At 37.9% G+C, this 121896-nt stretch overlaps 2 protein-coding genes across 9 annotated transcripts in view; one reads left to right on the forward strand and one right to left on the reverse strand.

The window, feature by feature from the left end:
* TMEM156 (transmembrane protein 156) overlaps positions 1–10835 on the reverse strand; it is a 48706-nt gene extending 37871 nt beyond the window's left edge. For 2 of the 5 annotated variants that reach the window (XR_013446315.1, XM_036112359.2), the window contains exon 1: positions 10426–10835. Coding sequence is in view for 4 of the 5 variants with exons in the window: in XM_036112359.2 (XP_035968252.2) it covers positions 10426–10513 (88 nt within the window). In the remaining variant the exon portion in view is untranslated. The remainder of the gene's footprint in view (positions 1–10425) is intronic. The other 3 variants (XM_036112351.2, XM_078068516.1, XM_036112342.2) reach the window with 3 other exon arrangements.
* A 13752-nt stretch (positions 10836–24587) lies between these two features.
* Positions 24588–109988, forward strand: KLHL5 (kelch like family member 5). 4 transcript variants are annotated; one of them, XM_036112298.2, is made up of 12 exons: positions 43570–44208; positions 45312–45407; positions 57607–57789; positions 60390–60526; positions 61067–61263; positions 66649–66861; positions 77367–77553; positions 91018–91242; positions 96443–96605; positions 100452–100664; positions 104312–104483; positions 108603–109988. In XM_036112298.2, exons 1-12 carry the CDS (start codon positions 43829–43831, stop codon positions 108657–108659), a joined length of 2223 nt encoding a protein of 740 aa, XP_035968191.1. In that variant the 5' UTR covers positions 43570–43828; the 3' UTR covers positions 108660–109988. The 4 variants fall into 4 exon arrangements, with proteins under 4 accessions (XP_035968217.1, XP_035968210.1, XP_035968191.1 ...); XM_036112324.2 differs by lacking the exons at positions 43570–44208; positions 45312–45407 and adding an exon at positions 24588–24698; XM_036112317.2 differs by lacking the exons at positions 43570–44208; positions 45312–45407 and adding an exon at positions 29653–29755.
* Positions 109989–121896: the final 11908 nt, after the last annotated feature.

Consider the following 121896-nt stretch of genomic DNA (forward strand, 5'->3'; position numbering starts at 1 on the left):
TGATGAGCACCGGGTGTTGTATGTAAGCGATGAATCATTGAATTCTACTCCAGAAACTAATATTGCACTGCATGTTAATTAAGCAAAATTTAAATTAAAAAAAGAAGAAATTTTAAAAATACATGAAAACAAATAAAAATGAAAATACAATGGTCCAAAACCTTTGAGATGCAGCACAAGCAGTCCTAAGAGGTAAGTATATAGCAATACAGGTCTACTTTAGGAAACAAGACAAAATCTCAAATAAACAACTTAACCTTAGACCTAAAGGAGCTAGAAAAAGAACAACAAACAAAGCCTAAAACCAGAAGGAGGGAAATACTAAAGATTAGGGCAGAGATAAATGATATAGCAACTAAAAAAACAATAGAACAGATTGTTGTTCTGTTCTTATCAAAGCCAGACTTGTCAAAAAGAAAGACTTATCAAAAAGAAAAGAGAAAGGACCCAAATAAAAAAATCACAAATGAGAGAGGAGAAATTACAACACCACAGAAGTACAATTATAAGAAAATATTATGAGAAACAATATGCCAACAAATGGGACAACCTGGAAGAAATTGATAAATTCCCAGAAACATATAAATTACCAAAACTGAAACAGGAAGAAATAGAAAACTTGAACAGATTGATAACCAGCAAAGAAGTTGAATCAGTAATCAAAAAACTCCCAATGAACAAAAGTCCAGGGCCAGATGGCTTCACAGGTGAATTCTACCAAGCATTTTAAGAAGAGTTAATACCCTTTCTTCTCAAACTATTCCAAAAAATAGAAAAGGAAGGAAAACATTTAGATTCATTCTATGAGGCCAGCATTACCCTGATACCAAAACCAAATTAAGACTCCTCTAAAAAAAAGAACTACAAGCCAATATCCCTGATGAATGTAGATGCAAAAATTCTCAATAAAAAACTAGCAAATCAAATCCAACAGTACATTTTAAAAAATCACCATGATCAAGTGGGATTGTTCCTGGGTTGCAAGGGTGGTTCAATGTTCTCAAATCAATCAATGTGATACATCACATCGATAAGAGAAAGGATAAGAACCATATGATCATTTCAAGAGATGCAGAAAAAGCATCTGACAAAGTACAATATCCATTCATGAAAAAAATCCTCAACAAAGTAGGTTTAGAGTGAACATACCTCAACATAATAAAGGCATATAAAAAAGAACCCACAGCTAACATCATCCTTTATGGAGAAAAACCGAGAGGCTTTCCCCTAAGTTCAGGAACAAGAGAAGGATGTCCACTCTCACCACTTTTATTTAACATAGTACTGAAAGTCCTAGCCACAGCAATCAGACAAGAAAAAGAAATGAAATGCACCCAAATCAGTAAAGAAGAAATAAAAGTTCCACTATTTGCAGATGACACAATACTATATATAAAATCCTGAAAGACTCCAAAAAACTGCTAGAACAGATAAACAAATTCAGTAAAGTCACAGGATATAAAATCAACATACAGAAATCTATTGATTTCGATACACCAATAATGAAGCAGCAGAAAGAGAAATTAAGGAATCAATTCCACTTACTATTGCACCAAAACCAGTAAGATACCTAGGAATAAACCTATCCCAAGAGGTGAAAGACCTGTACTCTGAAAACTATCAAACACTGATGAAAGAAATTGAAGATGACACAAAGAAATGACGCACAAGACATTTCATACTTACGGATTAGAAGAACAAATATTGTTAAAATGTCTATACTACCCAAAGTAATCTACACATATAATGCAATGCCTATCTAAGTACCAACAGCATTTTTCACAGAACTAGAACAAACAATCCTAAAATTTGTATGGAACCACAAAAGACCCCAAATAGCCAAAGCAACCTTGAAAAAGAAAAATAGAGTGGGAGGCATCACAATTCCGGACTTCAAGGTATATTACAAAGCCGTAGTGATCAAGACGGTATGGTACTGGCACAAAAATAGACACATAGATCAGTAGAACAGAATAGAAAACCCAGAAATGAACCCACACCTATATGGTCAATTTCTCTTTGACAAAGCAGGCTAGAATATCCAATGGGAAAAAGACAGGCTGTTCAACAAATTGTGTTGGGAAAACTGGACAGCAACATGCAAAAGAATGAAACTGGACCACTTTCTTATACCATACACAAAATGGATTAAAGACCTAAATGTGAGACATGAGACCATAAAAGTCCTAGAGGCAGTAACCTCTTTGACATCAGCTATAGCAATTTCTTTCTAGATATGTCTCCTGAGGCAAGGGAAACAAAAAGCAAAAAAAAAAAAAAAAAAAAATTATTGGGACTTCATCAAAATAAAAAGCTTCTGCAGAGTAAAGGAAACATTTAACAAAATTGAAACTCAACACCCAAAAAATGAATAATCCAATTAAAAAGTGGGCAGAAGACAGGAATAGACATTTTTCCAAAAAAGACATACAGAGGGCCAACAGACACACGAAAAGATGTTCGATATCACAGATCATCAGGGAAATGCAAATCAAAACTACAATGAGATATTATCTCACACCTGTCAGAACGACTAAAATCAACACAAGAAACAACAGGTGTTGGCAAGGATGTGGAGAAAGGGGAACACTCTTATACTGTTGGTGGGAATGCAAACTGGTATAGCCACTCTGGAAAACAGTATGGAGTTTCCTCAAAAAGTTAATAATAGAACTACCCTATGATCCAGCAATTGCACCACTGGGTATTACCCCAAATAATACAAAAGCACCAATTCAAAGGGATACATGCATTCTGATGTTTATAGCAGCATTATCTACAATAGCCAAATTATGGAAACAGCCCAGGTGTCCATCAATGAATGAATGGATAAAGAAGAGGTGGGATATATACATAATGGACTATTACTCAGCCATAAAAAAGAATGAAATCTTGCCGTTTGCAACGATATGGATGGAGCTATAGAATATTATGCTAAGTGAATTAAGTCAGTTAGAGAAAGACAAATACCATATGATTTCACTCATATGTGGAATTTAAGAAAGAAAACAAATGGGGGCGCTTGGGTGGCTCAGTCAGTGAAGGGCCCAAATCTTGATTTCGGCTCAGGTCAGGATTTCAGAGTCCTGAGATGGAGCCTGGCATGGGGCTCCGAGCTCTGCAGGGAGGCTCCTTGAGATTATCTCTTTCCCTCTGCCCCTCTCCACCAAGCATGCTCTCCTCTCTCTCTCAAATAAATAAATAAATACATCTTAAAAAAAAAAAAAAAAGAACAAATGAACATAATGGGGAAAAAGGAGAGAAAGAGGCAAACCAAGAAACAGACTCTTAACTATGGAGAACAAACTGATGGTTACTGGAGGGGAGGTGGTGGGGGAGTGTATTAAATAGGTGATGGGGTTGAAAGAGGGCACTTGTGATGAGCACAGGTGTTGTATGGAAGTGCTGAATCACTATATTGTACAACTGAAACTAATATTACACTGTATGTTAACTGGAATTTAAATAAAAACTTAAAAATTAAAAAAATTAAAAATCAAATGCATAAATAAAGAGTAAAACAGTTGTTATCAGGGGATGAGGATGGGGGGACAAGATTGATGGTGTTTAAAGGTACAAATTTGTAATTAATTAAGTACTAAACAAGCCATGCGGAGAAAGGGGAACCCTCCTACACTGTTGGTGGGAATGCAAGCTGGTGCAGCCACTCTGGAAAACAGTATGGAGGGTCCTCAAAAAGTTGAAAATATAGCTACCCTATGACCCAGCAATTGAACTACTGGGTATTTACCCCAAAGATACAAATGTAGTGATCCAAAGGGGCACATGCACCCTGATGTTTATAGCAGCAATGTCCACAATAGCCAAACTGTGGAAAGAGCCAAGATGTCCATCAACAGATGAATGGATAAAAAAGATGTGGTATATATACACAATGGAATATTATGCAGCCATCAAAAAAAAATGAAATCTTGTCATTTGCAATGACGTGGATGAAACTAGAGGGTATGATGCTAAGTGAAATAAGTCAATCAGAGAAAGACAATTATCATATGACCTCACTGATATGAGGAATTTGAGAAACAAGACAGAGGATCATAGGGGAAGGGAGGGAAAAATGAAACAAGATGAAACCAGAGAAGGAGACAAACCATAAGAGACTCTTAATCTCAGGAAACAAACTGAGGGTTGCTGGAGTGGAGGGGGGTGGGAGGGATGGGGTGGCTGGGTGATGGACATTGGGGAGGATATGTACTATGGTGAGCGCTGTGAATTGTGTAAGACTGATGAATCACAGACCTGTACCCCTGAAACAAATAATACCTTATATGTTAATAAAAAAATAAACATACGGTTAGATCTTTAAGAAAATATATATTAGCTACCAGGAGAGAAAAAAGCTTATGGCTTGGCTACCTAATTTATAGAGATATTCGTTAACTTACATTGTTTTCCTTTGGTCACAGGTCTGCCTCTTTAACAACTGGCATAGATTCACAGAGCATCAATTTCAATAGCAAAAATTCAAATAATTTTATTTATATTTTGGGTTCAATAATTGAAGCTTCTCTAGTAATATTGAGTGGGAAAGGGTAAAAATATGTCATGTTGCAAATGAATGATATATTCATGGTGTTAACCAGATAAGGAACAGGGGAGTCTGGACAGGATATGGATTTATTCATAGTACATTTGGGAAAGACAACTTTGTTTGTTTTTTTTTTTAAGATTTTATTTATTTATTTGATGGGGGAGAGAGAGAGAGCAAGAGAAAGAGCACGAGCGGGGGAGGGGCAGAGAGATAAGCAGACGCCCCCACTGAGCAAGGAGCTAGAGGAAGGGCTCAATCCCACAACCCTAAAAATTCTAGGTGTGCAGTAAAATTTTGTTTCAAAAATGTAAGATGCCTGGTCAGTCTAAATCAGAAGGTGGTTGTGAAGATCAGCTGAGAAGTGCTTCCTTTAAGAATGTTTCCCTTTTATTTCTTTACAATATGACTCAGAAAATTCACTCAGTCAACAAATACTCAGTGAGTGCCTCCTAATGTGACAAGTTCTGTCCTAAGTGCTTAAAATATGACCAAAATAAACAAGAACCTCCTTTTCATTGAGCTTATATTCTATTTGGAGAAATCAGATAACAAAAAGTATACACAATAAATAAGTTATATAGGGTATAAGTGCTATGGAGAAAAGAAACAGAGCAGTATAGGGGTAATATATATTACCACCTTACTGTTTTAAAGAAAGCTGTTTTTTCTATAAAAACAAAAAAGATATACAGAGAGAGCATTTATCTACCAATGGAATGAGACAAGCTGATAGAAAGCATCCCAAGCAAGGGTTGGTGGTATCGAACCTAATAGAGGAGAGAATAAAACCAGTTCTGCCAAAGTAGTGGAAAACATTATAGCCAGCCGTATCTTTTTTTTTTGCCAACACCTAGTATATGAAATATACATGTAAACATATTGTGTAGATAAGTAGTCATTCTCATCTACAAAGATTCAGAAAATTCCATAAGAAATAAAATGTTACAACAAAGTAAATGTATCCATCTAGTTTTATTCCTTCTCTCTGAATATTTTTGGAAAAGTCTCTCTTGAGAATGATGTTTCACCATGAAGGAGTTGAAATATTGAATGCATCAAAATGAGTTATATGTAAAAGTACTTGGTATAGTACCTGGTACATGTGTAAGTATTTATTACGTATTAAAGAAATTTTAGGGGCACCTGGGTGGCTCCCAACTCTTGATTTTGGCTCAGGTCATGATCTCAGGGTCATGAAATCGAGCCCCATGGCGGGCTCCACACTAGGCAGGGAGTCTGCTTAAAATTCTCTCTCTCTGTTCCTCCCTCCACTCGTGCTTGCTCTCTCGCCTCTCTCAAATAAATAAATAAATAAATCTTTTAAAAAAACTTTAATACCCATTAGTCTCTTTCCCAGACCTTATTGGGGATTACTGATCAACTTTTTTTTTTTTCTTTTTTCCATTGGAATTGTTTTTAATATTTAAATACAAAAAAGTGAGCGCTTACTTTTTTCCTTTTTTAGACAGACACACAGGTCTCTCATAGCCAAAAATGCACAGAGGAAATGAGCTCCTGCTCTGTCCTTCGCAGTCCCCATCCTATGGATGAAACTGCTGCCCAGCCCTCCCTCCTTTCCAACATAGCAATTCACAGCGTCTGCTTAACACTACGGCTGTAATGCAATACGGATTTCATATTGTGTGCAACATCTCCATGCTTAAAAACAAAAATGGTCAGTGGTGCATCCTTCCCAGGGGCATCAGTTCCTGTGCCACAATGGGATTGTGAGATCTGCTGGTCATGAGCGATTTAGGGAAAGGTTGTGAGATCTGCTGGTCATGAGCGATTTAGGGAAAGGGGTGGGATGGCCAGGGCTGGCCTAACCGTCCGCATTGCGGCACTCTGGTATCAGAGCGAGGACAGAAGAAATGGGACAGCGCGGAGGGCACAGTTGCAAGTTGGGAGTCTCTGTGAGACATTGGGGAGAATTCTCTGCCAAAATTAAAAAAAAAAAAAGAATCCCAATAATCAGCAGTTCAAACACTATTGAATTTTCAAACTTGTCCCACCAAGACCAGTCATAGAGCAGTGGCGATCTAGATCTTTCCAGGAAGCGAAGGTAGCGCGCTTCCTGAGCATTCCTCCCGAGCGCCTTGGGTTAGGCCCTAGAAGCTTCTGCCGCTGCGGCTCCAGGGGCAGCTTCTCAGTCTCGAAGAGAACAGGAAGAACCAGGGTCATGAAGGAAGTGGTCCCAGTCCGTACAAGGCTGCCCTGGAAAACCTGTACATTTTTGGAGCCACAAAGAGGGAGGGATCAAAAGTGGCTCCAGCCGCGGACCGGACCCTCTGTGGGAACATCTCTGGCAGCGCCCACCGTCTCTCCGGCAGGGTCTCCTCTAGCTCCTCGTCTCCTCTTCCTCCTCCAGCTCCTCCGAATCGCTTTTCAGAAGCAATTGGTCCAGGGACAGGGGCGTCCCAGGGCCGCCCCAGAGGAGGTAGACATCGCTGATTAACTTTCTATCAACGAGCCAGTCAATAAGAGGGAAATAAAGTGCCCATTTTTAAGAACAAAGATAACACTCTCAGGCAAATCAGTTGCAGTGACCCTTGCTAACGCCGTTCTTTATCACACAGACAGAAGTAAGGTGTACATAGGCCCATACACTTCAGGGTTTATCCTCTAGTTCATAAGTCAAGTTGCTTTATCCATTGTTTTCTTAAAGTTCACTGCCCGTTATACTACCATTTCCAACAGAAAGTGTGAAATGCAAGGGGGAAATGAAAGCTGGTAAACACGGTTTATGTCAGGTTGGTTCTTAAATGTAAGTGAGGAAGTGGAACAGCTAGATAAAATTAGGTTTCAGGTGTTTTCACGTCTGCTATTCCTGTCTCGCATTACCACGAATGATCAGTAAGACACTTGTATAACTCAGTACGGTTTCTGGTTTCAAGAATTTCTGAGATATTTAGGTGAGTACATTTTATCTGAAAATCAATAATAATTGCTTCTCTTAGAAAGTGCTTCTGCAGGTAGGTAAGGAGAAATACTAGCTGATCATTAGAACTCTGACAGACAGCGATTTCTCTTCGCAACAAAAATGGAAGGAACATCCTCCCCAGACAGGCCTGGAAGCAACTTTTAGGTTCCGTCACACCTTTTTACATTGCTATTTTAGTAATTACAGTACTATCTTTAATTATTTGCCAGTCAGGCATCCCCCTGACTGAAGACTCCTTGAAGGAAGAATTGCCTTTAGTTTTTGTAGCCCCAGGTTCCTGGTCCAGGTAGGTCCTATTCATTCCAATTTCAGTACACGTGCCAAAGTGAGAACAGGGAGGCGTTATTCATAAGTATAAATAAGTAAATAAAAGATCACTGAGATTTATTTGAGTTAACCAGCTCTCTCTTAAACACTGCCAAGTCCAAGAAAAGGTTGGTGAAGTCTCTTGTTTGGGGGCAACCCAGGCTCCCTTAATTGCAAGCAGCTCTGAATCAAAATATATCCGTTCCCTTTCCTATCTCCATTATCTATGTGCAACAGAAGTCTATCACATCATTATATTAACTATTGGATCTCAGGATAAGCTGCCTTTCAAATAAACTGGAAGTATTGAAATAGTTGCTCTTGCCAGTGCATATGCTCTGGGCAAACTCCTTAAAAGTCCAAAACACCATTGAAGAAGTTCCTCTTCTTCAGTGAAGTTAGACTAGATAGCTTATACTGTGTAATTATGATAATTGAATATTCTGAGTAATGATTATTCAGAGACTCAGATACATTCTTGATGAAAAAGGATCAAACACAGTTCTCTATTTTTAACTTAGGCCTTCAGAGGGTTTATTATTTTGAAATCAAATCTATTAAACTTCGTGAATACATTATTCCTCATTAAGATTCCTTCTGAATTAATGTGATGTCTTAACGACATGGTATCAGTGAGTAATTTATAAGTAAAAATCATTTTATAATATTTATCTTAGAAATAAAAGAGAATAGAATATAAGAAAAAATGAAAAACCACGAGTAACTGATAAGGAGAGTAAGATATACAGGAAAGTCTCAAGGTTAATTTTAGCACTTCTTGAACACTCTTAGCTCATCATCTAAATAATTTACCAGGTATTTTATTTTATGAAATACTCTAGTTGACAAGTCAACACATTTCATGAGGCAACTATTATTGCAATTTAAAAAATTACTGAAAAAAGTGAAACAATTATGTGCCCTTAGTTGAATCTATATTAGACTATATAAAGTGAGGCTATATGAACTTGTTCCTGGTGATCCATAAGCCATTATAAAATATAAAGTATTATTATTGCACTATTGCATGTGTAAAATATTTTGCCCAATAATCAACCTTTCATTAATGGTGGCTCTGTGCAAAATTCCTTCTACCGCAAAATGACATCAGGATTAAGATGATGGTTTTCAAACATCTTTGTTTGTTGGCCCCAAGGAGGGTTTCTTTGAAACAAAATTCCCAAATAAATCCATCCCCCCCCAAAGAGTCCAAGGAAATATCTATGCTGTTCTTGGACCAGGAAAAGACAAATGGCTATTTTCAGTTTGGGGAGGCAATATAGGGAGTATTGAGGGCTGATGTAATCAGTTATGAAAGTAAGAAAATGGAAATCATTGATGGTTGATTACTGTCAAGGCATCTGCTCAAAAAAGAAAAACTTTTAACAGCTCTGGCAATTACTAGTTCTCATAAAACACTAACCAATAGTTAGCAAACAGTTTATGAAATCTTTTTTAGGCTGATTACCTGGTTTTCATTAGACGAACCTAATTTTTTGGAGGTGCAAGGTCCATCGTTATGGCCTACCTTAGATAACTATTAAATGAGCTTACTCTCCACCACAAAAAGCTTAAAAATCGAAATATGTTATCTCCATTTCAATTCTTACTATTCTCTTTATATTTTTCACTATGTGGAATCAAGAATTAAAAAATATATGTTATGGTTTTTAACCTAAGCAACATAATGCTAGAAAACCAAGAAAAATTTGAAAAATTCAGTCATTCACAAAATTGCACATAGTGTTTATTTAGCAAAATATTTTTATCTGGCCACTTAGCGTCATGTATATGCAACACTAATCATTGCAGCAAGTCATCAAATATAAGCTTTTTGCTGATTTTAAGCAAATTCATATAACTTTAATGATAGAATACAGCATTTTCTTTTTACCCTTTCTTCTTATTAAATGCCGGGGAGCACATTTATCATCTGAACAGTCACATTAATATATTTTCAAATCTTTTACTGACATGTAAAAACAGTTTAAATTTACATTTATTTATTTTCTTATCCTAGGTTTCAACAATCATATCACAAGTCCCTGAATTATCCACAGAGTTCATTTTGTTCCATTTTACTCTAGTTACAAATCTACATACACACACACACACACACACCTGCTGGAATTTGCACCCATCTTATTTTAATTATATTTTGAATACTCTTATTTTTCAAAAGGCAACAGTGAGTTATCTGTGTGAAATGGCTAGGATGGAGGGAAATCAAGCATTTTTAACATAATAAATATTACTTGCTTTATAAAATGCTTCCAGAATCTAAAAGCATACTTAAAACTGTTTTTGAAGGAAACTACTTCAGAGAGCAAAATCATGTGATAAGATTAATGCAAACTTCGATGTTTAAAATCTACACTACAGATTTTAAATATGTCTCTTCATTTTTCATCTCACGATTGTGTGCCACAATAATGAAGTACTGGGAATAAGGTTACTGTGCTCTGTAAAAGTCAATTAAAATTACAATCTCATTTTCTTAACTTTTTAGACACAGACCTTTCAGCCCATGCAGCGTGTATCCAAAAAGACCTTTCCTGTAACCATTAGCTATCATGATTTTTAAAAATTAGAAAAAAGAAAAGATAAATGATAATGATATACTCACCTTTTGGTGTCTTAAAATATTCAGGCAAAAGTAAAATGAATGTGATCAGTATTGCCAAAAGTAATTTAAAGAGGGCTGTTTTTGTCATGTCTCTTCACATGACACAGTATGTTCCCGACCAGGACATCGGTGGCATGTTTCTTCCTGCTTCGGTCTTCATCTCTGCAGTACTTTAAGTTTATGCAATTTACTTTGTACTCACTTCCTTTTGGGTAAGACTTAAAAAAAAAAAAAAAAAAGGCCTTGAACAGAGACGTCTTCATTTTGAGTCACTTTACATTATGAAAACTACCGTCTAAGAAGTAAGACACTTCCAAACTATCTTCTAAACAAGAAAGTTTAAAAAAAAAAAATGATCTCAAGAAGCAAAGGGGTCTTGTCCTCATCTCAGTTTGAAGCTATTTTCCCACGTTTCCAATCTGTAGGAGTAAATATAAACCCACAGTATATACACCAAAAACAACAAGATGAAGGTCAGTGGTGTCCAGTTACTCATTTACTTGTTAAATGATTGTTGGCCCCTTTTAAATGCCATGCTGAACTGGATTCTGGTGTTCAGAAAAGAGTGTGTCTATAAGACAGTAAACAGTACAAATGTAAGGATAAACCAAAATTTCAATTCTACTTTACTACCTTGTATAAAGCAATGGAATGGGACTCATTATCCTTATGCCTATAAACAGTGTGATAATTGTTACCGAATCCACACTGTCCATTCCCATTTCAAAAAAAAAGATCTTTCATTATGATAATTCCAGTGAAGTAAAAGACTTTGTCTTAGAATATAAATGAAGAGTAGGGGAAGTTCATGGTGAAGAAAGAATATGTACAAACAAATACTTTTATTCCATTGTTCTTGTTTTCTGGTTTAAAAAAAAAAAATGGTAGGGAATGTCTCCAGTCATTTTCTGCCTGCTCATTCCCTATGGTACCTCCATCACCGCATCTGTTTCCATTCATCCCACCCAACCCTGGGCTGTAGGGAACAAGGGGTGAGTGGGGAGTAGGAGGCAGGGAACAGAGGTCGTGCTGTGAATATGTTGTGAGTACATATTAACTGTCTCGTCTTCTGATTAGGTGTGGGGATTTGATGGACCGATGGGAATCGTGGGTTAAGAGACCTTAGAAACTGAATCTGAGAAGAGTCATAATGGGACTAGAACTTCGAACATTAGACTTATTTTATGAACAGCATCAAGGATCATTCTAAGGAAGAGAGGGATTGATGAGAGTCATTGCCTGCACGGCGTATTTGACTGAGACGTGTTAGGTTATATGTCCAGCAGCGTCTTCAGTAAAGATTCTGGTGGAAAGGGGTAAGAGACCCTGTCCTTTAATTCCTTCCCATCTTACAGGTGTCACTAAGTGACAGTGGACTTTCTACTCCCCGTGTGACCCTGTTTTGACTCCCTAATTTTTATTTATGAATACAAATATTCCAACCATAATTTTACTAATGGGGAATAAATTGATCAAGAAAATATTAACTTGATGTTACACCATTCAGGTAGTTTAATTCCTTGATCAATTTTCTTTAAAAGGGCAGCTAAACCACTTCTTTATTTTTCCATTTTAATTTGATTTTACTGAAATTAGTTTTGTTAGTATCTATGCTTTTTTTTTTTTTAACAATTCTTTGGTTGATGGATTAACTCTCTCATCCATATCAAATTTTATTGATTTGTGAGTATTCTTTGTGGTAGTATTCTTGGAGATCTCCTTCTTCCTTCCCCATCCCTCTCCCTAATATGGCCTCAGACTGGTTGTTTTATTCTTGAGCACCTGGAAGACCAACTTCCCTAGTAAACTCTATGGGCTGTTTGTCCATAATGTGCTGACCCATGTTCTCTGGAGCTGTACAAATGGTGGATGTCAAGAGACCAACCAGGGTTCTTAAATCCCAGGCCACTGCCTCACTGCTCTGAGGATACGGGGGAGTCGGTATCTCACACCTGGTCTATAATCCACTTGCTGGACACCAGTGTGTCATCTCTGATTTAGCAAATTATGAGAAATATTACATGCCCTGAGATATTTCAGGAATATCCCCCCCTTACATCAGTGTTCTCCTTCCTTTCATTCTTCTTTTAATTGTACCATCACCTTTCAATCAACCAAACATGAAAACTCTGCAGAATAACTTATTTCTAAAGACTTCATTAGATTTTTAATGGTCCTTAGGTAATTCATTTAATGGTACTCCAATTACGTCATTTAAAAATATTTGTTTATGTAGCACTACAATGTGAATATTCATATATATAAATCTTTGTGTGAGTCTGATTATTGAGTGGAATTACTAAGACAAACAGTGTAAAGATTTTTGAAGTTCTTCATTCATATAGACAACTATCTCCCAAGAAAGTGAGTCAATATATACTCAACCAAGAGTGTATTCTCGAGAGTGCTCATGTCACCAAACTTTAACATTGGCCATTTTATTCTCTTAACTTTTGTCAATTTGAAAAGGAAGGAAAAACACTTGTTTTAATATTCATTTCTTTGATTGCTAGTAAGTCTAAGCATTTTACATATTTGCTGGCAATTTGAATTTCTTATGAATTGCCTGTTCATGTCTCTTACTGGAGCATTTGTATCCTTGTTGTTGCTTTATAGGCCTTTTTCTCTACTGGGAATATGTATCCCTTGCCATATATGTTGCAAACATTTTCCTCAAGTTGTCATGTTCCATTTCTTTTTGTATAGGGTGGGTTTTTTCTCCCCTCTTTGAGGTAGAATATAAAATATGGTAGATTATGGACTTAAAAGTTTTATGCTAAGAAACACAATTCTTCCTCATTGTATTTATAATATTAAACCTAATAATTTATAGCTTATCAAGTAGTTTACTCTTAAATACAAAATTTACTTGCAGCCTGATTTTGGCTTCCTGGAATGCATAATAACAAACTAAGAAGCCTGGTCATTTTTTTTTAACAATGGAAACATCCGACCCTCTTAATAATAATGGTAATGGACCACAGTTCCGTAGTTTCATTTTATAATTTCCAAAGCACCTTCACAGATATTAAGGGGAGAATCTAAGAACATGAGTACAAATCTGCTATTATCCATCCGTTGTGGGCTTCTCTCTCCTACCTCAATGAAGGAGGAAGAAATTAATACATCTAAAACACAAGAGAGTGCTGCTACATTAGTGTTTAACTTCCTAAGTCTTATACTTCATATCATAGACTCTGGTTCTTCAACTACTCTAAAGTATTCACGCTTCTAATCAAGACTAAAGCCCTAATTAATAATTGTTCATTGTGTGCTAGATACAATTTTTTAAAGATTTATTTATTTGAGAGAGAGAGAGAGAGGGCGCCTGTGTGGCTCAGTCGTTAAGCGTCTGCCTTCGGCTCAGGTCATGATCCCAGGGTCCTGGGATCAAGCCCCACGTCGTCGGGCTCCCTGCTCGGTGGGAGCCTGCTTCTCCCTCTCCCACTCCCCCTGCTTGTGTTCCCTCTCTCGCTGTGTCTCTCTCTGTCAAATAAATAAAATCTAAAAAAAAAAGGGGAGAGAGAGAGAGAGCAGGGGAGGGAGGAACTCAATCTCACGATCCTGAGATCACAACCTGAGCTGAAACCAAGACTCAGACACTTAACCAACTGCGCCACCAGGACGCCCCTAGACACAAATTTTTAAAATGACAGAATTCTTTATTTCCAGGAGCTGCTCTACCCAAGGAAGCAAGAGCAACATACTTTTAAACAATAATAAATAACAGCCTTAAAAAGGATGGTTTGGATTAAGTTCTATGTAGTCATCTATTATTATGTGAAATATACACTTGTATATACTTTATGTGAGCAATACATTCTCTATTTCTTTTCTCATTGAAACTATCCTTAATCCCTTCACTATATTGTATAGAGAGATCTTTTGGGGTCAACAAAAACAATAGCAATGATCAATGGTGTTTATTGGACATTTATCGTGGGCTCATGCACAGTATTGAATGTTTTATATGGATTCTTTTATTCAATCCCCCAGCAAATCTCCGAGGGAGTTACCACTATGTTATTCTGATTTTACAAGCAAAGGCTATTAGGTATTGAAAAGTCAGGAAAGTGCTCAAAATCACATTGTTAACACAAAGTAAAAGTTCTGGCTTCAAACCCAGAGAGTCTCACTGCAGACTTAATGCCTTCAACCACTGTGCTATCCCCCTACCCTCAGACTGTGTGAGAACATTTGTCAAGAAGGGGCACTTATAAAACAATAAGGATAATAACAAACACAAATATAGCCCCTACTCTGTCAGACACGGCTCTAACCCAGGATTTCTCACGGGGAGCACTACTGACATTTGGGGCTGGATAATTCTGTTTGTAGGGGGCTGTCCTGTTCTTTGTAGGATGTTTCGCAGCAATTGCCAGTAGAGACTCCCTAGCCCAGTTTTGACAACAACAAAGTATCTCCAGACATTACCAGCTGTTTCTGCAGGGGGCGAAATAGCTTCCACTTGAGAACCATCGCGCCTCACACTTCACTTACATGAAGTCATTTCATCCTCCTGACCACCCTGTGAAATCGTTACTGTCATGATTTCCATTGTACTCACTTCAGACGAGTTGTATTCCAGGTAATCTAATCATCCAGAAAGTGAATTTAAAAGACAATTCATAATCTGGGTCAGCCAAATGACTTCTAATTGTGTTGCTTGCAGACAAACTACTTTGGCAACACAGCAATGCCTGGATTAACACATTTTGTGGGAGGAGATAATCTTTTATTAAGGAAGTTGGCCTGAGTCTGGAGAGGGATTTGGGAAGTTCCAACGTCCTCATTCATTTTGCGGTTCATTCTACAAATATTCACTGAACGCCTACACAACGTCAGGCAGCCTTCCGAGCCCTGGAGATGAAGTAGCAAATGAAGCAAAGTCTTCACACCCACATTCCAGTGAAAGACAATAATCAAATAATGACAACAGTTTATCTTCAGATAATGTTAACTGTTCTGAAAAAAAAAAAAGGCAAAATATGATATGCGAACAGAGAGTTGGGCAGGACACATGATGCTCTCAATAAGAATGTTAAAGAAGGTCTTGTACGATCCATTTATATGACACTAGGGAAAAGGCGAAACTACAGGGACAGAAAATACATCAGTGGTTGCCACAAGAGGCTGGAGGTAGAGGGAGGGTTGACTACAAAGGTGCCTGAGGGAATTTTTAGGGTGATGGAAATGTTCTATATATGGATTATATCTCGATGATGTGGTGGTTTACAACTGTTTGCATTAGTCAAAACTCTAGAACTGTACGTTCACAGGGGTGGATTTTACTATATGTAAATTATAACCCAATACATATTTTCTCTCTCTTTCTCTCCTGATGGGGGTCAAGGCGGGCCACCCCAAAATATGCCACTTTGGCATATTAATTATTTTCAGTTAAAATTACTTAAGAGGGGCGCCTGGGTAGCTCAGTCGGTTAGGCGTCTGCCTTCGGCTCAGGTCATGATCCTAGGGTCCTGGGATCAAGCCCCACGTCTTTGGGCTCCCTGCTCGGCGGAAGCCTGCTTCTCGCTCTCCTCCTGGCTTGTGCTCTCTCTCGCTAGCTCTGATCTGTCTCTCTCAAATAAATAAATAAAATCTTTAAAAAAATAAAATAAAATAACTTAAGAAACCGTCACTGCAAGAAGGACACTCGGACCCTCCTTTGCCCTGCTGAAAACACGAAATAAATTCCCCATGTGAAAAGTAGGTTCTTTGCACCTAAAGGGGTAGAAGGCATCCTTATTGCCAGAGATGGGGAATGCAGGGCCAAGAAGGCTATATTAACAAACCTTGTTATTTATTAATTTGCTACCCCAAACCCAAACCCCTTGTCCAGTCTTCACAAATAGTTGTTTTTTTGTCTAAAAGATACAAAAGCTACCGGCTCTGGTTCCTTCATTGAGCCTCATATTTCTATGAGCTCTGGTATGTATGAAACTCAATTTGTTTGTCTCCTGTTAATCTGTCTTATGTCAATTTAATTATTAGGCCAGCCAAAGCATCCAAAAGGGAAGAAAGGTGACGTTTTCCTCCCCTCCACTCCACACGGTCTTTTTGCTGTTTTAGAAACGAAGATTACTGAGGAAGGGGCTGGGAGCCAGGGCCAGAGCTGGAAATTCGCACAGAGCCTCAGAAGAGACCCCAGTCCCGTCCCTGCTTGCTTTCGGTGGCTGTGGTGGGGCTGTTGTTGCAAAGAACCCTAGGGCATGAGGGCACGCAGGAGGTCACCCCTTCAGTGGCCAAGGCGGCCAGGCCCCCCCTGGGAAGTAGGGCCTGCCCCTCAGAGAGGCGGAGAAGGTGCTCAGCGTTGCTCAGACTACAGACTGCAGATCACTGCGCTGCCTTCTCCTTGTTCCCCTCCCCTCTGGGGAGTATCTGGTTTGATCTGCCACCGCTGTGTTTAGAACTCTGGAGATAGGGCCGAGTTTACCTGGGGCCTCCACACGCAGGCCTCCTCAGAGGCGTCTGGCCTTCTCGCGCCCGGCCCATACATAGCTGCTTTGCCTACACGGTCCCCGCTGCCAATCACCTGTGGCAGGGAAAACAGAGTCTGTTCACTAACAAAACCCACTGCACCGAGATATCAGCCTATGCAGGACAGAACCTGGTGGGGCCACTCTCCTTAAAAGGAATATGAGGCAGGCTTGTCTGCCCAGCCAGTACACTCAGAGAGGGGAAGGAAGCAGGAAGGGAAAACCAGGGGCACCTGGGTGGCTCAGTTTGACATTGAAATGCACTCTCTTGTTAATTACATGTATAAAGGGACAGAAAAGCAGAAATCAAAACATTCTTCATGATGCTAGAATATAACAATCTGATTCTCCAGGAAATAGAGTAAAATCAATTGTTCAGAGTCTGAAAGTATCAGGTCCAATAGGTCCAGTCGGAGGGAAAAAGAACTGACTGTAACAAGAGGGCATTTCAATGTCAAATTATGAATGCATGTCATTCTCTTCCCCTCCAACCACCAAGAAAATCAAGAAATAGTATTACTTAGATTCAGAAGAGCCCTCTTGTTGCAGCCAGTTCTTTTTATCTCAGGCTGCACTGATGAGACCTAATACTAATAGAGCAATTACTATGACTCTATTTTGTAAAGAGTCAAGGTTGTTTTATTCTAACATCATGAAGAACATTTCAATTGTGCTCTTCTGTCTCTTTTTTTATGGGGACTCTTCATGTAATACTATTTCTTGATTTTCTTAGGAGAGGAAAATGAAATGCTTATTTTCTCCCGTCTTTGTATTGCTTAGACCATTGACTCCTAGTGTCTTCGAATGTGTATAGTGAGTGCCACCTTCTTTTCACCCACTATTTTCCGGTCTCAGGTCCGCTGCTTGTTACTCAGCCAGAATCTTTCCCCAAGAATTCTGTGCTAAGTATAGTCACTGAATATAGAATATAAGTGTGAACACAGAGGCATGTGTGCTTTTAAAAAGATGAACAAAATGGAGGAGGAAGGGGGAGCATAATGATTGATAAGGGCTTTTCAGTTTACTTATCTGTCTGATTCATCTTGGTTTGTTCTCTCCCCCGTAACAAGCAACACAGCATCTCCTACACTGTGGGCCTCTTCATCACAGCTGGTGAGTGTTGCTGAATAAATGTTCCATAAGTAAGCCCTCAGCACAGTGACAAACCTTGTCTAGTGGTTATGAACTTGTGCTCTGAGAACATTACAATGGAAGCCAGATTGAGTGCTTCCTGTCTGTTGGTGAATCAGGAAGTCATATATCAAATATGAAGATACACCCTGGAACATTTTTTTTTAACTCTTAAGAAAGCGACATCAATTTGTAGCCTTGCAAGTGTTATTTTTGAAAAGTAAAAGCAGTAAAACTGTTATTTTCTAAAAGTAAAGTATATTGAAATGCTGAAAGAATTTTTTAATGTATAAAAATAAATATAAGTACTTTGTGTTCATTCCCTTGCCTTTGAAGTTTATGGAATCCTAAATTAAGGACCTTCTAAAGTTTCATGAAACTGTCTAATGCAATAAATTAGAGGAAAGGTCCTGCTTGTACATGTTATAGTGCTCAGAGGAAAAAATGGCCATCTCTAAGAAATTGTTATTTTTCAAGCCTTCATAGGCAAGGGACGTTTTTCTCTTTCTTTCTTTCTTTTTCTTTCTTTCTTTCTGTCTGTCTTTCTGTCTTTCATTCATTCATTCATTCATTCATTCAACAAATATTTATGAGTACCTGCAGTCATAGACCATTCACTAGTCAGGGAGACAAACAAGTGAGCCAGTATTCACAGCCCATCAGGTAACTGCTACAGTAGAGGGGTACACAGGGTTTTGAAGAAGAGCAAAATATATCACCCAAAAATATGCCCCTTTGACATAAGGATTAATTTAGGCTGATTATTTTTTTAAGATTTTTATTTATTATTTGAAGAGAGACAGAGATAGCGAGAGAGGGGAGGAGAGGGAGAAGCAGGCTCCCCGAGGAGCAGGGAACCTGATGACAAGGGGCTCAATCGCAGGACCCTGGGATCGTGACCTGAGCCGAAGGCAGACACTTAACCGACTGAGCCACCCAGGCACCCCTAGGCTGATTATTTTTAAGAAACAACAGACACACTGAAAACCAAGTAGAAGATACCATTTTGTAAGAGGCGTTTACATACTATTTTTTAAAAATATTTTTCTTTCTTTCTTTCTTTCTTTCTTTCTTTCTTTCTTTCTTTCTTCCTTCTTTCTTCCTTATTTTAAAGAGAGAGAGAGAGAGCACAGAGGGGAGAACAGAGAAGGAGGGAGAAAGTCTTAAGCAGACTCTGTGCTCAGTGGTGGAGCCCGATACAGGGCTCCATCTCAGGAGCCTGAGATCAGGGCCCTGAGATTAGGACCTGAGCCAAAACCAAGAGTGGGATACTTAATCTCCATTTTTGAGGGTGTTTCCTCTGTACCTGGAAGAGGAGGATGGCCAAATCTGTAGAGACCCTTATATCTGGATAAGTCAACGGACTTAGACCTGCAAAACAACCATACCTTTGTTGACTGTGCTTTGCCTGGTAATCTCCCATAACTGCCTCCCCCCGCCCATGCGGCCCTAACATCTCTTGTCTTCAGCTGGAGATGGTATTTAAGGTAGTGGCTTGGGCTATGTGGGGGAGTTACTCAGTTTTCCTGGGTATTTCCCATGTATACAGGAGGTATACATATTATTAATCTTTTATTACAGGGAGTGTCTCAGCCAAGAACCTTAGGAGGGTAGAGGGAAAATTATTTTTCCTCCCCTGCAGTCTTATGTGAATGCAGAGGAGGAACACACTCAGCCTGGAGAGATCAGGATAAAGACTGCCAGAGGAGGTGATCCTTAAGTTGAGTCTTGAAGGACCTAAACAAGCAGGGATTGGAAAGGCAGGGCAGTCCAGATGGAGGAAACATATTTAAAGATATAATTGTGGGAGAAATAACACACACTGGACACTGCAATGGGCACAGGCCTGAGGAGATAGAGAAGAGTTAGATTCTGAAGGATCTTATAACCATGCTAAGATGTTTGACTTTTACCTTGAAGACGATGAAGAGTCACTGAAGTGTGTTAAGCGGGGTCCTGGCAAATGAACAGAATCGGGTTTGTGATTTGTACAAAGGTTGAGGGGACTGACGGGAAGTGTTTAAAGTTGTTTTACAAAAACTTTTTTTTTCCGTCGGACAATGTGGCCTGATTGATTGTAGGAGGGCTATTTATGTATGGGTGGATGGAAAGGTGCATGAGAGAATGCACATTCCTTCCCCTTGTCCCCGGCACCAGGGCTGTTCCGGGGAATGATGGGCGTGGCCTGACAGTGGGCTGGCAGGACCCTTCCCACCTGAGGAAGGAGCTCATATACAGTGGCAGCCCCCAAGTCTTGTGATTGGACCGGGACCATGCTGTATCCCTGTGAACCACAGGTAGGACTTGAACAGTACAAGTGAGGCTTTTAGCCTTGGCTGTGATTGGGACAGGCTTGATGGCTCCCACGGGAAAGACAGAAAAGGGACCTAACATGTGGAGAAAGAAAGGGAGCCAAGATGGGAGGAAACTAGGGAGAATGCCTGCAAATTTATACCTGCCCTTTGAGGACAGATATTTGTTCCTAGAAGAATGGAAACTGCAAAAGAGCCACTTAACAAATGAATGGAATTATGTATGTTGCTTACATTTTCCATAACAATTTCATTTTCCTTCTCCTTTAGATTCTAGTAAAGCTCATGGTGAAAATTCTAGACTGGCTTGGCTCCGGTAAAGGAAGTCCAGGAAGCTTTTTTTTTTTTCCCCTTTTTCTGTCTTTCTCTCCCCACCCCTCACTTTTTTGTATAATCTATGTTAAAAGGGGAATGAATTACCCTGGGGAACCAAGAGAAACCAGAGTGAAAATCTGAGGTGACCTTCAAGGGGACAAAGTTTGAGTTGGGTTTACTTGGCCACCTGCCTCTGTCAACATGGAAGTTCTTCTTCCAGAGGTATGATCTGCTCCTGACTATTAAAGCTCCATATTTTAATAGGAGGCAGTTTCATGCCAAAACATGGACAGCAGCAGTAGTTTTAAAAGAAATCCTAAATCCTCTAAAAGATATCCCATCCCTGGGATCCAGATTTTGAACATAGACCCTGTATTTAATGATATTTAAGCCTCTAATCCCCCTTCCACACTCGCACAAACTGGTAATCAGGGCAGAAGTCACACTATTTCTTTGTTAAAGGTGTCTACACAATACGATTAAGTTCTGTTTGCTATCTTTCAGAACCGCACTTTAACCAGATTAAAACATTGTTAACTTCACCAACATGATTGTCAATTAAAATTATTAGAGTACTGACAAAGGAGCATTAATACCATCTATCAAATTATCAGTAATCAAATTTAGGTTCAATTATTCCACTTCTGATCACTGCTATATTGTTTCATCTCAGGGAAACATATTAAGCCTTTGACAGGTTTTACTGATCCATCATTACCCTCTGATTCCATGGATCCATTTATGGGCCAACTTGTAAAATCTCAACATGAATTCTTAGCTGTGAATGCTTTTTCAAATTCTGTTCCTTGGTATATTGCCAGAATAGGAGATTAAAAAACAGCTATTTCAAATACTAATTTTAAGTAGGGTGAAATGGCTTTATTTTCGACCTTATTAATACATCTAAGTCCTATGACTCAGTTATAAGGTGAATTTCATGAAAACCCTTTGGCCATTACAAAAAGGAATGCACACTATCTTTCCTATGTGAAGCCATTCATTCATTCATAAATATTTGTTGAGTATCTACTATGTGACAGACTTGATAAGTAATAGACACTAGAGATGTACCATTCAACCAAACAGACAAGATTCTGTTCTTTTTTCCTTTTTTTTTTCTTTTTAAAGATTTTACTTATTTATTTGACAGAGAGAGAGAGGGAACCCCAGCAGGGGGAGTGGGAGAGGGAGAAGCAGGCTTCCCGCTGAGCAGGGAGCCCAATGTGGGGCTCCATCCCAGGACCCCCGGATCATGACCCGAGCCGAAGGCAGACCCCCAGCGACTGAGCCACCCAGGCACCCCAAGATTCTGTTCTTATGGAGTTCACATTCTAGTGGGAATAGAGACAGATATATATGTCAGGTGGTGCTATGTGCTGAGAAATGAGTAGCTAGAGAGTGGGGGGGAGGCACGGTTTGCAGGTTGACATAGGATAGTCAGGAAAGGTGACATGAAGGAAAAGGGAGGCAGCATGTGGTTAGCTGAAAGCCTTCCAGACAGAGGGACAAGCAAAGGCTTCACTGGTAAGTGCTTGGTATGTTGGCAGGAGTCCAGTGTGGGGAACAGCCTGAGAAGAAGCAAGGTGGGTGCTGAGGCCAGCAGCAGGGTGCCAGATCATGAGGAATGTTTTCTTTAATTTGTGTTTATCGGGGTGGTAGAGCAAATAAGCTGAAAATACAGATGAGTAAATCAAAGAGAACAGATTTTGAGACAAACAAACAATATATTTCACATGAAAAAAAAAGGAAAGGGTTTATAGGAATTCCTGTCTTAAATTAGGATTCATTTTTTTACTGCAACTGTAATCTGATTTGATTGCAATGTTTTTCTAATCTTTCTCACCATAAACCCAAAAGAGAAAGGCTGAATTAAAATTCCAAAACAACAAATGAGAGGGGGGACAAAATAACTATGAGAAGAATGTCATTTGCTGGTACTGTGCACAAATGTTAACACTGAAAAAAATCAAGTAAGGGCTGAAAAATAGTACCAAATCCCAAAAATTCAGGCCAAGGGTTTACACAACTGTCTTCTGTACTTAAAAACAATGCCACTGAAGTAATTTTTGTTTGTGCGTGTAGGTGTGGTTGCAAAGGGGATGGGGTTGGGTGGGGTGGAAGTCACAACCACATGGCTCTGATAAAAAAAATATATCCTGTGCTTTGTGATTGGTAGATTCTATGATGTGTCTTTCCTGATTTTAATAGTTCTAAGTAGGCCCATCCGCTTCCCTTTGAGCTAGCAGTCCATGTCAATGCTTCATTGTTGTATATTATGTTGCTTTTTCTTAACCACTTCCTCAAGCGGGAGGGTACAAAATAGATCCCTAAAGAGATCTCCCAGCCATTGCAGGCAGCTACGGTAATTGGCCTAAGTTGTTCTGTTAATGATTTGATCCATCAGTTTTCTGGACCACTTGCTAGCACTGGATTTTTATTGTGGAGACATACTGAAGATCTCCTAAGCAAATGTCATTTTTTTTTTTTTTAAAGATTTTATTTATTTATTTGACATAGAGAGAGATAGCAAGAGAGGGAACACAAGCAGGGGGAGTGGGAGAGGGAGAAGCAGGCTCCTGGCCGAGCAGGGAGCCCGATGCGGGGCTCGATCCCAGGACCCCGGGATCATGACCTGAGCCGAAGGCAGACGCTTAACGACTGAGCCACCCAGGCGCCCCAGCAAATGTCATTTTGTGGGGGAGAATGACCACATTTCATCCTCAAGGACATCACACGGCTAGCTCAAAGTAGCAAACACGGAATCTGCAAATAATGAACATATGAGTTACTTTGAGAACCAAAAGCAGGTGAACATTTTTTTTACGTATCACTGAGACAAACTAAGGAAACTCCTTCCCTCCTTTTTCCACCATGAGCTCCATGGGGGGAAGGGGGGCAGAGACCTTAGCTGTTTCGCCCAAGACTGATTATGAGCTAACATATGTAAAGCCCTTAAAATTTGTGTTTGGCATATAGGCTCTGAATAAATTAGTTCTCGTTATTCTCAGCACCTAGCATACAGTTGTTGCTTAATGTACGTTGGCTATAGGAATGAATAAAGAACCTACTTCTGTTACGTTCCTATTACCCCGCCATTGGAAAACAAGGATTATGGTCACAGAGCTGAGGATCACAATTTCTGTGGCACAAACCCACTACCTGGTACACAATAATTATCAGACTGTTGAAGGGGAAGGGTTGTAGGGGATGGAGAAGAGAGGCAACTCTTGCTGAGTTCCCTCAAAGCCCTAGGACACTACAGTCCAGTTCTCTAAGGAATCAAATCCACAGGCCCGCTCTCTTCCTGCCCTGAAGAGGGGCCTCTTCCTAAACTTCCAGCCCCAGGAATTCCCCTCATCCCAGCTTCAGGGGGCGGGAACAACCGGAATTTTTGTCAGGTCCGCCGCGCCCCGCCCCTGCTCCACAGCCCCGCCCAGGCTGGCGTCCACCACCCCCTCTCCCAAGGAGCTCCCCTCCCCCAGGAGCTCCCCCAGCTGCAGCCCGCGCCTCGCCGTTCCCTCCCCTCCCCTCCCTTCCCCTCCCCTCCCCTCCCTCTTCTTCCATCTCCCCCGACCTACTCCCTCCCGGGCCCAGGCCGTCCGCGTGCGCCGCGCTGTGGGGGGGGAGAGAAAGCGCCAACCCGGCGGCTGCTGCCGCGGTGGCGGCGGTCTCCCGGGGCACGAGGCCCCGCGCGGAGGGGGCGGGGCCTGGCGGGAGGGGGCGGGGCGGGCAGCCGCTCGGGCCGCACTGGGACTGACGGGCAAGCCGGCCCGACCCCCGCCAGCTCGCCCGCCCCCTCCAGGGCTGCCCGACGAGTTCGTACCGCCTCGGCCTGGTGCAGCCTGACGGAGGGGGAGTGGCCGGCTCCCAGCCGGCCGGCGTCCGGGGTGAGGCTGCCGGGGAGGGGTTGGGGGCGCCCGTGGGGCCGAGCATCCCTACCCCCGGCCCGCTGGCCCCCGCCCCCCGCCTGCCCCCCGCCTCACGCCTGGCCGCCCCGCCCCGCCTTGACCCCCGGCGGCCTCCGGAGCCCGACGCGGTAAGTGTACCTTCCTGCTCGGCGTCGGGGAGGGGGCCGCGGCGGGCCGGCCGCGCGACGAGGCCCGCTCCCCGCCCCCACGCGACCCTCCCGCGGGGCCTCGGCGGCCGGGGTCCCGCGGGGCCCTCCGGGGCACCTCCGAGCCGAGGGGTGGGTCGGGCGGGGACCTGCCCCAGCCGCGGCCGGGGCTCGAACCCCGGTCCGGCCTCCCGGCCGCGCACCGGGGGCCCGGAGCGGCGTGTGGGCCGCGCTCCGACTTGGGCAAAGTTGTGCACGCGGTGTGCGGCCGGCCGGCTGAGGCGTGGACTGCGTTGCTTCCTCCCCGCACTCTTTCACTAATAAAACCAACTGGAAACTATTTCGGATTTTTTTTTTTTCATTGTTGTCCTCAGGCTATCACAATCTCAGTTTTTAGGTTAAGTAATTGCCTCATCCCGAAGAGTGGAGAATCAGAAAGGGACTTTATATCACTAAAAACTGGCGTGCCTGCTTGAAACTCCTGTGGGCATTTCAGTGCATACTCAGGGATCCAAAGCTGATGAAAAAAGTTTGTGATAGCAGAGTAAAGCATTACTGCCATCTTTACTATCCCGTTTGATTTTTACAAATATTTTGGAATAGTTGATACATTCACAAAATTCATAAAGGTACAAAAGGGATATACAAAGTTTCTCCCCGCCCAGCCGACCAATATTACCAGTTTCTTTTTTTTTTCAATATTACCAGTTTCTAATTGATCCTTTCAGAGATAGTGCATATGCAAATGCCCTCGCTTCATTCTTTAAAAAGTGAAACTGGTGTATATTAAGTGCCTGGCAGTTACTGGTACCCAATAAATGGTAATTCTTCCATTGAGAACACAGTTTAATAAGTCGTTTTGGTTATCAGACCGCTAAAAGAACAATAATGACTTTTTTTCTGGTTTTAAGCATTTGCGGATTTGACTGTATTGTGAATGTGTATGTTCTCTTGGTGTCATAACTGAATACTTTTACACTAAGGTGAATACAGTGATATTTTTGGGTAATGGGGCAGGTAGGGAAAAATCAATATGAAACTAGTAAGAAGATGGGACTTAATGTATATAACATAGAGTTCGAAAAATGATTTGAAGCCAGTTTGTGTCCATATAGTACAAAGGATAAAACAAAACTAAATGAGAAAATTGAGGCAGAGCAGGAAAAAAGGAAACAAAGTCAAGGGAAAAGATAACAACAAGTGCATACATAGTATAAGATCCTGTACTAAAAGTGAGTCACAGTTTTGGCTCTGGGCTTCACAGCAGCCAGAAAAAAAAGGGGGGGGGGGGTGATAAAGTAAGTTTCAGTGTGTTTCTACTTATAAGATAAAAACCAGTTCTGCCTAAGGAGGGCATTTTCTGGTGATGAGGCCTGAGAAGAGCATTCTCTCATGGGCACTAATAAAAGGGGAGATTAGATTGTATGATGAAGTTGGCAACATCTTTAAAAAAATCCCTAAGGGGCGCCTGGATGGCTCAGTCAGTTAAGCGTCTGCCTTCACCTCAGGTCATGATCCCAGGGTCCCTGCTCAGCGGGAAGCCTGCTTCTCTCTCTCCTACTCCCCCTGCTTGTGCTGCCTCTCTTGAGCTCTCTCTGTATCAAATAAATAAATAAAATCTTTTAAAAAAATCCCTACAGAAAATAATGACTTTTAGACAGTGTTCTTCAATGTAGGGCAGTAATAGAACTCTAAAGATAAGTTTTCTGAAGGCTTAACTTGATCTATTCATAACATTTAGAATTACCTAGAAGAGTATTTCCCAAATTGTGTTCTAAGAAATGAGTAATCAGTAGTTTATTTCTTGAAATAAGAATCTGAACTCATATAACTTTGAAATAGCTGGGTTAGACAAATTTCAATAGTTTTTTACTCAATTTCTTGGCTGATGTGAAAGATGACTCTTTTAAAGGAGGTTATTTGGTGACCTTTTACAAATTTATTTGACCATTGAGAACCACTGAACCTATAGAAATGGATGGACAGGCAGTCCTTCACGAGGTTTGATAAAAAATTGGGAGAGCAAAGAGTTTGAGGTTAGCCAATTTGGTAAGAACCAAAGTGAAGAGAATCTAAAAGTCAGAATTTTAAATAGACTGTATGTCAAAGGAAAAGGCTACCTTTCCCCTAAATTCTTAATTCCTCATTGTTCTGCAAGTTGCCTGTTTGACCAAGTGATCTCTAGGATTTCTTCCTGTTCTGTGCTTCAGGGCACTCAGGGTCCTGAATTAGACTACGTTCAGGCAAGTAGAATTGCTTCAATAATGACTTTAATTATTCTTGAATGTAAATATGTGATTAACATAGGTTTTTTTTAATCACAACATTATCGATACTATTAATTTAGTATCAAATCCTGGAATTCTGTAGCTGTAAGAGACCTTAGAAAGCATGGTACATCTGGGATTGTGCTACTAACATGTAAGGTTGTTCCCAGCAAATTTATGAACCTCCCTGAATCTTTTTCCTTGTTTGTAAAATTAGAATGATAACAGCACACAGTTCATTCAATGGATGTTGAGGGGCTAAGAGGTGTAGTAGCAAAACAGCTTTATGGGAACAAATAAAATAATGGATCAAGAATCTTTTACTGTCTAAATTTTTTTTCACTCCTGAGTTCAGATGGCAAGAGTTTGAAAGGCAAGGAATAGCACCTCATCCAAATGTATTTGGTCCCTGAGTTTCAGATAGCAGGTAGTGGGGAGTTGAGAGAATGAGGGATTGGTCCAAAAATGGATCTGACTCCATTTAGTTCCTGTGTTTGGATTTTGAGAGTCTGGATAATGAGGTACACTTCTATAAGAAAGTATTCTTATATAAATAATGCAGTGCTATACAAAATGTTACTATTCTGAAGACAACTTGAAGGCCAGAGCTGTTCGTTGTTTTTACTCCATATATGAGAGAAGTGCTGTTGAATATGTCAGGTAGGGTAAATTATGCTGTTGTAACAAAAGACCCTCACATCTCAGTGGTTTAGGAAAAGGGTTGTATCTTAGTCACAGGACATGTCCAAGTAGGGTCAACAGGAGAATTCTGTTCCAGGTAGTCGTTTGGAGCACCAGTTTATCGGAGGCTCCATCTCAACACATGCTTCCACAATTGTTAGGGTGGGGGGGGGGGAGGAGGTGATGAATTGCACCTTGGCTCTTAAAGGCTTCTACTTGGAAGTGACACGTGTAACTTCCGCTAACATTTTAATGGCCAAAGAAATCATATGGCTACACCCAACTTCAAGGAAGTTGAGAGATGCAATTCTGTCATGTGCCCAAAAGGAGAAAAACTGGAATAGTCTGCACTAAGCAGGCTTTATAGTCTCATGAATTAACAAAATATCTGAATAAATGAAATCCAAATTATGCTTTTAGTATTTAGAGCACAGAATGCAGCATTTTTTGGTGTATGTATGTCTGTTCAATCATAGAATTATGCTAATGAGAATTGCAAAGAGTATTTTTTATTAATTGGAAATGAAATGCTTTTGAAGACTCCATAATTAGACATACTATTTTGACCAAGTGGATTTCATTCTTTTCTAATTATATGTTCATTCAATAAACATTTATTTTTTTCATTCTATAAACATTTAAATGTGTTAAATGTGGTGTGTATAAGGCACTATGTTAGATCCTGTGAGAATAAAAAGATGAATGGGAAGTTTACAATCCCAAATAAAATAGCTATAATTGAGTTCTCTTTAAAACAACATTAACAGAATCTTTCACTATGATAGAACCTGATCGTGTATACACTTTGCTCCAACCACTGTTTTTGGGTTAGGGATTTTTTTGGTGACAAATTAAACTAGCTTAAGCAAAAAGAGTGTGTTGTTAGAAGAAGGATATAGCTTTATGTCACAGAGTCCAAGAGCAGGGAATACAGCTCAGTTTCAGAGGCAACTGACATCAATAACAGAAAATTAGGAGCCAGAGAGGTACCTGGGTGGCTCAGTCGGTTAAGCGTCTGCCTTCAGCTCAGGTCATGATCCCAGGGTCCTGGGTCTCCCCTTCCCCTCTGCCTCCCCCTGTGCTGTCTCTCACTTTTTCTCTCTCTCAAATAAATAAATAAAATCTTTAAAAAAAAAAAAGGAGCTGGAACTGCTTTCCTTCACATCTCTATGATATCTTGCTAGTGTCTCTCTGGGAGACACTTCATTCCTCTTTTTCTCTGTTGACTGATTCTCTATATTTTGCTTTTAAATGGGTGTTTTAACCTAAGAATTCACACACTTAAGGGAATCCTACTAGAGCCTTTAGCAAGTCCAGTGCCACGTCTTGGTTAGTTCTTCAGTTAACCACAATCAGAGTTTGGAAATAATGGAATTGCCCCTAAAGTATAACAAGGTAGGGTATTCGGCAACTTTGTAATAGAGAAGGAGGCAGTTCTAATAGTTTGGGATTAAAAAAAGCTGTGATGCCATTGAAAGTTCTACGACACAGTTAACATCAGCTTGCACATTCTATTGGGGCACGCTGGTTAGGGTAATGGGGTAAGAAGGTAGAGTTGGAGCACTTGTAGCAACACTGTCCCTTACCTGAACCACTGGTAAATGCCATCCCCTTTGTAATCCTTTCCTCCATCCCTCCTCCCTCCCCCAAGGTGCAGATTACTGAATTGTCTAACTCTTATAAGTCACCTGCTTTTGATGCTCATGTGCAGGGCTCCCTGGCTTCTCCCCACGGCTGATGCGGAAAAAGGGGAGCATTCGATATACTGCCTTGCTCTGCTCTTTTCTACAATTGGTCTAGACAGTCTGTCTAAACATTTTACACTTTAACATGCTATTGCCACATCTCTCCTCCAACTTCAACCTATTTTTTTATTCTCAGTAAATTTCCATTCTTTTTCTGCAAGTGTGTACACTTAGGTTCTCTTAGGAAATTTCCTTGCATCCTTTACCTAGCCAATATCTCCTTTCTCTCTGGTTGCAAATACCCATAGCTTCATCTCAGCAGATAGCTGAAGGAATGGACTAAAGGGAGGTAGTATATGTTACCTGGAAGACGGGCTCCCCAGAAAAGGAATAACAACAGAGAGAGGTGAGTAAAAGCTGTGTATTTGATTTGTCAAGGATATATATTAATCTAAAAGAGCAGACAGGGAGGAGTTTGGGTACAAATTGTAGAACACCTGGAACGTCATTCTAAGGCGTTCTTTTACTCTTCTTGCTATGCAAATGGACGGGTCTTTCTAGGTTCAACTAAACAGAAAACTACGATAGGCTTGTTTACTTAGAAGGCTATCAGGCAGGAACCACAGCTTGCCAGCAAGGCAGCATCAGATGTTCCTCATCAGTGGTTGTGATCCTCACAGCAGTCCATGTAAGCAGTTCCTGTAGCCATCTGGGAGTCCTTGCTCCAAGTGAAAGCTCAGCTGAAGGAGAGAAAGCTCACACAAGGTGGATGCAGGAGCTGTCTTGGTTTAAAAAATCTCATGTCTCACAAGAGACAATATGCCATACAACTCCATAGACTTAGCTTCCAGGGACCCCATAAGGGATAGGACAATTACGAGAGCCATCACACTCAGGGAAGTCAAAGCTATGGCTTCCTATGAGATATTTAGAGTTTATTTATAGTTCCTCTGAGTCCAGATGCCAATTTACTAATCATTTTCACTATAAGCAATGTTGCCTAGTAACACAGTTGGCATACCTACTTTTATCAGATCGCCAGGGAACAGGGCTAAGAGAGTTAACTGAAGGTTAAATGCAGAAGGGAAAGAGATTTAACTCCACTCACACTTGTATTATCTGTAGTGTCTTCCATAGCCCTTTTCATTTGGGAAGTATTCAATAATATTCATTTTGCTTCCTTTGATGTAGTGTGTTTTAACTCTTTATGAGAGGAAAGTGTGACATAGGAAGAGAGGTTGAGAGCAAAGTAAGGCTGGAAAGATAGCAAGAACTCCTAGATTATTAGAAACACTGGTTTCCATACTAAAGATCTTGGCTTTTATTGAGCTTGTAGGTGATTGAAAACAAAAGTTTTAAGTAAAAGTAATATGGTCATGAATTGGACTTTGGGAGGTTACTTTGTCTATAATGTGGAGAGTGGATGAGAGGAGATTTAGACTGAGGCTGGTTGGTTCACTTTTACTTAATATTTGCCTCTGTTTGGGGAGATATTTCTCTGATAAGCTGAAAGAAGGAATACCCAATTCTCCTGCTCCACAGGAGTTTAGAATTGCTGGACAGATTTGGCATGGTGCTTTGGAGGGGCCTGACCAATTTGTCCTAAATTTGTCACGTTCCCCCTTCCACCCTGGGGATGGGGCGTTGGGGAGGACTTCTCTGACCTGCCTCCTAACAACATTTAATTAACACTAAGAAATAATTCTAGCCTCCACTGGTCTCCACTGATTGCCATTTGACTCACTGACATAACTCATTTTACTTTTTGCTGGAGTCGAATTATAGGATGAATTGGTGGCTTTTTTTTTTTTTTTTAAGGTCTAGGTAGGGAATTTCTTTATAATGGTTAACTTGTATTGATTAACTGTTTCTAATTACAAGCAGCTGAGAAACAGTGGTTCACATTTTTCTGTTGCTTACATTGCCCTTTACTACCCTTAACTTACCCCGCTTTCGCTGTTCCAGCTAATACACAATTTATACAATCTGATTGGTTCTGCAGCAGAATCAACTTGATCTGTGATTGGCTGATTATGTGTATCGAGAACCCAGCTAATTTTGCTTGATTATATTTGTATTCAGAGAGTACTGACTGATTCCTTTATTCCCCTCCATCACCATAGAAGATAGAAACACTGGATTTGGTTCAGGTCAGTAAAAGACAAACTGATGGTTATCCAGATTATTACTTTTTATGGCACATAAGACAGTTGGGTGTCACAGCACATGCCAACCATAAAGGATCAAGCAGGACTTTGTGGTTTGCCATTATCTTTATGGTATTAACAGTCTTGATCCTTGCGCCACAGCAAATACATACCAAAATTCACAAAATCTAAGAGTGGGTGGCAAGGAAATCTATCTATCTTTCTTTCTTTCTTTCTTCCTTCCTTTCTTTTTTTTTTACTTGTCATCAAGTTAAAGGGCTTTTTTAAAAAAATGTTTTATTTATGTATTTGAGAGAGAGAGGTAGCAAGAGAAAGCACAAGCAGGGAGGAGAGGGAGAAGCAGGCTCCCTGTGACCAGGGAGCCCAATGCGGGGCTCAATCCCAGACCCTGGGATCATGACCTGAGCCAAAGGCAGACGCTTCATAGACTGAGCCACACAGGCACCCCAAGTTAAAGGGCTTTTTTAGAAAGTAAATCTTTTGTTATAATTATGCTGTGGTCTTCATAGTATCAACTGTGATAACTTTTATAGATGAGTTCAGGGATAAAAAGTCCATGTATTAATTTAACTGATTTTTTAAATGTTGCTTGCTTTACTTCCAGATATTAGTACCACTAAGCAGTTGAGGGATGAAAACGTACTTTTGATATATATTAATTTGGCTCAGCACTTTGCCCTATAAGAATTAGTGACAGAAATTGGGAAGGAGTCAAGTGGGGAGAAATCTGGGAGGCTCTTGTACTTCAGGAATAAAGGCCATTTTGGCATTTAATTGCAATTATGATGAACTTAGTATTTTGTTATATTAGGAGTGATGTATTCTTTAAGGACTGTCTTTTGTTTTTTGTTTTTCTCTTTTAGTGCCTTATTTGCTTTTATTTTGGTCAGATCTTATTGGTAAAGAATTTAAGTCTGCTTTACTACTCCTTGATATCTAACCTTGTACAAATCAACTGTACTCTGAATCTGCTTCCCAATTCGGACAATGGAGGTAAATGCATACTCTACCTTCTCCCAAGGTAGTTACGAGTTCCAAATGAGAATATTTTACAAGCAAGAAGCGATGTGTTACACTTGAACGTATATGGTCTTTAGAGTCAGTCCTGGCTTCACATTGAACCCTGCTACTCAGCAGGTACCTGTAACCTCACTTGACTTCAGTGTCCTCATATGTAAGGGGAGAGAGGAATGACCCCTGTTTGCCAGAGTGTGTGAGACAACTAAAGACCCATTCAATGTAGAGACTTCATGTATTATCATGCACATTTATGCACTTAGGAAATAGTAGCTGCTATTAGTATTCAAATCCTTATAATTTGCAGGTGCTATTTACTTAATCCCATTTAACTGAAAAGAAAACTGAAGACCTAAGAGGTGATTTGCCCAAATCATACAGCTAGCTGGTGAGTGGCTTAGTTACTGACTCAAGCCTTCTGCTATATCACTTAGGCTACCACTGATAAGTAATAATGTGGGAAAATAACAGCAGAAGCACCCTCAACTGGCTTCCTCTAAATTGATTCACAGTTTTAACCTAATGCACTCTCTTCTCTCTGTAAATTGTACTTACTGATCCCCAGGGCCAACTAAATACTCATGGCTAAATAGGATGCCCTATGGTGGGGCACAACTCTGTGCTTACCTAATGAGCTGGGTACTCACCAAAAGTTGTTTGTGTTTATTTACAAACCCGTTTTTAACAGGTATGCTTCTTCTAATAATTATGAAACATTTTAGGCATGTTAATTAATGAGTATAAAGAAAAGAAAGTCATTCTTTGAAAATTAAGTTGATTGCTCTGGGACATCTCAATATAGAAGAGTTCTTAACAAATTTGCTCTCAAATTTGATGAAGGCTGGATAACTGTAAAAGACTGGGTGGGGGTGGGTTTAGGGGTGTGTGTGTGTGTGTGTGTGTGTTGGAGATCATCAAAGTCTAAAGCAGTGCCTGTTCATGGGCCAGCTAACTGGTTTTAGACTATTAGTAGTTCTCAAGGAAGTGAGCTCACACTGAAATGTAAATTAGCCACATCACTAAGCACACTGTTTAGTTCAGCTGACTTTTTTTTCATGCTAACACTTTCTCCTTGAAAGAAGTGCATTAATTTACATTCTGGCACAAGCTTTTTATCTCATGGTGGACAGACCAGTGATCTAATTGCTCCCATATTCATATTATTTTTGAAGTCCTTTTAAGTTCTCTCTCCGTTAATAGAAACCATAAATGGAAGTCATGGATGTTGGGTCATTGTGGGCCTGCCTTCTACAAGAAAGAGGACCCCAACTCACTGGGGGGGCCCCCATCAAATGTATGGCATTAATCCAATATGAAAAGATTTGTGAATGAATGTATATGTATGTGTTTCAGTTAAAATCTTTTAAGGTTATGTGAATATAATTTTTACAATTACTGGCTTTTCCATTTAATGGACCAACTAGGTTTCATCTGATAAGGGACTTTTATAGAGGTCCAGCTAGACTGAAACAGGTATGCGTTGATCTTCCATCCTCTGCATGCCTCTGTATATCTTTACCATGCTATATTGCAATTTTTAAACTGAGTGTCAGTTCCTCTAAGTGTCTCAAAAGCCATAGTTCACCTTCATGGAGTTTCCAGTCTAGGGAAGAAGGCAGACATTTAAATAAATAATTTCAATGAGATTATTGAGTAAATCTGAGAGAGTAGTTTGGGATGCTGTCTGATTATGTGGCAAGGAGACATGATTGAGTTTAAAGGTTAAAATTTACCTCACTCATTTTTTTCACCTTGATCTTATGTCACAGGGCTTTTAGGGTACACAAAGAAATAAAATTCCTATATTAGATAGCTTTTACCATGAAACAACTTCAATTTTCAGTGTATATCAGAGTTCTCAACTGCTGAGCTTTTGATCTACCGTGTAGTTTACAAAGCTAGATCTCTTAGTATGTTACAACTGAATTTAAATTCAGTATTTATTTTAAATGTTAATTTATGGATTAAATCAGAAATATTTCCTGATTATTTTTAACAAAGTGAAAGATTTAACATTGTGCTAGAATCCTTATTTTGTATTTCAGATTGTATTCTCAGGGTTTTTTTTTTATTACAAAAGAAATTTTAATGCCTTGTGTTGTGGAAAGAATGGAAAGATAACCATAGTTAACAGCCCAGAGTCCATCTAAATTTCTGATTTCTTAAATGGATTGATATTTAACTATAAGGTAGGTAAGACACCAGACTCCTATTCCTCTATTTGGTTGTCAGATACTTAATTAAAACCAAATTTATTTAAAGCTACACTCGGGGCGCCTGGGTGGCTCAGTTGGTTAAGCGACTGCCTTCGGCTCAGGTCATGATCCTGGAGTCCCGGGATCGAGTCCCACATCAGGCTCCCTGCTCAGCAGGGAGTCTGCTTCTCCCTCCGACCCTCCTCCCTCTCATGCTCTCTGTCTCTCATTAAAAAAAAAAAAAAAAAAAAAAAAAAAATCACAAAAAAAAAAAAAAATAAAATAAAGCTACACTCAACCCTCCTGAAACTGTAGGTTTCTTACTTCCTTCTTTATGTTGATGTTACCATTCTTCCAATCACCCAGGTTTGAAAATGCTGTCATTTTTGCTTCCTGTCCATTTGCCACAGACATTCTATAAGTTCTGTCTCTATAATATCTTTAATGCCCATCTCCCTTTCAGATCTTGTTGCCTCTAGCTAAGGTTAAACTATATCTCTTATCTTGAAGATTTTTTTTTAAGATTTTATTTATTTATCTGACAGCACAAGCGTGCGTAGGGAGAGGCAGAGGGAGAGGGAGAAGCAGACTGAGCAGGGAGCCCAACGTGGGGCTGGATCCAGGACCCCGGGATCATGACCTGAGCCGAAGGCAGATGCTTAACCAACTGAGCCACGCAGGCACCCACCTTGAAGAGTTTTCTAACTGGCTTCCCTACTGATGGTCTCTTCCCTCACAAATCTATTACTCACTGTTGCCAATTTTTTAAAATATGTAGGTATATATTTTATTTGTCAAGAGTAAATGCCAAATTTTTTTGAAGCATACCTCTAAATTGACTCAAGAACCTCATCCTCTCCCAGATAAAGGACACACTTCCTCCTTGATAATTCAGTAGTAATTTCATTCAAAACCTCTTCTGTTAGATTTTAAGATCTTTCAAATCAAGGTCTGTGTCGTTCATTTATTCTTTGATTTAAATGTAATAAATATTTGAATGCCATGCACTATATGAGTTGTTAGGGATATAATGGTCCCTGCCCTGATCGATTTTATTGTCTGTTTTCTCACCTTTAAGTTCTTTTTGCATACAGCACAACAATGTGTTGAATTTACATAAACAGGATTTTTCTTCACATTTATAACATTTGCTTTTTATGGAGTTGGAGAGAGGTACAGAATATCTGATGTATTCCTGAAATTAAAGTTTAATTTTCACATCTTTTCTGACCTGTGTAAATAATTAACTGTTTTCTGCCATCATTTTTAAATGTTAGTGGAATTTAAGTGTTAGTGGAATTATATTAGTTTTCTAATGTTTAAGCCAAATTCTGATAAAAGACCCATTTTTACTAAGTTTTAAAAGTACCCCAGAACATCAAACTTTAAAGGATTCTTTGAAATCACGTGTTGTAACTCCTTCTCATAGTTGAAGGAAAACTTAATTCCTGAAGTGTTTTATGCGATCTATAGTACACATTTAAAACTACAAGAGTAGATTCATTATAATTGATTACTCCATAAAACAAATAATGTTGTCTTAAAAATGCTATGTGAAGAGAGGTTTGTAAAATAATGATTACCCATATAACCCGGTTCCTCAGTAGCCTTGATTTTTATTGTTGAGTGAAGCTGTGCTTTTAAAAGTCGCACTTTATTTAAAGTTGAAGTGAGCTTGTCTGCAGTCTGTCTTCATAACATTTCACTGTTGCTGTTACAGTACTGAACAGAGTCATCTTATAAATTTACAAACTAACATTTGAGCAGATTTGCAGCAGAAATTGCATGTGGACTCCTTAATTACATTTTGAAAAATGTATTCAGAATTGGAATTTTCCTATTTTAAATAGTTTGAGCTGTATCTCAAGTTTAAGTAAAGCCAACTTATTACAATAAAAGAGAGGTACAGAATATAATTTCATAATAGGTTTGAAGAAAATGTTGGTCAGTCTGAAAAGACATCTGCTATTTAGCCATTAGATTTCAAAGTGACAAAAATTTTATGCCTAAAGAATGAAATAGAAAAAGGAAATTCGTAGAGTAACATACTGTGATTGTCCTCTTAAGTTGAAAAAATACTGAAAATGGCTTGTCATCAGAAGTAAATGTTTTCTAATATTTTTTAAAGTAGAATATTTATTTTACAATTTCAAAAATGTCTGTTTTTTATTATTGCTCTTATAATTGGTAGATATATTCATTCATTAGAGAAATATTTATTGAGCACCTACTGTCTGCCAGGTACCATGCTAAGTACTAAGGTTACAGTGATTAACGAAAGTCTACTGTACTAAGGATAAAGACAATAAATAAGGGAATAAACATCTAGTATGCCAGGCAATGATAAGTGCTATGAAAAGAACTTAAAGAGTTGGGGGATAGAGAACAGGGGGGATCTAATTTATATGGAGTAGTCCATGCAGACCTTTTTAATAATTTAACAATATAATGACTTTTAATATATATATTGATCTTGTAAAAATAATTACCGTAAGGAGTACTTCTCATCAGAGCTGGATAAATTTTTGAGCAAAACAATTTTATATTGTTTGGCAAAAGTTGATGAGACAGAAGAAAAACTGTTATTTAAATATATGCTGAGGGGCGCCTGAGTAGCTCAGTCAGTTAAGCAACCGACTCTTGATTTCTGCTCAGGTCATGATCTCAGGGTCCTGGGATCCGCGATGGGCTCTGTGCTCAGTGTGGGTCTGCTTGTCCCTCTCCCTCTGCTCCTCCCCATGCTCGCTCTCTCATAAATAAAATCTTTTAAAAAAATAAATGCTGAATTCCATGCCATGAAAGTATTAATTCTTAAGCCTACTACATATTTTTCATAAAGTATGGCCCAAGAATTGAGTTAAAGCTGGGGAATAATTTCTGTAAAGCTCTTTCTAACATGGGGTCTATAACAAGCTGCTGTATCAATAGATAATTTTTGAACTTTTCTTGTCAGAATGAAGATTTTTCTTCATTTTCAAAGTACCCATGCTTAGACAAGCTTAACCTTAGGCAAAACTATTAAATAGAGATCTAGCTGTAAGTGATTTTGAGAAAATTCTATCTTTGAAGACTATTTTCTAACTTCACTTGCCTAAATTCTCTCCATTTGTCAGCACTTCCCTTATTCAATTTGACATTTAAAATCTTTGTAGCCATATTAGTCTTTTATTTTTTAACTCTTTTATTTAAATATTCTATTTTATTATAACTTATTTTATCCTCTAAGTTCTAATTTGTTTTTTCTTTGATTATATTTGCTAGAAGATAAGAGAATACACTGGCAAATTTTCTAAGAGCTGGATCTTTATTAATTCTGTCATTTTATTTCTTAATTCTTTAGTTTCTCCTCTGATCTTTATTATTTCATGACTCTTTTTAGAGGGCTGATTTGATTTTCATCTTGAGTAGACTGCTTAATATATGCCTTTCCTTTTAAAAAATCAATGCAGTTAGAAAGTTATAAATCTTACAACAGAAGCAGCCTCCCTCCTCCTATGACTATCTGAGCCATCCATGGCACTCAGGTGCCATTCCTTCCCTTTTATCAAAGTCTTCACTGTTTTTTGCTTTAGTGCTTCTCCCTATAGTCATCAATCTCCTCTTCTGCAGGATCGTTCTCATCATTCTAATATGTTCCATGTTTTAAAAAATCAACAGGGGCGCCTGGGTGGCTCAGTCGTTAAGCGTCTGCCTTCGGCTCAGGTCATGATCTCAGGGTCCTGGGATCGAGCCCCGCATCGGGCTCCCTGCTCAGCGGGAGGCCTGCTTCTCCCTCTCCTACTCCCCCTGCTTGTGTTCCCTCTCTCGCTGTGTCTCTCTCTGTCAAATAAATAAATAAAATTAAAAAAAAAAATCAACAAATAAGCAAGTAAGCAAATCTATTGCCTTGATCCCTCACCTCTTCCAGCTATAATCCCATTCTGCAGCCTCACTGTTCAGATTTCCTGAACAAGTTGTCTATACATGTCCTCTCCTATTCCTCTCATACTCCATTAACTCTTAAACCCACCACAGTCTGGCTTGGTCACCTTCCCTTTACTGAAACAGCTCCTATCTGATTTGGCAGAATCTTTTTGTTGACAATTCCAGGGGACATTTTTCTTTGCATGGGGTACCCAACCTCCTATTTGACGTTGTGGCCATGACTTTGGCCATGAAACACCTTTATCCTCTGACTTGCCTGACACCAGACCCTGAGGATTTTCCTCTACTTCATTGGTTATTCCTTACCAGTCTCCTTTGGTGGCTTTTCCACCATTAGACTTCTTTTAGAGTTTTTTGGAGCTTGGATCTGAGTTCCAGGAACATTTATCCAACTATCTGACACCTCCACTTAGATGTCTCAAAGGTACCTGTAACTTAACATAATGAGAAATGAACACTAATTCAAAAAAATATAACTAATGAGGAAGTGTGATAAAATGACTGGGTACAAGATAAATGTATTCAATACTGTCATTATAATAGAAATAACCATGTGAGGGGCACCTGGGTGGCTCACTCGTTAAGTGTCTGCCTTCGGCTCAGGTCATGATCCCAGGGCCCTGGGGTGGAGCCCCGCATCGGGCTCCCTGCTCAGTGGGAAGCCTGCTTCTCCCTCTCCCACTCCCCCTGCTTGTGTTCCCTCTCTCGCTGTGTCTCTCTCTGTCAAATAAATAAAATCTTAAAAAAAAAAAAAAAAAAAGAACCATGTGGAAATGAAACTAGAGAAGAATTACTGCATTTACTACAGTGACAAAAAAAGAAAGTAAAAGAACATGATAAAAAAAATTTAGTAAGAAAAGCATAGAACCTATAGTCAAAAGATTTTAAAATCTTATTCCTGAGCATGAGATCTGAACAAACTAAATAACATATATGCTTAGATGTGAAGCCTTAATATCATAAAATGCCAATCATCTCAATTAATATGCAGATTTCATGCAATTCCAATTAGAATCTCAGTGGGGTCAGGGCTTTTTGTTGAGAGGATTGGGTAATATTACTTTAAAGTATATACAAGGGTAAATATCTAAAATTAGCTTTAAAAATGATTTTATTTTATTTTTTTAAGGTTTATTTATTTATTTTAGGTGGGGAGGGGCAGAGCGAGAGAAAGAATTCCCAAGCTGACTCCCTGCTGAGCGCAGAGCAGACTCAGGACTCATCAATCCCACGACCCTGAGATCATGACCTGAGCCAAAATCAAGAATCAGATGCTTAACTGACTGAGTCACCCAGGCTCCCTAGCTTTAAAAATTATTTTAAAAGGATATATATGGAGGGATGCCTGGGTGGCTCAGTTGGTTTAGCATCTGCTTTCAGCTCAGGTCATGATCCCAAGGTCCTGGGATTGAGTCCCTCATTGAGCTCCTTGCTCAGCAGGGAGCCTGCTTCTCCCTCTGCCCCTCCCCCCTGCTTGTTTTCTCTCTCTCTCTCACACAAATAAAATCTTTTTTAAAAAAAGGGTATATGTGGAAGTAGGAACTTTAACAAACATTAAACTTTATCTAATAGACTAAATAAAACACTGTACTATTGGCATAAAAATAGACAAATAGTAGAACAGAAGTAGCACCCCGAAATTTCTCTCTCTATATATGAGATGCTAATTAATACCAAAAGTAATACCTCAATTCAGTGGAAAAAGGGTGGTTTACATTAAAACTATATTGATACGGGCGCCTGGGTGGCTCAGTTGGTTAAGCGACTGCCTTCAGCTCAGGTCATGATCCTGGAGTCCCTGGATCGAGTCCCGCATCGGGCTCCCTGCTCGGCAGGGAGTCTGCTTCTCCCTCTGACCCTCCCCCCTCTCATGTGCTCTCTCATTCTCTCTGTCAAATAAATAAATAAAATCTTTAAAAAAAAAAAAAAAAAAAAAAACTATATTGATAATAGAGGGCTCATATTAGAAATAAAAAGGGCTCCAACAAATCAAAAAGATAGAGATAATAGGAAAAAAAAAATGAGAACTAAGCAAAGACCCTTTCACAAAGAGGATATCCAAATGCCCAGTAAACATGAAAAGTTACCCAACGACATTAATAACCAGAGAAATGTAAAGTAAAATCAAACGGGATTCCACTCTGCATCTATCAGCATGACTAAAATGAAAGACTGACAATACCAGTGTTGGCTGCGTGTGGAGTAACTGGAGTTCTCATATGGTTGTAGGAGTATAAATCAGTAATAACAGTCAAAATTGAACATATGCATACCTTATAATCTAGCAGTTTTGCTTCTGTATATATATATATATACGCAATAGGAATGCGTATACATGTGCATCCTATAACACAGACAGGAATGTTCATAGCAAGGCGCCTGGGTGGCTCAGTTGGTTAAGCGACTGCCTTCGGCTCAGGTCATGATCCTGGAGTCCCTGGATCGAGTCCCGCATCAGGCTCCCTGCTCAGCAGGGAGTCTGCTTCTCCCTCTGACCCTCCCCCCTCTCATGTGCTCTCTCTCTCTCATTCTCTCTCTCTCAAATAAATAAATAAAATCTTTAAAAAAAAAAAAAAGAATGTTCATAGCAGCATTACTTGGCAAAAGTCTAAAACTAGAAACAACTAAAATGTCTGAGCAATAGAATGTATTTTGATGGTTGTATATTTATACAGTGGAATACTATATAGCCATAAAAACCAGCTATCAGCTGCTACAGACAACAACACAGATGAATTTCAAAACACTGGTGAGATAAGAATCCTTTATGTCAAATTGAATGAAGACGATGACAAGATCCTTATGAGTTACCACAGGGGCATCTCTCCATGGCATGGGTCTGTACCATGCACTGCAAGATGTTTGTCATTTCTGGCCTCTGTCCACTCAATGCCTGTGGCACTCTCTAGTCATCCAACAACTACAAATTCACCCCCCACCCCCCGTGACTTCCAGAAGCCTTTTTGGGGTGCAGGAGTGGAGGCTCTACCCATGTTGAGAATCACAAGGCTAGAGGAATTGGAGGAGCCTCTCTCTGGGCAGTAATGCCTATGCTAACCTCGAAGGATGAGTAAGATCTTAAAACCAGAGACTTTGGGACACAAGCGGCATATAAAAGAGGGAGCAACATAATGTAGACTCTATCTCACCTGATGAAGCAGTGTGTCCTTGTTGAATAATAGAAATAAAGTTGGATAGATAGAGCGGAGTTAGAATTGTTGATATGAAGGAGTGTGACAGAGGTGAGCAGACAGGGAAAGTGTCATTTTACTCTTGAATGCATCCTGCATACTACTGCCAAATTAATTTTCTAAAACATTGCCCTGTTCAACGGTCCACTTAATATTGCCTGTGAGTCTTGACACCTTTGCTTTATGCTTAAGGCATTTTATCTCATCATATTCATTCCGGTTTATGTCTTATTACTCCTTAAAATTAATTAGGTATGTCTGGCTGGCTGATCAAACTGCTATTTTTACCCCCTCTTTCTTTGTCAATATGCTCACTTCATGCTTTTATTAATATCTTTCTTCCTTTATAAAATATCCTCACTCTTTCTATACAACTTACTATTCCCAGAGACCTTCTCCCTAATGAAACTGGCACATACCACTCCACACCGTCCCGATATCTATTTCCTCTTTCTTAGAGTATTTATGGTTTGTTCTGCCATATTGACCACAACATTGTAGATGGCTTTTCATGCCTCTCGTTCTTATTTCTCTGAATAATTTTTATTCTTCTGAAGAGCTGTGTAAGGTTAAGATCTATGCCTCCCAATATTTTTATAAGCCTCCAATGGAGCCTTGTTTTGGCCAGTTGATAATAGGCATTGTCTTTCAAGTGAAATAGCATTAGATATTGAGCACCCTGAAAACTTAAATTCTGTATGTGTAGGTCACAGTATATTAATATTGCAGCATTATATTGTGTCTTACATTTAAATTGCCAAGTACTTTTTGTTTCAGTAACTCGATTTAATTCTTTTTGAAGGTAGGAACCAAGATGTTATGTAACTGTGTCCCCCACAATGCCTAGCAGGGTGTCTTGCTTACAGTAACTACTCAGTATTTTAAATTTTGATTGATTTTTTTAATTTGCTTTATCAATTTGCCTTAACTGTAACCATGCTCAGACCATTGTTTTGTTTTGCTAACAACAGAGGGCACCATTAGGATACTTGTACACCCAAGAAATAATCCTGTCCCACTCCTTGGTAGCTTTCTTGAGCCACACTTTCCTCCTTCTAAATGATGTCATACAAATTCGGAAATTATACTAAATCAAAGCAGCCCAATCCTAACTATAGAGCAATATTGGCTTCCAGTTATTTCTTTGAAAAAAGAGTAAGTACTGTCATATTTTGATCCTTTGTAGTTTTCAGACTTTTTCTTTCTCCCTCTTCCTAATCTTTGCCCAAATGAAATCTTACCCCAGATCTTACTGTATTAATTAAATACATTCCTTTCCCGAAGGAAGAAGATAGACATGGAAAGCAACAAACTGGAGCCCCACCTTTGTCTCCCTTCCCCTCCTCCTGCCCTCTAAAGAGCACAGCTTGAAAGTCACTGTAACTCATCTAATTAAAACACACTTTTTAAAAAACAATTATTTTGTGATATCTCATTTGGGAATTTAGTATAAAACTAGAAACATTTTCGTTTTACAGTGATTTTTATGTACAAAGGAAAATGTTCTGGAATAAATTCCTTGTTTCAGCAATGAAAGAGTTAATACACTAAGCAGCAGAGACTGAGATATTGCAAGGGATAGTGCTTTCTGTTTCTGTCATTTGTGGTTTAAGAAAAGAGGGTGGTGTTCTGCATTTGAAAGGACTTTAATGAATGCTGTCAGTGTTTGTGAGAGCTAATGGTCAGTATGGGAAAAGAGAGGGGGGAAGTGGTCTAGCTGCTTCAGGATAGGTGGATGAGAGTTTGCTCTGATTGAACGGAATGTTCCACCGTGTTTCATCGCTATTCATTCTCCTTTGTTCTTTATAATCTGCTATATTGGTATAAAAGTTAATGTAGATATATATGTGAACGTGATTTATTTCCTTTCAATCTGTTTATTGTGTACAGCAGGGCATAGACTTCTCTTGTCTTGGTTGGATGCACAAATCTGTGTGCAGTGCTTTTTGCCCGTTGCCTAGACGATCACTTGGTTTCTCTGAGGATGTCTGGTTCTCGTAAAGAGTTTGATGTGAAGCAGATTTTGAAAATCAGATGGAGGTGGTTTAGCCATCAAGCATCATCTAATTCTACAGTTGACAGCCAGCAGGGAGAATTTTGGAATCGAGGACAGACTGGAGCAAACGGTGGGAGAAAGTTTTTAAATCCATGTAGCCTACAATTGCCTTTGGCTTCAATTGGTTACCGAAGGTCCAGCCAACTGGATTTTCAGAATTCACCTTCTTGGCCAATGGCATCCACCTCTGAAGTCCCTGCATTTGAGTTTACAGCAGAAGATTGTGGCGGTGCACATTGGCTGGATAGACCAGAAGTGGATGATGGCACTAGTGAAGAAGAAAATGAATCTGATTCCAGTTCATGCAGGTTGATTATTTTCTTACTGTTAGAAAGGGGGTGTGGGGGTATACTCTCTATAGTGTTAATAATTTAGTAGTATTATTTATCTATGATATATACCTCTACATACATACACATACATAACATCTGGGCATGCATATATGGTACTTTTGCTAGGGTTTGCTGAAATGTTCTCAATTTTAATTCTGTAAAATTATAAAGACTACAAGTTGCATTCATTTTGAAATATCTTATGTTCCATATATAGATATGGCTCTGCCTTGAAAATAATATATAGTAGCAATTTTATGCATCATTGCCTTGCAGTTTGCTTCATTCATTTACCTTCTATAGTCATAGCAAAACTATAGAAGACCTGACATTTTACTTTGCAACAGATTATGGAGTCATTTTTAAATCTTAATGAAAATGAAGAGTTTTACAAGGAGATGTACATTGTAGTTGTCAGTAATTTTTTTTACACCATTGTAGTTACAATAATATTTTTCTTATGGTTATTTCTCTTTGTCCTGTCTATGTTGCTGCCCTCCAGACTAATACAGGAAATACAGTAGCATGTCTCTTTCTGAGATGACAGCTACTAATTCCTGTTACCTTCACTTCACTGAAAATTGGGCTATTTAGGGAAGTGAAGGACATTCCTTCAGGAGAGTATCAGGGAACACAGAGGGCTAGATGTGGTCAGCTGCTAAAAGCAGGGAGAGAAGAAGGGAGAGTGAGTTTGAGGAGAGAACATAAAAAAAAAATTGGTTGATGTCTCAATGACTTTATCCATCTTCCCCCTTGGAACCTGGCTTTATCTTTGAAATGAATTTTATCAATCAGTTTAAACTACTATAGCATATTATGTAACAAGTCACAGCATAAAACTCATCTTTCTGGTTCATTTTCATGCAAAAATATTTCTCAGTATTTAAAGGCTATTGTTTGTCTAATTTGACTACTGGATTCTTTTTTAAAAAATTTCTCTGCAGGTTTTGATAACACTTGTAATTTGTATGTTGGTTCTTAATTATAGGCATCATAAGAGATGGAGACAAAATGAATTCATAGATTCAAGTATTTCTTACTTGGGGATATTTATTGCTTTCTCCTTTTCTAACCTTCAGAACATGGAATTCTGAATTGTGGTGTTGGAATAATAAATATAGACCAGTCATCTATAATCATTTGTATAATGAAGAGAGGGGCGTATCTTTACATAGGTAACTAGTGCATTTAATTTAAAAATTTTTAAATTAGTCTGTGACTTGGCATTAAGTGAATAAGAACTCCAAATAATTAATATGGAGATCAGTTGAGTTAGTATGGTTTCATTGCTTTGCATTTTCTTTGGAGACTTGTTGCCATAAAGAGAATAATAATGTATACAGTAAAAGGTTCAGGGTTTATCATTTTTATGGAAAACCAAAAAGTAATCATCTTCCCATTTGAAAATCAATGCAATGTATCAAGACTATTATAACAAAACCAGAAAAACAAAACATTCATTCATTTATCACCATAAGTTATAAAAATCTTAACATGTATCTACTACCTGGAGAGATTATACATATGTGAGTATAAAATTTATATGCAATGTATAAAGTTGTAAAGGTTATAGACACATTGGTTGCTATAATTTACTTCCTTACAACAAAGGTAATATGCATAACTAATGATTATTGAAATCAAGTTAATGTATTCTTTAGTATCCATATTGAAATATCATCTTAGTGGGATATTCATTATGAAAGAAAAAGACTGCCTTTTTTTTTTAAGTGAGAGATTGCTATATGCGTACTTCAAGAATATAAAATTGACACTTATAGGAGATATAAAAGTAAGAATGATATTTTTTTTAAAAATCTGAATGTAGTTGTTTTTAAAATGCTAATCAAGAAGCTTGAGAAATTAAATAATAAGATGGGAGTAAATAGTTTACATCTGCAGTGATCAAACTATTCCTAAAATATTATTTCAAAAATAAAATGTGCTTTTAAAAAGTCCCTGATTTTTAGATATAAAAACACGTCAAAGCAACTTAATATTCTCAAAGGTTTGAAATTTCTATCCTAATATCTTACTGCAAAAAACAACCATTCTAGATTTAGAAATGTCATTTGTGTGTATACTACTACTCCTCTGTTTTTTCCTAGATTAAATATATCTGATTCTCACATCTTCCTTCAGCTCTGAGTCTTTGATCTTTATCATAAGGATACATTTATTTGCCTCTAGCTTTTTGATTAAGTGAGCAGTCTCTTTAGGTGGTGGCCCTTCTACAAATCAAAAGCTGTCACTGTTAATGTCAAAAGAAGCTACACTGACATTCATCAAATTTTTGTATATAACTTGGGCACAAGTGTTTTTCTTTTTCTTACATAATATTTACAAAAAATAAAACATAGTAAACATTTGAGTATGTTATGAATTGATATCTTAAAATATTAAAGACATAATGGTAATATACATGATATATGGAGAATTTCTTATTTAAGCATTCATAATAATTACATAGGTAGATCTCAGAACTTAGACTGAAATTTCGAATTATTAGAAAAAAGGGAAGACAGCTGAGTGGTTTTACCTACACAAAATCCTAGCACCCACAGTGGGTCTGCACAATTTCAGGCAGAAGTTAAAGACACCATATGTTGCTTATATGTTTGATTAGTTGCATTCCAACTAGGAGACATGTCAGCTTCAGCCCTTAGACTTCCGCTAATTTCTCCTGCCACACATCTAAGTGATTTAAAAGATTTCATCTTTTGGGGGCACTTGGGTGGCTCAGTCGGTTGAGCATCCAACTCTTGATTTCGGCTCAGGTCATGATCTCAGGGTTGTGAGATTGAACCCCACATCAAGTTCTATGCTGAGCATGAAGTCTGCTTGGGATTCTCTCCTCCCTCTGCCCCTCCCAGCTCGTTTCTCTCTAAATAAATAAAATCTTTAAAAGTTTTCATATTTTAATTTTGATCTTAGGTCTGTAGCCTAGCCAACATTTTCTCCATGGGAATTGTCTAAGTCATTACTTCAGTATTGAAATGCAACCCTTATTTTTTACACTGTGAGGAATTTTAGACCCTAAGTGAGGGTTGCCAGTGTGCAGTAGGTTCCTAAGACCTTAATTCAGGATGAATTCTTATGAAGGCTAGGAGAGTTTCCGTTGTGACCCACCTTGTGACCATAGTACAAACTCAGTTTACACTTCACTTGATTTGCCAGCCTTGAAATTATGTAATTTTTAACATATTGAGGGAAATTTCATTATTTCAAGCTTTGTTCGTAAAGTTTAATATTTTATATGTCAGATTTGTATGTCACATTTTTAGTCAATATGTGTAAAATATTGCTGTACTTTACAAATATTCAGAAATAATAATAGCTAATACCAGCTGGGTGCTTAGTACCTGTGGAGCACTGTTTTAAGCATTTTAGTATGAATTCCTTTAGTCTTCACAACAAATTTCTGAGATCAGCCACTGTTCTCATTCTAATTTTATAGATGAGTCAATGAGGAACAGAAAGGCTAAGTAACTTGCTCAAGGTTAGTAAATGAAATAAAACTGCATTTTAAAAAATAAACTTTATATTTTTACAACTGTTTTACGTTTATAGGAAAATTGAAGAATAGTATAGTGAATTCCTTTATACCCCACACCCAGTTTCTCTTATTTTTAATATATTAGAATGGTACATGTGTTACTATTAATAAACCAATATTGGTACATTATTATTAACTGAGGTCCATACTTTATTCAGATTTTCTGAATTTCTGCCTAATGACCTTTTTCTGTTGTAGGATCCCATCCAGAACACCATGTTACATTTAGTTATCATGTCTCCTTAGGCTCCTCTGGGCTGGGACAGTTTCTCAGACTTCCCTTGTTTCTGATGACCTTGGCAGTTCAGGGAGTGGGGTCAGATGTTTTGCAGAATGTCTTACTCAGCTGAGATTTATCTGATGTTTTTCTCATGATTAGACTGAGGTTATGAGTTTTGGGGAGGAACACCACAAAGGTAAAGTGCATTTTCATCACATCATATCAAGGATCCGTTCTATCAGCCTGAATTATCGCTGTTGATATTGACTTGATCACTTGGAAGTAGCCCCATTTTGACCCCAAACAATTAAGATGTAGATTTCATGCTCACACGCCAGTCTGTGTGTGACTATTTCAGCTCTCTATGACTTTCATCACCAAGTTCAACTTGGATTAACATAATAGTTAATGATTCATTCTCACCACTTTCACCTTCTCTCCTCAGCTAATTTTCTTAGCCTGGTTCTTGAAAATGCCAAGCCTGGCTGGCTTACAGGTATAGTCTCTTAATAGGGCCACAACTCTTTACCCACAGTCCTCTATCTGACTCGTGATGGTTGGTTGCATGTCCCCTGTTCCAACTGCAGATATACGCACTATTCTTTGACTCCCCTTGGAGGCACGGAGGTCCTCCTCCTCTCCCAACAAGGCGTTATCTTCACCTTTTCTCAAGTGCTACCTCCTTTTTCTTGCCCCTCGTTATGTTGTCTCTGCATCTCCTTGTTCGAACCAGTGTATTAATTCTGGTACAGTTTGAAATTAAATCCTCAGCATTTCCACGAATTCTGCTTCCAGAGATGGCAAAGAAGTTCAACTCTACCATACTTATATCTGGGAAGGATATATTGCATGTCCTCCTTTACACATATATGCCCAAGTCATGGCATAAATTCCTTTGACAAAAGCTATGGAACCTCTTCCCACGAGACACTCTGTGCGTGCACATGCAGGCGTGCACGTGTGAGTGTTAAGTATTTTATATACCTTTCTAAGGCATCTCTGTCTGCTGTATCATTCTGCCTTCTTAGCTTTAAGCAACTGAAATTGACGGGCTGATTTTAACAGAATAGTTTATTGGAATCCTGTTAGTTCTCAGAACTGCTGGGAAAGCTGAAGAATCAGCTAGGCACTTCAGTTGCACAACTGGCCTTTATAACTCCAGATTTTAAAGGCGGAAGAACATGCCTTTATGCCACTTCCTGCTTGTATTTCATTTTTTCCATTTAGAACTAGATAGTGAGGTTTTATATTTTTAATATTAGATATATTAGGTATGAAAACAATCACACACACCCCACATACACACCCATGTGCACACAGCCATATAATTTGGTCATTTACCTTTAGGGAGCCTATTAGTAGGGAACAGGCTAAGATGATATAATAAGAAATTCAGAAAGACAGTGGCTCAAATAAAATAGAAATTTATTTCTCTATCTCCCAACCGATGGGCAGGTAGCTCAGGGCAGATAGGTGGCTCTGCTTCACAGGTTCCCTCAGCGACCCAGATTTCTTCCATACTGTTTCTCCATCCTGTGGGGTATTATCCTTTTTTTATGTTCAAAGCTAGCTTACTCAACTCCCCCTCTGCATTCTAGCCCATGGGAGGGACCAGCAAAAGGGAGGACATTAAGCCAATAACACAAGTTGCATGTATCAGTTCTGCTTACGTTCTGTTGTTGAAAACCGAGTCATATGGCCACAACTAGTTGCAAGGGAGACTCAGAACTGTCCTCTTTATCTGGGTAGCCATGTGTCCAGCAAAACTCATTACTGTGGTGGAAGGAAAGAATGATTTAGGAGTCATAATCAACAGGTGCAAGAGGTGAAGACAGCTGAACAGAATTCTTCAGATCAAATTTTTTAATTAGTTTTTTTCCACATTATGTAATATTTTTACCATAGAGACATTGGAAAATAGAGATAAATAAAAACAGAAAAATAAAAAATCACTAATTACCCTGCCACCCCAAAATAACAACCATTAACAATTTGGGAGAGTGTCCTTCCAGTATATTTTCTATACATGTATAATAAAAATATGTATTTTTAGAGTGAAAATCTGAACCTTTCTGTAGATACTATTTTGTAAACCACTTTTTTGCCCTAATATAAATATTAAAATTAGGACTCGTCGCAAAAGACAGAAGCCCAACTCAAAATGACTTAAGCAAAAACTAGAAATTTTTGGGTTTGTGTAAGTAAATAAAACATCCAAGGATAGAACTTAGCTTTATTCGTGGCTGAATCCAGATACTCCAATAACACCAGAAATCGATTATTCTCCCTGTCTAGATTCTGTTTTCCTCTGTGATGGCATTTCCCGGGCAGGCTCTCAGTGTGGTAGCAAAAGCCACTAGCAGCTATAGATTAACTTTTTATCAGCTTAGCAACCTCAATGGAAAGAGAGTGACTCTTCCAAGAGTGCCAACCAACATCTTGAAACTGGCTCTGATGGCCTTGTTTGAATCATGGGTTCACTCAAACCAATCATAATTGCCAGGAGGTATGATAACTTTTACTAGCCAGGTCCCAGGCCCTTGTTCATTTTTTGTCCAGGGGAAGATTCATCTCTGCCCACGCCATGTGGACTGAGGTGGGGAATGTGTGGTTTCCCAAAGGGTAGAAATGGGTCTGTTCCCATAAGAAAGAGTACCAGAGAGGCAAAACCAATGTTCCACTAAAACAGTTTTCCATGTCATTAACTGTTCTCCTGTCTTTTTAGCTGGCTGCATCATCCTCCCATGCGCAGATACACCTTGTGTTAAACCAATGTTCTTTTTCTTTTTGGAATTCAGATTGTTTCCAGTATTTTCCTGTTAGAAACAACCTGCAATAAACCCTCCATGTAGTGCGGTCTATATACCACAGATGATTGTTTCCTTTGGATAAAATCCCAAGGATGTGCGCATTTTTAGGGTGCTTGATTTGTATTCTCAAAGTCATTTCAGGAACATTACTATTATTTTAATTCTCAGCAGCATTGTATGAAAGTGTCTGCTGGCCCTTCCCCTCCATACTGGTTATTATGTAAGAAAATTTGATTCTTACATTTAATTCTCTTCGCTGTAGATACTCTGGCCATGGTACCAGGAAAAACGCCTTTATTTTTTTTTTTTAAGATTTTATTTATTTATTTGACAGAGACACAGCTAGAGAGGGAACCCCAGCAGGGGGAGTGGGAGAGGGAGAAGCAGGCTTCCCGCTGAGCAGGGAGCCTGATGCGGGGCTCGATCCCAGGGCCCTGGGATCATGACCTGAGCCGAAGGCAGACGCTTAACGACTAAGGCACCCAGGTGCCCCGGAAAAATGCCTTTAAATTCCCAAATCAAAAATCGTTGTCTCGAGAAGGGAAGAGGTGAAGGTATTCTTTTTCCTTTCTTGTCATTTCTCCTCATATACCTGACTTGTCCTCCCCTTAGAGGAGACACCCGAATCCTCTTCTCCCTCACCCACTGAATTCCAAGATGCATTTCAGATCTCACCTGCTACTTGTTGCCTTTCCAAACACCAGCTCATATTGCTCTTCCCCTTCTCTGTATTCCAATAGCAATTACTCTCCAATTGGGGATGTACAAAATGATCAGCTGGAGAGATGGTAAAAATAGAGCTTCTATTTCCATTTTGTCTTACGCTTTTTTATTGAAATGTAGTTGGCATGCAATATTAGTTTCAGGTATACAACCGTGATCATTTATATACATTATGAAGTGATCACCACGATAAATCTAGCTACCATCTATCACCGTACGAAGTTGTTACAAGGGGCGCCTGGGTGGCTCAGTCGTTAAGCGTCTGCCTTCGGCTCAGGTCATGATCCCAGGGTCCTGGGATTGAGCCCTGCATCGGGCTCCCTGCTCCGCGAGAAGCCTGCTTCCCCTCTCCCACTCCCCCTGCTTGTGTTTCTTCTCTCGCTGTGTCTCTGTCAAATAAAAAAAAAAAAAAAGTTGTTACGACATTATTGACTATATTCCTTTATCTTATCCTTTAAAGCTCTATTTTTTCTGTGTTTTAGAATATAAACAATAATTGTACAATGGTATCTGTATATCTTTTATAAATTAGTAAATATCCATGTATTTGGGCACATGCTTAAAAGGATACTGGAAAGGATATGCATAAAAAAGATTTAGAGACTGCTAGCCTATACTAAGCAATTTACATTCTTATTTTACATTTGTGGTTTTGAATATTTGTAGAGGATGCCAAAAGATTCATGATACAGTAATTTTCACTTTTGCAAAAGCATGAATTCTGAATGCCAGAAGCTATGAGGCAGATAGCTGGGAGTAAATCACTTACCGAGGGAGCCAGCCAAACAGACCAATTAGAGTTTCAATGCAGCTTTGTTTTCTCCTCAAATCTACATACAGTGTAATTCTTATGAAGTGATTTTTAAAACTTATTTTGAAAAATCACTCCATGAAGAAAGACCAATGTAAATTCTGATGATGAAAGTGAAGAAATCTAAGTAGTTTTTACTAAAAGGTACTATTGGTCCTGGAACGTATTTTGTACGTGCATATGCGTGTGTGCACATGTGTGAAATCTGAGGAATTGCAAGGGCTAGGCAGTGTTGCTATTTAATTTTTTTTTTCCAGTTCATGAAACTTGACTCTTCAAATTCCTTCACTAAAGAATCCTCTCTTTCTTTACATCCCCCCAGTTTCTAAAACTGGTGCAGTACTGCATATTAGGAGTTACTCTGTAAATATTTGATGACTTGATTCTGTTTGATACTTGCCTCTTTTCTATGATTAGGTGTTTTTCTGACTTACAAGTTCATTGCCTACTGCCAAGGTACAGTAGGCTGAAAATTAAATGTTTCTTCATAGCCCGGAAATATTCAGCAATGCATAGTTCTCTACAGTGAACATCTATTATGAATGGTTTTAATGATTTACCATCCTAGTAACATATGAATAAAATGAAGCAGAGATGTTAGATATATTTCCTCTGTTATCATGTAAAAGAGCGAGTAGAATCTCAGAGAAATATATATTAAATGCTCCATAAATGGCCTATTCCCAAATAGCCGTATTATGAGTTTTGATGTCTACCAGGTTTACTAAAGAGCATTTTAATTAGGAAATATGAGATTTGGTTATAAAATTGATAATGCTGGGGATCGTTTTTTTAAAAGACAACCAACCAAACAACATTATATAAAGACAAGAGACAGGCCTTTCCATTTGCCATTTAAAACATAGATTCCATTAACAATAGCTTACCTTATTGTGTACTTATTCTGTGCTAGGGCTATGCATTCATCATTTCACTTAATGAACCCCCCATGAGGGATCCTTTAAAGAAAGTACTATGTATTACTTATTCCTGTTTTGCTATTGAAAAGGTTAGTAGAACTTTCTGCATTGACGGAAATGTCCTATATCTGCACTATTCATTTTGGCAGTCATTATCCCCCTGAAGTTATTAACTATTTGAAATATGACTATTCTAACTAAAGAACTAAATTTTTAATTTAATTGTAATTAAATTAAAATAGCACCATGAGGCTAGTGGCTATTATATTGGACAGCACAGCTCTAGAATTTTCCTAAAATGGTCTTGATCACTACACCATACCTCTCCAGTTCAACTCTCCAAACCAAAGTACATAATAGGAAAAGAAGTAATTAGGAAATATTAGCATTGTAAATTACATGGAGTCATAGTATTAAAAGCAGTCTGATTAGCCAGGGATAGAGATGTGATCTCTGTCCCATGGAAACCTAAAAGATTCTTGCTCTCTTATACCCAGCAAAGGGGCAGCCACACAGCAGTAGACATTTGTCTAAAATTCTTAATTCTGTTATCTTTTCTTTCTGTGAAATTACCCTCATTCATATGTAGCATCATTCTCCTTTTATACCCTTAGTCCTTGAGCTCACTGATGCCCTAAGAGTAAAGGTAGGCAAGAATTCCCATTTCTCTGTGAGTGGTTTGGCCAGCACTCTGAATGCTTCCTGATCCTGGCTTTGTAACTGGCTGCCTATGTGTCTTTGGTTGATTACTTTGTCCATTTTGGGCCTCAGATTTTCTCATCTCAAAATAAGGGAATTGAATTAAATGTATAGGTTCCTCCTAGATGTAAAAATTCCGTATATAATTTTTCTAATGGCCAAGATCCTATAACTCTATGGAGATGCAGTAGTTTTCTTAGTAAATTTCTGTATTATTAAAATTATATATGTAAACCCCCAAATTTCTTAAAAACAAAACAAGAAATGCTAGAAAGCTGTGCAGCTCTTCAAGTTTTTCGAAGAGCTCTGTTTCTCCCTCTTTCATGCTCCTTTTGTGAATGGGTGGCTTCACTTTTCCATAGGATACAAATCAGAAGCCTGCATTCCTTATGATCCTTCATTTGTAGCAGTGGATGGAAGTGATTTCTATACCCAGAAATCTCAGTAAATTAATTGTCGCATTGAAATAATATGTTTATTTAACATGTGATGGCAGTGGAAGCCTTGAAAGCAAATTACAAAGTTTGAAATGTTATTTTAGAAACATAAGTTATTGTTTGTTAATATGCATACGTATAAATGATTTTGATGTTTTACCTTTATGCTCATTTTAAAAATAACAAATATTCCATTAAGTTCAACTAGTTCATTTAAAGGCAAAGAAATTCAGTTGACACATGTTTGAAGTAAAATATCTGTTGTGTAAAGCAATGTTTTGAACCTGTAAGTTTATCATATGATCTGTATAATTTATCTGTCTCTCCCTGAAGTGCACACCACTGCTCTTCAACCTGGAACATGTGTTCGAATCACCTGTAGGGCTTTCAAAGAGTTTCAAAGTATTTGAATGAAATATTAGACCTAGTGAATCAGTCTTAGGGAATGAGGCTCTGAACGCAGATGCTGAAAGGCTCCCTGGGTTATTCTTATTCATTCCAGAAGTTAAAGAACCAAACACCCTGAAAGTTCTTGACAAGAAAAGAGATGGCCTATTTATTAATTGGGCTTATATACCAACATCAAACCTAGCCTTATAATCATATTATAAATTTCTGTTGTTCTTTCAGAAGTTAACATTGATTAGCATTTATGTTTGGATGATGGCAATTCATCACTCAAAAACATTCAACTAACTCACTGTCTTGCCATTACTAAGAATTTAATGTAAAAAATGTGATACAGAGGTGTCTGGGTGGCTTAGTCAGTTAAAGGTCAGCCGTCCGCTGAGGTCATGATCCCAGGGTCCTGAGATCAAGCCCCGCATAGGGCTCCCTGCTCAGCAGGGAGCCTGCTTCTTCCTCTCCCCTCCCACTCATGCTCTCTCTCTCAAATAAATAAAATCTTTAAAAAAATGTGATACAATATATAGGAACCCTAAGAAAGAAAAGTACTTGATTTCTTTACTTAATCTTGTTCTTGAAAGAATTTGTGGTTTATGAAAATTAAATGTTCTAATTTTCTTTCATTCTTAAATCAGTAAAACTCTTATAATCATTTGTCAGTATTTTGAGAATATAAAACTTCATTTTATTGAAAAATGTTTTAAATCTTCAAATTGTTATTCACCAAAGTTACCATCATCTGTTATTGCTCATGTTATGTTTTCTCCTAGATTTTAAAATAATTTTTAATTTCGTTCATTTATATAAGCAACATATAATTACACATTACTCAATATATTTTTATGATAATTATCTTAAATGTAAATTTGAGTATATTTTCCTGGATTTTCCAAGTCATTACACCAATAATATTCATAGTATATGACACATGCATTCTAGATAATATATATTTTGCTTCTATTATTATTATTATTGACAGTTATCCTCCAGGAACATTTTTTAAGACCCATATTTGTATGCGTTAAAAATGCATTGGGCTGGGAGAATTTAGGTAGAGACACTGCTGAGAAAGAAAGCGTGGGGCTCCTGGGTGGCTCAGTCGGTTAAGCGTCTGCCTTCGGCTCAAGTCATGATCCTGGGGTTCTGGGATTGAGCCCCGCATCGGGCTCCCTCTCCCACTCCCCCTGCTTGTGTTCCCTCTCTTCGCTGTGTCTCTCTCTGTCAAATAAATAAATAAAATCTTAAAAAAAAGAAAGCATGAGAAAGGAACACCTGCTCTTAGCCACGTTAGCCTGGAGGTGACGTAGTTCATTTCCATTGTAAGACCTCACCTGTCTTTGAGAGAGTCTGGGAAATGCTGCCTAGGTATATTCTCCAAAGAAAAAGAGAAAGGGTTTTAAAGGTGAACACATAGTGATCTCTGCGACAGGCCTCTCTCTGTCATGAACAAACTGTAGGACTCTTGGCAAGGCACTTAATCTCCTAGGCTTTAGTTCTCTTGACTCTAAAGATCCAGTGACTTTTTCTTTTTTGGGAAGGTTATTAGATGTTTATATTAAGAATATTGTCTTAAGATACAGTGAGGATTGAATCAATAAAGTATCTGTCAGAATCATAATCCCTAAAAGTAAATGTGACAAGAATTGAGAAGTAAGTTATGGCATTGTTGGTAGTTAATTGCACAGCCAATGGATGTTGATTACAAGTGATCCTGGGGGGTGCAGGGAGGGGTGGACTTAGGACTTAGTTCCTAGTAGTAACCTTTTCATTTTTTCACCATTTCCATCAGTAAATCATAAGAAAACAAAGAACTCATACTTTTCAAATTCTAATTTCGAAATTGCAAATAATTTCTAGATACCTAGGTTAGGTCATCACATTTCTTTTATCTGTAATATAAGTTATAGGTCATCTGGGCTTTTGAAGACTGACTAGAGAATCAAATGAATAATTTATAACATTGTTTTTATGACCGTGTACAGTTGACCCTTGAACAATGCGGGAGTTAGGGATACCAGACCCCACACTCAAAAATCCACATAGAACTTTTGACTCCCCTAAACTTAACTAGTAATAGCCTGCTCTTGACTGCAAACCTTACAAATAACATAAACAGTCAATTAACACATTTTGTATGTTATATGTATTATATACTATATTCTTACAAAAAAGTGAGGTAGAATAAAGAAAATGTTATAAAGACTAATATGAGGAAGAAAAAATACATTTTTAATACTGCATTATGTTTATTGTAAAAAATCTGTGTATTAAGGGGACCCCCAAATTCAAGCCCATGTTGGTCAAAGGTCAGCTGTGTTTAATATTCCAAATAGTTATCCTGTAAATGAACTGTGGACTGTAACCCATTTTTAAGTAAAGGATGGCTTGAATTTTTGTCTCTAAAATAGTTTAATTGCCTTCCTGCTTTCAAAGAATGATCTCGTATACCCTTAAATATAATGTTAAGAGATATACTATCATTATGAATATAGCTTGGCTCTTTTTCAACAGAGAAATTATGTTGACTGGCAAAAAGATCTCAAAAACAGACACTGCAAAGAATATATATAGTTATTAACTACCAGATGTCACATTCACTCACAGTATTTACAAGACGTATGATTTGAGCCATCATTGAATTTAAAAGACAAAAATGATGAATGACTACACGTTACTATTGACTGGTAGCAGTGATGACTTCCATTACATTTAAAGGTTTTTAAAGGACTTGATAGAAAAGATCTTTTCAATGTGATAGTAATATTTCAAAAGGTGTGTTCTCTTTCTTGTCAGGACTTCCAACAGTAGTGAGACGTTATCATCCTGCCATACTATGGAGCCATGTTCATCAGATGAATTTTTCCAAGCCCTTAATCATGCTGAGCAAACATTTAAAAAGATGGAAAACTATTTAAGACACAAACAGTTATGTGATGTAATTCTAGTTGCTGGTGATCGCAGAATTCCAGCTCATAGGTAATTGTTTTCTAAATCTCTGTATGTGAGAAGTATTTCCTTACTAATCTGTTATGTATGTTGAGATAATTTGTTCCAACTAACTATTCAATATGCTTTTAGGAAGGGGTATCTTTCATGGGATTTCTGCAAAGAAAACAGTGCATGTGAAATTATTATACATTAAATGACCCCAAAAGGGTCACTTTCCCTCGGCAGAAACACAAAAACAAAACACACTAGCCTCAGATCAGTCAGTATTGTTTGGCAAAGATTTCAGCTACTACGAGCAGCTTTTCTCCTAAATTCTACCTATTAAATAAGTAAACTCAACGGTAATTAGAGCTGTGAGTATTTAGAAGCAAAAAAGCTAGTGGAATGAAATGGCAAAAATGGAAGAGTCTTAAAATAGCGACATCTATCCCAACTTCTATTTGCTGACCTCCAAAAAATAGGAAAAGCAGTGATGTTAGGGAACAAAAACCTTTAACACAAATGAAGTACTATTTTTTGAAATAAGAAAAGAGAGATGTTTAATAAAGAACAATTCATTATGTTTCCTTTGATAATTCTGTGTTCAGTTGTCCTGTGTTAATCACTATTATGACCCCAAAACGTTTTTTTTTTTTTTTTAATGCTTTTAAAAACTAATTAACACTCCGTCCCAAAGGTTTTCTTAAACGTTCCAAAGCAGAAGTGAAATCATTGGGAAAAATGGGCTTGGTCTTAGTTTCCAATGATTCAATGGGCATACATTTATTGAGATGCTACTAGATACTGTGACAAAAAGTCCGTGTTATGAGCATGGGTTTACTGGAAAAGATACCTCAACCTGCATGTCACAGAGACATCTGAAATTCTGTTTTTCCAAAACAGAGCTCATTACCTTCCCTTCCACTTACGTGTAAACTTACCGTCTCCCTCAGTGCCAGAAACTGCCAACTGGTCTCCCTGCTTTCACTCTTTCCCCCCTACATTCTATTTGCTGCACAGCTACCCGAGTGATCCTTTAAAATAGAACTCAGATCCAGTCACTCCTGTGATCTAACTTTTCAGTGACTCCTATCCCAGGTTATGAAAGCCCACTGGGCCGTGTGATGGCCATTGCCATCTGATGTTCTGTCCTTGATCCCTCTGCTTGAGCCACTCAGCCCGTGTGGTCCTTGTATGTGCCAGACATGCTGCTCCTGCCTTTGGGTTTTTGCATTGGCTAAAACCTGCGAAACCTGCTAAAACCATTCCTTCTGCCCGAATGCTGTTCCCAGATACCTGTATGACTAATTCCTGCACCTCCTTCAAGTCTTTGCCCAAACGCCACTTTCCAGTCAGACCACTTATTTAAACCCCCTGCCTATTCCTCATTTGCCCTTATCCTACTTTTTCCCCTTAGCACTTCCCATTCTTAATGTACTCTAGAATTTATTTGTGCTGTTAATTATTCATCTCCCTCCCCTCTAGAATGTAAGACTCCCTTAGAGAAGGGATCTTTTGTCTCTTATTTATACTGATGATAGCTCAAGTACCTAGAACAGTGCCCTGTCCTTATTAGGTGTGAATGTCTTTAATGAGTAAGTGAATAAATGGGCAATTCTCAGAAGAAACCTGAATGACCAATAACCATTTAAAAAGATCTTCAGTCTCGCTAGCAATCAGGGAAATGAAAATTAAAACAACAATGAGATGCCATTTAACACCTTGCAGATGGCGACAAATTTTAACATCTGACAATGTTGTGGGAAAATGTTCTCTCTCATACAGTGCTAGTGGGGGTCTAAATTGGCACAGCACTTTGGAGAGCAGCCTGGCAAACCTAGGACACGGCAGTGTGCTCCCGAGGAGGGAAGAGAATGGAAGTAGAGAGGAACACAGAGGGAGCTTCAACGATTATCGGTTTCTAGTTCTTAAAATAAATAAATAAATAAAGCGAATCTATATAAATGTGCTGACATGGAAAGATCTCCAAGACGTCAAAAAAAAAAAATGCACATTTCAAAATATATATTTATAACCTGTTTTTTTTCATATCTGGCCATCAAAAATCTGGTCAGAGATGTACCTAATATATAATACTGTACTATTATAAAAATAGTTTTGTGGTGTTATAACAAAAATATTATCATTTGGTAATAAAATGTGAACATTATAATAATAATAAATCACAAAAGTTAAAAACAACCCGCTAAAACCATTCTCAAATTTCTCCCATATATCTACTACTACTACAATTAAATTAAAAGAAAAAAACACTTAGGTTATTTCCAAAAGTGATAAACAGAAAGTAACCTTTATATTTTTTTTCCCTTTTTTTATATAGTCAGTTTAATGCTGTGGGCTTTAGCTTTTTGTCTGGATGTTATAAAGTGATATTTGAGTAATGAATGGGTAAATCATTTACCTCAGCAGAAAATTTTCAGTAATGGTAATTTATTATTCCAAGGAAAGAACTAGAGCATAAAGCAATTTGTCAAACTTAAAATGCATTTCCCGGTACCACGCACTTTTTGTGGGTAACAAATTAAAAAAAAAAAAGGGAGAGAGAGGAGAGAGAGAAGCAGCGTTTGTTAATGAACATCAACCTTAAGGCAGTCACTGATTTTTTTTTTCCTCTGATATGTTCTCAGGTTGGTGCTCTCCTCGGTCTCAGACTATTTTGCTGCCATGTTTACTAATGATGTCAGGGAAGCAAGACAAGAAGAAATAAAAATGGAAGGTGTTGAACCGAATTCACTATGGTCCTTGATTCAGTACGCATATACAGGTAATAAATCTGAAAATGTAAATCTAAAACCTCTTAAAATTATGGTGCATTATGAGATTTCAGATTTCTGCTTTTAGGAAAGCCTGCCACAGCTAACAGTGAATTCTGCTATTGGAATCACCACCGCTGGTGATACCTTTATAAAAGGTTGAAATCTTTATATTAGAATCTTTAAAATGGTGGTCATAATTAAGCCTATGATTGGTATTTTTAAATGTTAATATAATTAGATGAATTATATAATGTTTTTAAGTTATTGCATTTAAAATTTGAGCGTTATATATAATAGATATGCTACTTAATTAAAGCATCATTTAAAAATTCTGAAAAGAAGCCATTCGTTTTTTATTTTAATAAAAGTCACAAAGAGCTAATAAGGTTTTTTCATAGTTAGTACTTTTTTTCTCTTTGGACTGTCTAAAACCATCTAGAATTCATATACAGAGCTCTGGCTTAGAATTATTACTGTTAACACTGATTGTTTTATAAGTTAAAGTTAATATAGTTCTATGGTTAATGGAATTTCTTTTTATCATTAAGGCCGCCTTGAATTAAAAGAAGATAATATTGAGTGCCTGCTGTCTACAGCTTGCCTCCTTCAGCTTTCACAGGTTGTGGAAGCTTGCTGTAAGTTTTTAATGAAACAGCTTCACCCATCCAACTGCCTTGGAATCCGTTCTTTTGCTGATGCCCAGGGTTGTACAGATTTGCATAAAGTGGCTCACAATTATACCATGGTATGTATTTTCTGAGAAGCAGAAAGGCATATGCTCTACCTCATTCCTTCTTGTTGCAGGTTTATCTTCATGGTGCTGTTTTCCCCTGGCTCTGCCACACGTCCTGAGGTTCAGGTTCACCGTCTACTGCATGATATTTTCATTGAGTTATAAGGGGAAAACACCAAGTAATATTTCTCCTGGATCTATGAGTCAAGCCTGAAGTTATTACAGTCACTAAGAAGCAGAGCAGTGGCCTAGGACTGTTCTAGTCAAGATTTTCAGATCAGCTGCTTTTTAAAGCAGGATTTCCCTGGCGTTTTTCTCTGTAGCACTTGGATGAATTTTCACGGATGGAAATTGGTGACCGTGATTGGGGGGTATTGGTGCAGTAGAGATGATAGGATGAAAGGGAGGCTTTTTATTAAAGGTAAATCTGATTATATGTAAGAAGCGTTTTTAGCTGTGTAGAAAGATCTTATGAATTGTAGCAAATTATGTGCTCAAAATAAATCGCAGAGGAGGTTCTCATTCAGACATCAGAGGATAATGGATACAGACTGATCTAGGACAGCAAGAAAAGAAGGGCATGTTGAAGGCATTTTGTTAGGACCAGGCCCCCAGCCCCCGCCCAGTCTTCATAGTACAGGCATTTGGGGAAGGGAGGATATTTGGATTTTTAAGGAATGACCATCTTGTCACACTGTGGCAGTTAGGTCTTCACAGCTGGGCAGAGATTGAAGACTGTTACTTTGTATCCTGCAGTTAGGGCAATACAGCTCCTAAGAGAAGAAAGAATGTGAACATTCACACACACTTACGCTAGTTATCCATATTACTGAGTTTATCAACATGAAGAAGATGTTTTTGTCTACCTTCTCCTCCATCCTTCCACTGAGTTGGTTTGTCTGTGAAGGGATTGACAAATACTTCAGAAATCTTTCACTACAGAAATAGAGATTTTAGAACAATGATAAGAACAGGGGTTTACAGCTATTGGGAAGAATAATTCTACCTACTTCGTAAGCTCGGTATGAGGATTAAATGAGTTAATAGGAGTGTAGCACTGAAAATAGTGATTGACACATAGTATACCCAGTCAATAAATGATATCCTCATCATCGTCACCATCATTGTACCATCATTGCTCTATTTAACACATTAGGGATTGATGTGAGTGAATAAAAGCACTCAGACAAAAGTGCAACCCTTATGATTTGTATTCGCCCCTGTGGTATCATCACTTCTCAGGAATGTTTCTTGTTTATCAGTTAATCAGTCACAGAGATTGTGTGACAAGGCAATGCTATACAGAACTGGCATCTTCTAAATTAAGTCCCATGGAAGATTTTTCCCCACCTCCATCTTTATCTTTCCCTTGCAGATTTCTCATTTTAACCTTAAACCTCAGGTTCAAATAATTTTGGGAGTAAGATGACTATAAATAAAATAAAACGGGTTTCTTTTCTTCATAATCAGTTCATCATTTAAGTAATATCTCTTTCCTAGGAAGGAGTTTGATTCACATGAAAACACTTGTATGCATTTAGGTCACTCCTGTTGTTTATAGTAGAGGCACAGTGGCTGCTAAGACATAATGGCTTAGACATAAATTAAACTTAAATTGGCTCTTTTTTTTAATTAAAGTTGGCGTGCAGTGTTATTTTAGTTTCAGGTGTACAACATAGTGACTCAACAATTCTATACATTATGCAGTGCTTACCATGAGAATTGTAGTTACTTTGTGTCACCATACAGAGTTATTACAATATTATTGATTCAGCTCAATGTTTTTAAAGCTATTTTCACAGCCAATTAGTTGGATAGTTTTTTGTTTTTTTTTTCTCAAGGCTATTATTTGACATTATTCAGTTTCAACAGACAGGTGAAATTTAATTCTAATAACAATAAGTCATTTAGGGGCACCTGGGTGGCTCAGTCAGTTAAGCGTCTGCCTTCTGCTCAGGTCATGATCCCAGGATCCTGGGATCGAGCCCCGCATCGGGCTCCCTGCTCCGCGGGAAGCCTGCTTCTCCCTCTCCCACTCCCCCTGCTTGTGTTCCCTCTGTCGCTGTGTCTCTCTCTGTCAAATAAACAAATAAAATCTTTAAAAAAAAAAAAAAAAAAAAAATAAGTCATTTAGAGGCAGATTGTCTGATTTCAATTGTTGCTATGGGAACTCAATGAAAATGTATAGCAAAATTCAGTCTTCAATTTAAATAAATCCCTCAGTAATTTCATTTGCTTGGAAACTAATTCCAAATGGAGAAAGGGCATAATGCTAGCAAGTATTTGGTAGCATGATAGCTTTTTATATCACAAAATAGATTTTTTTTAAAGTTTTTATTTTAATGCCAGTTAGTTAACATACAGTGTTATATTAGTTTCAGGTGTACAATATAGTGATTCAACAATTCCATATGTTACCCGGCGCTCATCACAACAACACAAAATAGATTTAAAATCCGAAGTAAGCATAATGCCACATAGTCAATTCAGTTGTCACAATCAGTAAATGGTGCACGTACTTGGAATGTTCACTCATCCTCTATGAATACAGGTAGGAAAGGATGAGGAGTTCCTTCTTGTAATCTGGAAACTTGTTCTCACTCTGACACTCAGTGTGACCTGGCACGAGTCCTTTAACCTCTACCAAAAAGTCTAACTAACGTTGGGTGTATCATTACAAATATTTAATGGCATTATGGATTTGTGAAATAAATATAAGCATTTAGTTTTAAATTTTTGAATTTTGTTTCTCGACCTAGAAAAAACACTGAATTCTGCTAAAATACCCACTGTAAAACCAAATACTTTTGAAAAGCACTTTGTGTTTAACCTTGTGTTCAGTAGTCTTTCCATAAGTTGTTGAGAGACTCAATTTTCACTTAAAATGAATTGTACTAGAATGGAATGGGCATGGTTCTAAAATAGAAAATCAATCAATAATAATAATAATATATATAATCGTCCTTTTCTACTTGATGAATTAATACCATTGCGTTGGTAATGCCATTAATACCATTTGAAAGTAAAGCAGTAGTTATTATATCAGTATGGTGTAAATGTTGATTGTACTATACACTACCTTTGAGCAATTAGAAATGTGTATTATTTTGATTTCTTAGAATCTTACCTAACATTATGTAATAAATGTATTTCCATGTATCGATGTGATCTTTGTTTTTGAAATTTTTAATGCCTGCTTAATAGCCCATTGAGTTACAACCCCCTATAGCTGGACCTTTAGGCTAATTCCCATTTTGTACTATTATAAATAATAATATAGAGAAGCATCATTAGAGAAGCATCAGCTTTTTTTTTTTTCCTCTTGTGAATTATTTATTAAGGATTAAACTGCTAGTAGGATAACTGGGTTGAGAGCTTCAACATTTTTATAGCTCTTGCAATGTGTTACCAGATCGTTTTATAATGTCAGTATACAATTGAGTAGAACAGTTTGCTTGAAGCCAACATTGAGGTTTTATTAAAATATATTTCTGAAAATGATAATCAGTCATTTAAAATAGATACATTTGGGCATCTTTAGCAAATCATGATGAATTGAAGCAATTGAATTTAGTTAATTATTCATGTATGGTTTCCTGTTAAGAATTTCTAAGAAAGGAATGTCAACCCAAGATATATTTTAGATCAGTACCTAATTTGGGTTACTGCAAGCTACAGGGAACATATAATTCTCGTTTTAATGTAGAAGATAGTTGCTGGTAATCCTTATCTCTAGCTCTAATTTAAATGGCCCTACCTATTTCACTTAAACCGTGTATGCTGAGACAGCCACAACACAGTAGGAAGTATAAGAAAAACATTAAGGGACAATATGCGTAGCATTTGCATTTATATTATAGCTAAGTAAACAATCCATGCATTAAGACTTGTAACCTTGCAAACCAGATAGTAAATTTCCCATCTCTTTGGACTGTTTAGCATAATATCCTAGTAAAGATCATTATCTCACAGCTGAAGTCATTTCTGTCTCCCATTTTAAATGATAAGGAGCCTGATTCTAGTATGTGGCTGCAACTGAATTATCTTCAGTCCAAGGTCCTGGAGTCCCAGTGCATTCATTCTATGTCAGTGCTTTTGCTTTGGCTCTTTTTCTTTGAGACCAAAAGAACCTCATACATATATCAGATTCGAAGTTGTTTTTTTTTTCCTTTTTTTTAAATTATGTTATATTAATCACCATACATTACATTGTTAGTTTTTGATGTAGTGTTCCATGATTCATTGTTTGCGTATAACACCCAGTGCTCCATGCAGTACGTGCCCTCTTTAATATCCATCACCAGGCTAACCCATTCGAAGTTTTTAAAACAGACCTAAAATCCTGGGTAGTCTTATGAATTACATTGAAACACTCTTGAAGGCCAATCAGAGCCAGGATAGCCATAAGGATGTAGTCTTCCCAGAAGTCTGAGAAGACTTCTGTGGTACAGAACGGTCTTGGGAAATCCAGCCAGCCTGACTGACAGCCATTTCTGGGTAAGAGAAATAATTTCATGGCTCACCCAGGTATCTGGCTGCACTGTAAGCCAAAGTCTTCAGCAACCACAAATGTAACCTAACTTGGATGTTAGACTATCCTACATCTCAGAGTCTAATTCATTTTTTCTACCCTCTAACTCTCGAAAGACTTGCCAGAACTATTCCCTAACTTGAGTAAAGCAAAACCTAAAAATCCCAGGTCCATTTTTTTTTTTTTTTTTCCTTAAAGATTTTATTTAATTGACAGAGAGAGAGATAGCGAGAGCAGGAACACAAGCAGGGGGAGTGGGAGAGGGAGAAGCAGGCTTCCCGCCGAGCAGGGAGCCCGATGTGGGACTCGATCCCGGGACCCCGGGATCATGACCTGAGCCGAAGGCAGACGCTTAACGACTGAGCCACCCAGGCGCCCATCCCAGGTCCATTTTTAAAGTGTACCAAATGGTAGAAGCACCTGGGTAGCTCAGTTAAGCAGCCAGTTCTCAATTTCAGCCCAGGTTATGATCTCAGGGTCCTGGTATCGAGCCCCACATCAGGCTCTGTGCTCAGCGGGGAGTCCGCTTAAGGATTTCTCTCTCTCTCTCCCTCTGCCCCTCGCCCCACCCCCACTCACATGTTCTCTCTCTCTCTCAAATAAACAAATCTCTTAAAAAAATAAAATAGAATGTACGAAATGGTAAAATTTAATTCTACTGATACGGAGACTTACAGTGTCACAACATAATGGCAGTTTAAATGTTATTTTATACTGTGTTTCTTTCCTAATAAACAGTAATGCTATGGTAAGGAAGGTCTCAAGTATAAACTGTGTTTTGGCATCTAATTCAAATGTGTTTATTTTCTCTTAAACTGATGCGCTGAAGGAACAATATTGTTGATGTGCTGCTTTTTCCCCTCTAGGAACATTTCATGGAAGTAATTCGAAACCAGGAATTTGTATTATTACCAGCCAATGAAATCGCAAAGCTCTTGGCAAGTGATGACATGAACATTCCTAACGAGGAGACAATACTGAATGCACTTCTTACTTGGGTCCGTCATGATCTAGAACAGAGACGGAAAGATCTCAGTAAACTTTTGGCTTATATTAGGCTACCTCTTCTTGCACCACAGGTAAACTGTTTTTGATTATTTAAAATCCGTATCCTAATTTCAACAACATTTGGGTATTGATTTTATGCTAATCATGTTAAAATGTACGTGAATATAGGTTTTTTCCTTTGGCTCTTCTTTCCGATAAGGTTATTTTACATATTTGATGAAATGTGTAGGTGAAAAGATACTTAGCTAAAAAAAACTTCTGCTTGTGTTTTCGACCCAGAAGTTCTCACTACCTAAATTGCATTAATTAAATAACATTGTTGCTTCGGGGTTAATAATTTTATTTGACTCAGTTTACAAACCTATTCTAGCTATTGAAGAATTAGTAAAGCTGCGGATGAAAGTAGCAGTGAATACCAGGAGCCAGAAATTTAGATTAATTCATTTGCTTCGTGTTTATTAAGTATCCACTAAATGCTGGATTCTGGTGATACATAAACTGAGGCATGGTAAGAGTTCCTGCTCTGACATCTTAAAACTCTGTGTCTTGGCATATTCACACACCCCAGTCTTTTAATCTGTCAGGTGGAGATGACATCCTCTTTGACTATCTCACAGGATTATTATAAAGATGAGAAAAGTGCTCTGTAACATCAAATGTGCTACAAATAATCATGGTAGGATTATCAGCATTCTTTTAGAATTGAGAGCTATCTAGTTAGTGTATTCAAGGCAATCAGTCGGAACACATTTGCACGCGTAGTTTCCCCCTTGTACAGTTCTAACTGGGATGTATAGCAGTCCCTCCTTATCTGCAGTTTTGCCTTCCACGGTGTCAGTTACCCGCGGTCAGCCATGGTCAGGAAGCACATGGTCCTCCTGACCTCTTGTCGGAAGGGCAGCAGTATCCTTCCACACATCACAGGGCCTGCGTCACTCACCTCACTTCATCTCATCACGTAGGCGTCTTATTATCTCATCATCACAAGAGGAAGGAAAGCGTGAGAAAGACCACATTCACATAACTTTTATTACAGTTTAATTGTCCTGTGTTATTAGTCGCTGTTCTCTTACTATGCCTAACTTTTAAATATAAACTTGATCATAGGTATGTATGTATAGAAAAAAAACATGATATATATAGGGTTCGGTACTATTTCCGGTTTCAGGCATCCACTGAGGGTCTTGGAACATAAAGGAGACTTAATGTACAATAATTTCCTCTGCTGCTTAGCTGGAAGGCTTGAATAGAGAAAGAGGCCTTGAAAGTGAAGAAAGAATGAGCTGTGACTGCTCGAGGGCAGATGTTTGTTGTTCAAGTGCCATAAATTTTATCTTATTTGTATTTATCTTGAGCATTATGTATTATTTCCAGCAGTTGTTAGCAGAAGGTGTTGTTCGCTCTCAACCTTATAGAGACAAGAAGTAGTGCTGATGCTTTATAAGAAAGATGTCCTCTTCAGAGGTAGCATGTTATGTGAATTCATAGACATGAAACTGCACGAATTGATGCCAATTCAGGAAAAATAACATTGTAAAACGTTTCCCTTGAAATCAGATTTAAAGAAGAAAGTTACATTTTACTGGTACTTAGCAGAAGTTATTTTTCTTATCCTTTTCTAGGTTAAAGAAAATAAAATGTGAAAAATCCTAGTAGACTTTGAAAAGAATCTGTGCGATTAAGTAACCTGACGATTGACTTCAGTCCTGCAGTTTCAAATATTTATGATACTATGTTTGCATGATTCCGAGAGACGTTTAACACTTCTCTTATCCAGGATACTGCTGATAATCATAACCATAAGATCTTAGAGTTGAAAGGCAATCATTTAGCCTGACACCTATTGTACAAATGAAGTAACAGACCAAAAAAGGAAAACCATATGCTCAAGATCATAAAACGATTGCATAAATTTCTGTCCTTCTACATTGTAGTTTTATTTGCCTTTGCTACTTGGCTAACATCATAGAGCTAATAAGAGACAGAGGGAGAACTTGAACCCAAGTTAAGTTCTGTGCCTTTTTCACTGAACCAGTCAGCCCCCTGAACATACCATGTGTAAAACTGCTGGGTCAGGGGAGGTATATCAAGTGGAGGAAGAAATAGATTAAAAAATAAATTTGTAAAAAAATAAATAAATAAAACAAATTTGTGACTACAATATAATGAGAAGAAGGCAATGACAGGTATATGAACATGGCATTATGAAAGTAACTGGAGTAGCCTGCCCGGGCTGATGGTGGGGAATCTGGGAGAACTTTCTCAAGTGTCACTCGGTCTACATCCTGAGTAGCTACCCCGCAGAGGGGGCATGATAGCCCAGGAGAGATAGGGGATTATACCTAGTTATGGTGTCATGAGCAAATGTGTCATGCTCTGGAATTTGAAGAGAGCTCACATGGCTTGAGTGCAGACATAAAAGGGCAGTATGGAGAGACAAAGAATCTCTAGTGACGCCAGGGAGTTTGCATTTTATCCCCAAAGCAGTGAGGAAGCACTAAAGAATTTTAAGCAGGGAATGGCATAATTATCATTTTATTTAGGAAGATCCTCTAACTGCATTGTGGAGATTGGATTGGAGCGATCAAAGTAGAAATCCATTAGGAAGACTATTGGATTCAGACAAGTGAATTAGGTGCTCTCGGGCAGAGCAGGTAGAGAAATTACCAGGCTCAAGAGCTATTTAGGAAGTAGAACTGATACAACTTAATGACCCATTGAAAGGTGCGGGGTACCAAAGAAAGAGGGATCCAGAATGATTCTGATTTGTGCAATGAGATTAAGGAAGGCGCTGTCCATTAAGGCAAAGAATACAGGAGGAAGAGCTAATTTCAAGGTGGGAAGAAAATGGAAGAATCACGTTCCCAGAGCTTCTTGGTACCTTTAGTCCTCTTGGAGCCTAGGAAGAAGTTTTGAAAATTTCTTATTTAGGTTGTCGTAGCCAAAAGGAAGAGAATGACTTGGCCAAAGAGAACACAAGGGCACTAGGGGTGGAACCCTCAGAAATAGTAGTATATAGTGGTAGTTCCTAAACCTGCCTAAATAACTCAAGTGCTCTTAAAAAGAGATTCCATGTTAAGGAGGAGGAAATTTTAACAGCATCGGATATTACAGAGGAGACAGTTAAGGACAGAAGATCCACTGGATTAGCCCATTTATTCTCAAAGTGTGGCCCCCAGCTCTAGGATCAGCACCGCCTGGAAAGTTGTGTAAAATGCAAATTATTGGCCCCATTCTACAGCTACAGGATCTGAGACTCTGGTGGTGGGGCCCAGCAGATTGTGCTTTCATATGCCTGCAAGTGGATTTGAAGCACACTCAAGTTTGGGAACCAGATCTTAGCAGATGAGTAGTGGTGACTGATGGAAACCGCATTGCCCTGTATGATTCAAATAAGTTACTTCATCTCTCTGAGCCATGTTTTTTTTCCTGCAAAGATAATACCATGTTGCACTATTGTGACGCTTAGAGATACTAGTAGGGGTGTTTTTTTTTCTTTCCTTGTTAAAAGTGAAAGGCACGGTTGCAAAATGATAGTTATCAAGTGATGAAGTTTGGAAGTAGACTCTCAAATCATCAAGAAAACGTTGGATTGTATTCTGTACGTTTTATTGTAAAAGGTAGGACAATATGACAATTATTTAAATTGTCCAAAGAGTATCAAATAATAACAAATGACTAGTATTAAATGGCCATCAGGCCCAGTTACCTAAAGAATGTACTTTTGTAAATAGGTGAAGGGGATTAAGAATACACTTATTATGATGAGCACTGAGTAATCTATAGAGTTGTCAAATCACTATATTGTACACCTGAAACTAACATAACACTGTATGTTAACTATACTGGAATTAAAATAAATAAAATTTTAAAAAACAATAAATAAAATTTTTAAAAAGAATCCACTTTTGTGAAATAGTTCCTTCCTCAGTGAACTTTTACCCTACTCTGTTAATATGAAACACTATTCAGTCTAGCTAGAAGGGATGAAATTTACATATGTAGTAATTTTATTATAGTGTATATTGTAGTGTAGATCCTTAAAATGACCTAAGATATAATATATGTAATTATAATCCTCTACCAACTGATCATTTAGTGTGGTTGGTTGTGGTGACTTTTTTTTAACTCTGAATAATCCAGAGGATACATGGTTGCGGTTTTTTGTTTTACCTTTGAATGCGTTATAAGCTTTTCTGTTTGATCAAATTTTAAACAATGTGAATAGGAATACTAGGACAGATGTACATTATTTAAAATATTTTGACACCTAAATTCTTAAAGGTCCCAATGGTTAGCTTGTGTTATAAGTATCTTGGTCTTCACTCTTCTGTTCTCAATTTTCATTACTATTTTCTACTGAAAGTCAAAAATATAAAATGAGCCAGTATTTACCTTTACCATTCTTTGAGTTTACGTGTTTTTGATACCAATACATTTTTAAAGCCTATAGAATTCAGAAATCATTCACATTCTATTTTTTTACTTTAAGTAGTATTGGAGGGGGCAGTTTTAGAGAAGTAGTCATATGGAGATCAAGTATGTGAGTGAAGATAAAAATGTACACATTGAAAATGTTTCGTCTTTTTTCTAAATGCCTTCATTTAAGTAATTTGTCATTATCTAATGGCAGAGAAGGCACATAGTGTTCATCTAAAATGCAGAGTATTCAAGAGTCTGTAATTTTTAGTTCTCTTTCATTGCCTTCTGAATGATTTTTCAAGTGATTTCTGGTACTTCCCATTTGATTAATCTGATACATGGATTAATGGCTTTATATTCCCTTCTATTACTCTCATCTCTCAACTTAAATATGATTAATCTCATTTATTCATAACGTATAGAGACTCTTAGCATGTTTAAGAATATTTTTTACTTCAGGACACCTGGGTGGCTCAGTCAGTTAAGCGTCTGCCTTTGGCTCAGGTCATGATCCCAGGGTCCTGGGATTGAGTCCCATATGGGGCTCCCTGCTCAGCTTGGTGGGGGGGAGTCTGCTTCTCCCTCTGCTCCTCCTCCCACTCGTTCTCTCAATCTCTCTCTCTCTCTCAAATAAATAAATAAAATCTTTAAAAAAAGAAAGAATATATTTTACTTCAAATTGCAGTAACTGTTAAGTCTCCCAAGACTTTACTTTCTACAATTTTTCACATTTATTTCTATTTACAAAGGACTAAAGTAATTATATATAACAGAAGTAATATAAACATTAAGATCAATCTGAATGAGCCAACTCGGTGCATATTCGGTAATGGTTTCTGTAGCAAGTATAACTATATTTTGTGTGCATAGAAAAAATACAGAATAATTAATACCATAATTTATACTCTGGCATAGGTCCTAAGACTTACGTCTTAATTTGGCTTTTTTGCTGTTAGCATGCTGTTCTCAGTTTCCAAATGCCACAAACTTTTTTTTATAGTGACTTTTGTTACAGACTCTTCCATTATCAAAATATGAACATATTCTCAACATTATTACTCATTTGCATTTGCAAAGTAAAACTGCATTCCCCACCCATTCAAATGGCTAAAATAAAAGGAGGTAGTAACAATTGTTAGGGAGAATGTGGAGGAACAGGAACCTCATATATTGCTGGTGGTAACACAAAATGATGCAGCTACTTGGAAAACAGTTTGGCAGTTTCTTAAAAAGTTAACATGTATTTACCATATGACCCAGCAATTCTATTTCTAGGTATCTACCCAAGAGAAATGAAAACATTTATTGGCATAAAGACCTGCATGCAAATGTTCTTAGCAGCTTTATTTGTAACAGCCAAAAACTGGAAATAATCTGTATCCATCAACTGTGAACAGATAGACAAAATGTGGTACATCCATAAACGGAATATTATTTAGCAATAAAAAGAAATGAAGTAGTAAGGAACACTCATGCACTGTTTGTGGGAATATAAATTGGCATAGCCACTGTGGAAAACAGTATGGAGGTTCTTCAGAACATTAAAAATAGAAATACCATATGATCTAATAATTCCACTGCTGGATATTTACCCAAAGAAAACAACACTTATTCAAAAAGATACATACACCCCTGTGTTTATTGCAGCATTACTTACAATAGCTAAGATAAGGACGCAACCCGTGTGTCCATCAATAGATGAGTGGATAAAGAATATGTGGTATACACACACACACACACACACAGGAATATTATTCAGCCATAAAAATGGATGAGATCTAGAGGGGAGGGGGGTGGGGGGATGGGTTAGCCCAGCGATGGGTATTAAAGAGGGCACGTTCTCCATGGAGCACTGGGTGTTGTACGAAAACAATGAATCATGGAACACTACATCAAAAACTAATGTTGTAATGTATGATGATTAACATAACATAATAATAATTAAAAAAAAATGGATGAGATCTTGTCATTTGTGCCAACATGGATAGGCCTAGAAGGTATTATGCTAAGTGAAAGAAGTCAGACAGAGAAAGACAAATGCCATTGATTTAACTTATATGTGGAATCTAAAAACAAACCAAGCAAGAAACAGAGCCATAAATACAGAGAACAAACTGATGGTTGCTAGAGCAGTGGGGGTGGGGGATTGGCAAAATGGATGAAGAGGAGGGAGAGAGACAGGCTTCCAGTATGGAATAAATAAGTCATGGGTATAAAAGCTATAACAGGGAATGTAGTGAATGGTATTGTAATAGTGTTGTACAGTGACATGGTGTGCATACACTTGAGGTGAGCATAGCATAATATACAGAGTTGTTGAATCACTATGTTGTGCACCTGAAACTAATGTAACCTTGTGTGCCAACTACAATAAAAAACTGCTTTGGGCGCCTGGGTGGCTCAGTCGGTTAAGCGTCTGCCTTCAACTCGGGTCGTGATCCCGGGGTCCTGGGATCGAGTCCCGCGTCGGGCTCGCTGCTGAGTGGGGAGTCTGCTTCTCCCTCTGCCTGCCGCTCGCTCTCTCTGACAAGTAAATAAATGAAATCTTTGAAAAAAAATAGAATACCTGCATTTTAAAAAAAATAACATTAAAAAATGTTTTAATAAAATAAATGAGGTACTGATACATGCTACACATAGATGAACCTCAAAAACACACTAAAGGAAAAAAGCAAGACACAAGAGACCACATATTATATGACTTTATATAAACATCAAAAAAAAAAAACAAAAACGCAAATCTATAGAGACAGATAAGCACATGGGACAGGAGATGGGAACAGAGATTAAACAGCAAACCGCACGTGAGATCTAGGTGGGGTGATGAAAATGTTCCAAAGCTGTTTATGGTAATGGTTGCACAACTTGGCAAATTTGCTAAAAACCACTGAATTGTATACTTCAAATGGTGAATTATATGATATGTAAAATATACCTTATATTATCAAATATGATCCTGCAGTATATCAAAAGAATGATACACTATGACCGGGAATATTTTTTCCAGGAATATAAGAATGATTATCAGGAAATCTGTCAAGATAATTATTATATCAGTAACTTAAAAGAGAAAAAGCCATATGATCATATCACTAGATGTATAAAAGGCATTTGGAAAAAATGTAGGAACCATTCTTAGTTTTAAAACTCTGAAGTAAAATAGGGAGAAAAGAAAAGAGCCCAAATACAATAAAGATGGATTACTAATTGCTATAGCAACTTTCATCCTAGTCAAACACTAAAACCATACCAATTCAAACCAGAAATGGGTACTCTGTATCACCCTGATTATTTAACCATTGCTTTGAATGTTTTAGCAATTCTAATAATAAAATAAAAAATAAAATAAAAATGAAGTAATTGGCATACACATTAGAAAGAGATGTCAACTATATCCCTCTTTGGTGGTGATTATGATTGTATGCCTAATAACTATAGTTTTATAAAGGAATGTGGTAAAATAGTAGATTATAGGTATACAATAATCAAAAGATTTTTCTCTCCAAAATATGGGCAAAATGAAAATTTAAAAATCCATTCCCAATAGCAATAAAAATAATAAAATGTGTAATATGTATATTAAATACGTTTATTTAATAAAAGAAAGGCATATAACCTATATGAAGAAAGGTATATAAATGGAAAGGCTTCCTGAAAAGAAAGACTTAATATCATAAAAATGTAAATTCTTCCGAAATTAATAAATAATTTAATGCAGTTCATATTAGCATTCCAACAGGATCAAGTTGGTGAAAGGGAATTAGATAAATTTATCTTTAGCTTATATGGAAAGTAAAGCCTCAAAAATAGCCAAGAACCCTATGAAAATGAACAGGATAGATTTCTATCAAAAAATCAGAATATGCTGGGATGCCTGGGTGGCTCAGATGGTTAAGCATCTGCCTTCAGCTCAGGTCATGATCCCAGGGTCCTGGGATCCGGTCCCACATCGGGCTCCCTGTCAGAGGGGAGCCTGCTTCTCCCTCTGCCGGCTGCACCCCCTGCTTGTACACGCGCACTCGCTCGCTCTCTGACAAATAAATAAAATCTTTTAAAAAATGAGAATATGCTATCAAGACACTAAAAAATGTGGTATTAGAATAGGAATAGACAAAAAGGTCAATGGAAAAGAATAGTCAGAAAACAGGTCTCCTGTATCCTGAGTTGTATTTATAAGAATATGATATATAACCAAAGTTCAATTCACTTGGAAATGGAGGAGATTGTTTAATAAATGGTGCTGGTACAAAATTGGCCATCTACCTTGAAGAAATTAAAATATTCCTCAGCTCATACTCTATTTATAAATTAATTTCACATGGATCAATAACCTGAATAAAAGAAATACAGCAAAAAGAGGTAGGGAGGTGGATGGAGAAACAAACACAAAAGGAAAAGAAATTCTTTTTTTTTTTTGTATTTTTTATTTAACATAATATATTATTAGTTTTGGAGTTCAGTGATTCATCAGTCTTATATAACACCCAGTACTCATTACATCATGTGCCCTCCTTAATGTCCATCACCCAGTTACCCCAGCCCCCCACTCCACTCCCCTCCAGCAACCTTCAGTTTGTTTCCTATGATTAAGAGTCTCTTATGGTTTGTCTCCCTCTCTGATTTTGTCTTCTTTTATTTTTCCCTCCCTTCCCCTATGATTCTCTGTCTTGTTTCTTATATTCTACATATGAGCAAGATCATATGATAATTGTCTTTCTCTGATGACTTATTTCACTTAGCATAATACCCTCTAGTTCCATCCACATTGTGGCAAATGGCAAGATTTCATTTTTTTTGATGACTGAGTAATATTCCATTGTATATATATGCCATATCTTCTTTATCCATTCATCTGTTGATGGACATCTGGGCTCTTTCCATAGTTTGGCTATTGTGGACATTGCTGCTATAAACATTGGGGTGCAGGTGCCGCTTTAGGTCACTACATTTGTATCTTTGGGGTAAATACCTAGTAGTGCAATAGCTGGGTCATAGGGTAGCTCTATTTTCAACTTCTTGAGGAACCTCCATACTGTTTTCCAGAGTGGCTGTACCAGCTTTGCATTCCCACCAACAGTGTAGGAGGGTTCCCCTTTCTCTGCATCTTCGCCAACATCTGTTGTTTCCTGACTTGTTAATTTTAGCCATTCTGACCAGTGTGAGGTGGTATCTTATTGTGGTTTTGATTTGTACTTCCCTCACACCAAGTGGTGTTGAGCATTTTTTCATGTGTCTGTTGGCCATTTGTATGTCTTCTTTGGAGAAATGTCTGTTCATGTCTTCTGCCCATTTCTTGATTGGATTATTTGTTCTTTGGGTGTTGAGTTTGATAAGTTCTTTATAGATTTTGGATACTAGCCCTTTATCTGGTAAGACAAGAAAATAATTTTTTAAAAGGCAGGATGAAACCATATCTATACTTTTGCATAAAATTATATAAATTTTAAAAATCAGTTTCAGTGAAGCACAAGGGATTTAAATTCTTTCAGGATAATCATCATTTAGAGTTCTTTGCCCCTTAAGAAACTGGTAAGTTTTTGCTGTTGTTGTTTTTTTATTTTTTAGAGGTGGGGAGGGGCAGGCGAAAAGGGGGAGAGAGAATCTCAAGCAGACTCCCCGCCCAGCACAGAGCCCATCTCAAAGCTTGATCTCATGACTCTGTTGTGATCATGACCTGAGCCAAAATCAAGAGTCAGATGCTTAACCACTGAGTCACCCAGGCACCCCTGCTGTTGTTCTTTGAGCTCTGTTTAGATAGGTCAGGTAAATGCAGTCTAATTAGTCAACTTTTATTTATAATTACTCTTTTTCAATTAAAATCATTTCTAATTTAAAAAGTAAAAATGACTTATTGTAGAAAATCTAGACAATATAGAAAAGCAGTAAAAAAGATTATTTAAGAAGCACCATTTCTCTACTCCCCAGAGATAAGCACTATTTCAGGTTTCAGAGTATACCACTGATCCTCTTCAGTTTATATTTTTCAATGAAATTTAAAATGTAAATCTTGTAAATATTGCATATTTTAGTTAAAAATAGGTGTCCAGACTTGGATTTTTTTTTTAAATGAGATGCTTTCCATTTGTAAACTATGTTTTCTTTTAATTACTATTTTCTTGCTCATTCAGCATACATACTCACTATTCTTTTCTAGTTCCTGGCAGACATGGAAAATAATGCACTTTTTCGGGATGATATAGAATGTCAGAAACTTATTATGGAAGCAATGAAGTACCATTTATTACCAGAGAGACGACCCATGTTACAAAGCCCTCGGACAAAACCTAGAAAGTCAACGGTTGGAACATTATTTGCAGTTGGGGGAATGGATTCAACAAAAGGTATTAAATAATCTTTTGGGGGGGGGGAAACAGGGCGGAGGGAGGGAAGGAATTTTAATTAGTAACACACATGGCCAGAAAGCTCTTTAGAGAAATGGCTGGTTCCAGGACTGGAAAAATACCAGGTAGTCGCAGAACATCTTATAGTGCCAGAAAGTAAGGAAGTGCTCAAAGAATAATGGAGACAGTTCAAGGGACAGAAGAGGCCGTTTGTAGGCACCACCACTGTCCAAATCTGGGATAATTTCAACACCAAAATAAATAATGATAAAAGATGATCATTTATTAAATCAATAAGTATTCATGAGTCCACACTGATACAAATAAAGACAGGGCAGTGCATCAGCTTGAATTTCTTCTGCTGTAAGGGACATAATAGGAACAAACAATAAGATCCAAAATAAAGTCTGTAGATTAGATAACAGCACTGTATAAATGTTAATTTCCAGATTTTGAAGATTGTTTTGTGGTTTCGTAACAGGGTTTCTTGTTTTGAGAAAGATACACTGAAGTATTTAGGATACAGGGGCATCATTTCTACAACTTAAACAGTTCGGGGGGAGAAAAGTATACATACCATATACATCGAAAGCAAATGTAAAACATCCACATTTGGAAAATCTGGGCCAAGGGTCTCTGGGAATTCTTTGTACTGTTCTTGCAACAGTTGTTACTACTAACAACAATAATAGTAATAAAACACCATATATAGTTCCTACTCAGTGCCAGGTAGCGTGCTAGAAGCTTTCTGTGTTATCTCTCAGTATACATTGATCTCCCTTCTCTGAATTACTAGTACTAATAGCCTTCCATCCCCTGACAGCACCTCTCTGACTTGGGACTACATCTCTGAGCTCAACTCATTCTACTTCTCCCCTCACCCTTTCTGTTCCAGCCCCACTGGCCTCCTTGTTCATGTAACAAGCCAAACATTATCCCACATCGGGGATATTACATTAGCTGTCCCCTCTCACTGGAATGCTCTATGCCCTGATGTTGGAATGGCTAGCAGAAATTATTCACTCAGATCTCCAAACATCAGTTTAACCAAAAAAGATTCCCATTGGCCAGTCATCACCTGTCTATCACTTTCTAATCTTATGGGTACCTCTTTGTATCTCATTCCTCTGCTTATGTTTCTTCATAGCACCTGATCTATCTACTTCTTTCCCCCCCCCAAGTAAGCTCTGGAAAGCAAGAAACTTGTTTTTTTCAACAATCAATCCCACAGAGCCTAGAACAGTGCCTTGCACATAGACAGCACCAATAAATATTTGCCATATGAGTGAAGGTTGTCCTTTGCCATCTCTGGAATTATTTGTAGGACTGAAGCCCTCAATGCATTATTCACATCTAAAGATTTCTTTTCCATGTGATATCCTTAATGGATATAAAAATAGGAGCGCTAATTGAAAGAGTTTTATTGTAATTTAACTTTTAGCTTCATGGTAACAAAGATATAGATGTAGATATTATCCCATATAACATAATATGGTGCTAAGTATGTATTTATAGATACTTAAGTTCCAAATATAGGCTTGATCACTGAATGGTATAGAAATATGTAAAGTTAAATAGCTGATGAGAGTCATAGTATAAATATTTGAAATTTCTGGAGAGCCACAGTCCGGGTAATCATTCTGCAAATACTTATTAAGTATTTACTATATGCCTGGAACTGGTGCTCAGCTTTGTAGTCCTTACTAGCACTTCTCCCTCTCCTTCTTTCCTTCTCTTTTTTAAGGCTTTAATTGTTATTTCTGTGTTGCTTGTACTCTTGTGTTGCTTTCATTCTCATATTTTCAACTTGTGTGAAAGATCTATTTGTCGTTCAGCTTTCATCTCAAACTATGTGTGTTCAGGTCTTCTCTGACCGTGTCTCCCAGACTTGAGGACTTGGAACTGAAATTCAGCATTTTTCAGTAGCATGAATGGACACCAGCCCTGGCCCATTTAAGCAGATAAGGAAGGCCGTGGAGAAATAGGCAGGAACTATATCCACTGCACCTTCTTTCTAATGCCTGCCTTGGATTTTAGTTTTTTTTAAAGGTTTTATTTATTTATTCATGAGAGACAGAGAGAGAGGCAGAGGGAGAAGCAGGCTCCCCAAGGAGCAGGGAGCCCAGTGCGGGACTTGATCCCAGGACCCCAGGATCATGACCTGAGCCAAAGGCAGACACTTAACCATCTGAGCCACCCAGGCACCCCCTGCCTTGGATTTTAAATCCTAGGTTCAAGTATCTATTTTACTAGCTTTAGGGCAATCCTGGGCCCTAAACTTCCAAGGACAGTGAGGATGAATATCTGTCTTCAGCTTTATGGGAGATGGGGCTCCTGTCTCTCATCAAAGCTCTTTTGTACAGTGGAAAATTCTCCATGCATAAGAAGGGGTACCCAAAGTAAATAATACATTTCTCTCTCTCTCTTTCTTTGTTTCTTTCTCTCTCTCTCTCTTTCTTTCAAATCTTACAGTCTGACAATCACCAAGTCTTCTTTCAAATGAGTCTTATTCTAAATTTCCATTGCTACTTTCCAGTTCCTGGTAGCCTCCTATGAGCCTACATCTTTTGATCATGTTCATTTAGTGCGAATAGCATTCCTTGTGTTGTTACTATGGGCCAGGCATTACGTTAAGCGCTTCACCTATCATTTTTAATCCCATGTTCATAATAACTCTAAGAGCTGAATGTTGTTATTGCCCTAGGATGCCTGTACTTAGAAGAGTTACCTGTCTTTCCCAGGAGTACCCAGCTAATTAGTGATGGAATCAGGATTCAAAGCAGGCACTGACTCTGGAGACTACACCCTCTGCCTTATGACCTCTTCTGTTAACATGCACTGCTCTGCTCAGAAACTACAACAGTCTTCATTTCTTACCACATAAGATGTCAATTCCTCTTTCTAGTTTCCAAGACTTTCTGTAATCTGGCCATTATTACTTGACCAACTTTATTTCTGAGTCTTTCCTAGATGCCAGTTGTTCTCACCTTCTATCTGATTCAAGCTATCTTCCCTGGCCTTAACTTACTTTGTACCCAAAGTCTTTATAATGAGGAGCAATTTGCATTAATTGGATGGCAGTCTGATCATTGGGTTCTTGGCCCCTTCATATATCTTAGTATAGGGCCCAACAAATAAGCTGGAAATGTTTCTAAATAGCCACTAAGAAAAAGTTAGGATATATTTCTGCTTACTTTTTTAAAGGTTAATCTTTTAGTATAAGTCAGGGAACTTCTAAGCTTTTATATAGAATTTTGTAATTATTAGGAATTTGTTATTTGAGGATATTTGGGGTTTTTTTTTAAGAATTATGTTTGGTGGGATGCCTGGGTAGCTCAGGTAGTTAAGCGTCTGTCTTCGGCTCAGGTCATGATGCCAGGGTCCTGGGATCAAGTCCCTCATTGGGCTCCTTGCTCAACGGAGACCCTGCTTCTCCCTCTGCCTGCCGCTCCCCTGCTTGTGCATACTTTTCCATAACATGTTTCCATCTTAACTAATTACATCTACAAAAACCTCATTTTCAAAATAGTTTATATTCTGAGGTTCTGGGTAAACATGGATTTGGCGGGGGCATTGTTACCTTGATAACAATATTACCTCTTTTGAAGTTAAATATTATAGGGGCGCCTGGGTGGCTCAGTCAGTTAAGTGTCTGACTCTTGATTTCGGCTCAGGTCATGATCTCAGGGTTGTGGGATCGAGCTCCGACTGGGGCTCAACTGGGAGTCTACTTGGGATTCTCTCTCTCCCTCTGCCCCCTCCCAAATAAATAAATAAATAAATCTTTTTAAAAATTAAAATTATTATATAAAGTACCCTGTAAAAATATCCATTTTTTTTTGCAAAAATGTCATAAAAGATTATGCTTTGACTTATTCAGTAATATCATTGTGTTGCAGTTATTTATACTGTGTCTGTTGTTTATTTAAATTATCTTTCTAGTAATAATGTATTTGCGTTGTCATACACATATTCAATGGTTATGAATAAAATTTGAAAAGTGAGTGTTAAAAAGAAAAAGAATTATGTTTGGTGTTTGCAAAGGAAATTTTAGTCACCAATTCCTGGGACTATGATACTGCTTAGAGAACTGGAAGTAAAATAACATTGAATGAAAAAAAATGTTCCTTAAACTCATTAGTGAGGAAAAATGATTAGCATTGCCTTTTTATTTGACAGAATGAAGACATTTTTAAAGATTAAATTTAGAGTGATGAATAAAGTATACTATTACATGAAATAATATGAATAAAATCTCATTATACCTAAAAATTATAAAGATTATTCAAGCTCAAAAAATATTTTTGAACAGCTACTACATACAAGGAACTTTGTTTGTTGATGTGAAGAATACAGAGATGGTGGGACACCTGGCTGGCTTGGTCTGTGGAAAGTGTGGCTCTTGATCTCGGAGTTGTGAGTTCAAGCCCCATGTTGGGTGTAGAGATTACTTAAAAATAAAATCTTAAAAAAACAAGAATACAGAGATGGAAAAAGACTTGGACTTTATCCCAAATAACTTAAGAATTTTGTAGGGTAAATTAAAAAAATAAAAACTGTAACATATGAGAAAATATATTATATATTATATATATATATATATAACAAAAGTTTCTAAATTTTAGATTATCAATAGTATTAGTGCTCTGATGAACTAATTATAACAAATACTTTAGAATAAATATTTGTCCTGATTTTAATTCTATAAAGATAGCTCTGATTGCATGTTGTGTTAGAAGCTTAGAAAGAGAGAAATAAAATAGATTCTAATTGAACTCTTCATAAATGGAGGTTGGGTTATTTTAGAGGGGTGGGGCTTTTAAATTTTTTTCTCACTTCATAAAACAAAAGAATTCCTGGAATCTTTTAATTCTTTTTTTTTTTTTTTTAAGATTTTCTTTATTTATTTGAGAGAGAGAGTGGGAGGGAGAGGGAGAGTGAATCTGAAGTAGACTCTGTGATGAGTGCAGAGCCCAGTGCGGGGCTAGACCCCATGACTGTGAGATCATGACCTGACCTGAAACCAACAGTCAGGCACTTAACTGACTGAGACACCCAGGTGCCCCTGGAATCTTCTAATTCTTAAAAAAATATAGACAGGACCAGACAATTACTCCCAGACTCCCCACGCTCATAGTTTCCCAAGTTCATGATCTGCACTCATGCTCTTGTCCTTCTAGGTTGCAATAGAGTATGTATCCCCTCCCTGCTCCTAGAAAGGCCAGCCCCACACCTGTGTTCTGACACTGCCCTTTCCTGCCTCCTCAGGAACCTCGCTGTTCAGTAGGACCCCGTCAGCTTCTTTCCTCACAACTCGATCCTTCCCGTTAGCATGTGAGCAAACTCCAGTTTATCCAGTTGAAAAGCAAAACAAAACAAAACCTCTCTCAACCCACCTAGTAGTAACTCCTATCTCTCTCCTCCCTTTTATAGCTGAACTTCTCATACAGTCATCTGTGCTCATTATCTCTTATCCCCTCACCTCCCCATCATGTCTTAACCACTCAGACAAGGGACTCTCTATAAAGTTACTAATGACCTCCATGAAGATAAATCCAGTAATACTTTGTGGTCTTCATCTTACTTGGTCCTCTTGGTAGCATTTGATACTGTTAGTAGTTTTACCTGCTACAAAATTTTCTTTAAGATTTTATTAAAAAAATTTTTTTTTCTCTATACAGTTAATTTTTTTAAAGATTTTATTTACTTATTTGAGAGACAGAGAGATAGCGAGAGAGTGCACAAGTGGGGTGTAGGGGAACAGGGAGAGGGAGAAGCAGGCTCCCCGCTGAGCAGGGACCTCTGATGCGGGCTAATCCCAGGACCCTGGGATCATGACCTAAGTTTTTATTTTAATCACCCTGTGCTCATCATGACAAGTGACTCCTTAATCCCCATCACCTGTTTCACCCATCCCCCACCCACCTTCCCTCTGGTTACCATCAGTTTGTTCTCTATAGTTAAGAGTCTGTTTCTTGGTTTTCCTCTCTTTTCTTTCCCCTCATTATGTTCATTTGTTTTGTTTTTATTAAATTCCACATATGAGTGAAATCATATGGTATTTGTCTTTCTCTGACTGACTTATTTCACTTAGCATAATACTCTCTGGCTCTATCCATGTCATTGCAATGGCAAGATTTAATTCTTTTTTATGGCTGAGTAATATTTCATTATATATATATACCACAACTTCTTTATCCATTCATCAATCCATGGACATTCAGGTTGCTTCCATATCTTGGCTAAAATAAATAATGCTGCTATAAACATAGGTGTGCATGTATCCCTTTGACTTAGTGCTTTTTTTTTTTTTAAAAGTAGGCTTCACGCCCAGCATGGAGCCCAACAGGGGCTTGAACTCATGACCTTGAGATCAAGACCTGAGCTGAGATCAAGAGTCGGTCACTTAACTAACTGAGCCACCCAGGCACCCCTGAATTAGTGCTTTTGGATTCTTTGGGTAAATACTCAATACTGCAATTGTTGGATCATAAGGTAGTTGTTTTTAACCTTTTGCAGAACCTTCATGCTGTTTTCCAGAGTGGCCGCACAAGTTTGCATTCCCACCAAGAGTGCAAGAGGGTTCTCCTTTCTCCACATCCTCGCCAACACCTGTTGTTTCTTCTGTTGTTGTTTTTAGCCATTCTGACAGGTGTGAGGAGATACCTCATTGTAGTTTTGATTTGCATTTCCCTGATATGTGATGATGAGCATCTTGTCATGTGTCAATTGGCCATCTGTAAGTCTTCTTTGGAGAAATGTCTGTTAATGTTTTCTGTCTGTTTTTTAATTGGATTATTTGGTTTTTGGGTGTTGAGTTATATAAGTTCTTTATATATTTTGGATACTCACCCTTTATCAGATATGTCATTTACCAATATCTCCTCCCACTCTGCAGGTTGCCTTTTAGTTTTGTTAATTGTTTCCTTTGCTGTGCAGAAGATTTCTATATTGATGTAGTCCCAATAGTTTATTTTTGTTTTTGTTTCCCTTGCCTCAGGGAAACTATCTAGAAAAAAGTTGCTATGGCCAATGTCAGAGAAATTACCACCTGTGCTCTCTTCTAGGATTTTTATGGTTTCAGGTCTCACATTTTGTTCTTTCATCCATTTTGAATTTATTTTTGTATATGGTAAAAGAAAGTGGTCCAGTTTCATTCTCTTGCATTTTGCTGTCCAGTTTTCCCCACACCATTTGTTAAAGAGGCTGCCTATTTCCCATTGGATAGTCTTACCTGCTTTGTCAAAGATTAATTGACCGTGTAATTGTGGGGTTATTTCTGGATTTTCTATTATGTTCTACTGATCTATGTGTCTCTTTTTGTGCCAGTACCATACTGTTTTGATCACTACAGCTTTATAATATAACTTGAAGTCTGGAATTGTGATGGCTCCAGCTTTGCTTTTCTTTTTCAAGGTTGCTTTGGCTATTTGGAGTCTTTTGTGGTTCCATACAAATTTTAGGATTGTTTGTTCTAGTTCTGTGAAAAATGCTGTTGGTATTTGGAGAGGAATTGCATTAAATATATAGATTGCTGGGGTGCCTGGCTGGCTCAGACAGTAGAGCATGTGACTCTTGATCATGGGGTTGTGAGTTCAAGCCCTACATTGGGCATAGAGCTTACTTAAAAATAGCTAGATAGATAGGAGCACCTTAATGGCTCAGTCAGTTAAGTGTCCGACTCTTGCTCTGAGCTCAGGTCTTGATCTCAGGGTCATGAGTTCAAGCCCCGTGTTGGGCTCCATGCTGGATGTGAAGCCTACTTAAAAAACAAATAGATAGATAGACAGATTGATAGATAGATATGTAGCTTGCTTTGGGTAATGTGGACATTTTACAATATTTGGTCTTCCAATCCATAAGCATGGAATGTCTTTCCATTTCTTTGTGTCATCTTCAATTTCTTTCAGCAGTGTTTTATAGTTTTCAGAGTACAGGTCTTTCACCTCTTAGGTTAGGATTATTCCTAGGTATTCTTAATATTTTTGGTGTAATTATAAATAGGATTGTTTTCTTAATTTCTCTTTCTCTGCTTCATTATTGGTGTCTAGAAATGCAATAGATTTCTATAGATTGATTTTATATCATGTTACTGCATATGTTTATCACTTCTAACAAATTTGTAGTGCAGTCTTTTGGGTTTTCTATATATAGTATCATGTCATCTGCAAATAGTGGAACTTTTGCTTCTTCTTTACCAATTTGGATGCCTTTTATTTCTTTCTGTTGTCTGATTGCTGTGGCTAGGACTTCCAGTTTTATGTTGAATAAAAGTGGTGAGAGTGGACATCCTTGTTTTGTTCCTGACCTTAGGGCAAAGGCTTTCAGTTTTTCCCCATTGAGGATGATGTTAGCTATGGCCTTTATTGTGTTGAGGTATGTTCCCTCTAAACCTACTTTGTTGAGGGTTTTTAACATGAATGAATGTTGTACTCTGTCATATGCTTTTTCTACGTCTATTGAAATGATCATGGGGCACCTGGGTGGCTCAGTCAGTTAAGTGTCTGACTCTTGATTTTGGCTCAGGTCATGGTCTCAGGGTCGTGAGATTGACCCTACATCAGGCTCCACCCTGGGCATGGAGCCTGCTTGAGATTCTCTCTCTCCCTCTCTCTCCTCCACCCCCTGCTCACTCACGCTCACTCTCTCTCTCTCTAAAAAAAAAAGAAAGAAAGAAAGAAAAGAAATGATCATGTGGTTCTTATCCTTTGTCTTATTGATGCAGTGTATCGTGTTGGTTGATTTGTGAATATTGAACCACCCTTACAACCCAGGAATAGATCCCACTTGATCATGGCGAATGATTTTTTTTTTTTTAATGTATTGTTGTATTCAATTTGCTAGTATTTTGTTGAGAATTTTTGCATCTTTGTTCATCAGGGATATTGACCTGTAGTTCTTTTTTTTTTTTTTTTTTTTTTTTTTTTGTGGTGGTGGCTTTGTCTGGTTTTGGTATCAGGAGAATGCTGGTCTCATAGAATAAATTTGGAAGTTTTCCTTTTTCTATTTTTTTGACTAGTTTGAGAAAAATAGGTATTAACTCTTTTTTTTTTTTTTAAGATTTTATTTATTTGACAGAGACACAGTGAGAAAGGGAACACAAGCAGGGGGAGTGGGAGAGAGAAGCAGGCCTCCCACTGAGCAGGGAGCCCGATGCGGGGCTCCATCCCAGAACTCTGGGATCATGACCTGAGCTGAAGGCAGACGGTTAACGACTGGGCCACCCAGGCGCCCCGGTATTAACTCTCCTTTAAATGTTTGGTAGAATTCTCCTTTGAAGCCCATCTGGTCCAGGACTTTTGTTTGTTAGGAGTTTTTTGATTGCTGATTCAGTTTCTTTGCTAGTTATCAGTCTGTTCAAATTTTGTATTTCTTCCTGTTTCAATTTTGGTAGTTTATATGTTTCTAGGAATTTATCCATTTCTTCTAGGTTGTCCAATTTGTTGGTATATAGTTTTTCATAATATTCTCTTATAATTGCTTGTATTTCTGTGGTGTTGGTTGCTACTTCTACATTCTCATTTGTGATTTTACTTATTTGTGTCCTCTCTCTTTTCTTTTGGATAAGTCTAGCTAGAGACTTATCAATTTTATTGTTTGTTTTTTTGTTTTTTTCAAAGAATGATCTCCTGGTTTTATTGATCTGTTCTATTGTTTTTGGGGTTTTTGTTTTGTTTTGTTTTTAGTTTCTATATCATTTATTTCTGCTCTAGTCTTTATTATTTCCTTCCTTCTGCTGATTTTAGGTTTTCTTTGTTGTTCTTTTTCTAGCTTCTTTAGGTGTAAGCTTAGGTGTTTTGAGATTTTTCTTGTAGGCTTATATTGCTATAAACTACCCTCTTAGAATCACTTTTGCTGTGTCCCAAAGGTTTTAAAACATTGTGTTTTCATTTTCTTTTGTTTCCATGTATTTTTAAATTTCTTCTTTTATTTCCTCGTTGACCCATTCATTGTTTAGTTAGCATGTTATTTAACCTCCATGTATTTGTGGTATTTCTAGATTTTTTTTTGTGGTTGACTTCTAGTTTCAAAGTATTGTGATCAGAAGAGATTCATGGTATGACTTCAGTCTTTTTAAATTTTTTGAGACTTGTTTTGTGGCCTAACATGTGATCTATTCTGGAGAATGTTCCATGTGCACTTGAAAAAAATGTATATTCTATTGTTTTAGGATGAAATGTTCTGAATATAACTGTTAAATCCATCTAGTCCAGTATGTCATCCAAAGCCATTGTTTCCTTGTTCATTTTCTGCTTAGATGATCTGTCCATTGATATAAGTGGGGTATTAAAGTCCCCTACTATTATTGTGTTATCAGTTAGGTCCTTTATGTTTGTTATTGTTTTATGTATTTGGGTGCTCCCATGTTGCGTGCATAAATGTTTACAATTGTTATATTTTTTTGTTGGATTGTCCTCTTTATCATTATATAATGTCCTTCTTTGTCTCTTCTTACAATCTTTGTTTTAAAGTCTGTTTTTTCTGATATAAGTATTGCTACTCCAGCTTTATTTGACATGCATTTGCATGATAAATGTTTCTCCATCCCTCACTTTCAATCTGCAGGTGTCTTTAGGTCAAAAATGAGTTTCTTGTAAGTAGCATACAGCTGGGTCTTGTTTTTTTATCCATTCCATCACAGTATGTCTTTTGATTGTCTTTTGATTTAGTCCATTTACATTCAAAGTAATTACTGACAGATATGTATTTATTGCCATTTTATTACTCGTTTTGTGGTTGTTTCTGGAGATTTTCTCTGATCCCTTCTTGTCTTTCTCTCTTTCATGGTTTACTGGTTTTCTTTAGTGATATTTGGATTGTTTTCTCTTTATTTCTTGCATATTTATTAGTGTTTTTTGATTTGTGGTTACCATGAGGTTTGTATATAACCTCTTCTGGATATAACAGTCTATATTAAGTTGATGGTTATTTAAGTTTGGACCCATTCATTTCTTTTCTCCTCCACACATTTTAGGTATATGGTGTCATATTTTACATCCTTTTATTTTGTGAGTTACTTGACTGACTTTTTACAGAAATATTCTTTTTACTGCTTTTGTGTTTCCTACCTTCATACTGTCTTTTTGATCATTCCTTTCTACCAAATAGTCCCCTTTAATATTTCTCACAGGGCTGGGTTTAGTGGTCATGAACTCCTTTAGTTTTTGTTTGTCTAGGAAACTCTTTATCTCTCCTTCTATTCTGTATGATAGCCTTGCTGGACAGATATTGTTGGTTGCAGATTTTTCCCATTTGGCACTTTGAATATGTCATGCCACTCCTTTCTGGCATAGTAAGTTTTGGCTGAAAAATCTGCTGCTGCTAGCCTTATGGGGTTTCCTTGTATGTAACCATCTTCTTTTGTCTTGCTGCTTTTAATATTTTTTTCTTTATCACTATATTTTGCCATTTTATTTTTTTTTAAGATTTTATTTATTTATTTGACAGAGAGAGAGAGAGCACAAACAGGGGGAGCAGTAGGAAGAGGGAGAGGGAAAAGCAGGCTCCCCTCAGAGCAGGGAGCCCAATGCAGGGCTAGGTCCCAGGACCCTGGGATCATGACCTGAGCTGAAAGCAGATGCCCAACCGACTAAGCCACCCAGGTGCCCCTATTTTGACATTTTAATTACAATATGTTTTGGGGTGGATCTGCTTTTGTTGATTTTGTTGCAGGGGGTCTCTGTGTTTCTGGATCTGGATATCTGTTTCCTTCCCCAGATTAGGGAGGTTTTCAGCTATTATTTCTTCAAATAAATTCTCTGCCACCTTTCTGTCTCTTCTTCTGGGACTCTTATAATACAAATGTTAATTATGTTTGATGGAGTCACTGAGTTCCCTAAGTTTATTCTCAGTCTCACTGATGTCCTCCACTCCTTTCTCAAGTCCAGTGAGTATCCTTCTGATCACTGCTTTAAATTCTCCATCAGGCATGTCACTTACATATGTTTTGCTTAGATCTCCAGCTGTGGCCTTGTCCTGTTCCTTCTTTTGGGTCAAATTCCTCTGTCTTCTCATTTTGTCTAAGTCTCTATGTTTTGTCTAAGTCACCCTGTTTTTCTGTGTTTAGAAAGTCAGCTATATCTCCGTTCTTGAGGGTAATGGCTCTGTGAAGAAGAGGTCTTATAGTGCCCTGCAGTGTAGTGTCCCCCTGTTCCCTCGGGCCTGGTGCTTCAAGGAGTGTCTCCAGTGTGTGCTGTGTGTGCTCTGCTATTGTGGCCTGGCCACTTTATGCTTCAGACCAGTTGTCTGCAGAGGCTCTCTTTGCTTGTTGTGGGCAGTGTTTGGTCCCTGGCCTGAATGTGGTGCATTTTAACTAGGTGTGCTGTGGTCTGCTTGTGAAATGAGACCTGTCACCACTGCCACTGGAACTGAGTCCTCACAAAACTCCTCAGTTGGCAGACATGGTGTTGGCAGGGGTTTGGGCTGGTCTTCTGGGGAAGGGGCCTGCTGTGCTGGGACTAAGACAAGTGTGACTGGGAAGGGCAGTTCCACTGGAGTTTGGGGGAACAGGGCTTGGTATAAGCAAGGTAGATGGTGAGTGTTAGCACTGCACTGGTTCCTGCAGCTGGCCCTGTGCTTATGCTGAGGAGCAGGAGGAGGGAAATGGCACCTGTCAGTTCTTTTGTTCCCAGAGGGGTCTCCATGAATGCTGCCTCCCTGAGACATGCTCTGATGGCAACTAACCTCCCCACTGCGTGCCCCAGGTGCTCTTCAGATCAGTGTTTCCATGCTGTATGTCCACAGTCTTCTTCAGGAGCAGCCCCAATGTCCTCCAAGCTCTCCAAAGCCAAGCATGCTGATTTTTAAATCTCCAAACTTTAAGCTCCACTGGTTGTAAGAACTCATAAAATGCAGGCCCTCTCGCTTGCCAAGCCAATTGCTAAGGGGATTCATTTTCCTCATGCACTCCCCTGTGTGCTAGTTTGTCTCCTACCCTTCTCTGAGACCATGGCTCCCTCCTCACCATATTGGCCATGATCTGTTTCTTTCCCAAGCCGTGTCTCCATACTTCCGATCATCTTCTGTGTGGCCTCTTCCCTACCTTTAGTTGTGGAGTTTGTTCTGCCAGTCTTCAGATTCATTCCTGGGGTATTTAGGATTTGATAGTTATCTAGTTGTATTCATGGGACTCTGCCACCATCTTCCTTCAAAACTACCTGCTAATTTTTTTTTACTTTGGCTTCATGACACTAATCTACCCTGCTTTTCCTCCCACTACAGGCTGTTACAAATAAACCTTTCTCACTTGACCTTTTAATATAGAGCCTTGTGTATGCCCTAGAGAATAGTAGGAGATGATGTCAGAGATAGAAGCAGGGGCCTGATCATGCAGGAGCTCACAGAAATATAATAAAAGGGTTATTGTCAATACTAATAAAATTATACTTTTAGATGTATAAATTCATAAAATACTCAAACATGGTAAAGTTTTTATTTACATAACTTCTGTATATTACTATTAAGGAGCAACAAGCATTGAAAAGTATGATCTTCGTACAAATATGTGGACTCCGGTAGCAAATATGAATGGGAGGAGGCTACAGTTTGGTGTTGCAGTGTTAGATGACAAACTGTATGTGGTTGGAGGAAGAGATGGACTGAAGACTTTGAACACTGTAGAATGCTACAATCCCAAAACAAAAACCTGGAGTGTGATGCCTCCTATGTCCACCCACAGGCATGGCCTTGGTGAGTATAACTATGCAGATTCATTCATGATATCATACATTAGGCTTCCACAGCATTTTTACAATCTACCAGGCAGAAGAAGACCACTGTGGCAGTGGCTGAGTCAGCAACAATCAGTCACCAAGCATTCCTTCACATGCTCCTCAACTGAGAAGCAGAATCAGGGCAAACAAGCATATACATAAGTGTAACAGCAACCAGCACAAGTAAAAACAAGTAATTTAAAGATTTTATTGTAGCATGATGGAGTGATAAGCCACCTTTTTAAATATGTATTCTGTGTTGACAATCACAGAATGCAGTCTAACCTGATTGAAATGCTTATTTAAAAAATCTTCATCTATAGCCCCTGGTTTTTAAGCAGAAGTGAATAAAAACCCAGAGAAATCTTGGGGTGGCACAGAGAATATAATGATAGCGACTTTTCATTCTTTCATTCAATAATTCACTGAACTGACATTGATTAGCATGTACTATGTGCTGTGTTCTTTGCTCAGTAGGTATACAAAGATGAAGAAGACACTGTCTTTACTCTGAAGGAACTGATGGCTTACTCTGAGTATGATAGAGGATAATTTAGGGTCTTGTGTCACATGACCTATTTTTTTTTGGTAGGAGAAAGAATAGGTGAAATAGAATTATTCGATGAGAGTAAAGCAGATGGAAATAAAATTAGATGGGGTTATCACCCAGCTTTTGCTGCATAACAAATACTCCAAAAGTCAGAGGTTTAAAACAACCATATATTTAGCTCATGGATCTGTGGGTCCGCTGAGCCATTCTTCTGGTCCAGGCTGCCTTGGATGATTTCTGCTGGGTTTTCTCATGGATCTCCGGTGGGATGGCAGGTCAGCTAGGTGATCTCAGATAGCCTCAATCACATGTGTAGTAGTAGGCAGGTTGTTGGCCTGGGCAACAGAGACAAGTGGGCCACGTGCCTCTAATCATTCAGCAGGCTAGCCAGGCTTCATCACGTGGGGGCAGTCACAGAGTTTCAAAAGCAGCAAGAGAAGGCAAGCCACAGTGCACAAAGACTTTTCAAGCTTCTGCCTGCCTCATGTTTGCTAATGTTGCACTGGCCAAAACAAGTCACGTGGGCAAGCCCAGATTCAAAAAGTAGAGAAAAAGACTATTCTTATTTATGTATATGTGTATGTATGTATATATTTATATTTATTTGAGTCTAGTTGATACACAATGTTACACTGGTTTCATGTGTACAACTGAGTGATTTGACAAGTTTATACATTACGCTGTGTTCACCACAAGTATAGCTGCCATCTGTCCCATTATACATCCCTACGTCATTATCACTGACTATATTTCTTAAGCCTCTTCTTCCCATGACCTACCCATTCCATAACTGGAAGTCTGCTATCTCCCTGTCCATCCATTTTGCCCAGCTCTCCATCTCCCTCCCCTCTGGCAACCATCAGTTTGTTCTCTGTATCTGTAGTTCTGATTCTGTTCTTTATTTGTTTATTCATTTTTTATTTTTTATTTTATTTTTCAAAAGATTTTATTTCTATTTATTTGAGGTAGAGAGAAAACGAGAGAGCACAAGCAGGGGGCAGAAGGAGAAGCAGGCTCCCCACCGAGCAGGGAGCCCAACTCAGGACTCGATCCCAGGACCCTGGGATCATGACCTGAGCCGAAGGCAGACGCTTGCCCAACTGAGCCACCCAGGTGCCCCTGATTAATCATTTTTTAGATGCCATCTATGAATGGAATCATATGGCATTTGTCTTTCTTAGTCTGCCTTATTTTATTTAGCATAATACCCTCTAGGTCCACTCATGTTGTCTCAAATGGTATGATCTCAACATTTTTATAACGTAATATTCCAGTGTGTGTGTGTGTGTGTGTGAAAGATACTGCATCTTTCTTATCCGTTCATCTGTTGATGGACACTACTCTTCTTGGCGGAAGGAGCTGCAGAGTCACATTGAAAATAGGCATGCATTCAACGATAAGAAGAATTTGTGGCCATATTGTCAATTTATCACAGTTTGGAAAAGGTTTAAATTAGTTGCAATAAAGAATTTGATAGATTGGGGTGCCTGGGTGGCTCAGTCGTTGAGCGTCTGCCATCGGCTCAGGTCATGATCTCAGGGTCCTGGGATCAAGTTCCGCATTGGGCTCCCTGCTCTTTGGGAAGCCTGCTTCTCCGAACTCTCCCACTCCCCCTGCTTGTGTTTCCTCTCTCGCCGTCTCTCTCTCTCTGTCAAAAAATAAATAAAATCTTTAAAAAAAAAAAAGAATTTGATAGATCATCATGAAAGATGAATTGAAAGATGGATGAGTAGCAATGAAGTCATAGTTCAGTTTAGATAGCATAACTTTGTACTACATTGGATTTATTAATGCTGAGCACCAGAGTAGAGGCTGCCAAAAAAAAGCCAATAGCCAGTAATGAAAATTATCTAGGCATGAAGATTGGTCTGATAGTGGGTACAGCAAAAAAGATCACAGAAACAAGTGATTCTACTATTTGCAATTAGATTTCAGTTCAAGGTGATCTTAAGTTTCAAGTTTGGTAAGGAAGTAAAACCAGAGGGCTAGGGGTAAGGTACTGAGAGGGGAGCTTAAAATTAACTATATGAGATTTAACAAAACTATAAAATATTAATCTTGAGTCCATAAGATCAACTTATTACATAAGCACAGAATGGGAGTGTATCTTAAAAGCAGCATGAATGAGGGGCACCTGGGTGGCTCAGTTGGTTAAGCAACTGCCTTCGGCTCAGGTCATGATCCTGGAGTCCCGGGATCGAGTCCCACATCAGGCTCCCTGCTCAGCAGGGAGTCTGCTTCTCCCTCTGACCCTGCCCCCCCTCATGCTCTCTCTCATTCTCTCTCTCAAATAAATAAAATCTTTAAAAAAAAAAAAAGCAGCATGAATGAGACTTAAAAACTTGGGTTGACCATAAAATCCAGGCTCAATAGTGTGATTCACCTGCATACTTTCCCCCACCGTGGAGAAAAGAAATTTAATTTTTTTTTTTTTTTTTTTTTTTTAAAGATTTTATTTATTTATTTGAGAGAGAGAGAATGAGAGACAGAGAGCATGAGAGGGAGGAGGGTCAGAGGGAGAAGCAGACTCCCTGCCGAGCAGGGAGCCCGATGCGGGACTCGATCCTGGGACTCCAGGATCATGACCTGAGCCGAAGGCAGTCGCTTAACCAACTGAGCCACCCAGGCGCCCCAAAAGAAATTTAATTTTAACTTAAGGTAAATTCTTATGGTATGGAGAATAAGAATGCCCATGATCCTGCTGTGTTTTTTGCAGATTAGATTGTGCATAGAATACTGACATTAATTCTAGGTACCATACAAAATGCTTTATTGAAGCAAGTTCAAAGGAGAATGATCATATAATTCAAATGTCTTTTTTTTTTAAGATTTTTTATTTATTTATTTGAGAAAGAGAATGAGAGAGAGAGAGAGCACGGGAGGTTGGAGGGTCAGAGGGAGAAGCAGACTCCCCTCCGAGCAGGGAGCCTGATGGGGGACTCAATCCTGGGACTTCAGGATCATGACCTGAGCTGAAGGCAGTCGCTTAACCAACTGAGCCACCCAGGTGCCCAGTTCAAATATCTTCTTCAAGTTGTTTTTCTTTTTCCAAATCTTTCTGTCATTCTTGTTCTTACTTATTTACCATATAATAAATCAATGTTATAAATTTGAACTTACAAAAGAAACTCTTTACATAGGAAACACTCCTTTTATCTCTTACATGTGAGAATTAAATAAAGATTTCATTTTGAAGAAGTGGTTCTGCTGCTAAAATTCATTTTCAAAGATATTGTTTAAGGAGTTGAACTAGATGGACCCATTAATTTTTCTTCCAGCTCTTTAATTAATTACATGCACATACATACACACATATAATTGGATATATTTTTATATATTTGGAACTATACATATGTGTGTATGTGTGTAGTTTGTACATACTGTTCCCTTTACCTCACCTTCTCTTCTCTCAGATATCTCCATGTCTGGCTTCTTAACTTCATCCACATTTTTGTTCAAGTGTCACTTTGTCCAAGAGGTCTTCCCTGACCCTCCCTACCCTTCTACTCAGTTCCATTTTTCTTATTAGCACTCATCAATACCTGAAATATATTTTGCCTGTTTCCTGACTAAAATATTAGGTCCATGATGGCAGGGCCCTTATCTGTTATCTTCTATTAAACGTTTGGCACTTAATAAAAACTAAATGTTTGTTGAATAAGGGAACTTGGTTCCGTGGTAATGAATCACACCAATAGATTGTGGTATCAAGTCTAACTAGAATAAAATCTCATGAATTTGAACTAATAGGGGGAAAGGAATAAATATGATTTTACAAATATATCTTAAATCTGAATTATTGAAAAATCTTTTAAATACGGCAATGTATACATATCGTATAGTTTTAAATAACTTTCCACTGTTGGATCTCAAGATACTGCCTCTAAAGCTTAGTAGACCAGAGCCGTAGAGCTACTTTCCCCCTCACCCACCCACCGACCAACCAAGAAGAGCTAGAAAGAAACCAGGTATCTTTACCATAAATGTTTCCTTAATTAAATTTGCATGTTTAAGGTTCATCGTACTTCCCAAAGCAATCTACCGATTCAATGCAATCCCTATCAAAATTCCAGTGACATTTTTCAAAGAAAAAGAACAAATAATCCTAAAATTTGTATGAGGCCACAAAAAAACAAAATTAAATCAAAACAAAAAAGAATAGCAGAGCAAACTTGAAAAAGAAGGACAAAGCTGGAGGCATCACACTCCCTGATTTCAAACTATACTACAAAGTGATAATAACTAACACATTATGGTATTTGGCTTAAAAACAGACACATTGATTGGTGGAACAAAATAGAGAGTCTAGAAATAAACCCATGCATATGTGGTCAGCTAAGTTACAACAAAGGAGCCAAGGATATACAATGGGGAAAGGACAGTCTTCAATAAATGGTACTGGGAAAACTGCATAGTCACAGGCAAAGGAATGAAAGTGGACCATTATCTTACAGCAAACACAAAAATAAACTCAAAATGGGTTAAAGACTTGAACATAAGACCTGGAACCATCAAACTCAGTTGAAAACATAGGTGGTGAATTGTATATTTAGATTTCAATTAAAATGTGATCTTTAAGACCTAGCAGCAAATCTGAAGTCATTGCTTCTTTCCTGTCTCCTTGCAGGTGTGGCTGTATTGGAAGGTCCCATGTACGCAGTAGGAGGACATGATGGCTGGAGCTATCTGAATACAGTGGAAAGATGGGACCCTCAGGCTCGCCAGTGGAATTTTGTTGCCACTATGTCCACCCCCAGGAGCACAGTAGGTGTGGCAGTACTAAGTGGAAAGTAAGGAAATATTTAAAATTCTGTTTCAAACACAATAAACCAAATTTATTGAGCTCTATCGTCTAACTTAAAAATATACATTAGGGGCGCCTGGGTGGCTCAGTCGTTAAGCGTCTGCCTTCGGCTCAGGTCACGATCCCAGGGTCCTGGGATCGAGTCCCACATCGGGCTCCCTGCTCCGCGGGAAGCCTGCTTCTCCCTCTGCCTCTCCCTGCCACTCTGCCTGCTTGTGATTCCTCTCTCTCTCTCTCTCTGTGTCAAATAAATAAATAAAATCTTTAAAAAAAAAAAAAAAATATATACATTAAAAAATACACAAAGTCACAGAGGAGAAAAATTTTAAGAGTGATGCAAACTTTTAAAATAGTCTCTTTTTATTGTAGTTCTAAATATAAATAACTCACCGTGTTGGGTTTTCATTCTATTGTGCAGATATTATAAATTTCAAGTTATTTTGAGTGAAGAAGTTAAATCTAGTAAAAATCTGGTGGTTTATATAGCTTTAAAAGTATATAGTATTTTAAATGTACTATAGGCCCTCTCTGTGTTTTCCTAAATAATTCCTTCCATCTCTTCTATTGACTTATCTTTACTTTTACTTCTTTCTTATCTTGGTCAACTGCTGAAAACTGAAATGGATTTAGAAAGGTACTCTCTTGGCTCTTGTCTACTCTAACTGGAGTTAACAGATTTGGACAGAACCATCACCAATAGCTCTTGGTAACTCAGAGACTAAATACATATCACAGGCCTTTCTCCCATAAAATGAAGCCCTATATGTTATTAAATAAAAGTTGTTTGTTGCATACCTTTACTCACTTAAAATGCTTTATCATCGGGGCACCTGGGTGGTTCAGATGGTTGGGTGTCTGCCTTCGGCTCAGATCATGATCCCAGGGTCCCAGGATCCAGCCCTCCGTCGGGCTCCTGGCTCAGCGGGGAGTCTGCTTCTCCCTCTGCCCGTCACCCTGCTTGTGCTCTCTCTCTCTCTTAAATGAATAAATAAAATCTTAAAAAAAAAAAATGCTTTATCATCATTTCCAGAAAGGGGAAGGAATCAAAGTTAAAAGAGACTTAAAATTATTTGTAGAATTGTATTCATTGGTAAAAGAAAGTGAGAAAATATTAGTCAGATTTTTATACTTTATGACCTAAGGTCTTGGTTCCTCAGGACCTATTAGTTATGCCCTACGTTTTGTTGGTTTTTAGCACTATTACAAGTGGTAAGATAGAGAAATAGAAACCCACTTTTTAAAGTGTATCTGGGGGCGCCTGGGTGGCTCAGTCGTTAAGCGTCTGCCTTCGGCTCAGGTCATGGTCCTGGGGTCCTGGGATCGAGCCCCGCGTCGGGCTCCCTGCTCTGCGGGGAGCCTGCTTCTCCCTCTCCCACTCCCCCTGCTTGTGTTCCCTCTCTCACTGCGTATCTCTCTGTCAAATAAATAAATAAAATCTTTAAAAATAAAATAAAATAAAAAAATAAAGTGTATCTGATCTCCAAACCCTTCCCTTCATTTGTTTTAGCTAAAGAAAGAACTTCAAAATTTATCACTACATATCTTCCCTCATTCTTTGGTAGCAGTCAGCCACCAAAGAATCTAGTAAATGAGAAAAAAGAGAGAAAACTAACAGTATCTTTTCAGTTTTAACCCTTCAGTTAAAATTTCTGGGATTAGTTCATTGATCTAATTCTTGTTCACTGACGTATTTCCTAGTCTAGAAATAAATATTTCTAGCAGCACAAAAGCATAGCTGCCTTCTCTAAAATCTAATTTCTAGACCTACAGTAGCTTTAACTTCAAGCATGGAAATATCTTACTTTCTCACCTTCTCTTGCTCTCTTATGAGAAATAAATATTTCAGTCTTTAGCCCATCTAAGGTACAATTTATTGAATACTGACACTGAGACAATCAAAGAATAATATCAGAAGCTGAAGATCACTCATCTGTTAATGATTAAGACATTTGATTTTGAAAGTACAGTATATCTACTTTGTGATTTTAACTGTTCTATTGGAATATCTCCCAAGCTGGTCATTTTGCCCCTAATCTTAACTCTCTCTTTCGTCCTTCATTTTAGAGACTTACCTAATGTCCTACCTAAAATACAAATAGGACCATGTCACTTTTCTGCTTAAAAGTTTTCAGTAGCTTACGTGACTAAGCCTCCTTTATGGTCTTGAATCCATGTGTGTCTGTGCGCACACACGTGTGCACGCACATGTGTACATGTTTTTTAAATTATGGATGTTTTCTAATTGTTGATGTCTTCTGATATTCTGTGATCCATATTCAAACAATTATTCTACCAAGTATTAGTTAAAAATGAGAACAGTTTAATATTAAGAACAATAACACAAAGTAGTTTTTGACAGATAAAAACTTTTAACAAAGTTTCAAATAAATTTCAAATTCAATTAATTCTATTAATATAAAGTTTAGAACAAGATATTGCGCCACCCATATGTTGCTAAGATACGGTCATCTTCTCACTAAAGGACCACTTTGAGTGGTATAGTGTACTTTACATTATGAATTAAAATGAACAAATGTCTTTAAAATATATGTGTTTACCCAAATATAAATACTTAGAGTTTTAATTGGCAGATATTTGGTATAGTTCAAATATTCTTTCCTGAGGTAAAAAAAATAGTTAAATGTTAACTAAGGCATCTGTAAATTCAAAATGTGGGGACTTTTATATAAGCAATGATCTGAATTTATTACTCTTGAAAAAAACTATTAGACAAATATAATATTTTATATATATTTTAAGATCAGAGTAAAAGACTTTATTTATTTTTTTAAAGATTTTATTTATTTATTTGAGACAGAGAGAATGAGAGAGAGAGAGCACATGAGAGTGGGGAGGGTCAGAGGGAGAAGCAGGCTCCTTGCTGAGCAGGGAGCCCAATGCGGGACTCGATCCAGGGACTCCAGGATCATGACCTGAGCCGAAGGCAGTCGCTTAACCAACTGAGCCACCCAGGCGCCCCAGAGTAAAAGACTTTTAAAATTAATGCCGTATATTGATTGGTAATGAATTAAAATTTATCTACTAGGCAACATTTAGGACATTAACATACCATATTCATTTTAGATAACTTACAGCATCCTTCTCTGCAGTAATTTAAATTAATGAAGGATCATTGTTCGTATGTAATAAATATTAATTTACATACCATTGTTTCAAGCAATCCTTTTATTCTCCTGTTTCACTACTACAAGAACCTCCCAGGTGACTGCTCACAGTACAGCTGCTCATTCCTCTAACTGCGTCCTGGTTCTGCTTTTGACCCTGTATAAGCCTCTTAATCTCCATGAGCCTGTTTCTTCACCCATGAAACAGGAATATAAATGGTTTCTCATAGCATCATTGAGATGATTAAATTAATACAGGTAAAATGTCTAGCCTGTGGTAGGTGCAGAAAAGGTTAGTTTCTTTCCTTTATAACCTAGTCCTATCTTAGCTATTTAAGAAAGAAGTCATGGTATATTTATATACCACATTTTTTCTATTCTAAGACACATTTTATGCCTCTAAGATTGTGATGCGTCTTATAATCAGTGGTGACTTGTCAGAAATAGTTATCATTGCTTTCATGTAAGTTTGTTCTTTTTTATGTATATACAGAGTGATATCTGGTATGTATATATCATACGTATATGTACATATACATATGTCCTATAATTGGTAGCCTATCTTCTTTCTTGATGGCACATAAATTGACAGTGTGTCTTATAATCTAGGGCACCTTAAATTCAATGAAATACCATAAGAATAATCTCTTTGTCTTAATCATAATGATAGCGCTCTTTTTTATTTATTATTCTATTTGTTCTTATAGGCTTTATGCAGTTGGTGGTCGTGATGGAAGTTCTTGCCTCAAATCAGTAGAATGTTTTGATCCTCATACTAATAAATGGACACTCTGTGCACAAATGTCAAAAAGGAGAGGGGGAGTGGGAGTAACTACCTGGAATGGATTGCTGTACGCAATTGGAGGACATGATGCTCCTGCGTCCAACTTGACTTCCAGACTCTCAGACTGCGTGGAGAGGTAATTTCCTATGAAGGAAAACTTGTCTGACCCTTCCAGACAAATTAATGACTCCTTATTGAACGTCTACCACATGCAAGGCGGTTCCTTCACAGCTTTGTAAACATTGGGTTGTCTGCTCCGGCCATCTTCTGGTCTTTCTCCTAACAGCTTACTCAGATTCTTCTCTCCTCATATTACCGCCTACTTAAAATTTACCTTAGAATTAATTATATAATTTATTAATTGAGTTATATGACAGACATTTATTGTGTACATATTTTATACTGGATACTCTACCTGACAAGAAAAGGAAAGGAGCTTGACAAATTTCAGAGGGAAGGAATGGGGCTGGAGGCTAAGTAAGAGGTGAAAAGGAGAGGAACATTTCTAACACATTTTGATATAATGAGATACTATGAAATAATAAAATAAAAAACTAGTATGGCTTAAAAGGTTACACAAGTCATCCAAACTGGCCTCATGAAACTCAAGTATGGGGCCAGGTAAAGAGCCTAACATCAATGGACGATTTGGACAATAGTTCAGGCTCCCATCTGTTATCTTTAGTCTGGTTCAAGGAATGGAGAGAATTGAATATATTTAGGAGGTAGAGTCAATGGGAGCATGTACGAACACTCCAAAGCAGAAAGATACATGGTTCATTCAGAAAACTGAAAGGCGGCCACTGTGTCTGGGGAACAGAGAATGAGGGAGACAGTGACAGGAAAGGAGGCGGACTAGGGTGGAGATGGGGGCAGAACACGTGGAGTCTTAAGGATTCTGGATTTTAAAGACCAATGGGAAGTTGATAAGTGTGTGTGTGTGTGTGTGCGTGCACGCGCATGTTTTATTTAATTATACATGATTGGAAGAAAGATAAAAAGTGAAATGCAGGTTTGATGACAATGAGTGCTTTCTATTTAATAATAAGGAGGGTCGGTTTGTTGTCTTTTGAGAAAGCAGGAAAGATATACTTACATTTCACCTGTCTTAGGGAGACTGCGCTTGCTGCATGTTATACTCCAGGAAAGGAATATGGAACTCTTTGTACACTTTACCCCGTAAGTTACAGGCTCACCGCAGTACTGCACCCAATGAAAAATTGTTCATTTTTGTGCAAGACGTATTAGAAGCAATGGATGTATTAGAGCATGATGTATCTGCTCTTAGACAACTTTGGGCTGTTCTAGTTAATATATTTCATAAAAGGAACAAGAAGGTTCAAAAGTGGATAGCTTTAATGATTACATCTGTAAGCCATCTTACATAGAGTTTCGTGTATTGATTTCCTCAGATTTTCAGTAGGCAATCGAAAATCTTAAAGCAGTTTTCAGTATTTACTTTAGCTCTTTTGGATAGTTTAAGTGTTATGGATTTACTAAATGAATCCATAATATTGTAAGTTAAAGCTTTTCAGGAAAATATTGATATTTTTTCTAAAATATGTTCAGATGTACTTTAGATAGAAGTAATAAGATAAAGGGTAGGCTTAAAGAACTAAACTATTTTTATTTTCTTGAAAGAAAAAAATGTTAATGTTTTACATGGAAAGAAAAAGTAAATTGAATTAAAAAAAAAAAAACCATGTTCTGAAATAGGCATCTCAAGCCCTGAGAATAAAAAGTGAAATATTTAAAAGATCAAATACAGGGCGCCTGGGTGGCTCAGTCGTTAAGCGTCTGCCTTCGGCTCAGGTCATGATCCCAGGGTCCTGGGATCGAGTCCCACATCAGGCTCCCTGCTCGGCAAGAAGCCTGCTTCTCCCTCTCCCATTCCCCCTGCTTGTGTTCCTGCTCTTGCTATCTCTCTCTCTGTCAAATAAATAAATAAAATCTTTAAAAAAAATAAAAATAAAAATAAAAGATCAAATACAAACCAAGCTGTTAATAGTGGTTACCACTTGACTCTGTAATTAAAGTTGGAAGGAAATGAGGCTAGTTATTGCATTTTTTATATATTTTTGTAATCTTTGAATTTTTGTTACAAGAATATATTCTTTGCTAATAGGAAAAAATTGTAATAAATGAACCAACTCATCTTTAAGATGACATTTATCAAATGCTTACTGTGCATTTTCATTTAATCCTCAATGCTGCATGGTGAGCAGTATTTTCGCCAATAAAGAAACTAAGATGTAAAGATTTTAAGTAACTTTACAATACCGCAGAGCCAGTGATTGGAAGGATAAGGACTCAAAGATTCTTCAGCCCAAATCCAAAGTCCATTCTCTAACCACGTTGCTATACTGCCTCTCCCAGGTGTTTCTGGATATGTAGGTATTCTTTTATTGAGGTATAATTGACATATAACATTACATTAGTCTCAGGTGTATAACATAATGATTTGACATTTGTATATATTGAGAAATGATCACAATAAGTCTAGTTAACATCCATCACCATATATAGTTACAATTTTTTTCTTGTGATGAGAACTTCTAAGATCTACTCTCTTAGCAACTTTCAAATATACAGTACAGTATTATTAACTATATCACCATGTTATACATTACATCCCCATAACTCATGTATTTTATAACTAGAAATTTGTCTCTTTTGACCCCCTTTCCCCATTTCACCCACTCCCTCCATGCCCCACCTCTGGCAACCACCAATCTATGAGCTTAGTTTTTTGTTTTTGTTTTAGAATCCACATATAGTGAGATCATAGGTATTCGTTTTCTCTGGCTTATTTCACTTAGCATAATGCCCTCAAGGTCCATCCATGTTGAAATGGCAAGGTTTCATTCTTTTTCATGGCCGGATAATATTCCACTGTGTGCATGCATGCATGCATGCGTATGTGTATGTATTCTATATGTACCACATTTTCTTTATCCATTCAGCCATTGATGAACACTTAGGTTGTTTAGATGTCTTGGCTACTGTTAATAATGCTGCAGTGAACATGGGGGTACATATATCTTTTCAAATTAGTGTTTTCATTTTCTTTGGGTAAATAACCCAGAAGTAGAATTACTGGATCATATGGTAGTTCTATTTTTAATTTTTTCAGGAATCTCCTACTGTTTTCTATAGCAGTTGCACTAATTCACATTTCCACCAACAGTGCACAAGGGTTCCCTTTTCTCCACATCCTCCCCAACACTTGTTATTATCTTTTTGGTAACAGGCATTGTGGTTTTGATTTACATTTCCCTGATGATTTGTGATGTTAAGCACCTTTTCATGTACCTACTGGCCATCTATATGTCTTCTTTAGAAAGATGTCTATTGAGACCTTCTGCCCATTTTTAAGTGGTTTATTTGGGGTTTTTTTGTTTTTTGGGGTTTTTTTTGGTTATTGAGTTGTACAGTTCTTTATATCTTCTAGATATTAACCCCTTATCAGATATATGATTTGGAAACATTTTTTCCCATTCCATAGGTTGCCTTTTCATTTTGTTGATGGTTTCCTTTACTATGCAGAAGGTTTTTAGTTTGATGTGGTCCCGTTTGTTTACTTTTACTTTTGTTGCCTTTGCTTTTTGGTGTCAGATCCAAAAAATAATTGCCAAGACCAGTGTCAAGGAGCTTACCCCCTATGTTTTCTTCTAGGAGCTTTATGGTATCAGGTCTGATATGCGAGTCTTTCATCCATAAACTATTTTTACTTAAAAATATTGTGAGAACAATGTCAGCTCCAGTTCTAAAATTTTCTTTCAGATATGATCCCAAAACAGACACATGGACTGCAGTGGCATCTATGAGCATCAGCAGAGATGCAGTGGGGGTCTGTTTACTTGGTGATAAATTATATGCTGTTGGAGGGTATGATGGACAGACTTATCTTAATACAGTGGAGGCTTATGATCCGCAGACAAATGAGTGGACCCAGGTATGGCATTTCATTTTTCATTATTACACTTCTCTGTTTTTATTAAAACAATTCATTTGGTAAAAATGATCTTCTCACTTTTGTCCAATATCAAAATATAGAGCATAAGCATGATAAAGTCATCTCTTGATTAAATATATGAAAACAAGAAGGAATGTTTAATTTTATGACCTAACTAAAATCCAAAATTATCTTTAAAGTGTAAGTTAATACTCAGAGAAATTATTAATAGTTTTGATCTGCCACCATTTGATTACTGGGAATTGATGAGATTCTAGTATTGATAAAGCAGATAGGACCACAAGAGAGCTATGGCAAAGGGAGGGGAGATTGTGGAAAATAAGAAACAAAGATAGAAATCAGAAAAATGTGAACCACTTAGGCAGATGTGAGCAATAATTTTTAAATACTCAAGCCACTGATATTTGGGAGCAGATGAAATGTCTGGTCATCACCTAATAAAGATGGCAACCTTAAATTACATTAACAAGTAAGAAACTTGACCCGGCAAGCTTATTAACAGAAGGAATTCCAGCCGTGTCTATTTCTGGAGGGCCTAGCACTTCTAAGAATGATCTTTTGAGGTCTTTGTTTCCATCATTACCAAGAACAGAATTAGGAATTTTGTGCCCCAATTCAGTATCTGGTACCTGAAAGACACTCAGATGTTTAATTGAGCCAAGGTTTTCCTACATACAAGGAGCAATGGTAAGTACTGTCAAGAAAACAAAACTTAAAAGAATCTGCACTGCCATACAACTTAACTACTTAAGTACGTATGATCTGCGTGTGTAAGGGGAGAACCCACAATGTAGAACAGTTAGTAGCAAGTGTCGCATGGTGTAGGCATTGAGTGGTGTAGGAAATCAAAGAGAAAAAATTAAATGGTTGTTGAGAGTGCTTTACTGAGAAGTTGGACTTAAGCTTTGAATTGATCCAATTCAAAAGGTAGAAAGAAATGGGAAATTGTGTGAGAAAACACGAAAGAAATGTCAGTGACGCAAGATATATTGAGAAAGTGTGGCTGGTTATAAGGATCCAAGCTTAGTAGGAGTAGGACTTCTTTTTTTTCTGCCCTTTTTAATTTAAATTAAATTCATTAACATACAATATATTATTTGTTTCAGGGGTACAGGTCTGTGATTCACCAGTCTTATATAATACCCAGTGCTCATTACAACACATACCATCCCCAGTGTCCATCACCCGGTTACCCCATCCCTCCACCCCCCTCCACTCCAGCAATCCTCAGTTTGTTTCCTATGATTAGGAGTCTCTTATGGTTTGTCTCCCTCTCTGGTTTTGTCTTATTTCATTTTTTCCTCTCTTCCCCTATGATCCTCTGCCTTGTTTCTTGAATTCCACATATCAGTGAGATCATATAATAATTGTCTTTCTCTGATTGACTTATTTCACTTAGCATAATACCCTCTAGTTCCATCCATGTCAATGCAAATGGCAAGATTTCATTTTTTTGATGTTGGCATAATATTCCATTGTGTATATATATATATATATATATATACACCACATCTTCTTTATCCATTCATCTGTCGATGGACATCTGGGCTCTTTCCATAGTTTGACTATTGTGGACATTCTTATTAGAGAGCAAGGTTGGGGTCAGGATGGAAGTCAGTGAAGGCCATGGTTCAAGAGTTTGGTAGTGGGAAGCCAGTGGAGACTTTTAACCAGGAGAGTGATACAGTAATAGAAAGTTCATGTGGCAGTTGGGGACAGGATAAGTTGGGTTAAGGGCAGGGGAAGCAAAGGCTGGATAAAAATAAAACATTTAGAAGATTGCTTCACTTGTAAGGCTTGAGGTGTCAACTCTAGAGAAGGATTCAAGAGATATTACCAAGTCCTGTCTATTCTTTCTTTCTACTGGGTTGGATTAAAAGTTCAACTTCTGAAGAAAATAGCAAATTAATGACTGGAGAGTGTCTTAGATAAGATAACGGAATAGAGCAATTAGAGAGAGGAAGCAGGGTTTCAACAGGATAAGGAAGAATGAAGGTAATTTGTCATTTGTGAAGTTATAAGAACCTATGAGAATGTGATAGAAGCAGAAACCACCACACAGTGTAAAAAGTAAAGAGAAAAATAAGTAAATGCAGGAGCTAGAGGGGCATACAATTTTCAAATAATGATGATGATAGAAAGTTAACATTTATCGAACACATTTTATGTACTAGACTCTATTGGATGAGGAATCTGAGACACAGAGAGGTTAAATACTTGACCCAAGTCACACAGTAAATCAATGGTAGAGTTAGAATTTGAGCCAAAGGTCTTTTTCACAGTAGAATTGAAAACTAGAGAGTAGAGATTCCAGATGCTAGAAAGAGAGAGCAGCATTAAAGGACACTTCTGAAAGAAGGGCAGGAAATAGAATTGAGAGCAAAGACTGGTCCTCCTCAGGCTGGAGGAAAGATCTCTTCCAAGACTGGAGAAGAAGATGAAAATATGACTGTAGAAAGGGACAGGAGTTTTTAAATGAAGAAGATAGAAAAAGGGACTTAGTGTGTGACCTTGATCTTGTTTCTTAAGTTTAAATGGGGTCACTAGGTGAAGGGAAGAAGAGATCATTTGAGAGCGCGAATCAGCGCTACAGAATTTCATCAGAAATTATGTGATTGGGGCGCCTGGGTAGCTCAATGGGTTAAGCATCTGACTCTTGATTTGAGCTCAGGTCATAATCTCAGGGTCGGGAGATGAGCCCCCATGTCAGACTCCATGCTCAGGAGGAAGTCTGCTTGAGATTTTCTCTCTTCCTGTCCCTCTGCCTCCCCTTCTCTAAAATAAATAAATAAATACATAAAAATTTTTAAAAAGAAATTATGTGATTATCCACCATCAGCCTCCTGCCATGGCAATGTGAATGATAACCAAGGAGCCCAAGAAGAGATGTAAAAATCTCTTTTTCTAAGATATGTTGATTTACGCTCTTAGGCTAGTTATAAGGAAATCTTTTGGCCGGTATTTGAGACTTGTTATTACAGGTAATTAATGCTTTATGCTGAATTACTCTCTTATCAAAAGTAATAATCAGTGACCACATAGCTATTCTGTTTGCACACCACCTCTATTACTATTTTTAAGCACCTAAATTTGGACTTACAACTGTAGAATCTGAAAAATAAATTTTCCATTCAGTGTTCCAACAAATGGACAAGAGGACATTTGTCTAGGGAACGAAATGAGATTATAAAGTACAAAACAAATTTTCTCAGTGCTTTGTATTAGTCACCCCTTCCCTGAATACTGTTGTTTTAATTCTTAGGTCTTACTGTGGACAAAGTAATCTTTCTTTAAAAACTATCCTTGTCCACACTTAGTTTCACTATGAATGGCCTGGTGTCTAGGGAGGGAAGGAGGGAGGGAAGAAGGAAGGAAGGAAAGAAGAAAGGAAGGAAGGAAGGAAGGAAGGGTAAGTGAAAGATTTAGGAATTACTCCTTATCCATAAACTAAGATTATATTTCTTTCCTAGCACCCTGCCCTTGTATCTCATTGTCATAGAGTTTATTCACCAGGTTTGTTTCTACTCCTAGGGAGTTGGAGGAGGCGTATTTATTATGTATTTACTGTGCTAAAAAGTAGCAGAGTGGGCTTAGATGGCCCAGCCCTGCACAGAGAGGGCAGTCAGTAAATGTGCAATGACTCGTACCCCCAGGAAAAAAGCAGCCAGGCATGCAGCGAATCTGGTGTGCTCTGAGACAGGGTATCTGTCACAGGCCCTCTCTAGAAAATACTTGATATTTTCGCCACATGGGTCACAAAGTGTTGCACAGTTCCTCATTATCCATATCCCACATCCTGTTGGCCAAATAAAGTGTTTCAGGTAGAATACATCCTGAGCAATTTTTTTTTTAGAATTACCTTTAAAGAGAAGGGAATACTGCATAATACTGTGATACACCCTAAACAATTGACTCTGCGAAACTTTGACAGCAGCAGGGGGCTTGGAGGAAGGGGGGGCAGGAAGGCTGGGGCAGCAGAGTTTGGCAGTAGCTCTTTGACAAGTACAGACCATATCAGTATTTTACCAACTAGTATGGCTTTATCAACAGTTGAACCCACATACCCAACAAATATGTCTTTTTGCTTTTTTATTTTAGGTTGCTCCACTATGCCTAGGAAGAGCTGGGGCTTGCGTTGTAACTGTCAAATTATAACGTAGTGCTTTGTTTTCTAAATGAAGATTTCGTCTTCCTCATGAATTTAGTAAAATTATTCTCCTACCAATGGATACATTTTTAGCCAATTTGCAATGCCGCATTCCTGGGCACAGAGTGCCCAATCTCAAAGCGAAGATGGTAAAACAAGGGAGGAACGAGAGGATGACCCAGGATTAAATCCTACATTTCTCAGTAAGTCATTTCTCAGCAAATCAAAACTACAGCTGGTGGACTGTGAGCATATGTTCCTGACATAACATATGAGGACAAATGCACTGCTCCTCAACACGACCCAGTGTTAGCTGGGAATGTCATTTATTAATAATCAATCACATTTTACTCACTTTATCCAGATTTCTTTTACTACAGTGCACATATGCCAGATAACACTTTGAACGTTTGCTTTGTAACTTTATCGTACATTAGTTGCCATAATTTTTATCCATTTGTTCATTTAACCACAACTGCTGCTTTAATGACATACTAAACACTATGCTGATATTCAGTTTTCAGAAATAGCTGCATTATATATGCTTTGATTGTGGATTTTATTTCTCAATTGGCTTAGTCTCATGAATAAAGAAAAATGAGAGTTAAAACAATAATGACCAAATGAAAACGAAATGATCTTTGGGTTCTTTTAAAATATTCATCCTATTATATTTAGATTCACTAAGAGCTATGCGCTATGATATTCTCAAATTGGAACTGAAACATGGTGTTTTGCATTAAATTTAAGATATGCAAAATTATGGGGGTGCCTGGGTGGCCCAGATGGTTGAGAGTCTGCCTTCGGCTCAGGTCATGATCCCAGGGTCCTGGGATCGAGCCCCACATCGGGCTCCTGGCTCAGCGGGGAGTATGCTTCTCCCTCTCCCTCTGCCTCTGCCTCTCCCCCTGTTCATGCTCTCTCTCTCTCTCTGTATCTCTGTGTCTCAAACTCTGTGTCTCAAATGAATGAATAAAATCTTTAAAAAAATAAAAGATATGCAAATTTATGTAGAGGAAATGAATGTCATACGCCCTAAAATGTTCTTTCACCCAAGTAGCACTTAATTATATGGATTTGTTTTCTTTTATATTATATAAGATGTTTTGATTTTGATATTGACAAAACTGTTTGGATATTCTTATGTTCTTAAGTCTGGATTTGCCTCCCTTGCTTTGTTTCTCACATTTTGCTGCAGTTAGTAACCCTTTGTGCTTCTTTGTAATCAAATAGTTTGAGGGGAATGGGATTATTGAATGTTTGAAAAATAAGTTTAAAGTGTTTATTACCCAAAGTTTTGTACATTTGTAAACTCCAATTACACATGTGAATGTTAATACTCTCAGTGAATTGTTTCTTGTCGGCAAAAATGCACTGGGCAGTAACATTTTATGATAAATCCTTTAAGATATGAAAGTCATTAATTTATGTCTTAATATAAAAATGAGTATAAACTAAATTCCCATCTTTTAAAATACAGAACTGTGGTTAATGTGCTTTTACATTTTATATCAAGGTAGACTTCATTTTAGTTGCTTTCTTTAAAAAATTAAACCAACTCTTTTTTTGGTGGGGGGTGGGGCGGGTGGGGTGGGAGGCAGCCAATTTTGAATGCTCTTGAAATGTTTCTACCCTGGAAACCAAGAAACTGAATACTTCCATTCCCAAAGCAAATCTTGTGGTCATCTTATTGGTGTGGCCACAAAGAAAATAATAGTGAAAAATACATTAATGTTTTCTATATTCATTATTTTATGGATATAAATTCAATTATTTTCATGACAAGGAGGGATCAGCCTTAGAGTATATTTATGTATTTAGGGGAAGAGAGAGGAAAAGAAGAGGAAAAGTTACAGGAAACAAAACAAAAAAACCAAAAGCAGAAATGTGTTAGCACATCATCACCTTCTTGGGGAGGCTCAGGCCTGTGATTTGAAAGGAATTTATACTTGTACAATACAAGGATTTATACTTGTGATTATTCCTTTGAACACTCACCATCCACTCTCTGAGGACCTTCCTTTCCTTATGGGATTCATGAACAGTGCCTTTGATTTTTCTACCTTGATAGAGGACCTTTTTAATGCAGTTTTGTACAGTTGACGCTTGAACAACACAGGGGTTAGGGGCCCAACTCCCTGCACAGCAAAAAAATCTGCATATAATTTTTGACTCCCTCGAAACTTAACCACTGATAGCCTACTGTTGACCAAGCCGTACCAATAATGTAAACAGTTGATTAACACATATTTTGTATATTGTATGTATTCCTACAATAAAGTAAGCTACAGAAAAGAAAATGTTATTTAAAAAATCGTAAGGAAGAGAAAATATATGTACAGTACTGTACTGTATTTATCAAAAAAAATCCTCATCTAAGTGGACCCATACTGTTCAAACCTGCATTGTTCAAAGGTCAACTGTGGTCAAGAGGACCTGCTTTCCTGAATACTAATAAAGAGAACCAATTCTTTCTAGTGACAGAACGCTCGCCAAAACATTCATTCTTCTCGTCTGGGGTCTTATAACTCTGGAGGAAAATACGACTCTTCTTTGTATCCATCATCCAACATTGCTGCCTTGACTTCTACTTGCTTGTTCATTGATGATGATACCTAGATGCTCTTTATTTTAACCTCAATTAGTGATACCTTATAAAAATAATATTTGTTAGTAATTATTGAATGCTTATTATGAATTAAGAACCAAGTTTTTTGCACGCATTAATGCACTTAATCCTCACAACAACCTTATGAAGTAGGTTCCATTATTATTCTCATTTTTACAGATGAGACTGGGGCACAGAGAAGTTAACCCCAAGATCATATATAGCAAGTAAGTGGTAGGACAGGAATTTGAATGCAGGCACTCTGCGCTTGAGAGTCCATACTCTTATTTCTTTCTCTAGGTAGAAAAAGAGAGGTTTCATTTTAATAAATGAGGAATCATTTATTTTAATAAAAAGAAAATGAAGAAGGTTTATGCTTTTTGGAAGTAAGATTTATACCAGTCATACCGCTCTCAGAAAATTTTGGTTCTTTAGTCTCATTGGGGAAATTTTGTTTAAATCTCATATAGAATTTTACATACAAATTTGCTTTAGAAAAGTAAATGCAAGAAAACACGATATATACTTCACATTTTATAAATATTAGATGGATTGCATGGTATTTTGGATGACTGAACCATAAACAGATTTATTTATCAAAAAGGCTTTATTGCCAAAAAAAATTAGATGACATAGATGAAATGGACAAATTCCTAGGAACACACAAATTACCAAAACTGACTCAAGAAGGAATAAAAAATCTGAACAGACCTATAACAGGTAAAGAGATTGAATCGATAATCAAGAACTCCCAACAAAGAAAATACAGCAGCAGATGGGTTCACTGGTGAATTCTGCCAACCATTTAAAGAGAAATTAACACCAATTCTTCTTAAACTCTTCCAAAAAAAAAAAAAAAATAGAAACACATTCTAATTTATTCAATAAGGCCAGCATTATCTTGATAACAAAGCCCAGACACAGACAGATTGTACACTATGACAAAGTAATAGTTATTGCAAGAATATGGGGATGTTTCAACATATGAAAATCAGTCAATATAACATATCACATTAATAGCATGAAGGGAGCAACATTGTCCTAGTTGGACAATGACATGAAAATAAAGGACAATGACATGAAAATAAAGCTATTTGTTATTTAAAAAAAAATTGAATGAAGGGGGAATGAACAACATGATCATCTCAATTGATAAGAAAAACATTTGATAAAAGCCAACACCCTTTCATGGTAAAAAAAAAAAAAAAATTCCACAAACTAGGGAGAAATGGAATTTCCTCAAACTGTTAAAAGGCATTCATGAAAAACCCATGTTAACAACATATTAAATGGTAAAAGATTGAAAACTATCCTTCAGATCAAGAAAATGCCCACTTTCACCACTGCTAGTCAACATTGCACCAGAAGTTCTAGGAAGAACAATTAGGCAAGAAAAAGATATAAAAGGAATCCCGATTATAAAGGAAGAAGTAAGACTACTCTATTTGCAGCTGACATGATTCTATATATTAAAAATTCTAAAGAATACACACACACATACACACACAAAACAAAACGTGAGTGCAAATAAATTCAGAAATGTTGCAGGATACAAGATCAACACAGAAATGTCAAGTGATTTCTATACATTGGCAAAAAAAATCCAAGAAGGAAATTTTAAAAACAGTTCTATTTATAGTAGCATTACAAAGAATAAAATACTTAGTAATAAACTTAACCAAGGAAGTGCATGGCTTGCACACTGAAAAATACAAAACACTTATGAAATAAAGATCTAAATAAATGGAAAGACATCCCACATTCATGGATCAGAAGAATTATTGTTAAGATGGCAGTAGTCTCCAAATTAGTCTATAGATTCAATGCAATCCCTATCAAAATCCCACTGGCCCTGTTTTGCAGAAATGGAAAAGCTCATCCTAAAATTTATATGGGATTGGAAGTCACCCAAAAGAGCCAAAACAATCTTTAAAAAGAACAAAGTTAAAGTTAAAATCACATGCCATTTCCTGATTTCAAAATATATTACTAAGCTGCAGTAATCAAAATAGTGCAGTACTAGTATAAGGATAAGTACATAGACCAGTAGCATGAAATACAAAATCCAGAAATAAACTATGGTCAACTGATTTTTAACAGGGGAGCCAGGACCATTCAATAGAGAAAGAATAGTCTCTTCACCAAATGGTGCTGCAACAACAATATTCATGTGGAAAAGAATGAAATGGGACATTTAATTCACAAATGTGTAAATATTAACTCAAAATAAATCAAAGATCTGAATATAAGAACTAAAACTAAACCTCTAAGAAGAAAACATAGGTATAAATCTTCATCACCTTGGATTTGGCAATGGTTTCATTTATATGACATCAAAACACAAGGCAACAAAAGATAGATAAACTGGACTTCATCAAAATTAAAAGCTTCTATGCATCACAGGACACTATCAAGAAAGTGAAAAGACAGCCCACAGAATGTGAAAAAAAAATTTGCAAATCATATAAAAGTCTATCCAGAATATATAAGGAACTCCTACATTCAACAACAAAAAGATAAACAACCTATTTAAAAATGGGCAAAGGACTTGAATAGACATTTCTCCAACGAAGGTATAAAATGGTCAACAATCACATGAATAGATGCTGAACATCATTAGTCATTAGGGATGTGTAATCAAAACCATTTCAAATCCACCAGGATGACTATAATTTTAAAAACAGAAGATAAGTGTTGGAGAGGATGTGGGGAAATTGGAACCTTCATACATTGCTGGTAGGATGGTTAAATGGTATAGGTATAGTGGAAAACAGTTTAGTAGTTCTTCAATAAATTAAACATAGAATTACCATGTGACCAAGCAGTTCCACCCCTGGGTATATATCCCCCCTACCAAAATAAGAAACCCTGAGAACAGGTGTTCAAACAAAAATTTGCATATAAATATTCATAGCAACATTATTCATAGTAGCCAAAAGGTAGAAACAACCCAAATGTCCATCAGCTGATGAATAGATAAACAAATTGTGGTACATAATATAATAGAATATTTTTCAGTCATAAAAAGAAATGAAGTACAGATACATACTGCAACATGGATGAACCTTGAACACATTATGCCAAGTAAAATAAGCCAGACACAAAAGACCACATATTGTATGATTCCATTTATATGAAATATACAAGATAGGCAAATTCGTGGGGGCAGCCAGAGTCTGAGAGGAAGAGGGAGTGGAGAATGACTGCTTAATGAGTAAGGAGTTTCCTTTCAGGGTGATAAAAATGTTCTGGAACTAATTAGTGGTGATTACACAACAGGGTAAAGGTACTAAATGTCACTTATGACAAATTTTATGTATATTTTACAATAAAAAGCTTAGTAGGTACATTATAAATTGTTATTTAAATGTTGTAACAATAGGCATTCTCTGTATATTGCTAGGATTAAAACTCTACATTTACATTCATCCCAAAGAGATTTTTTCTCAATGTAATGTGCAAGTAAATGGATTTTTAAGTCTGACAGAAAATCTCTTTAGGTTTTAGATTTAGAAACACTGACAAAGAGGAAATTTTGATTGGAAGCTCTTTTCCAATGCCTAGTACACAAAGGCATCCCATAAATGTTAAAAGTCAAAGTAAGTATCTTTTCATTAATTGTATAATGCTTAAAATGTTTGTAATTTCTTAACTGTTATTGAACAAATATTCAGTAAAATGACATTTTACTGTGACTGGATTATAAATTCCCATGTAATATTTTCATTCTATTTCATTTTTTAATTGGAGTAAAAAATCAAATGCCATGAAAAATTAAAACCTACTTTTGGCATTTTCATCCTTCTCAATCTCAGATACCTTCCATGATTTATAAAAATGGACCAACTCCCCCACCAGAGACTCTGTCCTGACTCCTAAGACCTAAGAAAATACCATGTTTATTTTGTATCTTCTCCTAGGCCTGAGCAACTCTGGCATCTTATGAATCTCTTGAAGAAATACAGTATTGATTGATGTAGGTATTAGCATCACAACTAGTGTTTACTGCCACCCCATTTTCCCCCCAGCCCTGGGTAATTATTTCCTTTAGCTAATGAGATGCATCTAAAGAAGGCAAGGAAGCTTGGGAACCATGTTCAGTGTCCTCCATCTTTGCTCAAGCTGAAGTTGGTTCCATTTGGTGACATTTCTTTGTGGATAACAAACACATATTTAATCAAGATACCTGTAAATAGTTTTATATTGTTGAATGAATACTACTTGTATAATATGTGCCTAAAGAATAACTAATAGAAGTTGGGAAGGCAAACAATGACTCAATGACCCTTTGGTTACCCCGGGAGTGGTGGCATACTCAATGTATTAACATTATCATGACTACACTAGTTTCAAAACTAGTCAGATTGCTTATTTATATTTTTCTGAGTGAATTCTACCCAGAAAGTCTATTGTCACTTTTTAAGAGAGTACAAACACGCCACTTGAAATTGAGAAGTAGAATCCACTACATTTTTAAAATCGCTTTCTTTGAAGTTATGCGTCTTTACAAATCTAAAATACATGATAAGCTGAGCAGTTCAAAAGAGACCTAGATGGAGTAAATTTTGTGGACAGAAAGAGGTCCTTACGTAGTGGTGGAGCAATGAGGTTAGAGAGAAGCTGACATTCAAAGAGCTGCCTGTGTCAGTGACAAGAATAGCTGGGCTGTATGAGGACTTCAAAGAAAGAAAATCCCAGGTAGTAAGTTTGGCAAAAGCTGACCTACTTACCTGGCTGATTCTGTATCACAAACTCAGTAGCAAAGCTGCAGAGGACTGAGAGTGGGGGTGGGGGCAGCTATTCCAATTGAGAATTCATTTATCTCAGAAACTTTCTGATCAAAAAATGTGCATTGAGCAAAGCAGTAGGGAGACTAAAATCTTATATAATCGTTGATCATGACACAAAGGAGGGGAAAGAATGTTAGTTCATTAAGGGCACATACTGGGGTATCTTTTTGTACCCACTGTAGCACTTAGCATTTGACCCACTGTTACAGCTTCACATAATAGGCTCTCGCTAATTACTGGTTGATGTAAATATGGAGTAGACTTGGTCTTTGAGGTCAGGCACCGCAAATGTATTGAAATGTGGGTTTATAGTAACACAAATTCTGAAAGATAGAACAAAAAGAATTTATGAGATTTCCTTGTTCACATTTTGAAAGAGGGTTATGACCTAAGGAGAGGGGTAGAAAGCATGTGCATGGGAGTGAGAAAACTAGAATATGGTCGGGAAGGAAGAAGCAGCCCAGGCTGACTGCTGAGGCATCAGATACATGCAGGGCGATGGAGGGAAACGTTGGCTCATTTATTGTTTTATTCAAATTAAGAATGACAGTCATCATTTCTATCTGCACATGACTCCAAAATAATATGAAGAAGCTCCAGATGGTTATAAATAACGCTGGGGATGCAGTCTACAGGTAGGCCCCCTGTCTACCTGCTCTTCCCATCTGACCTTATTTAAGGAGTCAGATGGACCACGTACAGCTAAAATATATCAGCTAAGTGGCCTGCTTTCTCTTCTCCCAGCAATGTTACAACAATTTCAATTTTCAGATGTCATGAACATTCAATTCAATATTTGGTATTTGGATGGTAGAGAACTTTTGTATTTTCCCTGTTATATAAATCTTTCATAATAGTCTTTGCAAAGATTGTACTAGAGGATTGCTCAGGTCCCTTCCAGCTCCAGTACTCAATAATGTAGGTTGAATATCATCTGACTATCTGTGGGCATTCATATCCACCGGATAGGACAGTTTGGGATACCATCCCAGCCAGAACCCAGAATGGTATGGAGTTATCACCCCACTGCTGGCATGGTCTAGTCCAGTGATTCTCAGCCATGGCATCCCATCGGGATTACTTGACAAACTTTAAAAAGACCCCTGGCGTCTGGACTCTACCCCATATGTGCCATGTCAGGCTGTCCCAGCCAGAACCCAGGTGAATCTAATGTGCAGCCACAGCAGAGAACCATTCCCTAGGCCAACATCCCACAGAGTGGCTTCCACTCCCCTCAGACTATGTCATCCCTTGCCAACTTCTTCAAATCAAGGCCCTCTGTGCTTGCTGTAGTCTGAATGTTTGTGTCCCTGCAAAAGTCACGCGTTCAGAGCCTCTTCCCCACAAGTTATGGTATTAGTAGGCGGAGCCTTTGGAAAGTGCTTATAAGTCATGAGGGAAGAAACCCTCCTGGATGGGATTAGTGTCTTAAAAAAAGAGCCTCCACAGAGATCCCTAGATCTTTCTGCCTTGAGAGGATATCCCGGGAAGTCTGCAACCAGAACACGGCCCTCCCACAACCACATGGCACACTGATCTTGGACTTTTAGCTTCCAGAACTATAAGCAGTAAATTTCTACTGTTTATAAGCCATCCAGTCGGTGATATTTTTTTATAGCAACTGGCACAGACTACCACAGTGTTACACCAAGAGCGAACTTTCCAAGCACCCTCAAGCCCTTTTAGGAGAACCATTTTTTATTTAGTCACATAATTATGAGCTTGCAAATCATTCTTATCTGCTCAAGTTCCCCCAAGGACCACTACGAGATGATATTTTGCTAGCTTTATTTAGCATGTGCAAAGTATACAATTTATTTTAAAATAACATACCACTTAGAGGTTTTCGCAATTTAGATGAGCTTTTCCCAATTATGTTACACCAAATCAGTGAGCCTGTATAGTATTTTTGTAGAAGAAATGGGATATTTTTAACAAAGTTATTTGAGAAGATATTGTGATGGTCTAAAATGAAAAGCAGCTTTGAAAAACATGAACAACTCAGAGCAGACTTCCTCCGTTTCTGGGAATATGGTTCTGTAGACTATTTAGATGAATCATCCTGCTTAAAACAACCAAAAATTCTGAATAAAATGCATTTTCTTTAAAGCATTGAAGAACAAACAAAATATTAAAGATTATGAAGACAAAAAGCTAAGTGAAAGGGAAGATCCAGAAAGATGAGCTGAGCACTGAACCTTTTTTACCCTGAGGGTATTCCCCAAACTGAGGAAGTTTTCCTTTGGTTTTGTTGGCCTCCTAGGGTGTGGGCTAGAAAAGTCAAAACCCAAGACATGCCCAAGATGGAAAGACTCTACCTCTATAAAGCTGACATCTCAAAGTGCTACAGCTAGAGGGAAATGGCAAACCAAAATAATACCTACCTCATTCTCCATTATCAGGAGACTGAAAAAGAAAGAAAAGAAAAAAAAAAAAGAGAAGGAAGGAAGGAAGGAAAAAAAGGAAAAAGAAAAGGAATGAAAAGAAAATGCCTTGGGATCTCTGATAACAGGTTACAGAAGAAGTCTTCTTTGGGCCTGAAGCCCCCCACCCCTCCCATGCCTCCCCACACACCTGCCATAAAAGTTGCAGCCCAGATTTATATTACAGGAGACACAGGGAATCCGAATAGTCCTATAATCATTTAAAGAAAATCTTCTCACAAAGAAAACTCCAGGCCCAGATATTTTCACTGGCAATTTCTACCAGTCAAGGAAGACTATCTTTCTAAAATGTATTTAAACAGAATAATAGGTGCTCAGGAAATTAATTTCAGAAAAATGACATTAAAGAAATGCCCTATCTATACAATTTCAACAAAATATTTCTCTCATTCATATGACCTTCAACAATACTAAATTTTTTCATTACATTAAACTAATTCTGTAATTATTCAAAATATGGTGAAAGATGTTACTTCTCTAATTCTATCTAGTCTTCTATATTGTTCACTACAGTGATTGCCATGAGTATAATCATGTTATATAATGTTTGAGCATTCAGAAAGAATTGCAAAACCTACAAAATATCAGCTGACAGTTTAGTTAAGAGAACCAAAATCCCAATATATCCATGACTGCATAATGATGACAAGTTCTTTGACCATAATAAAACAATGACTTAATTAATATTAAACATTTTAATAGTCGTTATTTTGAAATTATTCTCTCTTGTTGATAATAAAAATTATTCAGTTCAATTTCTTACTTAGGCAGTAGAAATTTTAGACTATGGACTTCCTAATATGACATCAAAGTATAAAAATTATGCTGATTCATTAATCTGCGTTGTTCATTGATACTGTATAGTTAATGCTATTCAGCACATTGCCATTTTTTTCGGTAATTACATAGTGCTTTAAGATTCAAGCTAGGGGCGCCTGGGTGGCTCGGTTGGTTGGGCGACTGCCTTCGGCTCAGGTCATGATCCTGGAGTCCTGGGATCGGGTCCCACATCGGGCTCCCTGCTCAGCGGGGAGTCTGCTTCTCCCTCTGACCCTCCCCCCTCTCATGCTCTCTGTATCTCATTCTCTCTCTCAAATAAATAAGTAGAATCTTTAAAAAAAAAAAAAAAAAAAAGATTCAAGCTAAAGGTATTTTTGTATCTAATCATCTACATACATATAGTAAATAGCCTGTGACTATAGAATCTCAGGGAGCCAGATAGAACCACTCAATAAAGGGCCATGATAAAATATAGTAAGTACTACTGGAATGGGGAATATGTTCAAAATGAAGATTTTACCTGTGGTGAGACAAAGTTCTACAAATGAGTTCCTCTTTTGAAGACCAAATACAGAGAAAAATGGCCAACTCAAAATTATACTTCAGCTCTCTAGGTCCAAAGACTAAATAAAGGCAGAGAAACTACAGATCAAAGGTCAACAAACTATAGCCCACAGGGCGAATCTGTCTGCCATTTGTTTGTGTAAGTAAAGTTTTATTGGAATACAGATGTGCCTGTTTTTTACATATTGCCTTTGGCTACTTTTGTGCATGACAGCAAAGTTGAGTTGTGACAGAAACCATATCTTTTTCTTGACGTTTACAGAAGAAGTTTGCCAACCTGTACATGGAGGATCATTTTTCCATCACCTAGGAGATGAGGCCTCTGAGGGGGTGGAAATAAGGAAAATACAGAGCAAAGAAAATGGTAAACCAAGAGGGAGCTTTCAATATCAAGAAAGTGATTTGGAAGAAGATAGAGGAGGCAAGTCTGAGGAATGAGACCTTGAACTCAGTATGTTTGGCCTCCCCATTGAGTCTTGGAGAAGTCTTCTCTGGGCCTGAAGACAATTAGAGACGAGCTTAGCTATTGAGGCAACCAAGTGAAATTGGGTTAAAAGCTCATGTTTTTATTAAATTGCCTCAGATTTGGTCATTTGTTTACTGAAATACAGAGAGTTTGATTCAACTTGATTATGTGGCAGATACTGTGCTAAGCACCTCGTATGCATGTTAATTTTTAAGATCTTTACAATAGCCCTATGAAGTCGATATGATTATTCCCACTTAATGGTGTAGAAACCAGCTAGTAAATGGCAGAGCCAAATCTAAAAACCAACCAGATCAGTATGACCTTAGAGCCCTTTTTAAAAACCTATGCAAGATTGCCACATGGAGGTGAGCTTTAGCTGTCTTTATTACGGAGGATGATACCTATTTGATGCCAAGGTCAGATGTCGTGATAGTGTCCTCATCACATCTGTGCCACGTTTTAAATTCTCACTTTTAATGAGTAGGGACAGGCTACGTAATTCTGCCTATTATGTGCATGAGTGCATACGCGTGCACGCACACAGACATGCCCTTAGTAAGTGCCGCGCCATTGTGAGAGGACAAAAGAAGGGCATTTTAGTGAGGGGGGCATATTTAATGTCCTGGGTACAGAGAACTGTTGCTGTCAATAGAGCAAAGAGCAGGGATGCTGGGTGGAGCAGTCATGAATGGAAATGAGAGGATGACCCGTTGCTAGCAAGTCATAAATCCGTTGTTCGCCGTTTAATATAATTTAAGAGACACAAGTGCTTCAGGATTCTAAGGATGTGAGGAAGATGATTCTGCAGCTGTACTGGATCAGTCAGGGTCCAATCAGGAGACAGAACGCACACCATAAGTGGAACAGAGAAGGTTTGGTATAAGGAGTTAGGTACTATTACAGAGGGTGAGATTCACCCATGACTGGCTGGTTATCATGGTGTGGGGTTTGACTGCCCTACTTGCAGGCTAGTAGATTAGCCTGTAACTGTTTCATGGATGCTGGCAGAGGGCACTAAACTGGGGCAGAGACAAAGAACTTTATTACCCAAAGTACAAAAACAAGCGTGGCTATCACAGTTTGGGTTAATTCCCCTGGCCCCCAAGTCCCACAGGAGCAGGTGGGGAATCCACCGAGCTTAGGGAAATTCATGATTTTATAGTAAATGGTAGACAAGCCTGCTCTTTGTCCTCGAGGTTTCTCACTACACACACAAGCCTGAGAAATGGCCCGGGTTACTAGTAGTGAAGAGGGACACTCAGGGACTGCAGGACATTGCCTTCCCCTTCCTCTTGCAACATCTCCAGCATTTAGCATTGTGCCAGATGGAAAAGGAGGAAAAGACCCATCTCTATTTTCACAGAGCAGGTAATGAAGATTGGAGATGAGAAGCCGTAAATTAAAAACTGGCATATATGACTATCAATAGTACAAGGCACAGTGAATCAAGATGTAGTCTGAAAATATAGAATAGAAGGAAGAGGGTGAGTCAGTCTATTTTAACAAGTGTGTATGTGTGTGTGTATGTGTGTGTGATCTCCGCTGTGTACTGAGAGCTGAAGAAACCAAAAGACATAGTCCCGAACCCTT

Source organism: Halichoerus grypus, chromosome 3 (assembly GCF_964656455.1).
Source record: "Halichoerus grypus chromosome 3, mHalGry1.hap1.1, whole genome shotgun sequence".
NCBI lineage: Eukaryota > Metazoa > Chordata > Mammalia > Carnivora > Phocidae > Halichoerus > Halichoerus grypus.

Excerpts from the sequence above, each read along its gene's own strand:
- KLHL5 (XM_036112298.2), top strand. The coding sequence starts at position 43,829 with ATGTCTGGTTCTCGTAAAGAGTTTGATGTGAAGCAGATTTTGAAAATC. Across the intron at positions 57,790-60,389 it reads CGCAGAATTCCAGCTCATAG|GTTGGTGCTCTCCTCGGTCT; the intron begins GTAATTGTTTTC and ends ATATGTTCTCAG. Across the intron at positions 61,264-66,648 it reads TGGCTCACAATTATACCATG|GAACATTTCATGGAAGTAAT; the intron begins GTATGTATTTTC and ends TTTCCCCTCTAG.